This window comes from Gorilla gorilla, chromosome 11 (assembly GCF_029281585.2).
Source record: "Gorilla gorilla gorilla isolate KB3781 chromosome 11, NHGRI_mGorGor1-v2.1_pri, whole genome shotgun sequence".
NCBI classification, from domain to species: domain Eukaryota; kingdom Metazoa; phylum Chordata; class Mammalia; order Primates; family Hominidae; genus Gorilla; species Gorilla gorilla.
The window spans coordinates 94084643-94228821 of record NC_073235.2 but is presented as its reverse complement, the minus strand read 5'-3'; the positions used below and the strand labels follow the sequence as shown (position 1 = coordinate 94228821).

General features: G+C 38.0%; 1 protein-coding gene and 1 long non-coding RNA gene across 6 annotated transcripts; both read right to left on the bottom strand.

The window, feature by feature from the left end:
- Positions 1-36726: 36726 nt before the first annotated feature.
- LOC129531922 (uncharacterized) lies at positions 36727-87833 on the bottom strand. Of its 3 annotated transcripts, none has more exons than XR_010129651.1 (7): positions 86127-87833; positions 84852-85065; positions 76623-76708; positions 44959-45101; positions 42334-42568; positions 40237-40601; positions 36727-36903 (listed from the first exon to the last, which is right to left on the bottom strand). It is a non-coding gene; the product is annotated as an uncharacterized lncRNA (long non-coding RNA). The 3 variants fall into 3 exon arrangements; XR_008677404.2 differs by lacking the exons at positions 76623-76708; positions 84852-85065; positions 86127-87833 and adding exons at positions 68649-68700; positions 69506-69622; positions 72682-72992; XR_010129652.1 differs by lacking the exon at positions 76623-76708.
- A 3509-nt stretch (positions 87834-91342) lies between these two features.
- Positions 91343-100568, bottom strand: NABP1 (nucleic acid binding protein 1). 3 transcript variants are annotated; one of them, XM_063695057.1, is made up of 6 exons: positions 100435-100568; positions 99191-99329; positions 96255-96326; positions 94466-94541; positions 93976-94042; positions 91343-92681 (listed from the first exon to the last, which is right to left on the bottom strand). In XM_063695057.1, exons 3-6 carry the CDS (start codon positions 96314-96316, stop codon positions 92512-92514), a joined length of 375 nt encoding a protein of 124 aa, XP_063551127.1. In that variant the 5' UTR covers positions 96317-96326; positions 99191-99329; positions 100435-100568; the 3' UTR covers positions 91343-92511. The 3 variants fall into 3 exon arrangements, with proteins under 3 accessions (XP_063551127.1, XP_004033018.2, XP_063551126.1); XM_004032970.4 differs by lacking the exon at positions 100435-100568 and adding an exon at positions 99614-100346; XM_063695056.1 differs by lacking the exon at positions 100435-100568 and adding an exon at positions 100081-100215.
- Between the last annotated feature and the right edge of the window lie 43611 nt (positions 100569-144179).

The window sequence follows — 144179 nt, the reverse complement described above, 5'->3', positions numbered from 1 at the left end:
TTTCATGGTGAAAGCTTATGCACATGCTCTAGTTGCTGGAAAATGTGTCTCCTTATAGAAAGCAAAAATGTGCCTCTTTATAAATTCTGCCCATTAGTACCAGTTCTTTTCTCTGAAGTACCTGGAATAAGCAATATTTCCTTCCCACTAGAGAATCCTGGATACCTCACACATTCTCTAGTCTTTCCAGTTATGTGTCATCAGCACACGTGATTAGCATGTCCTCCATATTTTAACTCTAGCCCATGAAACAGCAATCTAGGTACACTATGTCAGCTTGCTGAGATTCAGCCTACTCGCAGAAGCATTCTGTTTACACAGCTTTCTGTAACTTCTTAGCCTTGGTATACCATACACAGATATGGCATGTATATCAGAAAAATACTTCGCATTATTTTAAGGAAAGGCATTATGATTTGAGTACCACAATTCTGTGAAGACATTAAGTCTATGTCACCATTTCAATCATGCAAGAGGGTGGCATGGCGGTTTCAGACAGTTGGTCACTGTATCTGTAGTGAACACTTTGGCTGCAAGCAACAGAAAATAGTAAGACGTGGTGGCTACCCAAAGGATTACAAATCATTCTACTATAAAGACACATGCACATGTATGTTTATTGCAGCACTATTCACAATAGCAAAGACTTGGAACCAACCCAAATGCCCATCAATGAAAGACTGGATAAAGAAAATGTGGCACATATACACCATGGAATACTATGCAGCCATAAAAAAGGATGAGTTCATGCCCTTTGCAGGGACATGGATGAAGCTGGAAACCATCATTCTCAGCAAACTAACACAAGAACAGAAAACCAAACACACTATGTTCTCACTCATAAGTGGGAGTTGAACAATGAAAACACGTGGACACAGGGAGGGGAACATCACACAGGGGGGCCTGTCGGGGAGTGAGGGGCTAGGGGAGGGCCAGCATTAGGAGAAATACCTAATGTAAATGACGGTCGATGGGTGCAGCAAACCACCATGGCACGTGTATACCTATGTAACAAACCTCATGTTCTGCACATGTACCCCAGAACTAAAGTATAATAATTTTAAAAAAAAGATTTTTCAAATTACCTCACATAGCAAGATACATGGAGATAGATGGTTCAGAAGCTACATAATGTCAGGATGTGGGATGGTATCTCTGAAATCCTCTTGGTTCTCTTTTATTGTCACAAGATGGCTGCAGCAGCTCTAATAACCTTGCCCTTGCATGGCAACATCTAAAGCAGGAAGCAAGGAGAGAGAGAGAAGGAAATAATGTCTTTATTACCTAGTTGCCTTCTTATCAGGAAGGACAAACTTTGCCAAGTATCTCTCACAACTCATTGACCAAAATGAACCACATGTCTATATCCTACACCAACGGCTGTTAAAGTGCGGTTCCCAGACCAGCATCATCCTCACCTGGAAATTTGATTAAAATGCAAATTATCAGATCCGACCCAAACACACTGAATTAGAGACTCCAGAGTTAGGGCCTAGAATTCTGGATTGCAACAAGTTCTCCAGGTGATTCTGATGCACACTAAGTTTTGAGAGCCTCTGTCCCAATCTCTGACAAAGTAGAATCATATCATAATAACTGGCTTGGACCGATCATTATTCATCCCAGTGGAAATGGGCACATTATTGCCTAAGTTAAAATTGGGCTTTCAATGGCCATAAAGGGAGAAGAGGAGAGCAGCAGTGAGGACTGGCCATGAAACAAAAAGAAGAGGAGCAAGAGTAGAAAGAGAAATAGGAGCGAGGGAGCCAAAATTATCATGGTAGTGGGAACTAGAAGTAGATCTTAACTCAATCTGAGCATGTTGCTTGAGGAACATCTAAAAAATTACTGAGTTTTGCAGATTATAGGGAGCTAATAGAACTAATAAAGTGCTGGAGAAAATCAGTGTTAATGAAAAATAGACTTGATTATTCTACTTCAAATGTAATTTAAGAGTATGATAAATACTATACCATGACACATTTACCAAATAGTGATGAACACTGCAAAAATCAGTAGCTAGTTAGAACTTCAGTAAAGTGCCAGATTTCATACAGAGTGTGAGTAGGAGGAGGGGTAAAGAATGTCATTTAGTCAAATGCAAATTAATGGTCACGTGTCTCACTCTACTGACAAAGAATTAGTTTTAATTCTGCCACACGTTATTAGAGAATACACAAAGTTGAATTTCCAATCATCCATAGCTATGCTGCCCAACACAGTAGCCACTAAGCACAGATGGCTACTGAGCACTTGAAATCTAACTAGTATGAATTGAGACTTGCTATAAGTATAAAATACATACAGGGTTTCAAAGGCATAATACAAAAATAAGACTATAAAAGACATCATTAACGATTTCTATATTGATAACATGTTGAAATGACAATATTGTGATTTATCGAGTTAAATAAACTATATCATTAAAATTAATTTCACCTTTTTTCTTTTTACCTTTTCAGTGTGGCTACTAGAACATTTTAAATTACATGTGTAATTTGCACTACATTTCTATTAAGTAGCACCCATAGTTTATATATTTGATTTGTAAATTTACTTTAATTAATTCATGAAACCTTTTTCAAATACCAATCAGGCAAGTTTTAAAAAATAAAGGTGAAATTTGCAGTTGTCTATGTGCCCATGACATAGGATCTGAGAGATTCTGGTGGGGAGAACACTCCATCCACAAGTTATTACCTTCAAGAGTTAACGTATTTAAATTAACCACATTTCCCTAACTATCTTCACCTAATATGTAAATGTACTCATGAGAAGACTAACATATTAAGTATACATAAACTAGGAATGAGAAAAGACTTTCCAAGATCTCAGTTTTTTATTTGTTCCCTTTCCTAAAATAAAAATAAAAAAAGGAAAAAAAATTCATCTGGCCAAGAGCAAGTACAGTCAACATGTTGACCCAGTGTCAGGTTCTCACTTCTCCTTTTGTGATATTTCTCCAGCCACTTTTTAAAAAAGAGGTATTTCTCACCCTTCACAGATATTACAATGGTACATTGCTGTGGTAGCATTAGGGTGATGTCTAATAATGGATCTATTTGGTGCTGGTGTTGAGAAAGATAATGGTTCATTCAATATATGGATAAGAAATTTGACAAGTTACAGTATACATGTGCTATGAATGCTCCCTTTCAGTTCATGTAAGCATGATGCTGATGACAGCAGCCAAAATATTTCCTCACTAGAGGAAAACAATTTATCGTGAAGTACAGTTCACTGATTTCATACAAAACTTTTCAAGTTGAGAAAAAAATAGAATTCCTTTAAAGCAGTCAGCATATGCCTCCTCATCATCACAAACCTCAAATAGGCAAATACTTTAAAGACATTATTGAATCTAGGTGTGTGAACTTGTTATTTTGAAGACGAACCCCAAACCAGTAAGCAGAATTTCTAGATATAATTGATACTTTAATTTCTTATCTGAAAAATTTGACGGGAGCCACTGTGTTTACTAACCCCTAATCCTCTCTTTGGGGACCTTCATGGTTCATACGACTGGCTCCAGTATTCAAGACTCCTCATAAGTTTTCATCAGCTGGGTGTGGCGGCGCGTGCCTGCATTCCCAGATACCTGGAAGGAAGGCTGAGGTAGAGGATTGCTTCAGCCAGGAGTTTTAATCTAGCCTCAAACTGGGCAATGTAGAGAGACCCTGTCTCTGTTTAAAAAAATGTTTTTATTAATCACAATAATTTGGGGATAGTATCAAGCTGTTGGTTTTGTCTACCTTTTTTTCTGAAGGCTCACGTTTCATGCCAGACTTCATTAATGAGAGAGATATTAGAGAATCAAGACAGCCTATTTAATTACATAGAAGTGGCAAATTGGCTGAAAGGTTTTCAAGTAACCTGAGTTTGATAGATAACTGCAACCCCAAGCCCTCGCTTTCATTTTCTACATTGTCTGCATCCAAATGTTGCCAGATCTAAATGAGTTTATTCCTCTTTCTACTCCCACAGCCTCTGCCCCCTTTGTCCAGGCTCTGCACCCCTCACTGAGATGCTCGTGACAACTGCTGACAGGTGTCCTTGCCTTGGGCTTTTCTTCTCTCTGAGTTGTTCTCCTCCATGCTGTTACTTATGTTATCTTCACAAAGCACGGCTCTGATCATAGAATTTCCCGTCTTAAAAAGTTTTGGAGGCTCCTCACTGCATACAGGACCAAACCCAAACTCCCTTGCCTGGCTTACAAAACCGTACGTAGCTGGGTTCCCTGCTTATCAGATTTAACATTTATAAAGGGCCTCATTTTCTAGGCATTCATGTAAACACCAAGGCTATGAAAAGTACCAAGAATATTAAGCGTTTATTGGTATTAAGGGGGAAAAAGAATAAAATATGATTGTCCCAGAAAAAGTTCTCATCTAGCTGGGAGGCAGACACATCAACAAACACCATGCTACAATTCAGTGAAGACACATAACAAACTCTGTAGAGCACCATGGAGTAGCACAAAGAAGAGGCTGCTTCTACTCTTGGCCTTAATGCCCACTTACATTCCACCCTCTTGTCCCCAGCACACCACAGACAGAAATGCTCCCCTCAAGCCATCTGGGCCAATCTGCAATCCTTAAAGGTACACAGCACTTTCCTACTCTGCGCCTTTGTTCATCTAGTCCTCTTCATCTGGAAGTTTTTCCCTCCACTTCCTTCCTGTGAGCACTCACTCTTCCAGCTCTGATCAAATCCTAAATTCTCTATTAGATTCTCAGATTTTCCCAACTAGATTAATCCTCCCCCTCATTTCTTCAGTGTGTATTTAGTGTCATTGAAATCATAACATCTTATATTACTATTACTTACATTACTTATATTACATAACATCTTATATTACCATTACTTACATTACTTATATTACATAACATCTTATAATACTATTACTTATATTACTTCTATTACTTAGGGAGTCTTTTTCCCCACTAAATTTTGAAAACCTTAAGAGTAGGGATTACATGGTTTTTTCCTTATGTTTCCCACGGTTCCAAGAGGCTTATGACTAAATAATTCCCAAGACATATTTATGATATACAGTGAATGCTTTCCAATAGGACCTTGACAGAGTAGTACCTGGTATGTTGCCTATTCTTGTTGAAACTCTACATCATTGTTGTGGAGAAATAGGAAGGCTTTTACACTGTTGGTGGGAGTGTAAATCAGTTCCACCATTGTGGAAAACAGTGTGGCAATTCCTCAAGGATCTAGAACTAGAAATACCATTTCACCCAGCGATCTCATTACTGGGTATATACCCAAAGGACTATAAATCATTCTGCTATAAAGACACATGCACACATATGTTTATTGCAGCACTATTCACAATAGCAAAGACTTGGAACTAACCCAAATGTCCATCAATGGTAGACTGGATAAAGAAAATGTGGCACATATACACCATGGAATACTATGCAGCCATAAAAAATGATGAGTTCATGTCCTTTGCAGGGACATGGATGAAGCTGGAAACCATCATTCTCAGCAAACTATCACAAGGACAGAAAAACCAAACACCACATGTTCTCACTCATAGGTGGGAGTTGAACAATGAGAGCACATAGACACAGGGCAGGGAACATCACACACCGGGGCCTGTTGTGGGGTGGGGGTCTGGGGGAGGGATAGCATTAGGAGAAATACCTAATGTAAATCTCAAGTTGACGGGTGCAGCAAACCAACATGGCAGATGTTTACATATGTAACAAACCTGCACGTTGTGTACATGTACCCTAGAACTTAAACTATAATAGATTAATTTATACTTATTTAATTTAGATTAAATTAATAAAGATTAAAAGATTTAAAAAGTCTACATCATTGTTTTCTATGTCATATTAAGATTTAGTTTCAAATACCTGCTAGAGGTTTTTTTAATCATTTCTCTGACTAGATTGCAAGGCAGTTCTCTTTTAGCTAGTAACGTACTGTGGGGAAGAAAAAGAAAGACAATGTCTCTTTTCTCTGTGCTCTGCAACTGCATATTTCCTTGGCTATGTCTCTCTCTGATGATCCTTGATCCAAATGGTGATGCTGTATCTATAGTAGACACAGAGCCACGAAACAGCCACAATTATAGAGATTGGTTGGCGAAAAAAAAAAAGTTTTCATTAAATACTTGTTAATTAAGTGGCATGGGTTAATTTCAGGATTGCGAATTACTACCATCTTCTGTTTTGGATAGAGGTATTCTTGGTTTCCATAACACAGAAGCTGTGTCTGTGCAATGACAAAATAGCCATCAATTAAGTTTTTGAAAAAAAAATCAATTCTCAATCCAGTAGGGGAAAAAAATCAAATAGGTTTTTGGACTCGACAATGCAGTTGGCTACCTTTGACTCTTTCCTTTTCAACTTCGTGTTTTGTTATCTTGTAGATAGGAAACATTTTAGGGGTAGCTACAGGGTTTCATGCTAAACCCTGCTAGATACAAGGAGAATATGCTAAGGCCTTCAGCCTTCAAGATTACTCAGTATTTAGGAAGACAAAATAAATATACAAAAAACTGAAGTTAATTCATCGTTGTCAAATATTATAATGCAAAGATGTCACAAAAGAGCACCTAACAGATTGATTTCTAAATATTATCCATAATCAAAACTGTATACTCAGCTGATGGGAGCACCACTATAAATTGATGTGTCCAGCAGTATGGGCCAGCAGACCAATGGGAAGTCCAGTTTAAATGAGGAAGAGATTTCAATTGGGAAACTGAATTTTTTTTTTTTTAGTTTCAAAGTTAACTTATGTCTGTATCACTTCCAGATTGCACAACCCCTTAGATTTACCTGTAGTGTTTGGAAAGATGCAGGTACAATTTGTTACCACAAAGAAAATGGCCTTACTGTCAGATCACCACAAACACTCATGGAGTCCTGATAAGTGTGTAGAATGTTTCTCTACTTTTTTCAGCCCATCATCATCAGCCTATACCACATACCTCACTGAACATCCTTCTACCATTCTTCTGCTTCCTCTTCCTGCTCAGCCTTTTCCACAACTCGCTCAGTCTTTTCTGCCTCTACGCCATCTCCAATGAGTCCCAGTTTTCACGGTGTTGAAATTTGTTTCTGTCTTGACCGTATATTAGCCAAAGCAAGCCTTCCTGTGGGTTGCTGGTGAATACTTCATTTCAGACGTTGCAAGGTGGTGGCCCCAGGGTTGAAACCAGCCTACTAATACATTTTGTGTTGGCCTACACAGTGTGTTACTGTTTTAAATTAGTTGCCATCTTTAAAAATCAGGAAATATTCAGCTTCTTTTTTTATTACAATATCCACATTCCAACAAGAAAATCGACAGCTCACCTTTAGATGGATATATGCTTTTTCGATTCCTCAGACTAGAGCATCTGTGAGACAAATAAAACTTGATTGTTAGTGACCCCCTCTCCTAGTATAATATGGACTCACTATGTTTTTCAAAAAATCCCTATCTCTACTCTGCTTTCTGAAGACCTTCCCAAGGTCTTCCACAATGATTGAATAACACACACTTATTTTGTCAAATCACTGGATTACCACAGAAGTAATTATTGTGTGATGTACCAATAATTTACTAATGTATGTTGAAACAAATGCATCTTCCACAAGGGAAAAAAAAAGTGCGAATGCTGGAAAAATCTAAATCAGTAAATACTTTTTACTTTCTTTTCAGCCTCCACAATAAATTTCAAATCCTCAGACTGAGGGAATGCAAAGCCCTTCACCTGTGACTTGCTGTCGCTCGAGAATTAACTTCCATCTCCGCTGCTACCACCCTAGTCCTGATTAGCTGCAGTAAATTCCAAGAGATCTCCCTAATTTGTGTATTTTCCCTCCACACTCAACAGTTCCTTCTCCACACGGCAGCCTAGGTGTTCTTTCTGAAATGTAATGTAGATAACATCACTCCTCTGCATAAAACCCCCCAATGGTGTCCCATTGCATTTAGAATAAAATCCAAAATGTAGCCATAATCTTCAAGAACCCATGTGATCTCACTTCCATCTATCTCTGCCCTCAATTATTATCATTCTCACCGCTGACCATGACTATTCTGCCACACTGGCCTTCCTGTCCATCCAGCAAGCCTGTTTTATCAATGGCCTTGCAGCTCCCTCTCCCTAGGCCATCACACGGCTAGATCCTTCTCCTTCTGGTTTCACATCAAATTTCACTTCAGAGAAGTCTTCCCTGACCTATCCATTTTAACGTAACTTCTCCCAATCCTGTCACTTCTTATTTCATTCATTATTTCATTTTTATTTTATAGCACCTCTCACCGTTATCTTATTTGTGTACTTACGTATTTCCTGTGTCCACTCTCTAAAATGCATGCTAAGCTTGGGTGCCTAGTCTGCTTGTTCGGCTCTGTATCTCCAGAGCCTAGAGCAGCCCCAGACGTATAATAGATGCTCATTGTTTAAAGTTTGCACCCTACACCTTGTTCACCAAACTGAATAATAGGTTTTTTCCCTAAAAATTTCCCTACTATTTCCCGTCTCTCTACATTTATTTACTCATGCTACTCTGTTAGCCAAAACTTCCCTTTGCCAATTTCTCTCATTGTCTAAATTCTTCCAGTCCTTCAAGACTTAACTTAAATATCATTTAATTCATGAAAATTTTGCTAACTCTTTAAACTAGTCTCACTGCCTCCCTCCTCTAAACCTTTATGGCACTCCTCTTATCTTTTTGATGTACCATTTGGTAAATTATGTCATATATTTTAATTATGCATATAGCATTTTATTCCCACCTCAAAATGTTTAACCGTTTGTCTCATTTATCTTTGTATTGCTAGCATCTAGGACAGTGGTTTGCCTTACTCAGAGTAGACACTCAGTAAAGGTTTCATAATAAATACATTGAACGGATGGATAAATTCTACTCCTAGAGACATAAGCCTATGAGAAATGAAAAAGGTACCTAAACTCATGGTCATGGAAGATGTTCAATCATCACCAGTTTTTTGAAAGGCAGAGAAAATAAACAATTTCCTTCAGATTTTTCTATCACTGACTTTAGTAACCTTATTCATAATTTTTAGTGCCTTAGAAGCCAACGAGTTTTGTGTCCCAACTCCAATAAGGAAATTCTTTTTTAAAAAATTAGCAAGTGACTCTCAGAAATGCCAATAAACAACAACAACAACAACTTGCAGAGTCGCCTGCGTGAATGTTGCCAGGAGCAACTTACTGACTAAATCAATTGAGCTATATTGAAGTAGTTAGTCAAAGATCTTCATTTCTATCTTGGCACAAGAACAAAAATGTGGAACACAATATCCAGATGGCAAGTAAACAACATTGTTGTCATTTTCAAATAGAAAAAGTAAAATTAGTTTTCTACAGAAACATGGGAAATATTAGGGGAATGAGGAATACTTTATAAGACAATGTTGACCTCATGTAAACCACAAGTTACAGAAAACAGCAAGTATGGAATCAGTCTCTGATGCTTTTGAATTTAATATTTAATAATAACAACAACTAAATTATAAAGTGCTCTGTATGCATCAGGCACAGTTCAAAGTTCTCTATATATACCAATTCACTTATTTTTTAACTTTTATTTTAAGTTCAGCATCTGCAGGTTTGTTTTATAGGTAAATTCATGTCATGGGAGTTTGTTGTCACCCAGGTATTAAGACTAGTACCCCCTATTCATTCTTCCTAATTCTCTCCCTCCTCCCATCCTCCATCTTCTGTGTTCATGTATTCTCATTATTTAGCTCCCACTTGTAAGTAAGAACATGCAGTATTTGCTTTTCTGTTTACTGCATTAGTTTGCTAGGGATAATGTCCTCTAACTCCATCAATGTTCCTGCAAAGGACATGAGTTCAATTTTTTTATAGCTGCATAGTATTCCGTGGTGTATATGTATCACACTTTCTTTATCCAGTCTACCATTAATGGGCATTTCTGTTGATTCCATGTCTTTGCTATTGTGAATAGTGCTGCAATGAACATGCATATGCATGTGTCTTTATAATAGAATGATTTATATTCCCTTGGGTAATTCTGTCTTTAGGACTTTGAGGAATTGCCGCACTGTCTTCCACAATGTTGAACCCATTTACATTCCACTAACAGTGTATATGCATTCCTTTTTCTCTGCAACCTTGCCAGCATCTGTTGTTTTTTAACTTTTTAATAATAGCCATTCTGACTAGTGTAAGATGATATCTCATTGTGGTTTTGATTTTCATTTCTCTAATGATCAATTATGTTGAGCTTTTTTTTATACACTTGTTGGCCACATATCTCTTCTTTTATCTCTTCTTTTGAAAATTGTCTGTGCATTTCCTTTGTCCACTTTTTAATGGGGTTGTTTGGGGTTTTCTTGTAGATTTAAGTTCCTTATAGATGCTGGATATTAGACCTTTGTCAGATGCATAGTTTGCAAAAATTTTCTCCCATTCTGTAGGTTGTCTGTTTGCTCTGTTGATAGTTTATTTTGCTGTGAAGAAGCCCTTTAATTAGATCTCATTTGTCAATTTTTGCTTTAGTTACAATTGCTTTTAGTGTCTTTGACATGAAATCTTTGCCCATTCCTATGTCCAGAATGGTATTGCCTAGGTTGTCTTCCAGAGTTTTTATAGTTTTAGGTTTTACATTTAAGTCTTTGATCCATATTGAGTTGATTTTTGAACATATACCAATTCATTTAATCAGCCAAAAAATTATAAATATTATTACTATTTTATTATTATTTTAGTAATATCATGTATTACATTATGGGATAGATACTATCACATTATCATCATCTCCATTTAATGGATGAGGAAATGAGGTACAGAAAGGTTCAGCCCTTGTCCAAGGTCACCCAGCTGGTTAGTGGTAGCTCTGGGAGGTGAATCCAGTTAGTCTGACTCCAGATTCCACACCCTAACCATTTCACTGTCCTTCCTCTCCAGTTTGTTCTATAATTTTTCCAAAATATCTAATTTACCTAAAGCAAGCCTAGGTCTTTTCACAATCAAGATAATGGATTTGCTAAACCCATAGAAGAAAGTTCACTGCAAAATTTCAAAGATGACAGAAAACATCTTTCTCTTCTGCTACATGACCCTTGGGAACTACACCAGCAGTGAACCGTGAACCTTGGTTCACTTGAGAACATCCCACAAATGGAGCAGCAGCATAGCATATATGCCCCAAGTTTCCTCATAGTCTTATTCTAAACAACTTCCAGCAGCATAGAGAGAATCAGTCTGCATCGAGACAGGCTCTTGTGTTTTAATTTGGGCTCCTTTGAGAAAAAGAAAAATAAATGAATCTGGACAGGTGCAATGAAATCACTCTTTTCTGTAAGGACTATTTCCAGATTGGAGAGTGTATTAGTCCATTTTCTCATTACTGATAAAGACATACTGAGACTGGGCAACTTACAAAAGAAAAAGGTTTAATGGAGAACTCACAGTTCCACGTGGCTGGAGAAGCCTCACAATCATGGCAGAAGGCAAGGAGGAGCAAGTCACATCTTCTGTGGTTGGCAGCAGGCAAAGAGAGCTTGTGCAGGAAAACTCCTCCTTATAATAACCATCAGATCTCATGTGACTTACTCAATATCATGAGAACATCATGGGAAAGACCTGCCCCCATGATTCAATTACCTCCCACCAGGCCTCTCCCACAAGACGTGGGAATTCAGGATGAGATTTGGGTGGAGACAGAGCCAAACCATATCGTTCCACACCTGGCCCCTCCCAAATCTCATGTCCTCACATTTCAAAACCAGTCATGCCTTCCCAACAATCCCCCAAAGTCTTAACTCATTTCAGCATTAACTCAGAAGTCCACAGTCCAAAGTCTCATCTGAGACAAGGCAAGTACCTTCCGCCTATAAGCCTGTAACATCAAAAGCAAGTTAGTTACTTTCTAGATATAATGGGGGTACAGGCATTGCATAAAATACAGCCATTCCAAATGGGAAACACTGGCCAAAACAAAGAGGTTACAGGCCCCATGCAAGTCCAAAATCCACCGGGGCTGTCAAATCTTAAAGCTGCAAAATGATCTTTGACTCCATGTCTCACATCCAGGTCACACTGATCCTAGAGGTTGGTTCCCATGGTCTTGGGCAGCTCCATCCCTGGGGGTTTGCAGGGGACATCCTCCCTCCCAGCTGCTTTCATGGGCTGGCATTGAGTGTCTGCAGCTTTTCCAGGCACATGGTGCAAACTGTCAGTGGATCTACCATTCTGGGGTCTGGAGGACAGTGGCCGTCTTCTCACAGTTCCATTAGGCAGCGCCTCAGTAGGAACCCTGCATGGGGGCTCCAACCCCACATTTCCCTTCTGCACTGCCCTAGCAGAGGTTCTCCATAAGGGCCCCACCCCTGCAGCAAACTTTTGCCTGGGCATCCAGGCATTTCCGTACATCTTCTGAAATCTAGGCGGAGGTTCCCAAACCTCCATTCTTGGCTTCTGTGCACCAGCAGGCTCAACACCACATGGAAGCTGCCAAGGTTTAGGGCTTCTACCTCTGAAGTAACAGCCCAAGCTGTACCTTGGCCCCTTTTAGTCATGGCTGGAGTGGCTGAGACACAGAGTACCAAGTCCCTAGACTGCACACAGCACAGGGACCCTAGGCAGGGCCCATGAAACCATTTTCTCCTAGGCCCCTGGACCTGTGATGGGAGAGGCTGCCATGAAGACCTCTGACATGCCCTGGAAACATTTTCTCCATTGTCTTGGCAATTAACATTTGGCTCCTTGTTACTTATGCAAATTTCTGCAGCCAGCTTGAATTTCTCCTGAGAAAATGGGTTTTTCTTTTCTATCATATTGTCAGGCTACAAATTTTCTGAACTTTTATGCTCTGATTCCCTTATAAAACTGAATGCTTTTAAGAGCACCCAGGTCACCTCTTGAATGCTTTGCTGCTTAGAAATTTCTTCTGCCAGATACCCTAAATTATCTCTCTCAAGTTCAAAGTTCCACAAATCTCTAGGGCAGGGGCAAAATGCTGCCAGTGTCTTTGCTAAAACATAACAAGAGTCACCTTTGCTCCAGTTCCCAACAAGTTCCTCATCTCCATCTGAGACAACCTCAGCCTGGACTTTATTGTCCATATTGCTATCAGGCTTTTGGTCAAAGACATTTAACAAGTCTCTAGGAAGTTCCAAACTTTCCCACATTTTTCTCTCTTCTTCTGAGCCTTCCAAACTCTTCCATCCTCTGCCTGTTACCCAGTTCCAAAATCACTTCCACATTTTCAGGTATCTTTTCAGCAGCACACCACTCTACTCATGCCAATTTACTGTATTAGTCCGTTTTCATGCTCCTGATAAAGACATACCCAAGACTGTGCAATTTACAAAAGAAAAAGGTTTAATTGGACTTACAGTTCCATATGGCTGAGGAGGCCTTGCAATCGTGGCAGAAGGCAAGGAGGAACAAGTCACATCTTACGTGGATTTCAGCAGGCAAAGAGAGCTTGTGCAGGAAAACTTCCCCTTATAATAACCACCAAATATTGTGAGATTTACTCACTATCACAAGAACAGCACAGGAAAGACCTGCCCCATGATTCAGTTACAACCCATCGGGTCCCTTCCACAACACGTGGAAATTCAAGATGAGATATGGGTGTAGACACAGCCAAACCATATCAGAGAGCAAAATTGAGCCTAATAAGAAAGATTTCTAGAGAAAGAATATTATGCTGTGTTTAAGAGAAACTACATTTCTACTTGAAGAAAGACTGTTACTTTGGCAACTATAGGGACTATATTATGCTACTCAGATGATGGCTTCCATATGGTAGGTCTTTAACACTGCAGAGTAATGGTCCCCAACCTTTTTGGCACCAGGGACCAGTTTTGTGGAAGACAATTTTTCCACAGAGAAGTGGGGGACATGGAGGAAGCAGCTATTGGGGAGGATGGTTTCCAGATGAAACTGCTCCACCTCAGAACATCAGGCATTAGATTCTCATAAAAAGTGGGCAACTTAGATCCTTCACATGCACTATTCACAATAGCGTTTACACTCCTGTGTAGCTGCTGATCTGACAGGGGCGGAGCTCAGGTGGTAATGCTCTTGCTTGCAGGCTGCTCACCTCCTGCTGTGTGGCCTGGTTCCTAACAGGCCACAGACCAGTACCAGTCTGTGACCTGGGGGTTGGTAACCCCTGATGTAGAGAGTAACTGTGAAGGCCTTGGGCCTTCAGAGATGGCTCTGCACAAAAGAACCCTATTAGACCAGTTCAGGGGATTCCTACAGACTCTTCTTGGGTCCTTCTCTGTCTTCCTTGTCAGTCTTTCTTTGTTCTCATTTAGGCATCTTCACACGCTGATCTTCACACTGGTGTCCTCCTAGGTAACCTGATTTCCAAGCACCCCACCCTATGTCTAATTTCAGTCCTCCAGCTCCTCACCCTCCTCCTTAGCATAAGCAAGGGCAAGGTTTTTGAAATCACACCTTGACACCTATATTTTTATTATTCTTTTCTCTGATTAGAAAAAAAAATGGCTTTCTACTTTGTTTCTCCCAGGGCTTTCTAACCTCCCCCCACCCCCACCACCACACTAAAAAAGAAAAAATGGCCTATGTAACTGATTCTTCCCTATAAAATTTTCAGCTATATATAAATCACCACTCCAAGAAATATTATCTTAAACTTAAGGGTTTAATAAAATATAAATAGCTACCTTGAACTTTAGATTAAATTTTATTGCTCTGAAAGAAGTACACAAATTCCAAGTAACAACTCAAGAGAAAAAAAATGAAAAAAGCCATTATTTTTTCAATTATTCCGAAGAAACTTATATCAAAGTCACTTTGATTTAAAAACTTCAAAGACACACAGATTTCATTTATTGAAGGGCCAACCAGTCAGTAATATTGATAAATCTCTTCTTTAGAAGAGATTAACCCTGGATTTTAACCATCCTACAACTTCTTAAAGTCATCTTGGTCCATATTTGTCATCAGTAGCCAACTCCTTTGCTTTTGGATATTACATGCTAACTAATATTGAATAGGCCTTTATAACCACGTGGAACATACTATTCTGAGATGAGACTAATTCCAGTTTTTTATCCTAACTTCTACCAAGTTCAGTTTGTTCAATTTGATTAATATATTCAGTTTAGTATGGATCATATATTTCAGAGAAAGACTAAAATTTACTCCTGCACTTAAATCTCTTTCTCTGTATAACTTCTTTCTGCCTTTCTTTGCATATCTTCAAATACAACCTGATGTTTGTACTAAATAAAACCTTTTCTATCATTATGATTGTTATCATTAATGTTTTTATTGTTTACTTAATCCTTTTTACTTTCTTTCAAGCAGCACGTCTCTCCTTTTGCTGCACAACTAACCCAACGTGTTATTTTACATCTACTGGCCTCAATTCCCATGTAATATCTCCCACCCTCATTGTAGCTTATACATATTAAATTTAATCTCCAGCATCTCCAAAAGTGTGTTTTATCTCCATAAGACCGTGTCCTCTGATCTTCTTCATTTTCATTTATCCTTTTGATGGACTCATCCAAGTCCTGGTTCCGGTCAAACCCAACTCTTTCGCCCCTATTCCTATGCACATTAGTTTCACATCTCCAGCCAGCTCCAGGCATCCCAAGTGGATGTCCAGCCACAACCTCAAACTCAAGAGGCTAAAAATTCAATACACTGTATTTCATCTTAAATAGAACCCTTTTACAACCATTTGATTTTAAGTATTTAAGAATCAAAACTGAGAGATGTCTAATCTTCCCCCATGGTTCTCTGATTTTCCATCTGCCACCTCTCAGAATCACCCTTTCATTTGTATCCCAATGGTCACTACGGTCATACCCTTACCACTTTACACATGAACTGATTTTCAAGGTCAGGTCTCCCCACTCCAATCCAGCCTGAATACAAAGCATGTGAAAAGAATCTTTCATTGGGTCACTCCCCATTCAAGAACCTTCAGTGGTTCCCTACCATTGACTGCACTACCACTACAGTGCCAACTCTACTGACTTTTAGGTTCTCCATAAACTTAATATGCTCCGGCTATGCTCAACTCATTCTCTAATCATCCACAATGTACACTCCCATCTCTTAGACTGTCTCTACACTGCCCTCCAAATCTTTTGCATGTATTACTGAGCTCTTCTACCTCCTTTCAGACTCATCTCAAATTCTGCCTCCAGAAAGCTTTTTCTGCTTATCCCAAATTCTACTATATTTATTCTTTGAATGGCTACTACATACTTAGTTGACTTTTGTAACCAAATGCTCAAAGTTTCTCAGCTCCTCTTGCATGTTCTGGGTTGCCCCTAGGATGATGCCCCATTCATAACACTTGAAGCAACTCTTCTACAAATACTTTATGATCAAAGACTGGGTTAATCAGCACACATTGTCTTTACAAGCAAGTGGACTCTGGGCACCCTCTAGGGTAAAATTGTTCATACAGTATATAACTTATTCTAGCTGTACAACCACTAACATCCAGCGATTCCTACAAAAACAGAGGCTTTTCAAAATAAAGCTTCTGTTTTTGCATGCATGGCCCTCCTTGATCCTATATATACCAGCCTTCCAAGCTGGTATCTTTATCTACCCCTGCCCCCATCCTTTACCTTAAGCATTCAACTCAACTCAGAGTGCTCCTATTATTGTTTGAAATTAGTTAAATACTAAAATCAAGCCATTAGAAAGTATGCAACAAAAAACTCATCTAGTATAAAGGAAATAATAAAAGCAAATATAACCAAATTAGTAAACAGAATCATATTAAAATTATAAATTAAATCCAAGAGCTGATTCATTGGGAAAAAAATGTAACAAACATAATTTTAGAAATTTAGACCACATGTAAGTAAATGTAAAAAGCATAGAGAATATAAAAATTGATAACGTGAGTTTTACAATTATTTGAAAGTATTATTTATGTGGCCAAAAATCATATAAAAAAAAGTTCAGCATCACTGATCATTAGAGAAATGCAAATCAAAACCACAATGAGATATCATCCCACACCAGTCAGAATAGCTATTATTAAAAAGTCAAAAACTAACAGAGGCTGGCGAGGTTGCAGAGAAAAAGGAAAGCTTATACACTGTTGGTGGGAGTATAAATTAGTGTGACAATTCCTCAAAGGCCTAAGGACAAAATTACCATTTGACCCAGCAGTCCCATTACTGGGTATATACCCAAAGGAATATACATCATTCTATCATAAAGACACATGCATGCTTATTAGGCATACCATTTAGGCAACCTAAATGCCTACTAATGGTAGACTGGATAAAGAAAGTGTGGTACATATACACCATGGAATACTATGCAGCCATAAAAAAGAATGAGCTCATGTTCTTTGCAGGAACATGGATGGAGGTAGAGGCCATTATTCTTAGCAAACCAATGCGAGAACAGAAACCAAATACCGCATATTCTCACTTATAAGTGGAAGCTAAATAACGAGAACACAGGGACATATAGAGGGGAACAACATGTACTGGGGCCTACCAGAGGGTGGAGGGTGGGAAGATGCAGAGGATTAGGAAAAGCAACTAATAAGTACTAAGCTTAATACCTGGGTGATGAAATAATCTGTACAACAAACCCTCCTGACACATGTTTACCTATGTAACAAATCTGCACATCCTGCACATGTACCCCTGAACTTAAAAGTTAAAAAAAAAAGAAAAGAAAAGAAAGTGTTAAGTTTACCTCAATACCAGCCCTTTTCAACCAGTTCAACTTCTCTCCTCTGCCTCTAGAATTGTAGCAGTTATGTTCCATCTTAGGAAAATTGAAAACATAACCACTATAATCTTTCTTTGGAAGCCTCATTTATCTAGATCTCAATGAAATGATAATATTGTAAAATAAATAAATAAATAAACAAATGACTTAAAGGAAATCTATTTAGAAGAAATCATTAAAAAATTGAATAACTTCAAAAAAAAGTAACTTCTGAAAATGGTCCAAAGCAGCTAGTTTTATGGGTGAGTTCTTTCAAATCCTCATCCAATGTAAGCTCCAGGAAACAGAAAAAAACTGTAAAGCACCCAGTATATTTTAGGTAGCTAAACACTGTCCAATAAGAAAATCTGATGAAAAAAATATTAAAACTATAGTTTTGTTTTATTTGTAAATATAGATTCAATAATCCTAATTTTTTTAAAAAAACAAACCTACTAGATTCTATACTGTATTGCAAAGAATGTCCAATAATCAAAGTAAAGTTTATCATAGAAATATAAATTGAGCTTATCATTCAGAAAATAATTCATATATTAGTTCCACAGATCCAACTGGAAAAAAAATGAAAACTCAAATAATTTCAATCCATGCTTTAAACTAGGAAGAGAATAATTCCTTAAAATGAAAAATAAGGCCAATCTTACAATAGCCAGCACTATACTGATAAATACGATGAAGACACATTGTTTTACTGTTAACATTCAACATGGTTCTGGAAGGTCTAGTCAGTACTTTAAAATTTTGAAATCAAAAGAAAGGGTAAACTTTAGGATGTAGAAAATGAAACCACCACCATTTGCATGTGATATACTTATATATCAAAAAAATACTGAAAACATAAATAGCAAAGTTCAGTAAAGCACAAGACATGTTTACAAAAGTGGAAAGCCTTCCAATATATTAGCCAAAATTAGTTAATAAGTACTATGAAGAAAACATTCTAATCCCAATAGCAACACAACATCTAAAATGCCCAAAACTGATCTTATTGAATAACGTCTGAGATTACATCAATGAAATGATCAAACTTTATAGAAATATATTTCTTTAATTTTTATAAATGGAAAAACACCATGTTCTTCCCTGGTAAGAGCTGATATTAATTTATAGATTTATTGCAAATTAATTTATAGATTTATTGCAAATTTAAAATTCAAATAAAATTTTTCAACTTGTCTAAGTGATTCTAAGATTCATCTAGAAAAATAAAACATTGAGACCAGCTTTTAAAAAATTAAAGAAAAGAGTAATGAATAAGGATTTAGCTACTAGACATAAAAACTTTTATGAAACTACAATAATTTAGATGATGTGGTAACAGCACAGGCCTTGACAGATTAATAGGAAAGACTAGATAGCCCTGAAATAGGACTAAAAATATATAAAAACTTAATGAAGAATGATAAATGAAAAATCACATACCATAAAAATGTTGGAAGTAACGTTGGTGAATATAAAACTGATTTAAAAGCAATAGAATATGTCACCAAGGAAAAGATACATAGATTTAACTGCATAATATTTAAAATTTGTATATCACTGAAATAAAGCTTATCTAATGTAACGTCAAGGATATTTTAAAAGTTAACAACAAAACTCTGTATCAGAAAACACCATAACATTATTTAAAAGCAAATGGCAACCTCGAAAAAAATTTTGCAATATATATGACAAGTTAATGACTACTGCATATAAAAATATTCACATATCAATAAAAAAATAAGAACATTCTGTGTTTTCTTTCCTACAGCTGCTGTAACAAATTATCACCAATTTAGTGGCTTACACCACACAAATTTATTCTCTTACATTCCTGGCCGTCAGAAGTCTGAAAGCATTCTCACTGAGCTAAAGTCAAGATTTCAACAGGGCTAGCTTGTTCCACGCTCTCGGAGAAAATCCTTTCCCTCCCTTTCCCAGTTTCTGCGGGCCGCCTGCCTTTCCTGCCTTACAGCCTCTTCTTCCATCTTCAAAGCCAGCAATGTAATATTTCAGATCACCCTCCTGTGACCTCAGCTTCCTTTGTCAACTCTCCTGCTCTGACTCTAACTCTCCTGTCTCCCTCCAATAACGACTCCACCTAAATAATTCAGAATAATCTCCTCATCTCGAAGTCCTTAATTTAATCACATCTGCAAAGTCCATTTTGCCATGTAAGCAAATATATTCACATGTTCAGGGACAAGATTATGGACATCTTTGAGAGCCCATATTCTTTCTGGCACACGTCAATAGAAAAAAAAAGAGACAATACATAGAATAAAAAAACAAATAAATGCCCAATAAACCCATGAAATACATGTTCAATCTCACTAGAATTCTAACAACTAGAAAAGAAAACAAGAGTGAGATACTTCTTTTGGCTGATAAATTGCCGAAGATTTTTCTAAAATGTGAATGCATTTTCTGAAATGTGAATGCAAGAGTACAGTTTCCAAACCATTAGGTGACATGTGTCAAAAGCCTTAGAAAGTTCATGTCATTTAATCCCATAATTTTATTACTCGAAATTTTTCCTAAGGAATTACTTAGAGAGAGATTCAAAATATATCATATGACTATTACCCACAGTATTTTTAAAGAGAAATAAATTAGAAACTACATCCAACAACAAGGTATTGGCTAAATAAACTGTGATAAAACTATATGATTGAATACTATGCAGCCATTAAAATTTGATCTTTAAAGATTTTTAATAAAATTGAGACTATTCTCACAATAGACTGCTGAGGACAAAATATAAACAGGATCTAAAACTGCATGTATTATAAAATATATGCAAATAGAAGGCTAATGATGGTTAACTCAGAGCCATTGGATTATGAGTTATTTTTATTTTCTTCATTATACTTTTTATATTTGCTAAATTTTTAATAATAAATAATATTACTGTTATAATCATTTTTTAAAAGGTAATTTAAAAATTTCAAAGTGAAGGATGGCAGATGTTGGCCATTGAGCCTTCGAATTCTAAGCAGGATGGAAAATAAAGTGTTTTATGCTCCCAAATGGCAGCTCCCACACATCAATCAGAGACTAGCCATGCACATTATTCCTTTTAGAAGCAAAGCCAGACAGCACTGTGTGCAAATCAGTATCTCACAGTTACGTACCATTGCCAGGAGGGAGACAACACAGAACAAGTTCAGCACAGAACCCCAACTTCAAGTAGAAACAGGTTTTCCTCCTTGCTGTGGGCCTAGAAAGGATTACAAGCATATTGCAGAGCCCTCCAGAGTCAGAAGGGAAGAATAAAACCACATGAATTTTAATTAAATTCTAAAATAGGACATAGAAACTAGTTGGAATAACTGAAGAATACGCCAGATAAACACATCAGCCATAGCACAGTTCACAATACAACTTCCCATCGGGCAAAAAATACAAATGATAATTTTGATACGGACTCCTAGAAGGAACACCCATTCCAAATGTGAGTTAGCTCCTTCACATTGAAAAATATCATTTTCAATAAGCTAATGGAAAGTTAGCTTTAGGATAACAGGGACTTTTTTAAAACCCTGTGGTGTCATTGCTATATGTCTGTTGACTTAAATAGTGTCTGTTGCCTAGTGGGTACTCAATAGATAATTATTAAATTAAGGTTGGATCAATAGAATTACTATAAACCTTGATAGTCTATCTTTAGGTTAATTGACCTCACTTTCATAGGATTTGAACTCATAGCCAATCAGAGCCAGCAGTGAGGAATTAATGAGCACAACTTGTACACTGGAGAGGATATTATGTTAGGAAAAATCCTATCTCAGCATCTGAAAAGGAAGGTAAACCTCTTCCAATTCAGGTCCGTCTGTTTAACATGAGAAAACTAATATCTGAGTCTAAAGTGAGTCACCCCGGGACACTTCCCTAATTGATAGCGAAACCGAGTCACTGCCACCTAGTGGAGGGGTCTGCTCCTCTCGCCCTTCCTCACACTGACTAGATGGGCAGGTGGAAGCATGTTCCGTGGGGCCAGCTGTATGGCTCCTGCCTCACTCTCCTCACAAAATAGGACCACCCCCCATGCTACCCCACACTCTACACCTGGCACCTGCCATTCTCATATTACTAACTCTAAAAACTTGATGTGGGCAGCATTACTTTTCTCAAGACTAATGGCAAAGATCCTTTTTCAGATCAGTTGCCAACTGATTTTGAAACCAGCTCAAGGAATGTCCTTTCTGAAGGCACCGAATATTGCAGGCCTAGTAGACTTCCTGCTCCTTGCAATTGTGTTATTCATCCTCGAAGTCTCTACATTTGACATTTTGCCATTGTCGGCTCATTAAATAAATTACTTATTAAAATAAAAGTGCATCCTGCATTAAGTGCCCGGCCTGCTGACATCGAGCTGAGGAATGATTCTAATCGGCTTTCAGTGTCATCTGATTGCATCGAGCCAGCCTGGCTGCCAGCCCCCAAGCGGCCCTACAGAGGCCAGGGACACACAGAAATTGAGAGCACAGGGTACACAGTAAGGCTTGCTTCCAATGAAGAGGAACACTTTTACAATTTGAGGGCCAAAAACATACTATGACGCCATTGTGGGCCACTTTCTGTTCTTAGCAAAAATCTTTAATTTGCAAATTTCCTTTCTTATATTCAAGGAATATAAGAAAACATAATATATTTTCTTATATTCAAGGAATATAAGAAAACATAATATATTTTCTTATATTCAAGGAATATAAGAAAACATAATATATTTTCTTATATTCAAGGAATATAAGAAAACATAATATATTTTCTTATATTCAAGGAATATAAGAAATATAATATATTTTCTTATATTCAAGGAATATAAGAAATATAATATATTTCTTATATTCAAGGAATATAAGAAATATAATATATTTCTTATATTCAAGAAATATAAGAAAATATATTTCTTATATTCAAGGAATATAATATATTTCTTATATTCAAGGAATATAATATATTTCTTATATTCAAGGAATATAATATATTTCTTATATTCAAGGAATATAAGAAATATATTTCTTATATTCAAGGAATATAAGAAAATATAATATATTTCTTATATTCAAGGAATATAAGAAATATATAATATATTTCTTATATTCAAGGAATATAAGAAATATATAATATATTTCTTATATTCAAGGAATATAAGAAATATATAATATATTTCTTATATTCAAGGAATATAAGAAATATAATATATTTCTTATATTCAAGGAATATAAGAAAATATAATATATTTCTTATATTCAAGGAATATAAGAAATATAATATATTTTCTTATATTCAAGGAAAAGACCTGGCAGGATCTCTCCCAGATAGGAGTTGACAGTAGCTCACCAGAAACAGAGACAACACCATTATGAATGAACTTCAAGGCAAAGGAAAGACTTGAATTCCCTTTCTTCTCACCTCAAAATCCTTTTCCAAAACTAAAATTCAAGCAGCAAACATAACATTTGAAAAATGAGATGCTCCCTCCCCCTCCATTTTCACCTGTTTCTCTAGAATGTGAAGCAGCAAATGTAGATTTCTGTGATTTCTGTGCAAGGAAAATTGGAGCAGATAAGGTCTTAGCTGAGCTGGGAATGTGATAAATATTTTCATGGACTGCTGAATCTCACTAATTGGATACTTTAATGAAACTTGAGGTATCTCTTCCTAACTTCTAACACGCTTTTAACCCTTACAACTTGTATGGGCAATTTTTTAAACAGAAGAATGTTTGATCCAAGAAAATAAATTTTTTTTTCAAACAGAAAGTCCAGTGGTAAATTAATAACAGCTCCTAATAAAGAAAGGATCATTGGTTTTTTCTGCTGCCTTCAGAACAGCTAATAAAGACTATTTCTTCCCAGTGTTCAATCAAAATGAAATGAACATTAATTGGACATTAAGTACTAAGGAAATGCCCACTAGTTCTTTCTCACTTCTCCCCCTCCATCCTCATCCTACCATTTCCTCTGTTAACAAACTAGGCAGAAAGATGTCTCCTCCTATTGTACCTAAACAAATCAGCGTACAGGGAAGTGATTTATCATTCATGAAAAGCAATCAGATTGCTTGGGGCTGACAGCTGTTCCCAAAATGCAGCTGAGAAACAGACCTTTGGCAAAGTGTAAAATTTGGAACAAAATCATATTACTGTACTTCAGCTGGCAACACAAAAGGCTGACAGTGAGCTTAATAAACAAAATACCATGCAGCTTGAAATATATTAGCTAGTCTACATTTATGAACAAAAATGGTCACTTCTCCCATTTTTTTTCTAAGTCACCTTCAGTCAAACTAAATACCTAGCAAAAGTAAAACGCTCTCTTTAGGTTTTTTTCTTTTTTTTTTTTTTTTTTAAGATTTAGGCAAATTTTTGGTAAAGACTTTTTTTCCCACACAATTCATTATGGGAAATGGACCAGAGGGAGGAAAAAATGATGAAACATGCATAAAGGTTAAAGAGGGACACAGCTTTTACTAGAAAAGGAAGAATTCCAGTATATTCTGGCTTCTGAGCCATAATTTCATTTCATTTCCTGTGTTGAGAATGCTTTCCCATATCTCTCTGCCTGTCTAAGGTCTAGCTATCCTTTCAAACAAATTTAGATCGTCATCAAACCTCGAAAATGCTACAATTCTGAAATGATTTTCCTGACTGCTCTGGCCCCCAGTGATCTCAGCCTCCCTTGAATTCTGTAACATTTCTTTTGGTACCCTTGATCTCTTTCCCCTTGTGTCCCCTCATGTCTAATCTCTTTCTGCATGGCTCCCACCACGTATTTAATCATGTTGAACCCCTTGCTCTATGTCCAATGCAAAATATATTTTTTCATACCTCTGTGTTTCTTTAACCACTGATTCCTTGGCAAAGAAATCTCCTTCACCTGTTCTTCATGGCCAATCATATTCACAATTTGAGACTTACTTCAGGGCCAGGGATCAGTGGCTCACACCCATAATTCCAAAGCTTTAGCAGGATGATCACTTGAAGCCAGGAGTTCCAGACCAACCTGAGCAACATAACAAGACCCCAATCTCTCTCTCTCTCTCTCTCTCTCTCTCTGTGTGTGTGTGTGTGTGTGTGTGTGTGTGTGTGTGTGTGTGTGTGTGTGTCTATAGGGGAACATATTAATATTATAGCAGAGTTTGGTGTCATGTGCCTGTAGTCACAGCTACTCCGCAGGCTGAGGCAGGAAGATCCTCTGAGCCCAGGAGATAACTGCAGTGAGTTATGATCATGCCACCACACTCCAGCCTGGGTGACAGAGTGAGACCTTGTCTCCAGAAAAAAAAAAGAGATAGAGAGAGAGAAAGAAAGAGAGAGAGAGAAAGAAAGAAAGAAAGAAAGAAAGAAAGAAAGAAAGAAAGAAAGAAAAAAAGTTCAAATGTCCTCTATTTGATAAATATATAGTGAGATTCTATGCTGATGCTTGCCCTGAACTAATGGCTTGAGGTAAAGATATGGAAAAGATATAGCCACCATCATAAAGACATCCACATATTCTTAGTATTAAAGACCCAAATCCTTAACCCGTTCTAAAAATCATGGTGTCACGTGGCCTCCCAGCTACATCACTAGCCTCACCTGTGCCACTGCTCCCCTACTCCTCTGGGCTCCTGCCACACTAGCTTTCTCTTGTTCTCAAGGCTTCCATGCTCCCTCCAACTTCAGGACTTCTTTACTGTGCTTTTCCTCCCATCATGCGTGCATCTTTGATTAACAGACTCCTGATCTGCCTTACTTCTCAGCCCTCATACTCCATTCCCAGGGAAATCTCTTTCAAGTCTTTTGTCAAAGTCCAATTCTCTGATTAAGCACTCTTACAGCACCCATGTAAGTTTTCTTCAAAACAGTGATGAAAGTTCCGATTTTTCCAAGTGTTTATTGGCTTATTTGTTTAATGCTGCTTCTTCCATAAGACTATAAACTGCATGCAGCATAACCTTTGTATGAGTTTGCCAGTAGGTCTTCAGGATCTCTTTTCATGTCTGTACATGTTAACATTCAAAAGAGTTACTGATGGAATACATAAAAAAAGGAATGTGTGAAAAAATAAAAGTCCAGTTGGTAAGACAAAAAAGCCCTTGATTCCAATAGAATGCACTATGGAGGAAGCTGTGTGTGATGTAGGACCCCCACAAGGGGACCTGATTTAACAGAAGGTCACTGATACGTCTCAAGAAAACAATTCTTCTGACCATCAGATAGTAAAGTCAGATTGAAATTGGCCAAAGGGTGAACGGGAAGTGAAGCTGTGGCCACAATAAGTGAGGATCCTCCTTTTAAGAGGTTTAATTGTAGGGTGTCTAGAAAAAAGATGTAGACTGGAGAGGATGATTTTTTTAATGAGAGACTGAAAAAATATGTATGTATTGTTGGAGAAGAGCAAGAAAGATGAAGAGGTTGGGTAATTGGTGGGCCTACATCCCTAAAAATCTAGAGAGAATAGGAAGTGGAACAGAGGTAAGAGGAATTATTCTTAACAGAAAAAGTGATCTTTCTTTTATTAGATAGGAGAAAAGAATGTTAAAATGTGTAGAGATGCAACTTTCATTTGACAAATATTTATTGAACACATACAATAAGCCTAATACTTATCTATGTTCTTAGGTTACAATGGTAAATGAAGCAAAGTTCTCTACCCCAATGATATTTATATTCCAGCAAAGAACAGACATAGGATATAAGCAAATTATAGAGTACATTAGAAAGTGGTGTTTGCCACAGGATAAGGGGGCTAGACTGTGTGTGTGGAGAGAGTGGAATAGGATTTTAAACAGGATGGGCCTCATTGAAAAGATGACAAGTAACCAAAGACATAAAAAGAAAGGTGAGTTAGCCATGCAGATATCAGGGAAAAGAGAGATCCAGGTAAAGAGAACAACTAGGTCAAAGGCTCTGAGCTGGGAGCATGAACATTTAGAAGGAAGACAAGAAATTGATGGTATTGCATGCTAATGGCTCCAACATTTTCTTTGTGAAGCAAAAGGAGACATTATCTGCTGATGGAGGAGCTGAGGCTTAATTGAGGGAAACTGAAACTTTACTAGCTGCTGTTGAGCATAGAAGAGGGAATATATATGAGATGTCTCAAGGACTTCTGGCAGCACTGACAATTGGAGAACAGAGTTCCGGTTTCATGTATTTGCACTGGTGAAATTCCCATTCAGTAGCCCAAGCCTGATAGCTAAGAAAGCAAAGAGGCGAACCTGTCCAAAGAGAGGGCAAAGTTCCAAGAAAGTGGGGAGAGAATTATTCCTGTGATGGACTGTGGAAAAGAAAGAAAGTGGTGCCAAAATACAATGGATGCACCCAGAGAAACAGTGACAACCTTCTCACTTCCACAGATTCTCCAAAGGAGCTAGCCACTCCCTCTTGTGCTTCCATAGTAGGTCATACTACATTAATTACTATGTTAATTATGTCACACTAGATTATGTTCATATGTAAGAATATCTTATTCTCCTTTGGATCTCCCCCATGGCTTTGCCCAATGCCTGGCCAAGAGTAGGCATTTAGAATACATTTGTTGAATTAAACAATAAATTAAATGATATAACACTTATGCTTTGCTACCTATTATAATTATTTATTTTTCCAGGCATATAATCTGTCTTCCCTACTATAGCAGGTAGGTTAAGAGCGGGAATTATGCCTTGTACTTCTTTGTTTCCCTAGGAGTGTGCCCTAGAAATAAAAGAAACTCAATAATTTTTTGTTATTGTTGTTGAAGGGAAAAAAAATGATTAAGACAGTAAAGCAAGGTCAATTTCTAGAGTTCTGTATCCCTGAAGCAATCATAAACCTGTAGTAGAGTAATTGTAAAGTTTTGAGACTAGAACAGAAAAAAATGAGGTAATCAGAAGAACTGCAGTGACAAGTGTTGAAAAGGATGATTCCGGAGATAAATGGTTCCTTGTGTCTCCAACATAGCCAAGTACTTCCAGAAAATTATTTCCCAGGATAGCACCATCCCTGGGGTTAAAAAGAGCATTTTACAAAATCATCACAGCTTGATGGAACTATCCTTCAAGACAATGATCCTCCAATTGTGGTATGAGTATGCTTGGGGGAACTGAAGATGATTCTGAAGATATGAGAAGCACCAGAGTAAACATGGTACACTTTGAAAATATTACTAGATGTCAAATTAAAAGATATTATCAACATCAAGAGAATGGCAGATATCTTATGAGATAGAATGTAAGTTTTGAGTGAATGTTAATGATAAAAATTTAACTGTACATAAAGTAAGCCTGTTTGATCTCTGCCCCTACACCTGGTACAGGATGTAGAGATCAGAGGTGAGGAGGGCAGGAGATGGGTATTCACTTTCATTAGCTATTCTAGCACTTCACTAGGTGAATTTGAGAAGGACTGCATTATAGCTACTCCTTGCTGATCTAATTAAATATCAAGGAACTTCTCAAGTCAATTGAATTTTTAAGTGAATCTTACCACCAGACAGAAAGTACCCTGTGAAGATAACTATTCCCACTCCCAGGCCAAGTGTAGCCCTTTCATTAAAGACATAAATTTTCTTCCAGGTACAATATAATTTTGTGTGAATATAGGCAATGAAAATAAAACACAAAACAATTCATTTGCCCTTAAATGTTATTTTCATTTACTTGTATCCCCCCAAAAAACTTTAATAAAACATTCATTTTGTTGACCTAATCTAGATGCAGGCCCAGATCCACAAATTCACCTAATTGGAAAATAACACATAGAGTTCATGCTTCAATATTAGCACTGCAATGGTATTAACCCAAGTTATTAATAGGCTTTTTCTCTCCTTCACACATTGATTTTCCAGTTCTATGTTCATGGTCTTAGGGTATATATGCCCTCTATTGTAAGTTTAAATTATACTTTATAGTAGGTATGGTATAAATTGTAAATTGAAAAATAATTAGAAATACTGAGTCTTCTAGATGGAGAATAAAAGGGAACATGGAAAGTTCTCTTCCTTCTTCATAATTTGTGCTTCTAGAACCATCCATGGGTATCCTTCAAAACACTCTCTCCCCAAGACCCAGGAGAAGAGGGTTCAGCAAGTATGAGTACACATTCTAAACTGATTTTATCTGCTCAGAGGAAAACAAAAATGTTTAGGGGAAACAAAGTGAGAGAGAGAGAGAGAGAGAGTTTTATAGTGTCATTTTGTATGCAATGTACCACCAAAAGCCAAGAGTAAAGAATAAAAGATACCTGGGGACAACTTCTTAGAAACTTATAATTAATGTATTATGTTTATCCTCAAACTCCTGCTTTCTCCCTAAAATATTTACATCATTCATATTCAATATTCAAACGTGTATGTAGATTTTAGCTAAAGTAAATTAAATTTAGATGAGTTTGCATTTATGTTTCTTTAATCCACTTATGTATTTATTATTTGATCATCAGAACATTAGCTAATGATTTCCAATAATTGGACTGTACCATGAGGCTTTTTATGAAACACATGAATTTTTTTTTTTACTATCTTGATTATTTGAATGTTAGTCATTTTAATCAAATTACCTTCCTTCAATTGCCAAATGAGCCATTTTTATGGAAAGAGCTGAAATGCATTTAAAGGAAACCACAGTAAACTTAAAAAATGGTCCCATTGATCTTAATATGGAAACAATTTAAATTCAATTTTGTGTTGGTTTGGATATTTTTCAATCGGCAGGATAAACTACATTATTCAACAACAAATACCCAGAAAGTTTTCCTTCTGTACAATTACCCAGGTTAAGCAATTAAGGCACAGAGCCCCAGAGATCTCCTATCCAATTTACACCAAGATTTGCTCTCTGAAAGGCCACTTCCTTCATGCTTTTTCTCTCACAAAAGCCCATAGCAAATTTTTCAAGGATTTTCCCTGCCAACTGCCTTTCCTTATTCTTAAAGTACACTTCTTCATGGAGTACTTACCAGTATTTTTCCTCAGTTATCTTTCCCTATTTCAGGTTGACCTAGAGGGGTTTACTACCACGTATCCTTCTTCTTCGACAAGCACAACATAATCTTAACAGCTCCCCTAAGAGCCTAGCAAAAGCCCAAGTTGTTTGGAAGGTGCCTGTGTGTGTTCAGTGTAATTTAAGTTACAATCCTTGGCTTTGATGCTCCACTTTCCACACAGCACCAAATACAAAGAGACAGGTAGAAAGTATGCCCATTTAAGCTAACTTCTCTATGTAATTTCACTGGAATTATTTTAAATTGGATTTCATCTTAGCATAAATTTACATATTTATTATTGGGCCTAGAAGTCAATAGTTTTAACTGCCTCTGAATCCCATTTACTCACCATCAAGGAAAAAGTGAAATAAAATTGGATTTTGACGCAGATGAATTTATTCATATTTATTACAGAATAATGTGAATGGATGCAAAAGAATCCCAAAATTAAGCATAAAGCCTAACTCCTATTTACAGGTAATATATGCAATGTGCCACAGCTTAACTCTCACTCAGCCTGTTCTGCCCCCACCCTGACACGGACAGGATCTGGCCAATAATGTCCTCAAGCACCACAAAGTCCTAGACAGGAAATGCAGTTGTCCCCACTTTCCTGTCATCTTCATGACAAAGATTGGACATAGATACACACCTTCAAAGGGGCATGGCCCAAGAGATGTGCAGAGTCTCCGAGGATACCAATGGAGAAACAAATGAGGCTAGAAGAGGGAGAGAAGAATTTTCCTCCTCTTCCCCTCGTTCTACATTTTCCCGCACAAACTCACATAGTATCCACTATGCCTTGTACTTAACAGACACTCAATAAATGTTGAATTAGTAAAATTAGCAAGTAAAAGAACCAACCCTAGACCTAGGTAAGAGGAACCCTAGCTTTATAGGATGCCATGTTTAAGATGAGTCCCCCTCTGCTATAGCTGCACCCCTCCCCTTAGAGCCAAGGGGACATGTCTACCAGGAACCTATATCCATCCCACACTCTGTCCATGCTCTGGGAGTATAGGACCTTAGAATTCCTTGCCCAGGCCAGGCACGGTGGCTCATGCCTGTAACCCCAGCATTTTGGGAGGCCGAGGTGGGTGAATCACTTGAGGTCAGGAATTCAAGACCAGCCTGGCCAACATGGTGAAACCCCGTCTCTACTAAAAATACAAAAATGTGCTGGGCGTGGTGGCACACACCTGTAATCCCAGCTACTCAGGAGGCTGAGACAGGAGAATCACTTGAACTCAGGAGGTGGAGGTTGCAGTGAGCTGAGATCGTGCCACTGCATTCCAGCCTGGGCAATAGAGCAAGACTCAGTCTCAAAAAATAAAGTAAAATAAATTCCCTGCCTGAATGACCCGAGCCACTTTCAGGCCCTATGTAGTCCTTCTCCCAGGGTTTCCCTTCCCAAAGGCTAGCCAAACTGGTACACACTCTTCCTGGGGTTGCCAGGCAGCAGCTGTTTAGCAGGAGCCCGGGAATGACCATGGACACAGATCCCAGGCCTGGAACCTCCCCTGAGTGTATGTGAGGCCCCTCTAAGAATTGGAGGAGCCAGTAGTAAGGAAAGAAGAAGGAAGGAACTGAATCTGGGGTACCGGATGTGGACTCCCCCAGAACCACCATATTCTAGTTCAAAATTCTGAGGAATCTGAGAATGCTAAATTTGAACCTAGCTCTGGCTTATTATAAGGGTATATTTGTCAATGTAGGAGATGGAACATATTTTATTTAACAGTTTGCAAGCTTGTCTTATGACTTATAAATACTTAGACATAAACTAGACAGGGCTCCATTGTATTCTTGCCTGAGGCCCCACAAATGTTAGAAGCAGGTTTGTGTAGAAGGAGGGAAAAAAGAGGTAGGAAGAAGAATGAGGGAGAAAAAAAAAGTAACAAAGGGCTAGATATGATATCTTGATATACTGTACTCAGTATAAAGTAAAATGTCTGGAATATTTCAGATGTTTAGTGTAAATTTGCTGAATGATGAAATAATCAATCAATCGATAATAAGAAAACAAAACCAACGTTACTGTAGACATAGTTATGACCAAACTGGGGATCACAAAACTTTCCAACATGACCTGCCAACTCCTTCAGGTAGCTCGTCCCAACCTTGATCATAAAAAAGACCTGATGGCTTTAGTGACTCATGAATTGCACTATGCATAGAACCCTCCTGACAGGTCGACAGAGAATGAGTTGACACTCAGGAAACATCCTCACATCTTAGGCTTCAGGCAGATCAAATAATCAATATAAAAATAGGAAAGCCAGCGTCAGGACTTCTCAAATTGTAACCATTCAAGATGAAAACCTTAAATTTGGCAAGGTTAATTAAGCTGAATAGGAAGGGTTCAGATGTATGCAAGCATAGTGCAAACAGAAAATCAGTTTGGCCCCCCTGGAAGTGGTTAGTAACATTGCTAACCCAGGTTTACTTGTTTAAACTTATTTTCAAGTTCCATTTTTGTAACCAAGCATACTTGAGTAAGAAAGCATGTTTATCTGTCTCTCCTTGCCACCTCCCATACCTGACCTCCGCTTATCTACATGGTGGTTCTCAATCCTTAAAAAATCCCACTGCCTAAACTCTACCTGCAGAAATTCTGATTAAACTAGTCTGGGATGGGCCTGGGAATCAGTATTTTTAAAATGGCATTCTTTACCTGGAGCAAACAAAACAAAACAAAACAAAACTAGAAGGAGTGAAGATCCTCTGAGGAGGCAACCTGGAAAGTCCCCATCAAAGGGAATAGCTAATTATGACACACAGACCACGTATCTCTTGCTTTCACCACTGAAATTTATTCTGTTTTTGAATGGCTCACTTCCAGGTGTTTCAAAATCACTGATACATATTTCAGTTTTCCGGACTAAAGTTTTCCAGACTAATCCACTCATATTTAGACTCATCTGAGTATTGATATTCTCAATTATTTGTGCCATATTCATATTAAGAATGCTTATTACATATCGAATAATGCCATTTTTCTCTGCAGATTTCAAATTTCCATGAGTATTAGAGTCTCCACTGTGTTTGATAAAATTCACATTCAGAGCTTTCATTCAATAAGCCTGCCAAGGGGCTTAGGGGCTTGCATTTTGAACTAGTTCCACAGATGAGTCAGCTATTGGTGATTAGCAGGCAACCCTTTGGAGAAATACTGCTCTCAGGGCACCCAGATCTACGAATAATCACCAGACACGAAAGACTTCTTCTCCTTCTGCTGCACTTTGACATTTTGTAAAACAATGACACAGCCATTCCAACTTTGTCATAGAAAACTAATTACGAATAGCTTGATTTCCTTTGCTCTTGATAATGTTATTTAAAAACACCATTTCAGAGTCTGTGGTGTAGTCATATCAACTCTTACGAAATCTTGGCAAATTGATCAACCTTTTACGAAATCCCTGAACTCATTGCTTATCCCATTACCAGTCTCTAACACAGGGCACACAATACAGTATATTACCTGTTAATGAATATAATCACATATATCATGCCAAAAATAAATAGATGATACTTAGAGTTTTGAACAACTTAGCTTGCACTGATGGTTTGACAATCATGCAGGACTCCACCTGCATGATTTCTTACCTTTTGGGCTGTTCCTCAATTAGAGAGGGCAACAAAATTGGAAAGGTACCATTTGATCTTAAAGCCATATGGGTTGCTTTCCAACTTCTTGGTTCTTTTAAATCGTTGCTAATTAATTGCTTAATGATTTTTTCCGCTAGCTTCCCAGGTATCAGTGTAAGCTGATACTCCACTTGCTATCTTGCAGAGAATTGTCCCTCATGATTTCTCAAAACCGAAGACTGGCAGCTGTGCAGTGACATCTGCAACTGTTAAATATTCCCTAGGTCCAAATAGTATTTCGTGATTTATTTCATTTTCTCTGTAGAACAGTCCCATGAAGAAGGTAATATTATCCCTGTTCTGCAAGAATGGAGGGCAAGGTTCAGAGGCCTTTCTGTCCCAAGGTCACTCAGTTAGTAAGTAAGGTGAGTTGAGATGGAGCCTGAGTGTTCTGAAGATTCATCCAATTCTCTTTCCACTGCATTACACTGCTAGTCATCTTGCTCTGCTAGTTCCACTGTACACAGACGTTCCAGGTACTCTTTAATTACCTCTTTGCCTGTCCTAGTTGGCCTGCCAATCTCCTCTCACAGCTGAGACTTGTTCTAGCCAAGTGTTCACATCTGACCATTTCTATAAAAGGGAGAAATGAAAACTACATAAAAAGTTTCTGCCATTTCTCTGTCCTCTATCACTACCTTTTCCTTTGCTATTTATCGAAGGATGATATTTTTCCGGTCATCTTCTTTGTCTATTATATTCATCATTGCCAAGTATTAGTTGGCCACGACTGTGTGGTTGGCACCGTATTAGGTGCCACTGCGGTCACACAGTAAAAGGACAGTCTCAGAGTGCCAAACTCATACTGGCTACGGCTGACAAACAGGAGAGGAATTACATGTGGGCGGGAGGAGTTGAGCCAAAATTAACTCAAATAAGTGTGAGCTTTGACAAGGACCAGGTGCAGAATGGATGCGTGGGAGGTGGAGGTAGAGGATTCTGCTGTCCTGTTCCTCTAAGCCTGGCTGCAATCCCATACAATTCCTGGGGAGTGGAGATGGTTGCTCCTCAAGGTGATTACTACATGTGCTGCTGATCAAAGGTACTCAGTAGTGGTTGTTCAGATGGACACTTATTCTGGGCTTCTTGAGGAAAGCCCCCTCTGACTCACCTGAACTAACTTGGAATAAGTCCCCCCTGGCTTCACCAGCTATCGTTCATCTCTATCATCACATATGTATTAATTTTAACCATTGTTGGACTGTATTTCATGTACAGTTGTTAAAGTTCGTTTGTGCAAGAGCTCAACATTTGAAGCCAATTAAAATTTTAGCCAACAGAAACTAGTTTCTCAATACATAGTAACTGCACATCCATAATATGTGTGGAAGGCACTGTGCCCAGGGCTAAGGGAACAGAGGTGACCAGACACATGTTTTCTGCTCTCATGGAGCCAGAATTCTAGCTATCTTGGAATTCCAGCTATCATTCACAGGATCTTTCACATAATGATTTAATCTATTTCTCATCAGTGTGTAATGTGAAATAACATAGTCTACAGAGGTGGAATTTTTTTTTTCTTTGAGACAGAACTTCGCTCTTTGTTGCCCAGGCTGGAGTACAGAGGCACAATTTCAGCTTGCTGCAACCTCCACCTCCCAGGTTCAAGCAATTCTCCTGTCTCAGCCTCCCAAGTAGCTGAGATTACAGACACCTGCCACTACACCCAGCTAATTTTTGTATTTTTAGTAGAGACGGGGTTTCACCATATTAGCCAGGCTGGTCTTGAACTCCTGACCTCAGGTGATCTGCCTGCCTCGGCCTCCCAAAGTATTGGGATTACAGGCGTGAGCCACCACACCCGGCCTGGAATTTTTACTTTAATATTTCAATGCCCAGGTCCCAGAGAGCCTTTGTTAATTGGTCTTTGAGGAGGCTTGGGCATTGACATTACCTGAAAACTTCCCCAGATAACTAATTGAATGCGTCCCAGGAGTTGAGAACCAGCTCTGGTCTAGTGTTTCCTATCCCTGCTAGGTCCTAAGAATCACATGAGGATATTATTAAACCTGAGCTCTAGAGCCACTATATTAGAATAGAAGGGCTGAGAATCCATATTTTTAACAATATTCCAGTAATGTTTATAATCAGACCAATTTGGAATATACTAATTTTGTCACAAATGAAGTAAACTCTATCAATTGAAATGCAAATCTACCATAAATTCTGGTTTTTTAAGTTATATTTTTTAAACACGTAATCAATTTTTCATTATTAATGAGGCAGAACTTACCTTTACAATAAATCTCATGCCTTTTGATATGATTTGGCTGTGTCCTCACCCAAATCTTGAATTGTATCTCCCATAATTCCCACACGTCATTGGAGGTACCCAGTGGGAGGTAACTGAATCATGGGTGTGGTAGTTTTGGTGCTGTTCTCATAATAGTGAATAAGTCTCACAATTTCTGATGGCTTTATAAAGGGGAGTTCCCTAGCACATGAGCTCTCTTGCCTGCCTACATGTAAGACATCACTTTGCTCCTCGTTGCCTTCCTCCATGATTGTGAGGCCTCCCCAGCCATGTGGAACTGTGAGTCAATTAATCACTTTCCTTTATAAATTACTCAGTCTTGGGTATATCTTTATCAGCAGCATGAGAACAGACGAATACATTATTGTTTTATGAAATATCAGAATAAAGTAGAATTAAAGTAAGTATGCCCTTATATGTTGTTGACCTTTAAAGGGCCAAATTAACCATGGAGTTTATCCTGGGAGCCTTAATACAATTACAAATCAGTTGGCTAAAATATGAAATAAATTAAGCATTATTGAAATGTAATTCCAGGTTTGGATTCAGAATATCTGATTTCTTGTTTACAAACTAACCTAAACATTTCTTATTAAATGAAATTTAGTCATGACTTAAAATATTTGAAGAAAAGCAGTCATTCAGAAAATTAAGGTCAACCAAAAATAGATGGCACTTATTGATTAGCGTGTTGACTTCTCTGTTATGCCAAGTAAAGAAACAAAAACAAAATCTGTGTTAGAAGGCAGTCCTTCTTTAAGGTATATGTCTCATGTAGGAATGCATATGTATTTTTTTAATAACTCAGACCTTTTTAATAGTACCAGCCTTTCACATTTCCTTGCAAGGCTTCTGCTATTTAAAAATAAAGTTCTGGCAAGCATGGATTTGAGAGGAAACATATTTTCATGTCACATATCTGTTAAGTCTTCTCAGGACCTACTATATATACTGCATTTCCATTGACATCCATTAAAAAGAAAACATCTTTTCGCTACCTTTCTATAAGTCTTTTAAAGAACTTCATTTTCAGCCTAGTGATATTTTGAAGAAAAACTTCCCAATTATGATGCATAAGAAAAAAACATATGTTCTCAAGGTTCAGGGGACTAATCCACCTCCACCACTAAGATAAAGTTTGGGCGAGTAAATGACACTGGTGAGGGAACCACATGATTTTGGTGAAGACAAAAGTAGCAGATATTATTCCAGGGCAGCAAACCACAGTGAAGCACAGAGTTGCTGTTGTAGAGCTGTTCCATCACTCATTTCCATTACATCCATCTTTCAGATATAATGAGCAACCCAGAATTCTTCATTTAAAAGTAGAGAAAGTCTCTTTCCAGGGCACTGAAATGTGAAAGACATGAATAAAGATGAAGAAATGGGCCTTTTCATTTTGATTGGAGCTAAGTAGTTTAAAAATGATAATGGGATTGAAAGTTTATTTAATAAAAAATTATGCTGTGAATAATAAATCAGATATTGTAATTCTCACATTTAAATCATTTTCTAGAATATCTTAGATTTTTAGTAGAATATGAGTTCAAAACTAAGAACTAGAAAATACATTAGATATTTTTCTACACTGAAGGACATTTTTCTTCTTTGTTGAAAAAATAAAAGGCAAAATCATGCCCTAAACTGATACTTATGTATAATATAGTATATAATTTTAAAACTGAATGTTTTTCATTGCTTTACAAATATTAATTTATTAATCATTACTAAATTCCACTGTGAAAAATAGCAAAAATGCTATTAAAAGAAGCCATACCCTTGTCCTGCCTTCCAAATGGCTTTTCCTACATTCCTACTGTAGGCTTCACCTACAGCAAACAGCTTTATAATTTATTTTCAATCAAGTTCCTAGGAAGAATTTGGTCTTTTTCTCACTAATTATACCATTTGTTCCAAACATCTGATTTCCAAGTTACAGAATAAATGATTCACAGTATGGATTTATTCCAACATAACTTGTTCTCAAACCACATTTGCTGACATCTCACTGAAATCTAATGATGTGGAAAGATATTTGTGTTATGCTATTAAATAAAATAACAATTTATCAAAAAGCTACATGGTGCTAAAATGTGCAAATACATACCTATAGCTATAGCTATCAATATGTCTCAAAGGAATTATAGTTTATTCACATTTTCTTTCCTTTTTGTTCATCTGTGTTATCTAATTTTTCCACAGTAAAGACAACTTCCTATTATAGTATTTCTTTATTTTTTATTCATTTAATTTATGGCATATGACTTATGTGATATACCATAGCCTTAGTCAGGGTGATAAGAGATAAAGAAGGTGATAGTTAAGATTATCACACTTGATCATATTTAAATACATTATTCTTAAATAAGCAGACAGCAGCAAGACCTGTTAGACTTGGATTATACAAATTGGATGATACCAATATCATCGAAATTTCCAAAAAATACTGGAGTTAGACTTTTCATAAAAATTTTCAAGACCTGATTAAGTATTTCACCCTCTGCTCACCCAACAGCCAGGCTTCCTTGTCTCCTCCTACTCACTCAATACTACCCAGTGCCCTTCTGGATGTATGCTGCATGACAACCAGCAGACAGCTGGGAGTATGTGAGACTCACCACATTTTCCACAACAAGGGCAAACCAAACTCAGAACACAGCCTCAAGGAGCTTAGAAAAGACAAGCCATGTTCACAATCCACCATAAATACCACATAAGAAAGTTTCTTAAAAGGACTAAACCATGGTGGTATAAAATCTGAAGGCCTTCTTCCTGCGTGTTTGATTCCATTGCCCCACCCTTCCCCCTTGAATGTCTTCCTCATCTCTTGTACCTTCAGTCTAGTCTTTGCTGATTCATGACCTCAATTGTGACACCCGCTCTAGTTATGTTTTGCTCTCTTCCTTCTTTCATATTGACAAATTTATCTTTGTCTGCTCTCAAACTCAATATACATCTTCACTGCTCCATTGTTTTACTCCTCCCCCACCTGGCTTGCAACTGCCCTCCCAAATTTAGGTGTCTACTTAGTGGGACAGCCAACAGTTTCTCTCTGTGCCAATGTACCACCCCAGAATCAAGCTAAGCCCCCTCCTTCTGAAGAGCCATTCAGGACCCCATCTCCTGCAGTAGCCTCCAGCTCTTCTGATTACTTTCCCCAAGGAAATTGCATACAGCAAAGCATAGAACAAGAAGTGTTGAGGGAAAGGTGGTAAGAAAGGAGTAAAGGTTGATAGCAACCAATTCTTTGTAGGCAGAGTCTGAGTTCTAAATGTGTATTAGATTGGGTTTGAGTCTATTTGACAGAGCTAAAAATATTGTATATTCATCATCTTTCTTCTCTGCCAATTTCAAGAGATGGCTTGATGGCTGCTCCCTTCTAGGCCCTTCCTTATGCTCACACAGGGCACTTGGTAAAGAGAAAAGAGCCAAGAGGGCAGAGAGCTGCAGACCAAGGAATGGAATAGAACAGGAAGGCTGGAGGAGGAGCAGAGGAGGGCAGGCAAATCTGGGAGAAGGTGTGGTTTGGATGGACTGCCTTGGAAAGAGAATAGAAAGTTGAGAGGAGGGGCAGTATTGTAGCCATGTGAATAATGGGAACATCATGTCTCCCTGCAACATAATTCCCTTTGCGTTCTCTTAAAGTCTGCAGTAAAAACATAAAGGAATTTTAAAGACATTTTATAATGTAGTTGTGTTTCTTTTAAATTTGACAGAAGCAAGAAGATTGAGATCTATTTAGGTTTCAGTACGTGTGAGATGTCAGGGTTAGTGAGGAATGTGACAAGTAAGAGTAGGCAAAAAAGAAGGAAAAACAGCAAACTCATGGCACCAGTATGGCCAAACAGAATCTAGTCTTTCAGTTGCCAAAGCTTTAAAAATACTCTTTATTTGGGAGATATACCCCTATTTTTGCTAGACGCTTATGGCTTCCAATTTTTCCCCACTAACAAGAAATGTTCTACAGTGTCACACTAATCTATTTAAAAACCAGAGAAGCAGAGAACCGTGAAAAATCTGCACAAAAATCCCAAGCCCATGACGAAACAAACAGAAAGTGCATGCTGCTATATCTAGGTCCTTTAAAAGCTGTGAAGGTTCATTATAAAATATTAAATGACTGAATAAATATTAGCACAAATTCTTTTTTCATTTCAATAGAGACTAAAAGGGCATCAGGAACTGTTTCACTGATGAGAATGACTCATTCTATCCTAAGTAAACTCCTATATAATCAAGTTCATTACATTTCTCTGTATCATCTGTTTGGAAAAAGTAAATCTGTTAATAGGCCATAAATCTAAATTCTAAAAATTAATGTTGCATATTAAAAATATTATATTTTAAAAAATAAATTTATTCTGGGATTAAGGAATTATGGAAATGCAAATAAGCCCAAGAGCAAAAAAGAGAGAAATCATTTTAAAAACTGATACCATGAGTCTTTTGGTTCATCTTACTCACCATAGAACCTTGTTCTATTTAACCCTAATTTTGCCCTGATCAGAGGCACTAGAGTTATGGTCTGGCTTAGCTGCACTTTTGCAGTATCATAAACCAAGGGTAATTCTCAATGTTAACAGGACACGTCCCATACACATGCAGCTGAAGTTTGCATCTCTCTGATTCATTAAGCTCATTTGTTACCAGATTTTAACTTCACGAGTCCAGAACTTTTAGTACCTCTTGCCAAAGGAATTCATATGGACACCAATCTGCCCAGCAGTTCCTCTGCAGGCTATGTCTGCATAATACTCTCCGTTCACAGTAAAGCTTCACTCCGTAAGCTGAAGGTCTTTTGAATCATTATGAAGATGTGTCTGCTGCTTGACTTCTCCTTTAGGAACTTCTAGGAAAGCTTCATAATGCCCCATCATTTCCAAACAGAAATAAATGATAAGCCAAGAATACGTACTCTCCAGTTTCCTAGGATTTCAGTATTATATAACCACTACGTCTTCCTAAATTCCTTCCAGACAGCCAGCTTTAATTCTTCCAGCAATCATCTCCTTCACTCATTCACCATAACTTAGAATCTTCTACTAATCCTAGGAAATAGAGAAATATGGTCATGCCATATGTTTCTTTACTGGAAGAAAAATTTTGATGAAGTAATTCTATTTTCATTCTATTTTGCACAGGTGGCAGAAACCGTGATTGTATTTTTTTTTCTTTTTATGTGCCCTGTTAAGCCTTGGAAAACAAAGATAAAATCTGAGCTTCCTGCAAGTTTTACCTACTCAGCCACTTACTCTCCAGGATCCTTCATCATGAAAACAATTGTATGGGGTAAGAGATTGGAGTTAGTGCAGGAAACAAGAAAAGATAAAACTAGAGCCTTACCAAGGGAACAGCCCCAGACCAGGTATATTGGGGGCAAGAGGAAGGCGTTAAAGATGAAAAGGAGTTTAAAGACAAACAAGTTTTAGGTGCACAGTGACCATGCAATGCTCCAAAGCCAGGCGAGTATGACATAACCCATTAAATTTTCTCTTGCTTTGGTTGTTAGGAAGCCGAATATTACGCGTTTATTGTTTATTACCATAAATATCTCTGTGTGATCTCTGTTCCCAGGTATACAAGATGCATGGCAGTGGTGGTTGGAGAAAATTGCCATGGGATTGGCACATGGATTGGCACTGAGCACAGGGATATGAAACTTCATGCTCATGATTGCAATTCAGGAAGCCAAAGGGCAAAGGAAGTATTGTATGGGGTTTGTGATCTAAGTATCAAGAAACCAAAATGCAAATACTAATAAACATGGAACCAAAAAGACTTTATGTATGGAGCAGTGCAAAGCTGGTACAAGAGATGTGAATCCTCAAGAATGCAACCTCTACTGTGAGCATGCTGGAAGAAATTAATGATGCTAAGGTGGAAAGTCCTCCATTTTGAGACACTTACTAATTTTCTGCTACCTTTCGTGGGATTTTTTTTTTATCATCTATGCCATGCTGTACCAGGAAGCAAAGGGAACTTTCATCCACACTGTTGACAACTTTTGTGCATGAAGTTGGCAACTTGCAGCACCTGGCAGCTCCTAGTGGCCCTGACACATTGAGCCCCTGCTGGTCCTTGCTCACGTACTAGTTCAACAGTTTGTCTCTCCCAGCGACAACCTTCCTGGTGTTTCAAAAGCTCTCATTTTTAATGTAATTTTTCAAAACTCTTTATTATCAGCCTTACCAAATAGTCAATATTTTCACATCAATAGTAGACTTGACTCTCTCTAGGTAAGTTTTTGGCTATTTTCCTCCCAACTGTTCATGTTTATGGACATCTATAGAGCTGTGTTTACAATCACCTTTAACCTAAAATCTCATGACTACTATTGGGCCCTACAGTAAATATTTACTGTCGATTAGGATATGGGATGCTCCAAGCCCAGAACTCAGAGGTTGTAAAGTCATGATCCGGACAGCACTATTTTGAACTGAATAAGGTCATTGATGATTAGTACAATCACAATAATAATATCTGCATGACGTTTTATATCTTATGAAATACTTTTACAATACTTGTGTCTCTTGAGCTACACAACTTACTAAGGTAGTGGAGCACAAATTTGTATTAATTTCTATTTACAGGTGGGAGAAATTGAGGCCCCACAAGGTTAGATGACTTGCTCAGGATCAACAATTGTTAAATGTCAGAGCAGGGATTCAGAACCAGGACATATGACTCCAAGTCTAATATTCATTCCACCATGTATCACCGTGGCCTTTTCCTGTCTTGAGCCTACATTAGAATTGAAGTCTCACACTAAAGGGCACTCACCATTTTGCTGGCATAACTGAGCAGCTGAATGTCACTTTTGAGGCTTTCAGTCTTGCATCTTTATAGTTGTTTCACAATTGCCTTGTCTTTACGTCTCCTAAATGCCTTTCATATATATAATAAATGTCAGAGACAGTGGTTGGTCATTTTCATTTGACTTCTTAATGATTTGATGAAGAATGTACAAGTGGCCTGTGTATACTCGCTTCAGAGGTCAGCTTGAAGCAGTAAGTCACTGTAAAGATAAACATTTAGCCATTATATTCATTCATTTTAGGCAAGGATGGTAGTTTATCATTTACTCCTCTTCTTTGGAGCTGATAAAGAGATGACTCCTTGGGCTTAATTATCATGAAAGAGGGAGATATTGTCCTCTTTATAGGAATCAGAGCTGTATGTTGCAAGGGCTGTGAATAAAGTACCTACTCCAGAAAGTCCGAACAGGTCCCTAAGACTATCTCCTTTTATGTGTATTTAAGACTGATTTGGGGCCACCCTTTGAGAAGGCTAGGATGAGAATACTTCATTTTACATCAGACTTGGGCACTCAGGGCTCATATTAACTCCAGCTTCTTCCAGTACAAAATGAAATGAAATATATTGACTAAACGCTGAACAGTTCTCTATTAACCCCCTCACTTTCATGCATGTCCTTATTCCTCCAAAGCATCTTTCCTCCAGACTAGATGACAGGGTATGTTTTTTAATACAAAGACTTCTTTCCAATTAAGAAAAGGAGGGGGGGCTAGGCTCCCACATGAAAATAATTGTAATTTTTGGAATTTTTATATCTGTTCAACAAGAAAATACAGAATAACAAAAGGCTTCTGTGAATTCAATACAGTGTTTAAAAAGACAATTCTGTGTCTTATTCACCATGATATTATCAACACACTTTTGAGAAAAAAAGTAGGTAGTATATTATGCAAGACATATTTATGTTTCGTCTACATATGGATTCACAACCATCCTCCCACCCATATCTCCTTCCTCCCTTGACTCACAAGTTGGAAATAACTGATCTAGATATTTTGCTTCTCAGACTACTCCATTTTCTGAGCAGTCTTCACAGCCCTTCTCTAGGTATAGAGGCCAAACTTTAGGACACACAGAGTGAAGGGCATTGCCTGGGCAGATGGAATAGTTTCAGGAGCTTTCATTCATCTCTTTAGCAAACACTTCAAGCACCTTGAAGTGCCAAGCTAGGACTAGGTGGAGGTGATTTCTGGGGACTTCTCTACCTACTGATGTCTGAAATTGCACTAGTCAGAACCACATTCCTTTGCTATAAAGTTTAGATTTCTCAACGTTCCAATTTCCCCGACAAAGGTAATAGTAAGTTGTTAGTTGTTTCTCAATTCTAGCTACACGATAAAATTACCTGGGAAACTTTGAAAAGACTAGCAGTGTCTGAGTCCCAACCCAAGCCAATTAAATTAGATCCTATGGAAAATGGGAACCCACACACTGTTTTTTTGTATTGCTTTGTTTTATCTTTAAGTTTCCAGATGATCTAATGGGTTTCTGGGTGAGAACGTCTTGTTTCTCAAAGTCTCTAAAGGACTTAAAGGAGGAGAAAGGTAACAAGGAGAATGTGGGGAAAGCCTGTAAATATGAACAGGCCCTGGAACTTGGATCAGTAGAGCAGGGTAGAGGAGGAAATCGTGAAGGCAAATTTCTTCAATCTCATAGCTACACCCTCAACTTGTGGCCCCTCCCTAAACTGAACATTTCACTTAGGATATTTTCATCCAAACACTTTTCCTTTGGTTGAACGTCATTTCCTCATTCATTCAATACTTATGTGTGTTGGATACCTGATATTGAGTATCAAACATTAGGCAAAGTTGTCCTCTCATAGAATTTACATTCTAAGTGGAAAGACAATAAATTCACAATAAATTTTGCATCGGCTTTGTGCCTCTGCTGATTATTTCTTTTCTTCTGTTTGCTGCCAACTTCTAGGTACTTGGTATTACTCTGATCAGATGTCAATGTCTCTCATACTGGGTTTTTTCCATGTCTTCATGCATATGTATCATGCTGAGGTTTTTTAAAAGAGTATCTATAATTGCATTCCACGGATATATGCCTGAGATGACTAACTTCCATTCCACCCTTTAAAAATTGAAGAACTTTGGTTTCAAATGTCTCTGTTACAGGCAAAATGTGGAGTTAGGGTGGAATCTTAAGTCAGGGGACCTGAATTCAAATTCTGACCCTGTCTTACTAACCGTGTGACCTCAAACCAGTTACTTAATCTCCTCTTTAGGTCTTAGTCTTCTCATTTGTAAAATGAGGATAATAATATGAAAATCAAAGGTTTAAGTGAGAAATAAACAATATATACAATCAACAGGGATCCACATAGAGCTCACACGTAAGACCAGTGGCCAAGATTGAACTGACCCTGTGACTAAGACCACACTTTCTAGGCTTTCTACTCCCAGCATCAAAAGTGAAGAAACCTCCTCCTCTTCACCAACAAACACACTCCTTCACCACCATTATCTGTCTTGATAACTGCCTCATGTTTTTATGTATCCCTATTTATGTCAGGCACCACAAAAACCCCTGACTTCCTCTCTTCTCACACACTCTGTCCCCTTAAAGCTCTATACATACCCTGTTCTGTCAGCTCCACCCTCCTTCCACTGGTTCTGAAGCTGACCCATTGGGCCTTCTGAAGTCCATAACCATTATTTGCGAAGCCCCCTTGTATCATCAATAGATTTGCTGCATAGAAATTTACTCCAAAGATTAGTGGCCTAAAACAAAAACAATCATGTATTACATAACATAGTTTTCACAATTGAAAATTAGGTAAAGCTTGGCTAGACAATTTGGGCATGGAGTCCCTCATGAGACAGCAGTCAGATGTCTGAGGGAGCTGGATTCATCTGAAGGCTTGACTGGGAATGAAGGATCCACATCCAACATAGTTCACTCCCATGTTGGAAATTGGTGCTGATTGCTTTGGGGGAGGCAACTCTCCCTCTCCACTGGGACCTCTCTATAGGGCTGAGGGAGTGTCTTCATGACCTGCTAGCTGGATTCCCCAAGAGCCTGTGATCTAAGAGAGTAAGATGGAAGCTATAGAGCTTAATATGACCTTGTCTCAGAAACTACATGCCATCACTTCTGTAGTATTCTATTGGTCACATGGTCAGCTCTGATTCCATAAGGGAGGGAACCAAAAGAGGCTTAAATACCAGGAGAGGACGGTCATTGGGTATCATCTCAGTGGCTGGCTGCCACACCTCTATTTTCACAAACCATGATCTGAATATTCCCTTCACCTTTTTGCTCTCATCAAAACTTGACTTTTCCCTGAGAACACATTATCAGCCTCCCAAACTGGAGAGTGCCTTTCCTTTTGTAGCCCTCAGATCTTTGAGCCTGAAGATAGCTAGGTGTCATTCTCGCATCTCATTGCTTCCCTTCCTTCTCCCTCATCCCCCAAAATACCAGCTTTGAATCTCACATCATCAGATTATATCATGAACCAGTGATGCCTCTGCCATTCTCCTCATTTCTCTAGATTCTGGCTTCTGGTTAATGGTCATACTCACCAATACTATTCTGTCTTAATTCCTAGGGCTATGGACACACAGGTAAACCGTCATGCCCACACCCAGGCCTCTCAAATCCATGAATTTCTGTTCTCCATTGATCATGTCAACCATTCTACCACAGCCTCAAATCCCATGGTCACAGCCCAGCAATAAATGCAAAAAATGCATTAGCAATAAAGGCAACATTTATTAATGTTAATTTCATGCATTGTACCCTCTGGCCACCATTTCCAGTCTTTTCTTTCTACTCTCTCTGCTATCCTATCCCCAGTTATCTTTCAAAGTCCCTGGGACCCCGAATCCATTGATCTACCATCATTCTACTGTCCCTCACTTCTTGATGTTATCATTCCCCTACTTATCAAGCTTAAATTCCATGGCCAATCTTTATGATTACTCCCATATATACCTTTGCCTCATTTGTCTTCTTTGGATTTATTGTACTTACTTGGAAAACCGAAATTCTGGTTAAAATCCAACTCTGTGCCTAGTCAAACCTCCACTAAACAACTAAATATTACCAGAGAAAAATATGCAATTAAGCTTAATGAGCTCGCTTCCAATTTATGAAGAGATCTTAAAATGTGCTCTTAATGCTACCAGGATATCATACTTAATTTCCCAAGACCATTCACTTTCCCACTCTCCTGGACAACTTTTTTACACTTTCAATCTTCTAAAATACCCTAAACTTTTTTCTTGTCTTCATATTCCTACTTTACTGAAAAAATTAAAGCAATCAGAAGAGAACTCCATAGACTTCCACCACCATATTTATTCACCTACCAGCATCTTCATCCACATGCTCTGTCTCCATATTTGTTACTATTCATGATGCTACCCAAAGCCAACTCCTCTTCTTGTACACTAAATCACACTAAATCCCTTCCCTTATAGTCTACTCAAGGACATCACCTATTCCAACATTTCTCACCTCTTTCTCTCATACCAATTTTTCGCTATTGGATCATTTTCATTCAAATACAAACAACATGTTGATATTACTCCCATCTTTAAAAAAAAGATAAAGAATAATTTCTACATATTCCACTTGCCCCACTAGCTACTGTTTCATTTCTCTCCTCCCTTTTGCACAAAAACTTCTCCAGAAAGCTATCTACAGCTGCTTTTTGTATTTTCTTTTCTGCCATTCCCCACTAAAACCAGTTCAATCAGATTTTTGATTCACTACTCCATTGAAACCACTGTGAACAATATGAATAGTATCCACCATGCTGCCAAATCCAATAGCCCAGTCCTTCCCTTGCTTGTCCTATCAGCAGCATTTGGCACAGTTGATCACTTTCTCCTCCTTGATACACTTTCTTCCCTTGGCTTCCACATTATCTTGTTTCTCTCCTATATCACCAGCTGCTCCTTTTTAATTTTCGTTGCTGGTTCTTCCTTTAACTCTTTTATGTTGCAGTGTCCCAGGGCTCAGTCTTTGATCCTGTTCTTTTCTATAACTACAATTACTCTTTGGTATCATAGCAGTATTGGGGCTTTCAGAACCAGTGATATGCTACTGACCTCTAAATTTACAAATCCAACTAGAAGTTGCTGATTTGTATGTCCTTGGATGTAAAATAAGCATCTCAAACACAGCATGCTAAAATCTGAATACTTAACCTTACTGCCAAAACCTGCTCTACCCTCAGCCTTCTCTATTTCAGTGGATGGCAACTCCACATTTATCAGATGAAAAACCCTAGAGTCCTCTTTGACTTTGCTCTTTCTTTCACAGCCACATGTAATTCAACCACAAACCTTGCTGGCTGTTCTTTCAAATCTATGCAGAATCTGAATGCTTTTCACCACCTCTCTGCTGCCATGTGGTCTAAGCCAGCATCTCTCACCTGGCTACTGGAATAGTCTCTGAACAGTTCTCCCATTTCCACCCTTGCCCCTTTACAAATTAGTCTGAACAAAGCATCCAGAATGATCCTTTTAAAACATGTATATCACTCTTCTGCTCAAAACCCCCTGCTTTCTCCCCCATTCACACAGAATAAAAGACAATGGCTTACAAGACCTTACAGGCTGACAATACCACCTCACTCATCTCTCTGACCTCATCTCCAACTATTCTTTCCCTTAATCACTCAACTCCAGCCACGCTGGTCCCCTCCTACTCCTGGAACATGGACCAAGCAGGCTCCAGTTTAGCCACTATGATTTATCTGTTCTCCACTCCTGGATGTGATTTCCAGCTTGGTTAACTCCCTCACCTTCTTTTCATGACTTTGCTCAAATGTCACCATAGCATGAAGTTTTTCCTTCACCACCTTTTTTATTACTGCAGTGACACACTGCAACAACACACCTGTACAAATACACACACACACAACACACACAACACACACACACGTAATGTCAATCTTTACTTACCGTATTTCATTTCTATTTTCTATGTCATTTATCTTCTTCTAAGATAATTGTTTATTTATTTATTCCTTTGCTGTCTACTCACCATCTTTCTTTTCCCTACCTCCCTATCCTATAATGCAATAGAAAAGCTCTTTAAGGGCAGGGATCTTTGTAATATTCATTGGCCAACTTCAAACCTACAAATTCATGTAACATGTTCAACAAATCAATAAACAATGTCCCCTTGGAATTTACAACCCACAGATTTCAGGTACAATTTCAGGCTGTATAGCTAATTAGAAGAGCTTGAACTCAGACATTCTGAATATAAATTCATTAATCTTTCCACTATATTGCTCTAACTTCGACAAGAACCTTTCTCAAACCCTTGAAACACCAATACTTATCGATTTTTTTCAAGTTAATAAAATAAAATATGTTATTTTAATTTGGTCATTGATTATTAGCACAGATAAAAACTTTTTCATGATTCTTTGCTAACTGTGAACTGATGGTGTACTTTGCACCTCCAACACTTCTGTTCTGTGGCTTAGAATCATTGCTTTCGTAGACCTCTTTACTTTCTCTTTACTACAATTAGCAACACTAGCAGATGATTTTCTTTTATAGCCCATTTTACACAAAGAAACAAAGTTTTTATCACTTCAGGAGCGCTACTGTGCATGATAATGAGTGTAGAACAACACAGCCAAGTTAAAATTCAGAGACTGTTGCTGAACCCCTCCCCCTTACTTCTGTGAGTCATTCCAGACACATCAATATTGCAAAGCCTGCAACCGAAATTCATTCCTCAGCAAAATTGCAAATCATTACATGTTAAGTTGCTTGAAAATAGTCAAAACTGCAAATGTTTAAGCCTCAAATCCCAATAATCTACTGTAATTGGACTCAATCATTACAACAGACATCCATGAAGTAGGGGGTAGGACACAGATGAAGAAGAAAAATATATGGAAATCCAAATAACTAGGAGCTTAGCGCTTAGAGTTAGAACGTTTTCTGCTTTGGGCAACCCTCTACTCTTCCAGGTGGTGGCAGTAGGAAGGTAGTAAAAACAATGAAAACTGTGACAGCAAAAAAAAAAAAAAAATTAAATTAAATATTATGACTATGACTCATAAATATAAAGTGTATCAAAATTTACATAACTTATCAATAAGGGAACCAGTAGGATGACAAAACTCCAAAGAGTATTTGGAGAACTAAGAATTACAGAAATTGAAGGAACAATGTTGCAACAAGATTGCTAGGGTAGATCTATAATTGGTTGATATTTTACAGAGCAATAAAACCATAACCTTTCGGGTTATATTATTCTACTAAACAGAAATCATTTGCTTCTCTACCAGACAAAACTCTATGCATTAACATGTAACTTCACAGAACCTGGGCCCTAATCAATAATAAATCATCTGTTAAACAAAGGATAATCTCCCAAAGAATTAAGTAATCCTGTTAGACAGTGTTGTAGTCTGACACAGAAAGGACACTCAGCCATCCTTTTGCCTTATTTCTAATTTGTTGATACTTTTTTTAAAGAATTAAAGTATAGGAGCCCTCTCTTTGAGTTGCCTTTGGAGAAACACACTATTCTATTACATTAGAAATGTGTCTGGTCTGTTTTGAAAGAAAAATTCCTCCTGGTTCCGAGCTCTAATAAGATCCCTTCATACCACAACCTATTTTAGTAATAGAGTATTTTGTTTGAATAGCATATTTCTCCTGTAAAATAAGAACACAATTAATAATTGAATGAATTCCCTATTTCAGTCTGATTTGTAAATTCTCTGCATTCAAAGAATTCCTCAACTGTATTTTAGAAATGGAAAGCACCTTAATAAGGGATCTTGAAATAAAACAATGTCCAAAGGTTAAGCAATTTGCCCAAGGTCACGTTGTGAGTCTGAGGCTAAGCTGATAGAGAAATTTGAAGTTAAAGCAGAAAAGCATAGGGGGCTACAACAGCTGGAGAAACTCCAGCTTCCTGTGGTTGGTCTATGGATACCCTTGATCTCATAACCCTCAAGTAATACTGTTGGGCCAGAATACAGGCTTTGCAGCAAGACCTCAGGTTTAAGGATTGTGAGGGACATTTTTAACTACTAGTAACTGAGAGAAAAAGTAAAAACCTTTCCTCTCCCATCACAAGGTTTATGGCTGACACTCCTGTAACAAAACACAGATTAAGCAGGGAAAAGCATAACAAATTTATTTAATATAAGTTTTATGAGAAACAGAGACCCAAAGACCCAGGGAAAACTGTAATTTTGTGCTTAGGTTTGATGAGGAAAGGACAGTTATGTAGAAGTACAACTGGACAAAAGAGGGTATGATCTAACAGTAATAAACTCAGAGAAATTTAGCAAGGCCTGTTTCAGTTCAGATTCTTCTTGGATTCTCTGTGTCTTTGTTCCTTTCCTCCAGGTATACAGCAGGACACCTGTCACATGGGGGCCTCTTGTGGAGAAGGGAGGGAGAAGGTCAGAGAGTCACCTCCCTGCCTCTGTGGTTTTTCTCAATTTCCATCAGCTTAAAATACTCCATATGTGAAGGGCCCACAATTTGAGGTATCGTGTTCTGAGTCCCTATAGTAATTTTTTCCAAGAAGATGTACCGTGAAAAAAATAGGCTAATTCAACTGCAGTAAAGAGAGAGAGAAAGAAGATTGAAGCTTAGACACACGCTATTTAAATTGGCAAGTCTGAAATTGTTTTATCTTTTATAACTTAATTTTCTTCTTTTCTAATTTTTTTCTCACAAGTTTATTTTTTTCAAAGAGAAATCTGCCTCCTTGAGAAAGAGAGACACTTTCGTTTTAGAAAATAAGGCTCCAGTTTTAGAAAAGATAGAGTATACAGTATGTACTATGAAACAAAAAAAAAAAAAACAAGAGAATTTGACGACTGAATAACTTTTTACAGCAGATTAGAATGCGTGCCATTCCTCAGCTTCTTTTTAATTCCTATTTACAATTGAATTTTAAATACAGGATGGCCTGATAGTGTTGAGAGAGGCAGTTTTGTTACTTATTTTAAAGTCTTTATGTCAGCCACAGTAATTATGTTTGGGCAATAATATTCTCCTATTATTAACTTGTGGAATTCTGATTCTTCCCCTATCAAAGTACCTAAAATTATTCAGTTAAAACCTAGAATTTAGGGTTGGAAGGTAAGCCTCTATGAGTGTTTAAAATTGTTTGCTAATTGCCATCTGGATTCTGCAATTTTAAAGCATGTCTGAACAACAGACTTCACACAATTTTAAATTAATGCAAATCTACATTAATTTAAAAACATATCCATGTTTTTATTGATGGAGACAGAGAAAAGCTGTCAGAAAAATAGGATGAACCAAACTAGAATATTGAATTATGAAAAGTTTAGCAATAGCTGTAATATCAAGAGTGCACTCTTTCAGTTACATTTCAAGTTTTAACCCCACATTTTCCTATAATTAACTTAAATCCAAAGGGCAGGCATAATACTTACTATCCAACCTAAATAATTCAAAACCTATTTATTAAAATATCCTAAATATCCTATCCAAAGTACTGAATAAAAAGCTTTTTAAATGACAGCTGGCCATTCCTGTTCTGCTCTCTCAAGGTTGTTAATAAACATTCACCCATTTTTTTTTTTCTTTTGAGACAGAGTCTTGCTCTGTCAGCCAGGCTGGAGTGCAGTGGTGCAATCTCGGCTCACTGCAATTTCCACCTCCTGGGTACAAGTGATTCTCCTGCCTCAGCTTCCCAAGTAGCTGCGATTACAGGCGTGCGCCACCACACCCAGCTAATATTTGGATTTTTAGTAGAGATGGGGTTTCGCCATGTTGGTCAGAATGGTCTTGAACTCCTGACCTCAAGCAATCCACCCACCTTGGCCTCCCAAAGTGCTGGGATTACAGGCATGAGCCACTGCCCCTGGTCAAACATTCACCTTTTAAAATAAATGAATATATCCAAATACTGAACTACTGAACAGATTTTTCAATAAAACTTGGAAACCTTAAGTTGTCCAAAGCAGTATTTCCCAAAAGTTTTCTTGGTACATTCAAATAATTTTATATTCTCCTTCACTCTGGCTAAATGTAAACTAAACAAAGAGAAGTATGACTGGTTTGACACAAGTGAGTGACCAAAGTTGGTGTCTTCTTGGAACTGACCTTGTGTTACCATATGACAAACCAAAGCCTTCAAAGGGCAGGGATCCTTATGATTGAGAAACCACCCCTGGAATAGCCCAACCCATTCTTAAAACCTTTAATCTTCTATGAGTAGTTATGAAAGAAGGAGGTTTAAATTACTGTCTGCCATCCCAGGAAGTAGAAATACCTAGTCTCTAGAAAAATTTCTGTTACAAATCAACTTTTAATTATATTTTTTCTCTAAGTTGGGAAAACTGCAGCATCTCCATTACCCTAGAATTAAAAAGTTTCCAATTGTTCTTAAAAATATGACAAATGAACAATAGTTCTGTTCTGTTTTTTTCAGCATCTGAATTAACTCTGTGTGTAAGGGTATGCCTGTGAAAAACAAGAGAGCTGAAATTCACCATGATCCCAAAATCCAGAAATCTGTTTTTTTAAGTGAAAGTCACAGTTTCAAAAATGTCCTTTGGCCATTGAATCATCTCTGTGTTCCAGCTGACCCTTTTTTTTCCCCTTTAGACCTTCTTAAAGTCACTAGAAATTTATATCTTGAGAGATACGTATCATTTTCTAAATAAAATCCCTTACCGGAACTCAGATACAATGTCGCTAAGGTTGCGCTTTGACCTACTCTAGTGAATTGATAGATTGGGCTGACTGTACCATGCTGCTCTTCCCTGGTACTCCTTGAATTTCCTGCACCAAGTGGTTACTTACACAGATTTAAATGTGAAAGCTGGTGGAAATTAGCTATGATTTTCTGCCAAGGGCATGAAAGGCTAGCTAAATGCTACATTTGAACATTTGAAGGTTTTGTTGTGTCCACCAGCTTCACAAAGAAGATGGAACAGAAATGGCAAAGAAAAATGGTTTTTGTTAAATAAAGAAAAAAGCTCTAAACTAGAAATGTCAAATATAATCTAAGCCAAGGAGATATTCAAAAGCCAAGGGTGACATCATCACCTTTCACCTTACTATTATATCAACAGACCCTGGATATTTTCAAGTGGAACTACATTAAAATATGTTTATGTGATTTTAAAAGAATAAAATATTACTATTTCAAGAGTTAATACTATTTCCCAAGGTACATAAGTCCTCAAGGATTTTAGATTAGAATATGATATGTGCCTTACATGTCTAAGCAAGGTAAAAAAAATGTTAGCTTAATGACAAAATTGAGCAAATACACTGGGAACATGACATGCCCTAAAGTTCACTTGTAATGAAAAGAAAAATAATCTGAAACCAAATACTTTGGAGAAATAGGACAAATAAATTCATAATCAAGTAGACAGTCAATGGTGAAGCTAGAAATTGAATTTACGAACATATTCTATGCCCTGTTCGTAATAAGTTCCAGAAGTCCCAGGTTTCCATATTATGTTTAGTATTTTTATTATGGTTTTTTATTGTTATTTTAATGAATAGAAACATTTTATACATAAAAGAAATGATAAATTAATGAGTATACCCTATTATAACAATATTGGTAGCACATGTTCAAGATAGAAGATAAATCATTTCGAATATGTTTAAACTCAAATTCTAGTTTTGAAAAAATAGGCCCACAGCAAGGAAAACACATAATCATACAGGAAGATGTGGAAAGTGGTAAGTAGTTTTATGTAGCCCCATGTATATCCCTTGTTCCTCCCCAGCCTCCCAGGCCCAGTAGGTCTGTGCTGTATTATTCTATTATTCCCTGGGGAGGACTGGTGTTCTCGTTTTTGTAGTTCACATGTAGCAAAGTCAAGCTTGAATGCACTTGACTTTTTTGCTTGTAAGAGGCAAGTCCCTTGTAACCAAGGCAACTGATATTAGCAGTGGTTACCTATTTCACATTGGCGTGCTGTCCAAGGTTATATTTTCAGCCATAATGTACATCTTTGATGACTTCAGAGCTCCAACCAATATTGAGAATCTTGGGAAGGCCTTTTCTAAGTGAGAAGGGATTCTTTCTCCTAGTGTCTTGTTTTAATTAAATAAAGTTTTTTTTTAATTTTAGAATAATTTTAGACTTGCAGTAAAGTTGGAAAGATAATACAGACAGTTTCAGTATACCACTCACTCATCATTAATATCTCACATTACCACAGTACATTTGTCAGAGCTAAAAAAACAACAAAACAAAACAAAAAAACACCAATATTGATACATTATTAACAAATCCCCAGATTTATTTGAATTTTACCAGTTTTTCCATTAATATTCTCTTTCTGTGTCAGGATTCAATCCAAGGTATCACATTTCATTTACTGGTCATGTCATGGCTTGTCTTCCTTGTCTCCTCTGGTCTATGACAGTTTCCTGCTATTTCTTTTTCATGACCTTGATAGTCTTGAGGAGTACTGGCCAGGTATCCTGTATAATGTCCCCCAATCTTGGTTTGTCTGATATTTTTCAGAACTAGACTGGGATTATACATTTTTGGAAAGAAAGGTGGAGAGAAATGCCCTCTCATTTCACCTTATCAGAGGATATGTGATATCGACCTGACCTCTAACCACATAACCTTCATCATTTGGCTAAGGTAGTGTTTGCCAGGTTTCTCCATTATAAAATTACATTTCCCCCTTTCCATAGTCTGTTAATTTGGAACTACTCACTAAGTCTAGCCTATACTCAAAGAAGAAGGAGTTCCGCTTCCTGGAGGGGGAGAGTATGTAACATATACTAAATGGAAGTCTTTTGTAGGTAAGATTTGTCTCTATTTATTTATTTATTTATTCATCACTATTTATTTCTATCAGTATATACCACATATGTTTATTTTATACTTTGGGTTTTTGATATTATGATTATACACACACATACACACACACACACACACACACACACACACACACCCAGATTTTCCTCCACGGTTCCTAGTTCATAACTCCCATAACCTTTGTTACAGTCCTTTGTTATAATGTTGGGGCACTTTAGGCCTCAGAAGCAGGCCTCAGGAGACAAAATCTTTCTCTCTGACCTTCTTCTGCCCTACTTTCACCTGCCCAAGGTAGAACTCTAATCTGATTGTGGGTCAGAAGACCCTCATTCCAGACAGGGTCCCTGCTTTGTACTCTCAAGGAAGGAAAGTCTCACAGACAGACCACGAGGAATCCAAACAGACAAGCCTCATTGTGTTTAGAAAATGCACTTTTTGGCCAGCCATGTTTCCACAAGGTTGTCCATGAAAAGACAGGTTTCAGGGAGCTTCCAGAGAGCTGAACACATAGAGGCTCACAGGAAGATGAAGAATAACTCGTCCATGAGCTGGGAGGGTGGTGCACCCCAACTCCACAGGGACAGAAGCTCCTGCACTTGGGACCCCTTTGACCTTACCCTATGTATCTCTTCATCTGACTATTTATTCGTATCCTTTAAAATATCCTCCTTAATAAAGCAGAAAACATAAGTAAATGTTTCCCTGCATTCTCTGAGCCACTCCAGCAAATTAATCAAACCCAAACAGAAGTCATGGGAACCCCAACTTGAAACCAGCTGGTCAGAAGTTCCAGAGGCCTGGACTTGTAACTGGTGTTTGCGGTGGGGGGTGGGGAACAGTCTTAGGGACTGAGCCTTCAACCTGTGAGATCGGATACTGTCTCCAGATAGATGGAGATAGTGTCAGAACTGAATTGGAGGACACCCAGCTGGCATCTGCTGCTTGGCATGTGGGGAAAATTCCCCCCCCATTTGGTCATAGAAGACTTCTGTGTTGATTGCTGTGGTGTTATGCCAGCAGAGGAAAAACATGGTTTGAGAGAGTTTTATCCTATACAGGGTTAAAATCCAATACTATGTTATCTATTTTATTACTCAAATTGTTCCAGATCTTTCAGGTTGGCACCTGTATTGCTTTGATGTGACCCCATTCTACTAGTCAACTTATTTTATTTCCTTGATTTAATCTTTTGCATAGCAAACCATCAAACATGCTGTATATTTTGCTCATTTGTCTTTTTATTGTCTAGGTTTCCCCTTGAAAATGTAAGCTGCTAAAAGCAAAATTTTTCCTCTTGTGTTCATTTCTGTATCCTCAATTCCTAGAGCAATGCCTGCCCTTTGTAGAAACTCAAAAATGCACGTTGAATAAGTTTATTCCCTCTTGGTCATTTCAGGATCTCAATTCAGTCATTTCAAGGTTCTGGGCCTTCCTCCCTCTTCCCTGGGGGCTGCATTTTTGTTCTACTTGGACATATGTAGAGTCATGGCAACAGGGGAAAGGGTACCTGGTCCATAGTTGTCAGACATGATAGTCACAAGGCAAGAGGAAGTAAATAACAAGAAATACCTGTGCACTCATTATGATTTCCAGTTGAATAGTCTGTGCACTTCGCAGCCTCCTCATCCCTGTTGTGTTGTCCTTTTGGATTTTCTCACTCTCTGCCCCAACTCCCAACACCGTCTCAGAGACCAGGAATGCTCTGCTGCCTAAACGCAGGAAGCTGCCTGCAAGCCCATTTGCTTGCAAAGGACTCACTGCGGAGCCACCACAGCAGCCCTTAGCCAGCCAGTGGATTCACAGAGAAGCTGACAGTCTCCTTGGGCTGCACTTGAAAAGGAGTCACATGCAAATTTTTTCTGTGGGATCTTCTATAGGATCTTTATGTAGGATTGTGATCACCCTTGCTGTCTTGAACCATGGAGAGTTGGCACATAATCAATTCTGGAAGTTTCTTTTCCTCATCTTCCATGCAGAAAGGGATTTTATATCTCTGCCTGGGGGAGGTAGGGGTGGGTGGTAATATTATCTCACATTTGTGATTAATGGATCAGCTTTACCGAAGATTTCCTTTGATGCTTGATGCTTAAAGTGAAGATTATGGAATTCAAAAAAAAAAAAATCTTTTTTCTCTCAAAAAGCTCTTGCAAACCAAAAGCACCTGGCTTTCAAGATGTAGTTCTACCATAGATTTTTCAATGTATTTAGAAAAGTAAGTAACTTTTTCTTCTTTCCTTACTCTTCTGTGTGTGGCCATGCCCAGGGCAAACGAATATCTTGAAGGGCTTTGGCTGGGTGAGGGAGTGGAGAGGGAAGGAGCAGAGTGTAGGAAGTTGGAGCAAACCCAGGTCAACAAACCCACCCTAATAGCTCCAGAATGTGTTCTGCCACACAGAATATGCTGCTGGAAGTTTTACAAAAACTCGTAAACGCAGGCCTAGCAGACCTAACTCGTCTCTAAACAAAGCAGCCAGATAGAGCTTCTTGTATCACACTTGGAGTCAGGAGATGAGGCAAACCTGGCCATGGCTTACTTGCTGAAGGGCATGACAGCCAATAAATGGCTTCATTGGTTTATCTCAGGAAAAGCTGTAGCAACAAAAACGTGACCTTTCAGGAACTAAGTGCCCTGGAGTAGTGGTCTCCAAAGAGGGGGCACACAGTGCAGGCGTTCTAAAAAAAATACGATAAAAACTATATTTTGATTATTTCTAATTCTATTGTTTTTTATTTTATTTTATTTTATTTTCGAGACAAGAGTCTCACTCTGCTGCCCAGGCTGGAGTGCAGTGGCTTGATCTCAGCTGGTCTCAAACTCCCGACCTCGTGATCCACCCGCCTGGGCCTCCCAAAGTGCTAGGATTACAGGCGTGAGCCACCGCACACAGCCACATTATTATTTCTAATTCTATCCTATCTAAAGAAAAATAATAAAGTAGATAAACTTCACTAGTATTTCGTGTACCAATGCGCCCAGCACCCTGCCTCGTTCTGTCTGTCCAGTAGCCATGAGCACATTAAATTCCTAGTGTCTTGAGGGAAGGTGGGAGAATCAAGAGGTCGGCAGTGGTGCCCGGGTTGTTCGTTTGCCTCCGGCATATTGTATTATATTGTCATTAATCTGTGCCTGATAGAGCAGCCAGGTTGGTCTGAAATTTGCTGACGTGGCTATTCAGTAAGGAAATCGGCCCCTGGAAATTAATGGAGCACCATATGTCAACCATCACAGAAAGCGAGCTCGAGTCTCAAACGAATGGATAAATCCTAAGGTTTCACCTGACTAGCACTCCAGCCACATTCCACTGTATCATCTTGTCTCGTTTTAGCTAAATGAACCCTCAAATGTTGGGCAAGTGAGTTAAAGGAGTTGCCATAAAGCAAATCTGGATCAAAGATGACGCTAATAAGGCAAGCAGGAGTAAATTAGAAAATGGCAGTGGTGACACTTGGAAGAGAGCTCTGACTCAGCTGCATGCAGACAAAAACAAGCAGAGTCTTATCCAGAGGCTCCCAGACTTTCATAGTTTATAACGTTCTTGGTGTCTCAGTTTGTCTTGGTGTCTTGGTGTTTTTTTCACAGCGCCCCTAGACAAAAAGTTTTAAAATACTCAACAGTTTCATTTATTAAGGAGTTAAGTTCAAATAACTTGTTAAATACCCACTTCCTAACAACTGAGTAGCCATTTAAAAAATAATGCACATAAATTGGAAAAAAAACTTATTTTCTTCTTTAACAATGACACACGCTTACCAATAGGATATATGCACCTGTTGGGAACTGCACAGCTTCTCAAACCTTAGAATCAAATTGGACACACCACCTTCATTTTCTGTTCTACAGTGATTTCCGGAGGCACTTGGCTTTTATCCCAGTAACCACAAACACCTAATGCTGCAAATACATGCCATCACTGAAAATATTAAAGTGCCACCTAATGTTGAAATGGGAACTACCTTGTGCCAGTAGTTCATTGCCTGTCGATAGATATTGAGTATTGCTGTGTTCCGCTCAAAAATTTAAATATCTCACTGAACCCCTCTGAGTTTGCAGTAGCATCCTTGAAGAATGTCTGAGTCCAAGTCTAGGGCAGAAATACATAAGATAAGCCTAGAAAATTTTCTCATACCAAGTTTGTGTGGGGGTGAGGGGAATCTATTAAAGACTGCTAGAATCATATCAAAGTATGGCATGGAGAGGGCCTTTCCAAGATGTTAAACCCAAAATTATAATAGAAAATACTGAAATTTTGACCACATACAAATTTTAAACTTTTGTAGAAAAAGAAATACCACAAAAAAGTTAAAAGACAAACAACAAATTGGAGAAAGATATTTGTAACACACACATCAGAAAATGAGGTAATTTCTTTAACATTTAAAGAACTCATAAATCAGTATTTAAAAACCACTGCAATAAAAAATGTATGAAGACATGAAGCATCAGTTCCCAGAAAAACAATTACAAGATCTATTGCAGCTTTCTTCATAATAAGCAAATTCTGAAAATACATGTTTATTGATTATCAAAAACAGGGAAACATATAGATTAAAATAAAATTAAAATATATACCAATCAATTACATTGTGTGGACATTATTTGAATCATGATTCAAATTTAAAAATTTCAAAGAAAAACATATATGGAACATTGGAAATTTGAACATTGACTGAATATCTGACGATGATAAAAGATTTGTGTTAATTTTTTTGGCCTGATATCATCGATGTTTTTAAAAGCACTTATCTTTTTTGAGACTCATGCTGAAGTACTTACTTATAGATAAAATTAAATGATGTCTGAGATTTCCTTCAAAATAAATAAGGAGAGAAAAACATAGAAGAGATATTAATGGCTAAGTATTGATAGTGCAGCTGGGTGTTGAGTACATATTGATTCATAAAATTACTCTGTCTACTTGTTATTGTATATTCAAAATTCTCCTAATAAAATGGAGCTTTCTGTTTTGTAAATAAAAGCTATAGATGAGACAGTATAGTCTGATACAATTTTAGGAGTGAAAGCTTCAGAGTCAACAGCCTAAATTCAAATTTAAGCTTCATGGAACAATTACCTGAGCAGACATTTTCTCAGTTTTCTGATCTGCAAATTGGAGAAAATAAAACTTACTTCACTGGATTGTCATGAATATGGCTTTGAGATAAAATCCAAAAATTGGCCAACATAATGCCAGTGACTTTGATTTCAGAAAATCATGACATACAAGTAATTCCTTTCATTACATACATTATTAGTTCTAATTTTTTCCCATGTCATACCTATCAGTACAATGAAGTAGTCTATCAGAGTCTCAAAATAGGAGGTGATATTTGAACAATTCCACGTGGAAATTCTGTTACGCTTGCCATAGGGAATCATGCTCCTGCATGAGACCATTACTCAAGCTGTTTTATGGAAAGGCCCGTATGGCAAGGAGCCACATGCCAGCTATGTAAGTGAGCCACTCTGCAAGTGGATCATCCAGCCCCAGTTAAACCTTCACATGGCTGCTGCCCTAATGAACAGCTGACTCAACCTCAGGAGAAACACTGTGCCAGAACCACCCAGCCAGGCCACATACCTGATCCACAAAAATAATAAATGCTATGTCAGACCATAAGTGCTTATTGTTATTTACAGACACAAAGATGTTGGGGCAATTGATTACACAATAATAACTAATACACATATAATGTGAAAATTAAAATTCAGCTATAAAATGCTACCCTGGTTTGCAAAATTCTCAGAAAAATACTCTGAAATGAACTTCAGAGAAGTTTCTTGACAAAATCAGTACTCTTCATGGTAAATATATGGACCAATTAATACAGCACAGTACGTGTTGACCCCAAAAATCTTTATTTTTTGGGATATATAATTCACTTGTTTGAAAACATAGTATTTTCTTGAAAAAATGAACATTTGGTTAGAAATGATCCAATGTAAAGCATAAGATGTAAAATAGATTGTCATCAACAAACTGCTCCCCATGGCATGTGTATTTTTGGTTTGTGGTTAATACTTTTTTCTCAAGTGATCCTAGTATTTTTATTGGAACCATTTGGCAATATTATTTTCAAACATCATTGGAAGTTCCAGTATGGAACTTTGCATGGTGCTATGCAAATAAGGTCAGGGGTGGTTGGAGCTATAAACTATAATTGATGAATACTTTAGTTGAACAGAAGGTCTTTTATTAGCCAAGCACTGTGTTACATGTTTGAAACAGAAAACTCATTCATGTATGGATTTTTAAAAAACTCAAAGAGTCTGAGAATTCTTTTCCAGTAATTAAATGTTTGATGTAAGGGACTGATCAATTCAAGAAAGATGGGAGGAGGACCAGAATGGAAATCATGGGCCACAGAGAACCAAAATGATCAAAGAAAAAGAAAAAGGCCAACCAAGAGTTACAAGACTTGCCCACTGAAAAGATACTGGAAGTTCAGTTAATTACATCACAATGTGTACTACTTTTAGATTTTCTGTAGTGTAATTATATTAATCGTTCAGTAAACTCAACTCTCAATTAACTCTCATTCTGTGGGGTGAGTTCTATCATTCCCAGAACTTTTAATAACTATGTAAACTGTACTGGGAAAGTATTTACACAGAAATATGCATAAGTCACATTATATTTAAGTTTTTAAACCTTTAAAATTAAAAAAGAACTATTTAGTAAATGAACATATCCTAAATCTACTAATTCCCATTCTAAGGAGATACCTCAGAGAAAAAGCTTGCACACATGAACATGAATACATGTAAAGAATGCTCTATTGTTTATAACAAGTAATATTAGAAACACTAATGAGACAATAAAGCATGGTTTGTTTCATTACTCTTTATTCCAGCATTTACCTAGTTGTTCTTCTTTTGTTTATTTTCCAAATTACCTTTAGATTCCACTTGTCTAGCTCCAGGGAAAAATTCAGTGGCAGTTTGGCAGGGTAGTGGGGGAAAGCCTTAAATTTATATATTAACTTGAGAATTGACATTTCTGTGAGGTTAAGCCATTCTATCCAAGAACATAGAATGTCCTTCCACTTGCTTAAGTTTTCTCTCTTTTGTTTTTGGGTTTATTTTGTTTGTGCTTTTGTTTTTTTCCCACGGAGTTCATAGAGCCATCCCTCTCTCACTGTCGGACCAGTGGTGTGGGTGGGTTTAAGACTAATCTGATTGAGGGGAAAGAGAAGGTATATGACCCAGGTTCTGTTAATCAGAGTGATGGTGCTGGGTTTGGGAATGGATATACGTCCCAATCTGGACCAATGAGCATCAACTTAAGAACTGTTTCTGGATGTGTAGTAGAAAAGAAAGATACTTCAGCTGGTGTTGCTAAGAGGGTGGATTATAAGTGTTCAGCTGTTCAGAAAGACCCTAAAAACAAAGCCAACACCAAGCAAAAAACAAATCAAGTTAATGGAGTGAGTCAGGTTCTTGATAGCAATCTCTGCGTAGAAGGATCCAGCTTTGCCTGATCATATACCCTGGAGTCAATATTTTATTTTCTTTGTTTAAGACAGTGCAAGCTGAATTTTTACTACTTACCACTGAATGAGGAAACAAGGCTAATATAATATTTTGTATTATTGTCATAGAATCATTTCTGTCTCCTACCAGACAGAGTCACTCTCATGTCACTTCATCTGGATTAAAGTCTTGAAGCAGGGGAAGGATATAGTAGGAAATATCCAAGCCCCTTCCTTTCAGAGATAGAGCTCATACAAGCAGTTCACACATGTCACCTTCTCTGGAAACTCTTTTGCCTATAGCTGGATGAGAGGGTCTCTGCTTAGGGTCATGCAATTAATCTTATAGTAAGCATTTCCATTCAGGAAGAAATAGCTTTTCTGGATCTGTCTCTTTCTACCTACTACACACCGTTCCATATGCATAAGATTCCTGATAAAAGTGTTTCTGACATGTCCCTTTTTTTCTGAACATAAAGATCAGCCTCCTAGTTATTGCTTTACAAAGCAGAGATAGGCTTTCTAACTGATTAAACACATATAAAGGACAGAAAGTATGAACCCGGAGTTACTGTTTCTAGCAGTTTAAATATGTGCAACCAAAAGCTACAAGATATCTTTAATATACTTGTCCTCATTTCGCATATTCTGCTGCTTATTGCCTGAACCACAAAATGCAAAGAGCGTAGCAATACAACAAACCCAGCAAATGTGCAGTACACCATTTCACAGCAGGGGCCTCAGCATCTCACAGCATGTGGCTCTGCCTCTCAATGAGGTGAAAAGCCTGTCACAGACTCACTTTCCAGCTGATGCTGCAGCCTCCTTACACTCTGGATAAGCAATTTCTGTACTATTATTCTCTCACATGGATTCCGGAAATGGTTAATATGAATTTGGCTCAAACTTGCCATCTAAAATTTCAGAAGAAATGACATTTTTATCCCTGGAAATATAAAGTAATTTGTAAATGTATTTGAGGATTTCGCTTTAAATATTTTGTTACATATTCCAGCTACATTTTGTCTCTTGGCAATTAATAACCTTGTTTCTCTTCATTCATCCTAAAATGGATGTCATGTTTACATAACATATATTCTCTTAAAAAGTATCAGAATCTCTAGAGAACTGTAAATCATTACTATCATCCATTCCTCCTCTGTCATTATTAAGCATTTATTATGTACTACTAGACATTTTGAATTGTGCACTAGTAATTCCTTCTTTATTCTGTTCCTCCTCCTTATTTCCCTCCACCTTTTCATTACCTCCCTCTTGTCCTTCCTTTTATTATGCAAGGTCCTTTGCTAGGCCCTGGATTAATTTTCTGTACGTATGTATGTGTGTATATATATATATATATATTTAATAGAATTAAATTAATCTCTTACAGGTGCATTGACTTGACCCTGAGGTGTGTTTACTGAGGGGTTTAGGATATCTCCATATACATAAAGGAATGGTGAAGCAGGCAAGCCAACATTCTATTTGCAGCAGGAAAAATAATTACTTTCCAGAGGACAAAAAAAAAAAAACTCATCCTAAGGGAAGAAAAAGTCAATATGTACGTTTTGGTTGTAGGATTAGGTGGCAGTGAGCCCTAGACAAAGGGGCTACAGTAAGAATGAGAAATGCTAGAACAGCCAGAAGTTTGGAGGAGCAGAGTGGTTAGCACTGAAGACATCAGCCTCAGCAGCATCAGAAGATGGTGCCCTCAGTATGCATTATGCATGCTCTCATAGCCCTGGCTGCCCTCAGCCCAGGCTTAGGGACAGACCCAGCTGCCCACTAGCACCCTCTGGCAGCCAGGGACATAGGTCCGTGGAATTACCAACAAGAGAACCAACCAACACTGACAGACATCAATGGGTACTCCCAGAGGCGTTGCCATTTGGGGCTCCAGTAGCAACAGGAACTATCACAATATCCAGGGACTAGAGGCAAATCTCTCTCAGTACTCATTCTTAGAAGCTGAGAAGAACAGGATTGTGTCTATCTTAAATTATTATCCAGCATCTAACACAGTACCTGACACATAGTAGGAATGTTTATAGAATGAATGATTGAACTAGAAAATATCCACATCACTGGATATACCTTTTCAACTATGGGAATACACACCAAACGTGGCCTTTAAAAATGTATAAAGGGAATGTTTGTGAACACTTAAAATTCCAGTCAAGGTTACTGAGAGAAATCTCAAGGAGGCAGAATGGGCATTTGGTCATAAGCAGAATCCTAATCAAGCATATCAGACCTGAATTTGGAAGAAAAAACACATGAATAGAAGATGATCGGCCACAGAAGCAGGGGAAAAAACAGGGTCCCAGAGGAAGAAAATGTTGACAAATAATTATGCAACTGTTGCCTAGAGAAAAAAAAATTTTGCTTAAGCACTAACATTTTCAATTTCTAGGCAACACCATCCCTAGAGTACCTCAATCTGTTTTAGCAAGGAGACACTTCTTGAGTCAAATCAGTCCTAATGTTTGGATTCCTTGCTCACCAAACCTCTGCCAGTCCAGGCATTCTCATCTCTTGATGGTTGTATTGCTCTCTAAAATTTAACAAACAGATCCATAGGAGACAACCCTCTGAGAGCTAGGTTAATCCAGGCCCCACCAAAGGGATAGCCCTGTCTTGGTATGCTGATGAAAGGAGACTTCTGAGCTCCAGAGCTGGGGACTAGCTACAACCTGATGGTGGTGTCATACTTCCAGGATGAATGCCATAAGCTATGGACATTGACTGGCTACGGCTGTTGACTGGCTAGCCTCCCAGGAGTCACCTCTCTGTTTTACTGTGTACCTTTGTAAGAATCACCTGTCCCCACAGAGAGCCAGCTGAGGAGAGGAGGAAAACGGCAGATACCACTTGGAATCAGTGGTTTGTCATGAATACAAAAAAACTCTGGAGTCCCCCAGAAAGGTGTGAAGAATTTTTAATCCTCTGGATTTATCTACAGAGCAAATAGAAGCAGGACCAGAAAAAAAAAATCCATTTTGTGTCTGTCATTGTGACTATATTTTGTTGGGCCAGTGTCTCTGGGAAACTTTGTTTATACCATATTTATCATAAACCTAATAACATTCAAATCACTTACTATTGGTTTTTATGCATTCCACCCAGTCACCAATAGCCTCCAAATTACCAAGCTTGTCTATTGATTCTCTTGGTGTCTCTAAAGGATTTGACATTGTAGTTCACCAGTTCTCTTCTCTCATTAGGCACAATAATGTGGCAATATTAGAGCTCACTTCCTATCTACTCCAGAGCCTCCTTCACTAGTTCCCACTTCTCCTGATCCTAAGTGACTTTTCAGTCTTCAGATCTCTAGTCTCCATCTTATCTTTTCCCCCAGCAAGTCCCAACCCATTCTGATTACTCAAAACACACTCAATTAATATTTACATATTGAGCAGCTCCTGTGTGGCATGCTACCATCTCCCTCCATGTTACTCAAGCCCATCCTCAGTTGGTGTCCTGAACTTTAGATGCATGTCCATAACACAAGAGCCGGACATGTACTTGCTGATGGCCTACCATCACCTCCATCAAAGCACAGTACAACATTTGTGCTTTCTCGCAAGTCAAAACAGCCTAAACACAGATGACAATTATTGACTCAAGCCCAGATATAGAGTAGATTTCAGGATTCTGGCTTCTTTTCTATCTCTCTCAGCTCTGCTGTCTTCCATGGGTTGCTTTAATTCTCAGGCAGGCTTTTTCATGGTAAGATAATTGTTGCTGTAGTTCCAGAACTCAAATGTGCATCTCAGATGATGGAAGAGAGCCTCTCTTCCACAGCCACCGAACGGAAGCTAAGGGTTTTATTCTGACTGATAAACTGGGGCCAGTGCCTACCCCAATTTGCAGATGTATGATCCCTGTGATCAGAGAAATGCTATGAGCTGTTGGTTTAAGGCATGGCTACAGGCTCATTCCTGGACTAGTTACTCTGGCAGGCAGATGTGATTATCATGAGTAGTTTAGGCCAAGTACAGCCTATGTCTGGAGCCAGAGGTGTGGTCAGTCCCACCAAGAGCATGACTTCTAAATAGCAGAAGAATGGTGGGATGGATACTGGGAAGAAACCAGCAGTTTTAACTATAGGATCTTGTTTATTTGTAACCCAGTGAAAAGGAATAATTCTCTGTAGCTAGGTTTTCTAGACAGCTAAGGGTTCACTTCTTATGTTTTTTAACCAGTTTGAACAATATAGTTGAAAAGTGTATTTTTTTGTATTTCTGACTTTTAAAAGATATATACCAAATTTAATTTAACCATTTAATGACAATTTGAGGTCATCAAGATATAAATGTATTATTACATCAGTCACAATGCAGTGACTGACCTCAGGATTACTGAGCTGTGTGTGACCCCAGAGCACTCTTCACTTTAAAAAATTATATCTAATTTTTATGACTTTTCTTTTTCTTCTCTTTCTCTAAATTGCTACTTCTAATCTACAGTGGTATTGAGAACCAGATAATAAAGCTTTTAAAATTTCATATAAATTTAAAGTAGAAATGAAATTGCCTAGGAAGAAATAGGCAAAAGTGCAAACTATGCAGGCAAAGTGCATATTGCCCCTGCATAGGGACATTAACAGTTTTTGTTTGTTTGGTTGGTTAGTTTCTCTTTTTTTTCCTATAGTCATTAAGAATAACTTTATGATTTTACACACACACACACACACACACACACAAATGAGTGAATGAAGTAAATAGGATTTGTGTGGTGCCTTCAAGTTCCCCAAGTAGAAAAATGTTCTAGCTGTTAATCCTTGCAGTCTGTGACAACCCTCCTAGCAAATTAGAGGCCTTGTTGTTGAATTCATGGTTGCCTGGTATGTTTGGAGTTAGAGAGCAGAAGTGGTCATGGAAAAGCCAGAACATATCAGGAGGAAGGTCAGTCACCTATCTATCATGCGGGCTTAGCAGGGAGCCCTTGACCTGGTAGGTCACCCCCAGGCAGAGACTGGACTACAGTCTTATAAAGAGGGAAATTCAGTCTTGCCTGCACCCCAGGGTTGGATAAATGGTGAGGGTGATGACTCAACACTGTGGAAACTCAGAAGTGACAATTTAATAACAGACAATGTAAAGGGATCTGCTACTCACAAGGAATTTTTCTTCTGCCCTAGAAACTATATGAGGAACCAAAGTATAATTAGAAGGTAGATTTGGTTAGGATAAAATTAGAACAAATGATGAAGTGGCATAAGGTTAAAATAGACTGGTGCATCCATCCATCAACACACTGGGCCACATCTGGCAATCACACCAGACCTAAGCCGCATGCCACTAAATGGTGCTCTTGTTGAACTGCCAAATTTTGTCTCCATGACTCACCATTTTCTTTATTTCACTACCAAACAATTCCTTAAGAAGCCATTTTTTCTTTACATATGTTAAGACAATCCCAGGCTATGGATAAAGGTCGTTGTTCTTTAAGTTACTTTTCATACTTCTCTTTATACCTATAGCAGTTTCTGAGTTCCAGGGCAACCTCATGGTTACATCCCACTCTACATACGACATTCAGCTTCTAGGAGAGCTGACAGCCAAACAGAAAAGGGCTCAAATACATATAAAACTAAACTCATTATCTTCTCCACAAGCTCCTCCACTGAACAAAAGCAGTTTCCCAAACTCACTTTTTAAAACATCACTGTATGCTCATCTTTCACTTTTCTCTCTCCGTTGGTGCCCCATATTCTTGTGGAGGCCAAGTCTTCTTATTTATTCCTCCTTCTCCATGTCTCTCCCATCCATCATTTTCTTTTCACTCCCATTGCCCTACTTCTTTATCTCATTCTGAAATATTGCAATGGCCCAATAACAGGCATCTGTCTCTTCTCTTTTATGCTCATCTGCATATTATTGCCCTATTAATCCTCTAGAAGCTTCCTTATTCAAAACTTTGAACAACTCTCCATTTTGCAAAGAATCATGCAAATGCCTTGCACTGGTGCTCAAAGCCGTGCCATATTTGGTCTTCATGTTATGTTTTGGCTTTACCTTCTGTGACCCCTCCACATGGGTGTTCTGTTGATCAGCCTTTGTATAATCACTATGGACAAATGAAAAAATCAAATATAAGCAATGTTTATGTTTTGCAATGCAAACCTACAGGAAAGAAGTCTTTGAAATTAGTACCAATAGATGCAGTATGCAGATTTTCATTTTAACAGCCCATTCGGATTTTTTCTTTCTTTCTTTCTTTCTTTGACAGAGTCTCGCTCTGTCACCCAGGCTGGAGTGCAGTGGCGCGATCTCGGCTCACTGCAAGCTCCACCTCCTGGGTTCACGCCATTCTCCTGCCTCAGCCTCCCGAGTAGCTGGGACTACAGGCGCCCACCACCATGCCCGGCTAATTTTTTTGTATTTTTTTTAGTACAGATGTGGTTTTGCCGTGTTAGACAGGATGGTCTGGATTTCCTGACCTCATGATCCGCCCACCTTGGCCTCCCAAAGTGCTGGGATTACAGCCTTGAGCCACCGCACCCGACCCAGACTTCTTTTTTAATTTTCTGCATTGACTTTTATAGACACGTACAGACATTTATAGAACCATGGTTGGTTATCAGGTAATCTATGGCTTCAGTCATGGTTTAGAAAGAAACCTGAAACTGTCCAGTGTAGATCTTCATCCAATGACAGACAGGCATCACATAACTCACATTAACTTGAGTCTACCATCATTCAGAAATATCTTGGAAGGTAAATCACTCTGACAGTTGACTTGGTAGGAACCCTGCTTATTCCTCACACAGGGTGTGTCCTTGAGGAGCATAATATGATTGGGCAGATTTGGCCACCTTTCAAAAAGGACCCAACACAAAAAGTGATTTGAGCAATAAAGGAAATATACTGACTCGTTTAACTCAGAAGTCCAGGCATGGCTGTTTACAAGTGTTCAAACATGGTCTTGGGAAGCTCCTCTGTATCTTAGCTCTTCATTTCTCTATGCTTTATTCCCCAGAAGAATTTTTCTGTATGGGTGCAAAGATGGTCAACAAGATTAGCATCTCCTAAGGATGCTAAGGATGTAAAAGGATGATGACAGTTTCCTAATCAGTCAGTAAACATCCTACAGTGGGTTCTCATTGGCCCAGCTCAAGTCACATGCCTATTACTGAGCCAATCACTGTGTCCAGGAGCGGAGTCGGGTATGATATTTTTATTACCCAGGACCACCTCATATACTTTTGCTCCCTTCTGAAGCCAGAGGATGGGATCAACCCCATTGAACTACATGGACTGAGAATGGGAGCAAGGTGTTTCTCCAAAGGAAAACCAAGATGCTGTTATAAGAAGAAGACAGAACAGAGAAAACAAACAAGTGAATAGTAGGAGCAGCTTCTTGCATTTGTGGACATGCCTATTATCTCTTACTATAATATGTTCATTAATGAGACCCACAACTTTATATTCAAAATTTAAAATAAACTTTGGCAATATGCATCAATATTTTTACATACACTTAAGCCAGCAATCCTATTTCTAGAAATAATAATAATAGCTATGCTAATTAAATGCTTCATTATGTGGCCAACACTGGCCTAAGCAATTTGCATAGGTTATTTCAATTAATACAGAACAACCCTAACATGCAAGTGATATTGTCTCCGTTTTTAAGCTCAAGAAATTGAGCTTAGAGAGGGTAAGTGATTTACTCAAGGTTGCACTAATAAGAGGCAAAGCCAAAATTCAGCCTCCAAAGTCTTAACGACTATTAGTTACTTTTTTCAGAAGTCTCAGTGGCAATACACTCTCATTGATTTTATTCTAAGAAAAAATACTATAGATGAGAAAATATGTACATCCCAGGATGTTATTTATAAGTATTTGGTCACAAAACTCAAATGTGAAATAAAGTATCAATAAATTATGTCAACCTACATATGTCCCCTCATTATCAGTAAATACATACAAAGTTCCTACTTTATAAAATGATAAAAAATTAATGACTTTCTTTGTAAGGCTGTGAATTTGCAAGTTTGTTCAAACCAGCTGCCTAAGCTACAAAAGCACCCACAGTCAAGGTTAATCAAACACAATACGGCCTTGTGCATTGTTTCAAATCTAACACAATATTAGCTTATTATTTAGGAAAAAATTGAATACTTAATCTGTACAATCACTCAAAATGAATCTGTATATGTATTACTGTCTTCTATCAGGCCAAAGGGAGCTTTAAGCTAAAGTAGTTAACCTTGGTGATGCTCAACACTGGAATATTCCATCAAATGGGAACGTGATTGGCTTGAGAGACCAGAGAGCTGATGATTTTAACCACTGCACCTAACATGAGAAGTTTCGATTAACAGTTGGAAACCTACACTCTGCCGTAGTCCCCAGCTCAGGGCAAACGACAGACGAAGCAGGACAGCAGCAGCTCTGAAGCTAATAAGGAGCTTAGACCACTAGGAAGGTCAGCTGGAAAAACAGCCATACTGCTCTATACTTCTGACACTGCCTAGGCTGGGTGTGGGGAAACGGAAGCTCAAAGTGTGTATGTCACTAATTCATTATTGCCACTTTTTCAAAAAGATGGATATTAATGTAAACAAGGTGAAGTTCTTACTGGACTTCAGATTTTTTTTCTTTTTTTTTTTCCTTTTAACCTTTAGTAATACTTACAAAGATCAATTAGTTTATAATCAGGCTCTTTCCATCATGCCTCCATTTCTCATTACCTTCAGGAATGTATCCTCAGCAAATATAGCCCTAAAACACTCCTGAAAAGCGCATGAAGGAGAAGCTCATTTGCACAAGAGTAATGATTTAGTCCTGTTCACTTCTAATTTGCATAATCCCCTTTCCTTTCTCCCTTCATAACTGTCTTTGATATTTTTTCTCCAAATGACATGGGCTGGGAGAAAAAAATTAAGCAAGCATCAAAGTTCTGGTGCCTGTGTTCTCAGCTATTACATTAATCTTTAAGATTTTCTTTCCTGTTTATTAAAATCAGTGACTCATCCAACTTTACACATAAATCCATATCAAAGTTAATTAGAATCTCGGAAGTGTAATGTTTGTCTCTGCCTTTATTAATTCCTGGAAGCTTGAAGTCAAGGCTCTGTGTGTGATTGTGGAAGAAAGGAAAAAGAGAAGCCAGTAGACATGACCTGCCAGGATTAACCAGCAGTGTTTGCATGGCAGGTTTCAGAATTTTGCCCAAGCCCCCTTGGTGCAAGGAAGGACCAGACCTCTAAGCAGCCCAGCTGTCAGGTCAGCCTCCTCTGAAATTGGGATTAGCCCTGTCCCCAACTTGAAACAGAGAAGATGGAGGTAAGAAGTAAACAATGAAGAATAGATCCCTGCTTGCTGACTTATGTTTCTCTCCCTCCTCCATAATCAGAAAAGCAGCCAATTCCTATAAATTAACTTTCTCTCCTTTCATCATGAAAAGGTTAAAAAAATGTATCTCACACAAATTTGCAAAACTTCTACTGGAGCAGGAAAAAGAAAGTGCAAGAAATAATGTGGGTACAAGGTGGAAATTATCATGTAGCAAGACATTTTTACATTTGGTTTTCTCAAAGTATACCTGGACACAAATGTAGGCGAAGGTGCATGAATATGACAGGGGATTAGGTCTAATACACTTATTAGTGAGAAACTGACAGCAACAGCTCCAGTGCCCAGGATTTTATTGCATATTGATTTTGCTTTAGGAGGTCTGTGTGGAAATCACATAAAACGAACTTAGAAAACTAATTTTCTTCTCTGAAACTGCTCTTGAAAATGTTGGAGAATCTTCCAAAGAATTTTTTCTTATTTTAAAACATTAGTTTCATTAATAACATTCCAAAATCTAAATAAAATGCTACAAGAAAGCCAAGAAACCTACGCTTATACCACAAAAGAGGCTTAAATCACCCACAGATAAGACAAGTTAGAGTTTTAAAGCATAATAAATCTATTTTGCATGAACACATTTGAGACTACTTTTTATGAAGTCATTTAATTCCACGGATGTGTAAGGAGATAATTTCAAGCCCCAGAAAAATGTAAAACCAAAAAGTTAATACTGACTTTAACTCACCATGGAGGGCTCCTTCAGGCACTCCAGCTCCCTGCAAAATACTCACCCAACCCAAGAGTTCCAGGACCCCTTCACAATCCAGGGGGCCCCCACTTCTCTGCATGCGCACCCCTGCCTGCTCCGAGCTCAGGAGCAGCCCTGATGCTCTCACAGGTCCAGCAGTAAACATATAAGTTGGCAACCTCCCGAACCCTTAGCTGAATCTAGCAGGGCAAGTGGATGAATAATGTCTCCTTTGGCTGCAGGTGTTTGAACCTGTGCGACAGGAATCTCAGAGCAACCTTGCGCTCTACTATGTTACATAGGTTACTGAGTCAGCCCTTTCCCTTTATCCCCAAAGCTCTCTCCTTCCCCAGGACCCAGCCAGCAAGCAGGGATAAGGATGGACTCTGGGAACAGTCACTGCATTGTACTCAACGCCTCCTCTTGCCCTGTCAAGGAAGGCTTTGTTCTGGTCAAGTTCCACATGCCCAGATCGTTTTTTCCTAGGATATTTCTCACCCTTTCCCACCACCTTCCTCTCCCACTCAAATCACACCTATTGGGCAATCTCACCAGTGGGCCCTGCAAGGGCAGATGCTTCTGAACCCCAGCAATGGGGCTAGCTTGACTTCTCTTCCCAGGAAGCTCTTCTGCCTCCAATCGACAATAAACACAGACAAGCCTGAAACCCTAGATATGTTGATAATCCCAAAGAAGGATCCAGAAAAAGAACAGGGAAGGTAACAGGCAGCACCAAGAGCACTTTCACTCCTACTGAGCAGTGGCCACCAGGTTGCTTTGGACCAATGGGTGCTTCATGCCATTTCACAGCACGGCTAAAACATAGGGGTGGGGGTCTGCACAGACGGCTCAAATGTGATAAACAATTTGTCACATAAGAGCAGGTAAAACCAGACCTATGCTTCGGAACTTACATAGCCAAGTTCATGTTCTCTGACAGCTCTATCACATTTCTACCCCTACCCATTACTGCCTATTCCCTTTAGGACACTACCAAGAGTAATTTTCCCACATCCTTTGGCCCTTCCTTCCCCAGATGCTGCATTTAAGCTTCATCTTCACTTTTCAGTGCTCTCCCAACCCTGTTCTTAAGGACTTACTTTTGTTTTGTATGAAACAAAATAATAAACACCGAATTTCGACACACCCTCTGTGCCACACTGATTCACCACATTCAAATGAGGCATTTGTTTTGATTCAATGTGTATAATATAAATCATAGAGAGGACTCATGTTTTTTGCAGGGATAGGGTCTAAAGTCAGCATATAAAATAAAACCATGCATTGCCTAAATTTTTTTTAAATTTCTTTAAATTAACTAAGGATGCACAGTTTTATGTATACAGCCCTATACAATAAATCACTTACAAATGATTCCACTTACTATAACAGAGACATGAAAAATCTAATTTTCAAAATTTTATTTTTATAGAGTGAGAGTTAGAAGTGGGTATTCTTCACTGAGTTCTGGGTAAGGCAGTTGCTTTACATTATTTTAAAAACAGAAAGATAGATGTGTTTTCAAGGACTAGAGTCCTACAGAGCAGCAAGATGCTGCCCTCTAAGAACCATGTCAGAGCTGAGACAACCCGGGGGGCGCCAGTTGTTGGTGTCATGGTGGGTGCACCATTAAAATGAATATTTTTGTCTTTCTTTCCCACTTCTGTCTTACTTTTATTGGGTTTTGTTGGCTTTCTTGTTTACTAAGCCAAGTCCTCTTAGTGAATTCTCATAAACTAAATGTGTATGAAATGCAACTTCACTGTAGAGGGAAAAATATTCATCAGGTTGATTACTCAGCAATGTTTGCTTACTCAAATATTTAATCTAAATATGCAGTTAGGCTCCTTTTTACCAGGGGATTGAGTCCTCTTGTTATCACTGGTGCCGCACAACCAGATATCCATACAAACACATATACATCTGCATGCTCATGGTACATACACACTCTCACTCAAGCAGCCACACAAGCACCACCAAGAAGGCAGTGAATGAAACACCATCCTCCAAAACCTCCAATCAATGATGAATCAACGTATTCCCCCACTAGTTGGTAAACTCTTTGGTGTCTGTGACCCCAACCCCACATCAACTCCCTCCTATGTGGCAAGTCGTCACTCCTACTCCCCTGTGTCCCTGTGGTGCCCTACTGGCACTGAGCTCCTTGCCTCCATCTGCACTGCTGTCTCGCTGGGTCCCTGCCGTGCACTCTGCTGCCCTCCTTGCTGCCAGCATTTTGCAGCCGCCACCTTTCTGCCTCCAGCGCTGCTGGCAGCTTCTATTATTGCTGCATTTGCTGAGAAAGCCAGTCCTACAACTGTCTCTCTTCTCTAGAAACAAAAAAAAAAAATGGAGGGGAAAACAAGGCACTCTCAGGGACTAGTCAGCTTTCTGCCCTTCAAAAGTCCAAGGTCTGAATTCCTGGTTTGTATAGTCTCAATAATACCACCTCACAAAGGTAGGAGGAGGTCTTCCCGGCACTAGTGCTTATTTCAGGATGGCTGATGATGGGGAAATCATTAACATGAAATAACAACAACAAACATTTACCTAGCACTTAGAACATTCTAGGAACTGTTTAAAATGCTTGGCACACATTAATTTAATACAATTATTATGCCAGTCCCTTTCAATGTTAAAAGCATGCTTATACCTAAATTGGCCTCCTAGCCCCAGATCTAAACTTTCCAATAGAAGGGAAATCCTTTGCTTTCCCATCATCATCCAGAGTGATATTTCCGTCTTCCCACTCAGGATATAATAAGATTGCACGAGGTTAATACCTGGCTTGTCCCAAATTCTGAGCATTCCTAGATTGTTATATCATAGTATAAAGGTTTAGCTTTCTCAGGGCAGATAATGTGTCCATTCAAATTTTTAAACTTTTTTTAAAATGAAAATAAGTAGAAGATAGAAAAATATAATAAACCCTTTTATACTAGTCCCCAATCCTTAATAATTATCATCTTATGAATAATCTTACTTCATCTATACTCCCACCCACAGGACTATTTTGAGGCAAATAACTAACATCCTATCATTTCATCTTGTAATGACCAGGTGCCTTGTCAATGGGCAGCAATATTTTGAAAAGAATCCTTTTCTCTGAGTAGTAATTCTCAATAGTAGGTTTAAAATATTCAGTAAACCATGCTATAAACAGATGTGCTGTCATCCAGGTTTTGTTTTCCCATTTATAGAGCACAGGCAGAGTAGAGTTAGCATAATTCTTAATGGCCCTAAGATTTTTGGAACAGTAAACGAGCATTGGCTTTAACTTAAAATCACCAACTGCATTATCCCCTAACAAGAGAATCAGCCTATTCTTTGAAGCTTTGAATCCAGGCATTGACTTCTTCTCTCTAACTATAAAAGTCCTAGATGGCATCTTCTGTCAACAGAAAACTCTTTTGTCTAATCATCCTTCAGTATTGCCTCCAGGACCTTCTACCTATACCCAAATACACACATGCTCAAGTCCCACAGTCAGCTCTGTGGAACCTGCATATATGAAAAGATGGCTCTCTATATATGTGGGTTTCACATCCCATGAATACTGTATTTTCAATCTGCATTTGATTGAAAATAATTAATGTAAAAGTGAACCTGCACAGGCTCAAACCGTGTTGCTCAAGGGTCAACTGTGCATTGAAAATCTGTTGTTTAATGTAGCCACCTGTCTTCCTCTGTTTGTGTTGCTATCAAGGAATACCTGACACTGGGTAATTTACAAAGAAAAGAGGTTTATTTGGCTCATGGTTCTGCAGGCTGCACAAGAATGTGTTGCCAACATCTGCTTCTAATGAAGAGCTCAGGAAGCCTCCCCTCATGGCAGAAAACAAAGGGGAGCTGGTGTGTAGAGATCATATGTCAAGAGGGAAAGCAGGAGAGAGGGGAGGTACCAGATGCTCACAGAAACCAACAGAACAAGAACTCACTCATTTCCACAAGGACGGCACCAAGTCCTTCTTAAGGGATCTGCCCCCATGACTCAAACACCTCCTGTTAGGTCCCACCTCCAACGCTGGGGAACAAATTTCAACAAAAGGTTTAGAAGGACAAACATTCAAACTATAGCACCACCTTCTTCAATGAATTATCTTAGCTAGATCTTCTGGAGAACTTGCTGCAGCTTCTACGTCAGCAATTGCTGCTTTACCTTGCACTTTTATGTTATGGACTTAGCTTCTTTCCTTAAATTTTATAAACTGACCTCTGCTAGCTTCCAACTCTTCTTCTGCAGCTTCCTCACCTCTATCAGGCTACACAGAATTGAAGAGAGTTAGGACTTATTCTGGATTAGGTTTTGGCTTAAGGGAATGTTATAGCTTGTTTGATCTTCTATATAGACCACTAAAACTTTCTATATATCAGCAATAGGCTGTTTCACTTTTTTATCATTCATGTATTCAGAACAGAATTCTCTGGTTTATTTCAAAATGACTACTTTTCCCTTTCCTCGGCCAGAAGCGGGAGAGGATTTTTCTTTGATATTCACTATGAGAATCTGGTAGAGCTCCAGGAGATAAAACTCACAAAAGTGTGGGAGCCCCTCAGTGACTGGATTTTCCTGGTGTTTTTAATCTCTTAGACTTGTCGCTCTGAGCCTCCAGCAAATCATCCACTACAGTTCAAGTTTTCCTATCCTGCACTGGTTCCCATGGAGGTTTCTGCTCCTGGGTTTTTGCTCTGGTAAGTTGTGATTCTTTGTCTTTGCCTGACTCTACAAATCTGTGGGGCAGTGGTTTGCTCTATGACCTCACTGTTCTTACAGATCTAAGAAGAGCTGTTAACTTTTCAGTTTGTTCGGCTTTTTTACTTGTCGTTAGGGTAGAGTGGTGACGTCCAGGCTCCTTAAATGTGGAACTGGAAACTAGAACAGGACACAACAGGTATCTCCAAAATATTAGGACTCTTCAACATAGACAACAAGCCATGTCACACTGGGAAAAAAGTGACCCATTTCTTAATATCATCAATATCTAATCACAGTTCAGATTTTCCCAAATGTCCATTGAATACTTTTATCCAGTGGATTCTTTCACAACAAAATTCAAATAAGGTTCACACATTGCATTTAGTTTATGTTTCCCTTGAGAGGACTTTCCACAATCATCACCCCTTTAATTTCCTTGCAATTTATTTGTTGAAGAAACATGGCTGTTGATCTTACAGGGTTTCAGACATTGTTACCCATGGGATTATTTAACTTGTTCTCTGCACTCTAATTTCCATAAACTGGTAGATATAGAGACCCGAATACAGTCAGGATCAATTTTTTTTGAAAGAATACTAGTGTTAGTTCTTCTTATTGCTTCATATCAGGAGGTACATAATGTATGGTTGTCTAGTGTTTTGTGATTGATCAAGGTGGTTCTGAATTGTCAACTAGATCCATTTATTAGAAAGCATTCATCAATTTTCCAAAATGATTTAGAGGACATTGGTGATCATTTCATAGATTCATTATTTCATTAGAAGTAGCAAAATGGTGATATTATAATGCTGTCATTCCTTCTTAATTTATTAGCTGGAATTTCTTATAAAGAAGAACTTTTCCATATCAACTATTAGATTACCCTGAGGCATGGTTTTTATAGGATAGACAATATAAATATTCTATTCTTTTTATTTATCTATTTTCAGAACAATGAGTTTTCGGTGTGTGTTTTGAGTATATATGTGTATATATATGTATACATATATGTGTATATATGTGTATATATATGTATACATATATGTGTATATATGTGTATATATATGTATACATATATGTGTATATATATGTATACATATATGTGTATATATATGTATACATATATGTGTATATATATGTATACATATATGTGTATATATATGTATACATATATGTGTATATATATGTATACATATATGTGTATGTATATGTATACATATATGTGTGTATATATGTATACATATATGTGTATATATGTATACATATATGTGTGTATATATGTATACATATATGTGTATATATGTATACATATATGTGTATATATGTATACATATATGTGTATATATGTATACATATATGTGTATATATGTATACATATGTGTGTATATATGTATACATATGTGTGTATATATGTATACATATGTGTGTATATATGTATACATATGTGTGTATATATGTATACATATGTGTGTATATATGTATACATATGTGTGTATATATGTATACATATGTGTGTATATGTATACATATGTGTGTATATGTATACATATATGTGTGTATATGTATACATATATGCGTGTGTATATGTATACATATATGCGTGTGTATATGTATACATATATGTGTGTGTATATGTATACATATATGTGTGTATATATGTATACATATGTGTGTATATATGTATACATATATGTGTGTATATATGTATACATATGTGTGTATATATGTATACATATGTGTGTATATATGTATACATATGTGTGTATATATGTATACATATGTGTGTATATATGTATACATATGTGTGTATATGTATACATATATGTGTGTATATGTATACATATATGCGTGTATATATGTATACATATATGTGTGTGTATACATATATGTGTGTGTATACATATATGTGTATATATGTATACATATGTGTGTATATGTATACATATATGTGTATATGTGTATACATATGTGTGTATATATGTATACATATGTGTATATATGTATACATATGTGTATATATGTATACATATGTGTATATATGTATACATATGTGTGTATATATGTATACATATATGTGTGTATATATGTATACACATGTGTGTATATATGTATACATATGTGTGTATATATGTATACATATATGTGTGTATATATGTATACACATGTGTGTATATATGTATACATATGTGTATATGTGTATACATACATATGTGTATATATGTGTGTATATATACATATATGCATATATACACACATATATACATATACATATATATATATTTTTTTTATTTTTTCCCTTGGAGAAAGGGTCTTGCTCTCTTATCCAGGTTGGAATGCAGTGGCATGAACATGGCTCACTGAAGCCTTGATCTCCTGGGCTCACAGGACCCTCCCTCATCAGCCCCCTCAGTAGCTGCAACCATAGGCATGCACCACCACACCCAGCTAATTTTTTTAATTTTGTGTAGAGATGGGGTCTCACCATGTTGTCCAAGCTGGTCTCAAACCCCTGGGATCAAGCAGTCCTCCCAGTCAGCCTCACAAAGTGTTAGGATTACAGCCATGAGCCACCACATCTGGCCAAGTATAATTTTAAACTCTCAGATTTTAATATGAATTTCAATTTATCGCAACTGTTGTTTTGGTATACACAATTTCCCATCTTTGGCAAGAAATAATCCCTTTAAATTGGCTCCTAAGTCCTTAAAAATGCAGTATTTTTTAAGGGTTTCCTTTATTTCATGTTCAACAAGATGTTTTCAGCTCATCTCATACACTCGTCATTTCTCCAAGGAATTCTTATTCCTTTTAGCAGAAAATTGCGTTTAGAGACTATAATCTGCATTCTAAGGGTGCTCATTACTGATTTTCAAATAACAGGGCTAGAAAATGTGCTTCTGTAAAGGAAATACATTATGATTTTATAATGATATTTCCAATTCAAATTTGTAATTATAAACACAATTTATAATTTTATTTAGCAGCTTTGATTTTATATATATATATTGTTTCTTGATTCCTAATATTAACAAAATTGCATGTTATTTATCCTCCAAAATGTATATAATAGATTCAGAGTAACAATATTAACATATATTATTATTCAATATTAATACTATTTGTAAATTAATTTTATTTTTAATTTTTTATTTATTTTTAATTTAGTTTCATACTTTAGGGCATATCCACTAAAAATGCATAGACAAGTGACTGTGTTTTAAAAATACTTGAAGTAATTCTCCTCTGTGTGTTTAGGACACCAACACAATTAGTTTCATTTATTTCATTTAGCTTTTGCTTTGGATATATAGTTACGCACCTCATAACACTGTTTCAGTCAACAATGGACCACAATGAACCACGTATGCACCAGTGGTTCCATAAGGTTGTAATGGAGCTGGACAATTTCTATCACCTAGTGACATTGTAACTGCAGTGACATCATAGCTGTCTTAATGGTATAGCGCAATGCATTACATATGCAAATCTATGAATAAAAAAGAAGCAAATTGAGTAAACCACCATGGACATATTTCTGAAAAGAGTGACACTGCCTCAAAAAGAGCCTCAGGCAGGTCCTTCAGGAAGCCTTCCAGAAGGCATTGTTATCATAGGAAATGACAGCTCCATACATGTTATTGCCCCTCAAGACCTTCCAGTGGGACAAGATGTGGAGATGGAAGACACTGATATTGATGATCCTGACCCTGTGTAGGTCTAGGCTAATATGTGGGTGTCTTACATGTTTTTTTTAAGCTTTAAAAAAAAAAATACATTTGAAAATATTTTAAAAAGCTTATAGAATGACATAAAGAAAATATTTTTGTACAGCTGTACAATGTGTGTTTTAAGCTAAGTGTTATTACAAGAGTTAAAAACTTAAAAAACATTTAAAAAGTTTAAAAAGTAAGTTACAGTGAGCTAACTCATTATTGAAGAAGAAAATGTTTTTTATAAATTTAGTGTAGCCCAAATGTTCATAAATTCTACAGTAGTGCAGAATAATTTCCTAGGCCTCCACATTCACTCACCACTCACTCACTGACTCATACAGAGCAACTTCCAACCTCTGAGCTCCATTCCTGGTAAGTGCCCTTGCAAGTGTACCATTTTTTGACTTTTATACTGTGTTTTTACTGTACCTTTTCTATGTTTAGATACACAAATGTTTGCCATTGTGTTACAATTGCCTACAGTATTCAGTACAGTAACATGCTATACAGGTTTGTAGCTTAGGAGCAATAGACTACATCATATAGCCTAGGTGTGCAGTAGGTATATTCTATGATGTTGGCACAGGGACAAAATTGCCTAACGGCACCATTTCTCAGAATATATCCCTGTCATTAAGTGACACATCACTGTATAAGTATTTTTTATCTTGATTATAAGTGTGACGTATGTAAAACATTGACATGGTTCTAAAGTTCTAGCTACAAAACAAAGTAAATTTAGAGAAATCTAACTTCCATCTGTGTCCCCTTGCTTTCTTCTAAAAAATCATTTTAGTGGTTTCTTATTCTTTCACTTTCTAAATAAAAGCAAAATACATATTTATATTCTCCCTTTATTAAATAAGAGGTAGCATACTCTATTAACTATTCTACACCTCGTTTTTTTCACTTAACAATCTATCCTAAAGATCATTTTATGAAAGTATACAAATTTCCTACCCCTGTTGGAGCTGCTTAGTATTCCACGGGGTGAATGCACTGTAGTAGGTTCAACCATTCCTGAGTTGGTGGACATCTGAGTCGTTTCCAGTCTTTAACTATTATAGGCAATGCTTCGGTGAACATGTCTTTTCATGTTTGTGCCATTGTATCTTTAGTTTTGTATCAGTTAGCTTTTGCTATGTATAGCACACTACCTCAGAACTTAATGGCATAAAGCTACAATCATTCATTAGCTCAAGATTCTGTAGGTCAGCAATTTTGGCAGAGCTCAGTGCTGTCCTTCTGTTGTTCTCACTCATGTGACTGAAGTCAGCTGGCAACTCAGCTGGAGCTGGATAGTCTAAGACAGACTCATCCATGTGTCTGGTGTAAGCAGGCTGTGAGCCAAGGTTTCTCAAGCGACCTCTCATCCTCCAGCAGGCTAGCTAGTGATCATTTATATGGTCTTATGGCAGTCTCAGGGCTCCAAGCACTTCAAGAGAGAGCAAGCTCAATGCCCAAGCACTTTTCAATCTTCTGTGGCCATCAAGTTTGCTATTGTCATTTTGATCATGCAGGACACATGGACAAGCCCACTGTCAGTAGAAAAGAAGAGGACTAACCAAAGACGTGCAAACATATTTCCCTGCTTCCATGGAAGGGGTATACCACCATCTATTTGCAAATCATCTACCATGAAGAGACATTCCTAAACGTGGGCGATACGGTTTGGATATTTGTCTCCTCCAAGTCTCATGTTGAAATACGATCCCCGCTGTTGGAGACAGGGCCTAGGGGGAGGTGTTTGGGTCAAGGTAGTGGATCCCTCGTGAATGGTTTGGCACTTTCTCAGTAGCAATGCGTTCACATGAGAACTGGTTGCTTAAAAGAGCCTGGTATCTCTCTTGCTTCCTCTCGTCATGTAATATGTTGGCTCCTCTTCTCTTCCACCAAGACCAAAAGCTTCCTGGGCCTCATCAGAAGCTGAGCAGATGCTAACAGCTCTGCTTGTATACAGCCTGAAGAACCATGAAAAAAAATACCTCCTTTCTTTATAAATTACCCAGCCTCAGATTTTTTTATAGCAATATGAAAGGAATAATATAGCAGGATTGCCGGGTCACAAGGCAAATTTAAATGTAAAATTGCCAAATTCCCCTATAATAGAGATTATACAGTTTTGCATTTCCTCCATCAGTGAATGTTCCTATTCCAATAGTGTTACCAAGAGAATATTTTCTTTTTTGAGACAGAGTTACACTCTCGTCGCCCAGGTTGGAGTACAGAGGTGCAATCTTGGCTCACTGCAACCTCCACCTCCCAGGTTCAAGCAATTCTCCTGCCTCAGCCTCCCAAGTAGCTGGGATTACAGGTGCGCACCATTATGCCCAGTAAATTTTTGTATTTTTAGTAGAGACAGGGTTTCACCATGTTGGCCAGGCTGGTCTTGAATGCCTGACCTCAGGTGATCCACCCACCTTGGCCTCTCAAAGTGCTGGGATTACAGGCATGAGCCACCACACCTGGCCAAGAGAGTGTGTTTTCAAACTTTCATATTTTTTCCAATCTAAAAGTGAAGAATGGTATCTCGGTGGTATTTTAATTTACATCTTTCATTATGAGTGAAGTTGAGCATCTTTTTATATACTTAAGGGCCATTTGAACTTTTTTTCTGTGAACTGTCCATACCTTTTGCCCATTTTTCCATAGTGTGTTTTGTCTTCTCTATTTATACAAGTTCTTTTTATGTTAGGAATATTAGCCCTTTGTGATGTTTCAAATGTTTTTCCCCGTTGTCATTTTATTTTTTAACATGTAAATGTAGTCAAATTGATCAATCTTTCCTTTAATGCTTCTGGACTTTGAGCCATTTTTGGAAAATTTTCTCCATTCTTAATAGAATTCACCCATGGTTTTTTACTGTTTGTGTGGTGGTTAGGGAGAGTATCCAGTTATCCCAATACCCAAGAGTCCATAATTTCCCTGTTGATCTGATACCACTTCTGTAGACTTAAATTTGACTAATTGGGTTTGTAATAAGTTGACATTTAAAGTATGACTAATCTCAGGTAAAAATGTAAATTAGTCAAATTCCATATTTTGTTCTCCATCTTCCCCTCTGCATACACTCCCTTTCAAAACTAACTCCAATTCTATATCCTCTATGAAGCACCATCCACTGTCAGCAGCAGCCTCAATGTTTCACTATTGCTCAACTGTAATAGTATAGGCTTTGGTGTGTTGGACTCAGTCACTGCCTAGTTGTGTGATCTCATGCAAACTACTCAATCCTTCTCATGGGGATAACAAAACCTCCCTCTCAGGGTCTTTCATAGGTAACTCACTAGCATAGTACTTGGCATATAGTTAGTGCTCAACAAAGTATAGGCAGCCCATTAAAGAAGTGGAAGGAGAGAATCCTTAAACAATTGATGAGAAAGAAAAGCAAAGACCTGATATGCATGTGACTCAGATATGTGGAGTTCAATGCAGAAACACCTCTGATGGCAGTGATAACGTGTCATGTGTTCGTGTACATACCTGCACGTGCACATGGACTGGGAAAGAACACATGACTATATTTTTTTAGTCTGTTTCACTCAGGAATGTTTCCCTGTAGACTCAGGGTAGGGGGTTGTAGCGGGGGGCGGGGTGTCTTTGCTTGACAAGTAACTTACACTCTCTGGCTATGCGGATTCTGAATGCCAACCTAGCAGTACAAAATCCTAAGGAGGAGAGAGCACTTCAGTTCAGCTCATACCTTAAGAAAACTAGAGCCTAAGAATCAATATCTTCTGAAGAACTGAGCAACTGACCTGCAAACACTGAAGTTCCAGGATACCCCCTCTACTCTTGGCACTCTATCTCTGAGGACTTCATATCACGCCCTGCCACAGGCTCCTCCTCTTGCTTAGAGCTGTTCAGGGCAGAGGAGTGGTGTGCTAACTCCTTTCAGCCAGTTCTTTGATGGCAAGTCCTCCTTCATTTCAGCAGTTTCTGCCCCAAATGTCGAGGATGACAGGTTTAAATCTTGATGGAAAAAAGAAAAAAAGAGTTGGAGCTAAGTTGAAACAGGGAAAGAATAAAATACCAAGATCTTGGAACTTTATTTGAGATGCATGAAGGGGCTAGGTTTGGCTGTACTCTGGCATGGTTAAGACTTGGAGAAATCTAGAGATGACTTTGGCACGTATGAAATTTCCCTTCAGATAAGAATGTTTTTTAAAGTATTGAAAGAATGATGGCTGCTGGGGCCATGGAAAAAGAGATTGACTGGGGAAGGCACATTACAGAGGCTTCTAGAATGACAGCAATGTTCTATATCTTGCTAGAGGTTGCAATGAAGCCTAGGTATTTGTTAAAACTCACTAATGCACAACTAAGATTTCCACATTTCTTTGTAAATTTAACCAAAAAAAAAAATCCTGAAAAATACTGAACTCTAATGAATAGGCATGTTGCAACGTTTAGGGAAAATTGTACGATGTCTGCAATTGACTAAAAATATATTAAAAATGCATTAATGACTGGCCGGGCACGGTGACTCATGCCTGTAATCCTAGCACTTTGGGAGGCTGAGGCCAGAGGATCACTTGAGCCCAGGAGTTCAAGGCCAGCCTGGGGCAACATGATGAAACCCCTTCTTTACCAAAAATACAAAAATTAACCGGGCTTGGTGGCTCCCCTCTGTAGTCCCAGCTACTCAGGAGCCTGAGGTGGGAGAATCGCCTCAATCTGGGAGGCAGAGGTTGCAGTGAGCTGAGATTGCACCATCGCAATCCAGCCTGAGTAAAAGAAACTGTCTCAAAAAAAAAAAAAAAATTAAAAATGTATTAATAGGATGCACAGATATGTGATAGTGGCAAAATCTAGGTGGTGAGTATAAATTCTTTCAACATGCCTATATGTTTAAAATTTTTAATAAAATGTTGGGAAGTTATCCAATACTATAGTTATCAGAAGCCAATAAATTACTCCGCAACTCTGGGTGCACAGCAATCCCAAGGGCTGTCACCGGGAACAGAGAATTCCTTCCAATGTGCCCTCTGCCTGGCCCTAAGCAAGCCACTAACCTCCTTTCTGACACAAACCTGGACCCACAAGTTCTCTGTACTTTCATCATCTTGTCCTGCTGGGCAGAGGTGAATGGAAAAACACCAGTGTACTCAGCTAGTGGGCAGATCTTTGTAATGAAGACCCAACCCTACATGCTGTCACGGTAAACCGTCAGCATAAGTGCTTGTCTGTGCCCAGACAAGACAGGAAAAACTTGGTTTGACTGTTTAAAAAAGAACATAATTGTAATAATTCACATAAATTGCTTAATATTTCAGATTTTAAATTATAGAAGATTGTTTTCTAATAATGGCATGGAGAAATGAACAGTATTTTATCTTATTTCCAATGCTGATGGAGAAAGGGCTTAACATTTGTTGACCCTTAGATATGGAGCAGATGTTTTGCATACATTAGCTCACATAGTCCTCCTAACACTATGAGTACATAGCCCCACTATCATTTTATAACGAGGTCCATGGTCCTGGAGCCAGTAAATAGATCCAGGACTCAAACCAAGATCTCCTCAGCCCAAAACCATGTTCTTCTTCACGGAAGCACATTCTGGCATTTAAAATAGGTTATGTTCTGCAAAGCTCACATAATTACAACAGCAGCAGTCATTTGGCCAGGATTTTACCAAATACCATTGGGTAAAGGAATGAAATTTCTAAGGGCAGTGTCGTGTTCTACTTCAATTGTTTTTACCAAACCACCACTCACCAAAAGGCATTTTTAACAGTTTACACTTCTCACCAACAATATTGACAAATGTGATGAGAATACAAAACTTGGCAACCTTTCCCATATTTTCTATAGCTTTAGGGGCAGTTCAGGGTTTCATCTACTTAACTGAAATTTAATGTCAGTGTTGATTGTTCATAAACTAAACAAATGGCCCAACTGCCCCTTAAGGATTTTCCATATCATACTTACACCACTATCAGGCAAAAATCGCTATTCATTGGAACAAAACCATTTCCCCCACGTGTTAAACTAAGCCAGATTTCTAAACAGACAGAAACTATGCAGCAATGACCCAGTAGATGGCACTAGTTGTGCTGACTACCTTTCTATTCAAGTAGTCCAGCAACTTAGGTCAGAAGTTTGTTTCCTACGAGGGCTATAAACATTTAATACTGAACATTAGAAACACATGGCAATCAAATCATGATTTCCATGTTACTTGCAGAAAATATTCATTGTAGTTGCCTCTCTGTACAGAACAGAACTGAGATCTTTACGTGGAAGATGAAGGGTGGTTTCTGTAAGTATTTTCAAAAGTATTTATCAAGTCTCCAACTCAACTACTTTTCAATTTGGCCAGCCTTCTTTTAGTAAAGTAGGGAATTGAGGGACAGGAGGAAGGCAGAAGATGCTGATAACATTAATTTGCAGAGATGAGCAACAATAAACTCTAAATTTTCAAAAACGTAGGAAAAAAAAGCATTTTACTTTTATCTAGATAGGCTCAAGGAAAGTCATGTGACCTCCCAATTAATATCTGATCCTCGAATTGATATATAATTTAAATCATTTTATTTGAGCCTAATTCAAAATTTGCGATACCCTCATCCAGAGGCCATACTGAACCTCTTATTCTGCTCTGCGCTATATGCTTTACCCAACAATTCTGCCCTCTGGAGGGACATTCTTTTAAGCACAATTTTTTGTTTTACAATCCAAAACGTCAGCATATATTAGCCTCACAAAGGTAAAAGAAACTGAGGGGGAAAAAAAAATATATATATATATATATATAAAATTTCAATACAAGGGAAGATCTCAAGGGCAGGAGGCAGACAACCTCAGGGTTTCAAATGCAGATCTCCCAAATGTACACTGATGTTATTCTAGTAATGCAGAGGTGCAACCTGTACTTTTAACAAGTTCCTGGGAAGCCTCATGTAGATGGTTTCTAAATCATTAAGAATTTTACTCAATATGCATTTAATACACAAACCAAGAAACTAGACTACCCTATGCTGAAAAGCATAAATTTTGATGGAGTAAGAGACATAACTTGAATTTCTGATTGGAAATAACAGGTTTTTTTAAACATCACTAGCCCTTCAACAGAGGTTGAGACACATTGTGGGGGTCTGATCAGTAGTGTGTCAATAAACTCTCAAGAGACCTGTGCTCTTTTATAGGTCAACAATGATCATCCAAGCCCACACATTCTCAAAGCCTGGGGAGCCACAATAAAATTGTGGGTTGTCAAGCAAGACCCTCCAAAAGACTTAAACGAAATGTCTACTAGTCAAACTTCTTAAAATGTTCGTTGTCTTCACATCACGCTGGTTCTCTCACAGTAGTAAAAAGCTCTTAGTAACATCTTTGGGTCCAATGTTAACATGGAAAAAAGTTTGTCATAAACCAGACTTGATTTCCTCTTTTCTTACTCTGTGATCTATACTTTGAGAAACATCAATAGATCATTTTAGTTCAGAAACCTGGAGTAATTTGGTTACAATATTTGAATTCCAAACTCAGGCAGTCTCCAGTAAAGCACACTGAAACATTTGGATGTAATTTAAATACACCTGAAAAGTAAAATGTTTTTCTAGCTTTTCCCTCAGGGCGTTAACACCACACCATTCATAACAATGCTATTTTCCAAAGGTCGCAATTAGATTTCCTCAGAAGCATACCTGAACTGTTAATCATTACAACTCCTTTGTGAAATATGGGACTGGTTGATTACCCAGTGTAATCACTGGCTGAAACCTCAGCACACTGTTTTTCACCCCAGTGGAGGCAGGTTTTCACCTCCCCCCTAGCTGTACCCCTCTCTTAATGCTCATATTAGAGAACTGTGATCTTCTTTCTCCACTAGAAATGTTCACTTTCATCAGGTAAGGGATAAAACAAAAACAAGAGACAGAAGATCTTAAAAAAAAAAAAAAATAGTAGTAATAGGGCAAGTAAACTCAGTGAGGTTAGAGGAATTTGTTTGGGGGGCATTCTATGTTGTTAGTTTCATATCATGTTCAGTTTGTTGTTTCTAGAACCCTCTGAAATGCATTAGAAGACCTTAAGAGTCATTCTCAGCCTAAAATGGCTTGGAACAAACAGCCAGTATCTCAATGACACCAGAAAAAGTCATTTCAGTAACTAAACTGAAATGTTAGAGTTATATGTCTTCAGACTGATGTAAAACTTTTACCTTCTGAGAAAACCTTTCAGGGTCATTTACCTACTTTCCTATAGTTAAGAAGTTCTCGTATCATAAATTGTAACTTTAATCTTTCACTAACCTCACATCTATTTGTTTTTAGCATCATTCCCTTGGCATTACTCAACCCAGCAAATTAAACATTCATTTAAAATGTTAAATGATAAAAATACAAATGACTAACAGTAATACCCATATTCAGGTTATCCTAAACTGTCATCAAAGTTAAAATTACAAAGGCTATAGGGACAAAGTATAAAGCGTTGGTACACTAGGAAAAAGTGAGTGTTTAAATGCCTATGGGAAAACATACTGTAGCCTTCCCCACTAAATATCATTATCATTATCTAGCTTTACGATTTCATCTTTCAGTTTTTGTATTACAGCAGCTTCTCCTAGAACCTGCCCAAACAAGAAGGGGCAAGCTGATCTGATGAGACTTTGATCCACTCCAGAACTGTTTTGTAGAAATGATATGGGGGACCCAATTCTGGTGGGGGATATTTTTATACTAAGTGGTTTTTGTTTTCAGTAGGTGTTGTTTAAACTTATTTCAAAGTTGATAGCTGAGAGCACCAGGAAGGAAGAAGGCAGAAAACTTTCTTCCTCTTAAGTTCTTGATGAGTGTGTTCCAGTAGGCTGGTAAGGCAAATATTCATTATGGATTGTAACTCGCTTTGCTTTGATTTTGGAGGCTTCCCTTAAGAAAAAAGAAATTTGTTAATAAATGATAAAAACACAGAACAAGGTTACATTATTGAAGCAAGTGTCAATCACAAAAGTAAAAGCTTAGGTCTTTCTCCATTTAATCTCAACATGTTAAGCAGGGGTCCCCAACCCCTAGATCAGTATCAATTCTGGCCTGCTAGGAACAGGAACACCCAGCAGGTGAGTGGCGGGCGAGGGAGACTTACTGCCTGAGCTCCATCTCCTGTCAGATTAGTGGTAGCATTAGATTCTCATAGGAGCATGAACCCTATTGTGAACTGAGTATGCAAGGGATTTAGGTTGCACGCTCCTTATGAGAATCTAACTAATGACTGATGACCTGAGGTGGAACAGTTTCATCCCAAAACCATCCCCCCATCCCACGGAAAAACTGTCTTCCAGGAGACTGGTCTCTGGTGCCAAAAAGGTTGGGGACCACTGTGTTAAAGGGTAACAATACTTCGATACTGAATTCTGCATTTTTTTCCTACTGTTGGGGTATAAGACGACATTATTATGTGTCAGAAGTCATTATAATTACTTACATGGAAATCTTGAACAAGTCTAGAAAGGATACTGTTACTTACTTGTTTTCATACTTGTGGAACCTAAGGCTTAAAGACATTTCAAGTGTAATAACTCATCCAACATCACAGGTGAGGAGACAATGAGGCCAGGATTGGAAGCCCAGCATTCCATACTTGACAGTATTTAAATTTTCTAAAATTCCAAATTTTTTTCTTTTAAAATCACCTTTAATGCCGTATTCTCCCACAAATAATTTAAAGTGTTGCTCCTATCTTACTTATATAAAACAATCATATACTAATTTGTAGGGTTTTTAAAAATTCTAAACATCTACAATTTTATGAAACATACTCTCTATCCCAATCCTTAGACAACTTCTTTTGAGGTATTCTATAATGTGAAAATCTTAAGAAAACATTAATCACAAACAAAGCCAAATTATAATCATGAATATGCATATGAACAAAGGAAAAAAATTTCTATAATTTTTGTAACCCCAGTTACAAAAGTACTATAGACCACAAATAAACTTGTGGAGATTATTCGGTATTTTGTCTACCCCTTAACACTTTCCACACAGTGCCTAATACATAGTATGTACTGAAATATTTGTTAAACACACTGAATTAGGGCAAACAATCCGGCACAACTTTTTGTATTCAAATGCTATGGAGTTTTCAGAAAACAAAATCTACTTATTTTGTGATTTGAAGTGGAAAAAAAAAAAGCAACAAATGCAGAGCTAAGTAACCATGAGGTTGATACCATCACTACAACAGTAGTTAAGATGTACTGGCTCTCCACTGTAAGTCATTGAAAGGGCAAAAATTACGTAGGTTTGTTAACATTAACACATGCTTTATTCAAGAGATAATATTCAAAGAGTTAAATCCTAAGAGTTATCCACCCTACAGTAAAAAGGGGAAGTGGGTACCACTTATGACATGTACATAAATTCCACTTTTATATTTCTGAATAAAGCTGCAATTGCTTCTTTGATAGAGCCATTTCTTAAAACTTTTGCTAATAAGGCTATGTGAACTGTGTTCAGAAACTTTGACAACATGCACACTCACTCCTCTCAAAGTCAGTACCCAGGATTTTCACTCCAGGCTGAGTACCTGTTAAGTAACTAGGACTTCAGACTGCATGTTACTATATGAATTCAATTTGACTCACCTCCAGTATGTTTATCTACCACAACTATTGTTTAAAATAATCAGATGAATGTTTATCATAACTTTATAACTCCCCCAAATTATACTTCAGTATTTAACATGGTAGTTTCAAAAAATAAATATTCAAGGCCCCAGTTTTAAATTTTCCTCCAATGTAATCCACAAAGTTGATAATACATGTTAGGAGCACTACTCTAAAATAAATGTAGCTTTCTTTTAAAATTAGTTGTTGCAATAGAGATCACATTCTATTCCAAATTCTGATAAGGAATCTGTTTTTTTGGTAATACAACAAAAATTTGGGATGAGTCAGTCCTTGGAAAATCTTAATAGTAGTCACTGAACGAAGTCAATCATTCCGAGAGCCACAAACACTCAAAAATTACAGCTAGCATTGACAAGTTCTTGTGTTTTTTGATGGTTATTGCTTTAGTTGGCAATATCTGAATACAAGACAAAAGAACATCTCCCATTAAGCCTTATGTTAAATATTACAAAACTTATACAGAAGATAGACTCACAGAGGCTATAAAGCTGATGTCTTAAGTAACTCACCCATGAAATGGGTGCAGGTTTTTTAGAGGCTATCCAATAATCTTTTTACTCTAAAAATAAATGCCCCTACTTTTCAGTGTTCCCATTCTTCAATAGGAGACTCAAGCAGCTTAACAGTTTTGCTATAAAAACAAACCATTCTTCTTAACAAACCAAGAATATAAAAGGAAACCCAATAAAGGACGTACTTTTCACAGTTAACAATAAATAAAAGTGCAATAAGTGTTCAAGTAGGGCATGTAGTATAAAAACTACACAAGTATTTAGCATAGGTCATCTTTTAAAGGCTCTCCGAGGGTCCCTGCCATTACTTATTGTGGTCATCACTGTTTGATTACTAGCTGTTCCTTGTAGTTGTGGATTTATAAGTCCCCGGCCATTGCTTCTGCCAGCATGTGAAAAATGGTGTTCCCTTGATTCAGGGCCAGTGTGAACACCATTTCCTAAAAAAGAATACAAAAATTCATCACTATTTTCAGAGGTAGTCTATAGAAGTAGAACTATCTTAAGTGCCAACATGTTATTAATGCTTAAAAATATTAAAGCACACACTTTTATTTTTATACAGAAAAAAAACAATGTGGGCTCTAAGTTTTTCCAAATGTATTGCTATAAATATGCTAACTTGATGCTGTATTAATAGAAAAAAGCCAACTTGGGCATCAAAATTAGAAATTAATAGAGTAAAAAAATGCATTGCCTACACTATAAAAGAAAAAGAAAGGGCAAAATAGTGAATATTGGAATTTGGCTCAAATATGATTAATATCTCAAAACAGACAATGTTATACTACTTTTTAAAGGCAAAGGCAGCGTTTCTCACAATGTGATCAGCAATGCCAAGACATGTAGCCTTCAAGTCAAATAAAACATGAGCTGGCCAGGTTCAGTGGCTCACGCCTGTATGTAATCCCAGCACTTTGGGACGCCGAGGCAGGAGGATCACTTGAGGTCAGGAGTTCGAGACTAGCCTGGCCCATATGGTGAAAACCCATCTCTATTAAAAATATAAAAATTAGCTGGGTGGTAGTGGTGCACATCTGTAATCCCAGCTACTTGGGAGGCTGAGGCAGGAGAATCACTTGAGCCTGGGAGGTGGAGGTTGCGATGAGCCAAGATCACGCCACTGCACTCCAGTCTGGGCAAGAGCGTAAGACCCTGTCTCAAAAACAAAACAAAACCAAAACATGAGCCATCCTAATGAACTCTAATCACAAAAGACTGACTTTTCCTCATATATTTAAGAAAAAAGACTTCAGAAGACCTTTAACAGAGCTACAAGGATCATGAACATGATGTCTGGGGGTCATGTTAAATGACATCTGAGGGTCACTAGCCTTTAAACGGCTCAGCTCATCTTTTAAAGCAGCAGCTACTTGTATGTGAAAAATTAAGGCGAACTATGACTCTAAAGATAAAACGCTTTCAGTGCACCAAAATAACCAGTAATTCTGCATCTACTGTAAGTAATCACTAGATTATAGAAATTTTATAGGAATCAATAAAAAAAAATAGCATGGTATCTCTTCACGGACATCATGAAAACTTAGAATTCTCAATAAACTGGCTTAAGTTTATCAACTTTCTAGAAAATCAGCCCTTTGGGGATTCCCTGTTTACTGGTAGTTCACCTTTATCACTAATTTATGCCTAAAGACGTTGCTTTTCACGTGAATCTTTACAGCTCTCTTCATTCTTACACCTGATCACAAATGAAACACACAAACAAAATCTTACCCACTGGTCCAAATGTACCTGTACCCATATTACTATTCGTGGAATTATTCTTCTGTTCACTCTGTGCCTAAAAAAAAGTTTTTAATTTAACCAAATGAGAATAAAAACACAATTATATTATTACAACATTATTATATCCTTTCTTTTTTAAAGTTTTGGGTTTGGTTTTTTTTTTTTTTAATTAACAAATTTTTTAAAGATTTTTCCTAGGTCATTAAAGGTTAAAATGTTAAGAAATGTTTCCCAAACCTTTCAGAGCTCTGTTACATCCTATTTCCTGATAATTACTCAGCACACCACAAAGTGCAAAATGGCACATATATCTAGTAGATGACACCTCAGATACATATCCTCACAAAACATACAATAAAAATTAAGTATTCTTTTAAAAATTATCTTCTTTATACTAAGTATCAACAGGGCTAGCCTAATCATAGAATTATAACACAGTCAAAATTAGCCTAATCATAAAAGTATACTACACAATTACCCCTTTGTTCTGCTGTCCTCGATAATCTGGGTTGGGTTCACTGAAATTTGGCACTTCTGAATAAACCATACAAAATCTGAAAGAAAATAAAGAAAAAATTAAATGACTTCTGAAATAAAGTCCTCAACCCTTCTTTATGTAACATCTCTAACTTTTAGGAATGAACTTATGTGTCAAACAAATTAATAGCAACAAACTAACTCTTCATTTACAACAAAAACTTCCCAAATGATTATGTCCCATAAAACATCAAATATTTGACTGTCTACAAGATATATAACATTCTATTTTGTATTTAAATTCTTCTTTAGTGCTGAAAAAAAAAATCACGTCAAAAATCAAGGACACAAAAACATCTCTGTCCTGTTTTTCCACAAAAGCTGATCAAAGGAAAAATAACATGAGAGTGAACCATGTTTAGGGTTCCAGGGTGGTTTCTCCAGCAGTGGTAATGGATTTGCACCGATCCATTCACCCACTCCCATTCAGTCCCTCTTTTGATCGATCACTGTGGATCTGCAAAGATAATCATTTAGGGTTAAGAGTGGTTTCTAGGCAATAAATAATAACAACAGGCTACATAGCCACCAGTTTATCCAAGTGCTTCCTGTAAGTTGACCATATAATGTGTACTAACATTACAAAGAAGCATTTTATTAGCTCCTCACCATACTGAAGACAAATCAGAACCAGTTTTGGTAAATCCTCGACTGACCCTGACAAAGAGCAGTCATTAAGAAATGAGTGACCTCTAATGGTTTTTCACATAACTGACCTACCTCCATTATTATCAACACCTCTGTATGAATACATGAAGGTCAGGACAGAATCCTGAACCTTTCAGTAACAGACACTAAGACCTTTCATAACACATAACTCTATTAATGCTACTCTAAGTGAATCCTAACTTCCCTTCTAACAAAGGCAAATCGTTAAGTGTTTCTGATCTTTAAAAGCTAGCATGATCATTTCTTTTCCTTATTAACCACAGGTTCTCCAAATAAGCATCTTATTCCCTCAGTGGCGAACAGTTTTCCTTTTTTATCTGGTGCCATTTGTGGCTTCTCTCTTTAAATATCTTCCAATTTGACAGGCATTAAGTAGATGGCAGAGCATTAACCAAACAGAATGGACTGATGATTTGGCTCATTGCCTGTACCATACTTCATGAATACAACCCAATGTCTAGGCTAACATGGAGGCTGAATTACCTTACACCCCTAGAGAGGATGGCTCCTCCAGGTCAGGGTGGAGATCATTACCAGGGTAGTAGTGTATGGAATCTCGCATTGCGGCTGCCTGCACCGCACCTAGACTGTGGATAAATAGAGGACTTCAGTTTTCATTGCTGCAAGTCCTTTTTAACATGAGTACATATTCATCCATAACCAAAGAAAAAGAAAATTTAAACTTATGGCCTGAAACTTGGTGAATCACTAGCTTCGTATATGGTGAATCACTACAAAAGAGAATCTACTTCAAATGGCTCTTGTGACACCTAAAAAATGCACATTTCTAAAACCTACAGAAATGCTTCCACTAGGGCTGGTCTCAACTGCAGCTTCTTCTACTGCTCTTTGCCAGGAAAAATTGACACTTTCAACCACAGAAAACAGTACTGACAAGTGTTAAATTTGTACACACGAAGTTATTTTTTCAATTAAGGTACCAAAGACATTCAGTTTACTAGTCAAAAAAGCCAAAGAGGTTTACATTTCATACCTACCAATTATTCCGTAGATATCATTTATAATATATGCAATTATACAAAATGCATTTTAATACTTACTCCCCAATTTTTTGAAGTTCACCACCCCTTCCAGTATAAAGTGTCAGACATCCTTTCCACATGGATGCATACCTAGAGAGAAAAGAAACATTAATTCTTTAGAAATATATTTATTTTCTTCTATTTAAATCAAGTAAATCTTCACACTATATATTTTTTGTATTAAGGTAGAAGTGAGGATCAAGCCCTCTCTATCCACCATAGTAAATCAAATGGTAGAAGTGAGGATCAAGCCCTCTCTATCCACCATAGTAAATCAAATACAATAAATCTAACTTTGATAACTTGCTATTTACAAAAGAATACAAAAATTCTGTCGAATTTTGACATAATTATCTAAATCATAATAAATTCTGGAAAATAAGTCTTTTCGCAAAGCCAGTATTATTATACCCAATGATCACATCTTTAGTCAATTAACAAAACAAAAGCTTTTAATTGCAGAAATTTAAACAGAAACTATTTTTCAGCCACAAGATATGTAAAATCATCCTAATGTTTCATTTACAGTCTAGTCAAATAATGATATAACAGTTTTCCTTCTGCCTCCATAAAAGACACAGGATTCCTAAGCTACCGAAGATCTGGCAGAATTTCAAAGTGCTAAAAAAAACACTAAGGTCACAAATCTTCACCTATCTGCCTTTCCAAACATGTGATTTTTAATACCATGCTGGGTTTGTAGTAAACAAACTGGCAAATGTTTACTCCGAACAATTCTGAAAACAGACAGCATCACTACATAAAATAATCCTAGATATCTAAGAAAAAGGTAAATTAATATTATAAAATCAATCCAAGGTTTGGTTCTCAATGGTTCTCTGTACAACTACTATGGTAACTTCATGACTTTAACTTACTATACAGTTCTCTTTATTTTAATTAAAGGGTTATTTATTAAAGACACCATTCACCACTCTTAAGTTATACAAAGAGTGGCTTAGGATACAGTGCATTAACATTTCACCTTACTAAAATAAAAATTAACCCGTATTTTGAGAAAAAATTTGGTTACAATTAAAATATTTAACATTCACTTTAAGAAATGAGAACACTGAGGTAAGTTTTCAGGGTATTCTGATAAACATGTTGATATTTGAACCATTATTTAGATGTTAGGTATGTTTTTCTTCAAAAGCTACTTTTCTTAGATTCAACCAGAATTTAAGGGCCTTAGAATGAGCCAGACTCCAAGCTGAGTGTGTTGTTTTGGTAAATAAGGTATAATTATTCCCATTTCACAGAAGAGGAAGCTGAAGTATGAGGTGTAGTAACTTCTCAAGGTCATACTGAAGTAGTAAATAGAGTTTCTACAGTTTTTAATTTTCGTTTAAATTGTACTCCCAGGTAATTGTTCCCCTTAAAATTCTATAGTACCTAACTAATAAGTTTAATTTTCCAATAATTTTTTTGATGGAAACACCTATGACTGTCACTACAGAACATGAAATACTTGAAATAAGATGCCGTTTTTAGCGTAAAAAATACTTTCAATCATTGGGTGAAAAATATTTGGGGAGCCAAAAACTCCAATTATACTAATCAATCCTCACCATACTTCCCTAAGAAGGAATTCTCTTTTGTTTTTTAAAGATGTGGAAGTTTAAATTACTGTCATGAGTCAGTGTATGAGAAGAAAATGTCTAAGTCCTGACTCTCACTTCCTGCTTTGATGACACTTTACCTCACTTCCTGAAGATGTTGTAAGCCTGCAAGGTAACACCAAGGAGCTCTAAGCTCCTACTCTCAGTGCTTTCCAATACTTCTAAGATTCTACTTATTAGGCCAACATCAATCTCCACCACTTTCCCTGCAGTTAATGATAAATTATTACAATTTTATTGATCTCAAAAGCTTCCAAATTCTGTTTTTAAGATCCTCTTCTGCCCTTTTATCTTCCTAAGATAAAAATTTGGTAAATTTCTAAAAGCAAACTATTTTTTTAAAAAAAAGTTCTAGTATTTTTTAAAGCCACCTATCCGCAAACTGACTCTTTTGGATGAAGGTATTGTAGATGCCTTTCTGCCAAACATTTTCTGTGTATCCCTTTGGTTTTTGCGCAACATCCACCTTACAGCAGAAGACACAAGAAATCATTTTGGAGAATGAGCCTTCCAGATACTGTAAAGTTTCCCTCTTTTTCCAAGTACAAATTTGACATATCACAGAATATGCTAAATCCTTCACCTATAATTTTCATTTATGTCCACATTTCTAAATAACATATGTAAAATACTGGCCAGGATTTCAAGTCATTAAAAATGGAGAAGGGGTGGGAAACAACTGAGTGGCAACTACACTAGAGAAAACAACTTATAAAAAAGAAAAAATATGGACTATACCAGTCTCCTAAAAAGACTCACTGACTCAGAATAGAACTAAAAATCTATGCCGGGCGTGGTGGCTCACGCCTGTAATCCCAGCACTTTGGGAGGTTGGGGCGCGCGGATCACTTGAGGTCAGGAGTTGGAGACCAGCCTGGGCAACACTCTGAAACCCCGTCTCTGCTAAAAATACAAAACTTAGCTGGGCTTGGTGGCACACGCCTGTAGTCCCAGCTACTTGGGAGGCTGAGGCACGAGTATCTCTTGAACCCGCGAGGCGGAGGCTGCAGTGAGAAGAGATCACGCCACTGCACTCCAGCTTGGCGACAGAGCGAGACTCGGTCCCAAAAAATAATAATAATTAAAAATCTACTTAACCTGTAAACCGGGGTAGAGGCGCGGATTTCCCAGCTGAAACCGACTGCCTTTCACTGCAAAGGTCTGTTACATCCCAGCGCTGCCCACCACCCAAAGTTAACACCAAAGGAGTTCAAAACTCCTCAAGAGTGGCCCACAGGAAAGGCGTGGGACTTCAGGGCTTGCCAAGATCCCAGGAGCCGGCCAATCCCGATTCTGCAGACTGTTAGGTCCCCCGACTTTTTGCACACCTACCCTCTGGTCAACCGAATAATATCCCCTGGCTGTATAAGACCTCCGATCTCATCCCACACGGAAATAGTGATGCTGCCCGTTTTATCTGCTACTTTGCACGATCTCACTTCATGGCCGTCTTTGGTTTTGGTCACGCGTCCTGTGAGGATTTAAAAATCAAAGGGAGGGGTTGTTAGATAATGAGGACATCCAGAAAGGCTAACTCCTCCTCCGGTATTTTAATACATCTGGAAGGTGGGAAGTGACCTAGCCCAGGGCTCCCGCCTCAGGTAGGATCCGATCTCGGGCGGAGGCCACTAGAGCCACGTGGGTGGGGGAGGGGAGGGAGGAGGAGGGGGGCCCCGAGCGCGCAGCGGCCGGCGCCCCTGTCTCCCGCCCCGGGAGGCACAGCGGGCGGTGGAGTAGGCTGCAAACCCCACTTACCTATCTCCAGGACAATAAAGACGACATTTAAGTTTTTCAGTCCGGGCTTAATATCTCTTATAAAAATAAGTGGGTCGTTGACCCTATTCATATTGGGACAGGCGCGGCTACGGCTGCGGAGACGCGAGTGGGCAGGGCGGGGTCAAAGCTTCCCACCCTCCCGGGACAGGGGCGAAGGCAGAGGGGCGACCTTGGGCAGGGGTGGCGAGAGAAGGGGCAGAAAGCGGTTAGTCAGGGACCGGGCAAACCAGCCCGGACAGCACTGAGCCTAGAAAAAGAAAAACCAAAAAAAAAAAAAAAAAAAAGGCTCACAAGTTCTAAAGAAAAAAAGGCGAACCACTCCGCACACCAACCCCGCTCCCAACCGGGCGACAGGAAGGCAAGCGTACTAACTGCCCCGTTCTTTGGATAAAAGGAAAAAAAAACGCAGTGAGGGGACACTTCTGCCCTGAGTCCCGCTCACTCACACGGGCGCGCGCCCAGCCTGTCCCGGGCTCCGGGAAGGAACGGGCTGTGACAGCGAAACGGGAGCGGAGACAGAACACCGCACACCCAGTGTCCCAAACAGCGACTGACGAACACGCCCGCGAGCCGGCAGGACCCTCGGCCCGCCCCTCCCCTTGTGAAGTCACGCTGCGTCGGCACGCCTGCTGCCACGCCCGCCTGGTGCTGGGGAGGGGAAGCGAAGGGGCGGGACCCGGCCGCCGCAGCCCGCAGAGCTTCCCTCGCTCCTCTCCGGGGGCTGTCAGCGCGGGCTCCGCCCCCTCGTCCTTCCAATCGCTCTCGGCCCCGCCTCCCCCGCCCTCCCGTTCTCCGCTCACTTCAGCTGTCGCCGCGCAGCAGCAGTTCTGTTCGGTTTCGCCTTCTTGCTGTGCAGTTTTCTGCCGCTTGCTGTCCAACTTTGGAGTTTTCTTGCCTTTTTTTCTCTCAGAGTTGAGCCCCTGCCCGGGCCCTTTAGTCCCTCGGTCACGAGGAACGGTGGAGTTTAGAACCTGTGAGTACGTTAGAAAGTTCGCAGTCGAGGAAGAACAGGGTTCGGGCAAGGGCAGCTGGTCCGGTACCAAGGGAAAACAGGCTGGGATGGTGAAGGCGTCAGTGGCTACAAGGCTGGAAGTTTAGCACCAGAAGGGAATTTGGAGATCAATTCAACCGCCTCATTTCAGGCATACTTAAATTGAAACCCAGAAAGATGAGGTAATTTGCAGAAGGTCACCCAGCAACCCCTGAGCAGGCAGGACTGCAACACAAATGTCTGACGTGGCCTTCCACTGTGTAATGCTAAGCAGATAGGACGTAAATTCCTTTGCAGACTTCTCATTTTTCCTTGCCCCCTGCCTCTCGTATTACACACCTTCCCCATTTAGCTTTTCTTCTTTTACTTTGCACTTGCTTTTGTACATCTAAAAGGAATTAATTATTCAACAGCAGTGGGAACCCTTGAAACATAATCTGGAAAAAAAGATTAATAAAGTTTTTTTTATGTCGCGCAGTGAAAAGAGCATGTGCTTTAGAGGCAAACCTGGGCTCCACCTATTTACTTGTGAGATCTTTAGGTCAATTGGCTTTTATTACAGCTTTTTAACCATAATAAAATGGGGATCCCTGCCTAGCAGAAGATTGATTAAATGGATCATAAATTGTCCAACTAGTGCCTAGCAAATAGTACATACTCAGTATTTTCCCCTTTTTAATCCCCGTTTTACAGGCGATGGAACTCACCAGAGACCAGATAGCTAGAGAATGGCTGAACTGGGTTTTAAATCTAGTCAATCTTGACCCCAGAGCTCTCCAGCCTAAAGGTAATGTTTAGACTTAACTTGCAGTGGTGTCATTATAAGAGTCAAAAACAGACTGAAGAAATAAAATAGCAGAATAAAGTAGTGGGGCATTAAAGAATCATCTAGTTAACTCTTGGTGATGGTAACAGAAATGTTGGGAAAAGTGTCAGAAGCCTTAATTTTTTCCCCATTCTTTCTGAGTATTTTTAGATCAACCACCACTTCCCAAGTATTTGCAAACAAGCAGCATAGATATTATAGCCCTAGAAAGAGTTGCAAACATTATCACAACATTAGCAAGAGAGTCAAGGCATTTTTAAGGAAACAGAAGCTTCCATTTCATGAACTAATAAAGCCTAAGGTGCCAAAGACACTGATGTCATACTGGAAAGTGGTGTAAAATAAAATTATAAGCATAATTTCAACACCAAATAAAACAAATGATGAAACATGCCAGTTAATGGCAGAGCCAGCGTCCAACCTCAATCCCAATCCAGATCAGAAGCTCTAATTCTACCATGGTTATCTGGCAGGACTTGACACTTCAATTGGATTGTACTCAAAGCTGTATTTTCTTAAACAGGCAAAATATTCTCACAGAAGCAATATTTAAGGCAGAGCTCTTTTTTTTTTTTTTAAGGTTTGACAAGATCTTAAAAAGATTAAGAATAGACAGGAAACCAATTAAGAATGTTAAGAGTTACGGCCAAGAGTTTGGGCAAAGAAAGTTTGCCACTCAACTCTCAATCATTTGCCCCCAGAAAAGGGATTAGGTTGGGCTGTTCAGGCTAGTTATATGAACATTTTATAAAAAGAAATCAGACACAGAAAATCAAGCCCCACAAAAGCAGAAGCTGGTACTCCAAGCTGTGGCTCAGCCCTTCCCTTCCCCCACAGGACAGAACTCAGCTGAACATCTACTTCCTTCCCTACTAACTCAGCAGTTCTCAGAAAGGAAATGGCAACCATATGCTTTCTCATTAACCAAAACGAAAGGCAGCCTTGAGAAACAAGATGGTCTGGGCAATACAGAAACCGTTCAGCCCAGGCTAGTTGGTTTCAGCTACCTCTAAATCACTCCCAAAGGTGTGGTTAATAAAAAGAAAAAGGAGATGTCAAGGAGACAATTATTGCTATGCAAATATCTTTTCTTATATTACCATTCAGTGAAATAGATCTGCCACTCAGTCTACTCATTTAGGTCATAATGATTATATTGCTGATTCTTTAATACATACACAAGATTACTTCATGGTCTTCTTTTCTCTAAGGCTGTTGTTCTTCAAGCCTTCATTTTTCACAGCCTAAACATAAGCTTACTCTGAGATGATGGACTCTTCCACTTTACGTCCAGAACCTCAACACCATGTTTTAGTGTAAAGATGCTTAGTGAGATCCACTGTAATACAGAAGGGCATCCATTAGAATCCTGGACATAGAAGGTTCTGTTATCTGGGTCCTCATTGATAAAGGTTTTGTTGTAAATTTTACCCAGCACTCAGTACCCATGCTCACTCCCACGTTTTGGTTTCTGGAATTACCAAAATTATTTTCACTTTGTTTGCACTATCCATCTATTTAAAACTATTACAACATCAATGAAACAGTTGTTTGTACCAAGTACTGTTTGATTTTAAATATCTTGTATAGGGAAACTTAACAATTTAAAAAATTAACAAGAACCACAGTGTGCTCGCTCACCTTACAGGTATAATCCACTTTGTAACATAATTGGCAACTAAAAAAACAACAAAAAAAAACTCAAACAAATGGTATTTTCTTAATTTCCCTAAAACAATTTAACCAAAAGACTCAGAAGTAATGTTTAGTAATGATTGCAGCAACAGCCACACAAATCATCCCTATAGTGATAAATGCAAATACACTGAGCACTTGCTATGGGCCAGGCATTTTACACTTATAAGCACTTTACACTATTTTGGGTTTTGTTTTTGTATTGGAGACAAGGTCTCACTCTGTCACCCACCCGGGCTGGATGCAGTGGCTGCACCATAGCTCACTGTAATCTGGAACTCCTCTGCTAAAGTGATCCTCCAGGTTCAGCCTCCCAAGTAGCTGGGACTACAGGTGTGCACCACCACACCTTAGCTAATTGTTTTATTTTGTGTAGAGATGGAATCACACTGTGTTGCCCAGGCTGGTCTCAAACTCCTGAGCTCATGCAATCCTCCCATCTCAGTCACCCAAAGTGCTGGGATTACAGGCATGAGCCACCAGACATGGTCTGATTTATACTTTTTGATGTGTTACTTATGTGAAGTGATTGATCTCATTTTATAATAAGTTATGAAGCTTGCATTTCAAAATAACTGCCTGTTACATGTAATAACTTTTTCTACAAAAAAAAGGTTATTTGCCCTAAAAAGTGCATGTCTTTGTTTATCTAAATGGGTAATTGCATTTTTCGAAGGCTTTGTAATTCACAGTGATAAGTGCAGTTAATATGTTATCTGATCCCCCAAATCTGATTGTGTGGGGATAGTGAAATCTACTTGTGAGGAATGACCCTGTAGTTTCCCTTGGGAAAAAATGCATCCCTAAATGGGTTAATTCAACTCAGCTACATTATCTTTTTTATTATTATTATTATTATTATTATTATTATTAATTTTAGACAGGGTCTTGTCATCCAGGCTGGAATGCAGAGGTGCAATCACAATTCACTACAGCCTCAATTTCCCAGGCTCAAGCAGTCCTCCTGCCTCAGCCTCCCATATAGCTGAGACTGCAGGCACATGCCACCACACCTGGCTGATTATTGTTATTCTTTATTTTTTAGTAGAGACCAGGTCTCACCGTGTTGCCCAGGCTGGTCTCAAACTCCTGGGCTCAAGCAATCCTCCTGCCTTGGACTCCCAAAGTTCTGGTATTACAGGCATGAGCCACTGTGCCCAGCATCTTTTTAATGATATTTAATGATACAGTGAACAACTTTGGCTTCTGTGTTCTAAAAAGCTTTTCAAATGTATCATACCTCAAATAGGTACCTGGATTTATTGTTTATTCAGATTAAGAAAATATTATTAGCAAATGAACTAACTGAAGACTGATGGGACAACATACGGTGCCAAAATGCTTCAAAAAGAGTCGCTTGCTACTGTTTTCTGATGTTTCCCCATGCCCTATGTATAAAATGAATAAATAAATAACAGTTTTTAAAAATCCAGCTGGCCCAGTTGCAGAGCCCTGTTCCTTAACAGGCCCTATAAGGAGTATGTGACAGTATGTATAGGAGACTAATATCATGCCTGACATGTTGGAGTAGAAGGCTTGGTGTCTCTTTTTAGAATTCTGATTTACTATTGTGGTTTCTCTATAATAAAGATGGATACCTTTTCTTATTTTGGAGCATTATCAAGCTCACATACATGCACACAAACATACGCCAGTAAATCACCAGGAAGAAAGAGTAAATGCTTTCAAACAAACCCCTAATTAAGAGTATTACCCATAGGAGCACAGCATATCCCAGTGGGAAGGATGCTTACAGGTAACGTACGCTAACCCTTTCACATTGTGTATGAAAAAAATACAAGCTCAGAGATGTTAACAAGATTACCACCTAGAGCCCCTAATGAACTAATGGATCTCAGTAACTTCACCAAAGGCTGCTAATATCACAAAAAGAGAGACAACCAGTCTAAAACAATTAAATCAATATCTCCCAAGGTAGGACTCAGTCATCAACATATTTTATTTTTTTTTATTTTTTAAATATATATATATATATTTTTATTATACTTTAAGTTCTAGGGTACATGTGCACAATGTGCAGGTTAGTTATATGTATACATGTGCCATGTTGGTGTGCTGCACCCATTAACTCGTCATTTACATTAGGTATACCTCCTACTGCTATCCCTCCCCGCTCCCCCCACCCCACAACAGGCCCTGGTGTGTGATGTCCCCCTTCCTGTGTCCAAGTGTCCTCATTGTTCAGTTCCCACCCATGAGTGAGAACATGCGGTTTGTTTTTTTGTCCTTGCGATAGTTTGCTGAGAATGATGGTTTCCAGCTTCACCCATGTCCCTACAAAGGACATGAACTCATCTTTTTTTATGGCTGCATAGTATTCCATGGTGTATATGTGCCACATTTTCTCAGTCCAGTCTATCATTGTTGGACATTTGAGTTGGTTCCAAGTCTTTGCTATTGTGAATAGTACCTCAATGAGCATACGTGTGCATGTGTCTTTATAGCAACATGACTTACAATCCTTTGGGTATATACCCAGTAATGGGATGGTTGGGTCAAATGGCATTTCTAGTGCTAGATCCCTGAGGAATCGCCACACTGACTTCCACCATGGTTGAACCAGTTTACAGTCCCACCAACAGTGTGAAAGTGTTTCTATTTCTCCACATCCTCTCCAGCACCTGTTGTTTCCTGACTTTTTAATGATCGCCATTCTAACTGGTGTGAGATGGTATCTCATTGTGGTTTTGATTTGCATTTCTCTGATGGCCAGTGATGATGAGCATTTTTTCATGTGTCTGTTGACTGCATAAATGTCTTCTTTTGAGAAATGTCTGTTCATATCTTTCACCCACTTGATGAGGTTGTTTTTTTCTTGTAAATTTGTTTGAGTTCTTTGTAGGTTCTGGATATTAGCCCTTTGTCAGATGAGTAGATTGCAAAAATTTTCTCCCATTCTGTAGGTTGCCTGTTCACTCTGATGGTAGTTTCTTTTGCTGTGCAGAAGCTCTTTAGCTTAATGAGATCCCATTTGTCAATTTTGGCTTTTGTTGCCATTGCTTTTGGTGTTTTAATCATGAAGTCCTTGCCCATCCCTATGTCCTGAATGGTATTGCCTAGGTTTTCTTCTAGGGTTTTTATGGTTTTAGGTCTAACATTTAAGTCTTTAATCCATCTTGAATTAATTTTTGTATAAGGTGTAAGGAAGGGATCCAGTTTCAGCTTTCTACATATGGCTAGCCAGTTTTCCCAGCACCATTTGTTAAATAGGGAATCCTTTCCCCATTTCTTGTTTTTGTCAGGTTTGACGAAGATCAGATAGTTGTAGATGTGTGGTATTATTTCTGAGGGCTCTGTTCTGTTCCATTGATCTATATCTCTGTTTTGGTACCAGTACCATGCTGTTTTGATTACTGTAGCCTTGTAGTATAGTTTGAAGTCAGGTAGCGTGATGCCTCCAGCTTTGTTCTTTTGGCTTAGGATTGACTTGGCAATGCAGGCTCTTTTTTGGTTCCATATGAACTTTGAAGTAGTTTTTTCCAATTCTGTGAAGAAAGACATTGGTAGCTTGATGGGGATGGCAGTGAATCTATAAATTACCTTGAGCAGTATGGCCATTTTCACAATATTGATTCTTCCTATCCATGAGCATGGAATGTTCTTCCATTTGTTTGTATCCTCTTTTATTTCATTGAGCAGTGGTTTGTAGTTCTCCTTGAAGAGGTCCTTCACATCCCTTGTAAGTTGGATTCCTAGGTATTTTATTCTCTTTGAAGCAATTGTGAATGGGAGTTCACTCATGATTTGGCTCTCTGTTTGTCTGTTATTGGTATATAAGAATGCTTGTGATTTTTGCACATTGATTTTGTATCCTGAGACTTTGCTTAAGTTGCTTATCAGCTTAAGGAGATTTTGGGCAGTCATCAACATATTTTAAAACTCCAAAACTCCCTAAGTAATGACAATGTGCAACCAAGTCTGAAAACCAGGCTAAGATTTTTTTAAAATAATTTTCTTTGTTTTCCAAATACCTATTAATATGCTGGAGCAATGTTTCCTTTATATTAGTTAGGGAAATCCTGCATTGATATATTTCTAGGAGTGAAATTATTAAGTATATATTTAAGACTTCTGGTATGTATTATCAAATTACATTTTAGGAATTTCAAAAGAGATTTGCACTCCATTTGCCCTTTGTATATATGCATTAAACATAATTCATTAATTTATTCAACAAAATTTTATTGAACTACTACTACATGCCAGCACTGGGACTACATCAGTAAAAAAAAAAAAACAAAATACAAAAATCCCAGACTTCATGGAGCTTACATTCTAAAGAGATAGACAATAAAATAAATAAGTAAAATTATGTAGTATATATTAGTGAAAAATACAGCAGGGGAAGAGATGGGGATTTAGCAGGTAGGAGTGTAGAAAGTGGTGAGGGAAGGTGATATTTGAGTAAAGAAACAAAGAAGGGGAGGGAGGGAGCCAGGTGGGTGTCTAGGATAAGGCACTCCAGACATAGGGAAAGCCATTGAAAAGACCCAAGTATCTCTGGCTTTTTCCAGGAATAGCAAGAAAGCTGCTGTAGCTGAAGCCGTGAGTAAGCAGAAAGTTTAGAAGATGCAGGGACCAGGGAAGAGGGCAGGGGTATCATATATGAAGATTTTGTGCTGATCTTGGCTTCTTAATTCGAGACAGGAATCTACTGGAGTGTTTTAAGCAAAGACTTGACATGCTAACCTGACTTAACAGAGTCACTCTGACTGTTGGGTGGAGAGCAAAAGGAGCAAGGGTGGAAGCAGGAAAATCAGGAGGCATCATATTAATCCACTTGTGATGAGTGGTGGCTTGCACTGGGGTGGTAGCAGTGACAATGGTATAATGTGATCAGCATCTGAATCTATGTAGAAGATAGAGCAAACAGGTCCACTGTCTGGCTGCAGTGGAGCATGAGAGAATGAGATGAGTCAAATATGACCTCCAGATTTTGGGTCTGAGCAACTGGTAAGATGGAGTTGTCATTAACAGAAATGGGGAGGAATACAAGTGGAGCAGTTTAGGGGATGTGGAAAGATCAGGAGGATCATTTTAGACATAAGAAGTGAGATGGGAAGAACACAGCAAGGTGAGTGGTGTGTTGGATGCCAAGTGAATCACATGTTTCTGGGAAAAGGGGGTGATAGTTGTGTCAAATGCTGCTGATCAAGTGAGATGAAACAGGATTGATCACAGGGTTTAGCAAAAACGAAGATCATTGGTGACTTTGACAATGAAGTTGGTGAAGGATGAAAGACTAAATAAGTTGAGTTCAAGAGAGAACAGAAGTTCATAAATTGGAAATGTGAAAGTAAGTGCATATAGCTCCTCCTAGGAGGTTTTTTGCGAAGGACAGCAGAGAAATGGGCTAATCACTTGAGGGTAAAGTGGGACAAAAGAGATTTTTTTAATGTAAAAAATAGTAACATGACCCTAGGCTGAATGGCATGATTCAGTAGAGACAGGGAAAAGTCAAATTGCTGAAAACAAATCCTTGCCCTTGAGTAGGTGAGAGATGATGGGAGCTAGGGCTGCTGTGGAGAGGTGGATAGGAGCGTAGAGGGATTTTCTGGAACAGGAGGCTGAGTTGCTATGATGGTAAGAGTGTGTGGAAGGTCTTTTCTGATAGCTACTATTCCCAATGAAATAAGCAAGATCATCAGTTTAGAGTGAGAATGGGGAGGAGATGCTGGAAGTTTGAAGTGTAAGAAGAGGTTAGAAATAGTCACTGGGGATGTGGGAGACTGTATTAAATGGGGAAATTTATTACAATTTTAGAAGCCAACTAAAGTCTCACATGAAGGAAGTTAACAGCTAACTTAAAGTTGACCAACGCACATGGTTTTGTATTTTTCTTCAGACACGTTCATCTGTGAGAGTTTAGGCACAGACCAGGCTGAGAGTTGGATTTTACCAGTATCAAGAGTTTTCACAAATGATAGTAACCCTGGTTTTTGCAACATTTGTTGTACACATCTTTCCCACTTGTGATTTGCCTTTTCCTTTTATCTGTATTTTTAGTGTAGAAACTTTGTATATTTATATGGTCAAATTTATTATCTTTTCCTAGGATGTCTTCCATTGCTTTTTTGTTTGAGGAAATCCTTCCTCATGATGAGATGATATAAACTTTTTTCTATACCTTCTTCAATTCTTTATGACTAAATATTTACCTCTTATGTATGCTGTGATGCAAAGCTCTAATAAAATATTCATCAAAAAGTTACTTTATTTGTCCAATGTTATTTATTGAAGAAACAATTTCTCAGATTTATTTTTTAAAATATTGTCTATTTTTTCTATTTTATAAACTCGAGTTCCAGTTTATCACTTTTATCTGATTTATCTGTCTGTTCTTAGTATTTAACATGCTCTAACTATTGTAAATTTATAATTGATAAGGCAAATACCAACCTTCAGACCCCTTTTTTATAAACATTCTTTAATCATTCTTGCTTACCTTATTTTCCTAGACTATTTTGTCATGATTTAAAAACAGACTTTTCTCAGGGTTTGTTTGGAATTGAAAGAAGGGTATGTCCCACTAATTTGGGACATACCAATTTCTTTATAATATTCAAGTTCCCCATTCAAGAACCAAGCTATGATCCTCTATTCCTATCTTTTAAATTTTACTGGATTGATTACTCATTCACGTTTTTAATATATTTTAAATCCCCTTGAAATCATAGTTTTGCTTTGATTTTCATTTTGCTAGAATGGTGATTCCTCAAGTAAGTTCCCCAGAAAGAAAAGAGGAAGAAGGTACCTTCTGATACTTTACATATGCAAAAATGTCTAACTTGTTTCTCACATATTTGGGGCAGGTATAGAATTTCCACTTGTAGTTTTTTTCTCTTAATATTTATCATTAAATCCAATGGATAGAATGTTCCTTGAAACACCAATTTTAAAAGAGATAAAATGAAAGAGGCTGGGCACGGCGACTCACGCCTGTAATCCCAGCACTTTGGGAGGCCGAGGCAGGCAGATCACAAGGTCAGGATTTCAAGACCAGCCTGACCAATATGGTGAAACCCCGTCTCTACTAAAAATACAAAAATTAGCCAGGCGTGATGGCACATGCCTATAGTCCCAGCTACTTGGGAGGCTGAGGCTGAAGAATCATTTGAACCCGGGAGGTGGAGGTTGCAGTGAGCAAAGATCGTGCCACTGCACTCCAGCCTGGGCGACAGAGCAAGACTCCGTGTCAAAAAAGAGAAAGAAAGAAAGAAAGAAAAAGAAACCTAAGTGTCATAAAAGAGAGATTAAGTTAGTGAACTATTAATAGGGAAGTATATGTAATTTTATAAATTAGGTCAATATACTGATAAGGAAACAAGTACATGCAAAAAAAGAAGCTACATAATAATAGTATACGATAATTAGCTTATTACAAAATAAATACCTATATATCAATTGGTTTTTATTATAGATATGTATCTATAGTAAATATAGATATTTACTACGTATAATAAATATAGATATATATGTTACCATAGATGTATAGACTCATTTTCATACTATATATTTATATATAGATGTATTTTTATACTATATATCAATATATTAATATATCTATTTTCATACTATATATCTGGAAGAACACACACCAAATAGTAACAAATCACTATGGGGATTAAGATGTGGGAGAGAAAGAACTTTCACTTTTAATTTTATATACTCTGAAATTATTTGAAGTTTTAAAATGATGTTTTATTCATAGGTGTACAGTTTCTTTATAGCCAATGTACACATTTATTTCACCTTTTTATGCCTTTATTTCACTTGACATGGTTGACCACATCCCTTTTGTACAACACTGGATCAGGCATCTCTCCTACGTAGTCCCATAACACACTGTACATATCCCAATTACAGGAATTTTGACTTTAATTTATAATTTCCTCTTTATTTGTGTATTCCAAGGAGACCAAAAAGTCAGGTACTTTTCCTGTTTCTCATTTTATGTTTTACCTTACAAAGTACATATTCAATAACTATTGTTTGAAAGTGTCTGTATGATTTGAAAGGGAATGTGTATAATGTAGCATCTGAAAAATAAAAGAGGCAATGCTCAGAAGGGAGAAAAAGGAAGTGAGCTAGGCAGGATGGAAAGTCCTGAGGGTGAGCTATGCCCATTGGTTGAGCAGCCAAACCACCAAGGGAGCGTTTCTTTAACTGCAGCCTAAGTAGGGCAAAAGGAACAAGTGGAGAGCAGTGAAAGAAACTGTGCAAGAGCAGTAAGAAGATAACTGGCCTTCTCCATTTAGGGGAATTCCACACCTAAGTGGAAATGTAAATGTCCTTCTCTGGTGACCTTGTAGCTCAGCTATCCCATGTGGGTGGGATAAATAGGAGTAGCGTGGAACCTTTGAAGGGGAAATTGGTAGGCAAATACCACTGCAAAAGCAAGAGAAAGCTGAGTTCTTGCTTATTAAGGTAAAGCCTAAACTATTCAAAAAAGAAAACACCAAGAAGTGTACATCTATATGCGGAGGCTTAAATAAGATGGAAGTTCATTTCTTCCTCATGTTATAGTCCCAAAAAGAGCAATGCAGATTTGCAGGGAGACTATGAAGTCACTCAAGGACTCAAATTCCTTCCATTTTCCACCCACCATTCCCTTAGGTGATATCATTAGTGGGTTGTGGTCACACTCACTGGTTCCCATCTGTGGAAAAGAAAAACAGAGGAACGCCAAGGCAAACAGCTTATTTTTAAAGGTACAAATGACCCAGAAATCGCACATACTGTCAGCTTACATGTTACTTCAGCTCATATCCTATTAGCCAAAACTTAATCGCGTGGTCACATTTAGCTGTGAAAGAGGCTAAAGATGTAGTCTCTAGATGAGTAATCATGTACCTAGTGTAGCCTTTATTTCTATGGGAAAAGGGAAGTATGGATTTTAGAGGAAAACTGTAAGTCTTTGCCATATGAAGAAACCAAATATTGTGTTGTTAACCTAACCAATAAAACTTGAAAGGCTAATGGCCACCAAATGCTGGTCTAAGACTACTATACATGTACAGTACAAAAAACAAGGACAAGGGAGGAAAGCATGCAGTTTAAAGGTTTGTCCTTTAGTATGAGATAATATTCCCCCTATTTTATGTTAAAATATATTTAATGAGATGGTGATGATGGTAGATAGCATTTCCAATGTCCTTTCTTAAAAAAAAATGTTAAAACAGAGTATTAGCAACAATACATCAGTATACCCATTCCCCAATTTATGTGTGTGTGTGTGTGTGTGTGTGTGTGTTGTTGAGATTTTACTGATAATTGAAATCTTTATCTGGGAACTAATGCTCCATGTGACAACCAAGCACAGAGGGTCAGCAGAGAAGCCAGTACTATCCTTACTCTTCCTTTAACATCGAAGATGGTATCTCACCTCAAGGATAGGTTTTGTAAACTCTCCTCACTGGACCCATCATCATCTCCTTCTCTATACCCAGTTAGATCCTCCCACCTCTGGACTCCCATGGTATTGTTTACATGGTTGCACCACAGCTGCAAGGTCTCTAAAGGCCTAGACTCTGGAACTAGCATAATGTCATATTTGTCATATTCTGTTGGTCAAAGCCAGTCATCAGCTCAAACCAGATTCAAGGAGATGGTCAGGTAACCTCTGCCTTTAGATGGGAGGAGCAGCAACATCATATTGCAAAGAAGCATGTGGACACAAGGAAGCGTGATTCATTTGGGTTGTGGGAGAAGGAGTCATCACTGTAATGCTTTTCCACAACTGACATTTCCCACATGATAACATTCTATCTTCCAGCCTTCCTGTCATGCCCACAACTTCCTTTAAAACAAAGTGCAGTTCATAGGGTACCTTGCTTTGTACCATATAATTCTGCCTCCTGGCTTCAGGAAGTCAGACTGGAGATAAGTACTTCTATTACTTAGGATTAGTACTAACTTAAAGTGAGAGAAAACCCCAATTGGCTGAGCATAAATAGAAGTTTATTTCTGGCTCTTGTTAAAGTACAGAGGTAGATTCTAGAGGTTTGGTATTGGCCTCCACATTATCAAGCCTATTCTATCTTGTAGCTCCATTGACTGTACTTTCCATTTCCAAGGTTGCCTCATTATTCAAAATGGCTGCCAAGACTCCAAGCATCATACATCCCATTTCACTCAATAGAAAGGAAAAAGGTAAGGGAAAAGAGAGTCCACTCTAATTTGGGATGTTTCTTGAAAGTTGCACACCCAACTTCTTCATATCCCATTGGCTTGCATTTACTCATGTATACACACCTATCATCAAGGGGGATCAGGAAGGTGGCTTTCTGGTGGCTGTGTCCCCAGCCAAAAATCAGTGGTTCTATTACTATGGAAAAAAGAGTAGATAAGAATGAAGATATGAAGGAGGTGAGGGAACAAATCACGTAGATATATGTGGAAAAAAAGCACAGGCAGAGGGAAATGCAAACACAAAGTTTCAAAGCAGGAGCATTCTTGGAAAGTTTGAGGAACAACAAGGAATCCAGCATAATTAGAATGAGAAGAGGGGTATCAGATGAGAATGAAGAGATAGCCAGGGATCAAGCTTAGTAAAGGCCAGGTAATGTGCTGTGAATAAGATATTCTAAGAATCCCAAAGCAAAGCTGTGTAGGGGTCCTCAAGACCACCTACCAGGTTCAATGATTTGCTAGGAGGACTCACAGGACTCAACATATAGTCCTACTTAGAGCCGTGACAGTGACAGGATACAGAGCAAATTCAGCAAAGGGAAAGGCATATAAGGCAAAGTCTGAAGAAACCAGTTGCAAGCCTCCAAGGGTCCTCTCCTAGTGGAGTCACACAAGAGGCACTTTAACAGACATGAACAGACACTTCTCAAAAGAAGACATTTATGCAGCCAAAAAACACATGAAAAAATGCTCACCATCACTGGCCATCAGAGAAATGCAAATCAAAACCACAATGAGATATCATCTCACATCAGTTAGAATGGCGATCATTAAAAAGTCAGGAAACAACAGGTGCTGGAGAGGATGTGGAGAAATAGGAACACTTTTACACTGTTGGTGGGACTGTAAACTAGTTCAACCATTGTGGAAATCAGTGTGGTGATTCCTCAGGGATCTAGAACTAGAAATACCATTTGACCCAGCCATCCCATTACTGGGTGTATACCCAAAGGACCATAAATCATGCTGCTATAAAGACACATGCACACGTATGTTTATTGCGGCACTATTCACAATAGCAAAGACTTGGAACCAACCCAAATGTCCAACAATGATAGACTGGATTAAGAAAATGTGGCACATATACACCATGGAATACTATGCAGCCATAAAAAATGATGAGTTCATGTCCTTTGTAGGGACATGGATGAAGTTGGAAATCATCATTCTCAGTAAACTATCGCAAGAACAAAAAACCAAACACCGCATATTCTCACTCATAGGTGGGAATTGAACAATGAGAACACATGGACACAGGAAGGGGAACATCACACTCTGGGGACTGTTGTGGGGTGGGGGGAGCGGGGAGGGATAGCATTGGGAGATATACCTAATGCTAGATGACAAGTTAGTGGGTGCGGTGCACCAGCATGTCATATGTATACATATGTAATTAACCTGCACATTGTGCACATGTACTCTAAAACTTAAAATATAATAATAATAATAAAAAGAGGCACTTTATTCCTCTACATCAAGTGTGGCAACCGGTATGAAATACTGCCTACCAGGGAAGCTCAAGGTTTTTATTGAGGGCTTGTCACAGAGGCACTCTTTTCCTGGCATATACCAAAGCCCTGACTGCCAGAAGGAAAGCAGGGTGGTGAGCATAAACCATGCTGTTTATACTAACAGTTTAGACACAGTGGGCCACTCTTATCATTTAGGGAATGGCCAGAACCCTGCTGAAACCTGCGTTTCCAGATACCCATCAATAGCCAACCTTGCAAGGAGATTTCTAAGAATAGCAGTCTTGGGCCTATTGCTAATTCTTTCCTGAACAAAAGTACACAGGGAGGGAGGCACAAAGCAAGGTGGAGTAGGAATCAGGAAACTAAGCAGAGACTAACCAGGCTCATAAGTTAGTAGATGCAATGAGTAAATAGAAACCATGAACCAGATAAACTGAGACAGAGAGAGTACAATAGCAACAGAAAGAGGAAGAAGCAAAGAGAGAAGTCAATGGGACGACAACCCCTATTATTGCTCTTAGGATATCAGAGTTGCTATTAATATATGATTCTGGAGATCAATGAACAATGCTCCAGCTTCACATGAGGCCTGATTATTCCATTAAAATGTTTCCTATACTTGCTTCCTAATGTACTCATATCCTTAGAATAAGTTGAAATCACCGAAAGTCAGAGGCATATTTGTGCTCCTTGAAACCTAAAAACACTTCACTAATACACCTAGGGTTTTAGCCATTGAAAATACAGATGTTATAGAGAAAAACTAGAATTGTAGCCAAAGGATCATTGGCCAACTGGATAAAGGACCAAGATTTATAGTATGGCATAAAACCTCCCCTCACCCCACTCCATAAAGCCCCTGCTCCAGCTACATCAAACTACTCACAAGTACATTCAAAGTGCACTTCTATGCTTCTTTGATTTTGATCATGTAGTTTACCCTGTTTAGAATTCTTGGCCTTGTCATTCTTAAAAAACTCTGAAGAGCTTCTTTACCCAGCTCGAGTCATTTGCATTCTCAACGAAGCCTCTCTGACCATTTCTTCCCCATACACTCTTGTCTAGCCCCTTTAGAATGAATCTTTATTTCTGGACTACTCTCAGTTCTTGGTACATATTTCTATAGTAGTACATATAAAACATATTGTAATTGACAATTTATGTGTCTGTCTCAGAATAAATTATGTTCCTAGCGCTTAGCATAGTGCTTCACAAGTGGTAAGTCTTTACTAAATGTGTATCAAGGAAATGAATGGATGAACGAACCAAGAAACAAATCCAATGAATCACATATTGAAGAGTTATGACACCAGGAATCAAGGACAAGGCTCCGTGACCAAGACACTCAATTTTCAATTCTCATGCTTGAAACAATAATATCTCTCATCTATTGGGGTACTTTTTATTTCTCCAAATTATATTGCTTTTGTACACCCTAGTTCTTTGAAGATACCATGACTTTACTCATGTTAAATAGCTGTGTTAGCATTGATTATAACAATTTCCCTAGTGAGGAGGCAAATTATTTTCTTAATAATTATGGCAGAACTTAAATATCCCCCAACTTAAAAAGTCTGATGCTAAATATATTTAACTCTATAGTGTCTAAGTATGTTTATACAAGTAAGTAAACACACACAATTATTCTCCTGCTGTGAAAGTACTTTCTACCTCTAGTGGCTTACATGTGTATGCATATTTTTAAGTTAAACTTTTCAAAGGGGAAATATTTCAAGTAATATTGATTTCACAACCCACTACTATGACACTGAAAGTGAATTTCCCAAGCAATTTTATAATAAAACCAATTCTAAAAGCTTAGACATGGTCATAGCAAACATCAAATAAAATCTAAATTTGTTACTATTTCCATGTGATTTCTTTTGAGTAGTGACCCTTTAAAATCTGATAATGTATAGGTTTCCTTTATCTCCCCGAGAGTTATCAGAATCAAGGCCTTTGGTTAAATGCTTTCATCACATGTTGTGGTTGTGATGGCTATTGTTTTCAACATGCAAGAGGTTGCAAGAACTGAACTACACAAAATGGATTCCCCAAAACTGAAAAGAGATTTTTAAAAATAGCACTGTGAAATTCAAGCTCATTCGAATTAATTTTGAATTTCCTAGGTCAGCCATCTGAGAGAGGGCTTGCGAATGTGTGTTGATGAGGTTGAGGTGTTGGCCAATTCTCACATGTGTGTAGAGAGGAGAATGTTGTTGCAGAGTTAGAGAAGGAAACTAATATTTTTTGAACATTTTCTTTGTGCCAGGCTCTTAACATACGCTCTCATTTAATCATCACAGCACCCTTCTATCATAGAGGTCATCATCCACATTCCACAGATGAGAAAAGGAAGCTTGGAGAAGGAAGCTCCAGGCTGCACACCTATTGCTGAGGAGAGCTGAAATTCCAACCATGTTTCTCCAGCTCCAGAGTCTGTGCCTCTACCACTTGATATAAAAGACCATGTGATCACATCACTAGCTACAAACAGTTCTAACTAAATGTAAGCTATCCTGGAATTCATCCCTAAAATGGAGTGATCTGCTTGGAGATTAAAATTTAAAAAAAAAAAAAAAGATTAAAACAGGGATCAGCAAATTATAGCCCCAAACTTGCTTGCCAAATAACCTAAGGCTGCTTCCAGTCTACGAGGGCAGAGTTGAGTACTTGTGAGAGAAACCACATGATCCACAGAATTCAAAATATTTACTATTTGACCCTTTGCAGAAAAAGCATGCTGATCTGACCTCTGGAAGAGAACTTTTGTCAATCAGTATCTAGTGTTGTCCCAGGAAGAGAGATTCAATGTCTAGCAGACACTGGAAAGCCTACCTTGTATAAGTGCAAGGGGATCTGCTGACCCTGCCCCATTTACTCAAGTGAGTAAATTCCCCTTGCCCTGACCTATTATCCGTCAAGGAATCTCATCACAAATACCATTTTCTAAGTACCATAATAACTGAGAACAACTATGAAGAAAAACAGATAACAGTTGCTGTGAAAATATGGCCAAATTGTAAGTTAACAGTTTAATATGCTGGATTTAAAATCACCGCACAATGAATTTATAATAGGTATGAAGCTCTTAAGTAGATCTGATCATATCTTAAAAAAACTGGTAAAAATAAGTTTCTGAACTTTGCCAGAATCAAAGATTAGGATTCTTATTGACCCAAAAAGACAGATAAATGAAGAATATCCAAGTTAAGAAAGTTAACCACCTTCTCAGTCTACATCATTTTATCAGTATGTTTCCTGCATTAAATTAGTTCAAAGAATAAATAAACTTAATTGATGAAAAAGGTTTATATGCTTTTCATCAATTGTATTTGCACTGTGTTTCTTATTTGTTTTTATACCATGATAGAATAATAGGATGGAAAACATGAGACTCCGCACTAAAATTTTGAATAATTCACAAAAAATTTTGGAATAGAAGATAGATAGTTTAAGTTAATTAGATTGGCCCTATGAACCAACAGTCTAATTTTCAAGGTAACATGGAAGAAGTAATTTTGGATGACTAGCAAAAAAATTAAAACAAAGAACGAAGCTGGAAATAGTTTAATTATAAAGAGGGAAAAAATTTTTAAACTGAATAATCTTTAAAAAGTAAAGAATTTCTTCTTAATTTGAAAATATAGAGAAATTGGTGATAATTAACACTTCTGGTTTTAGTCTCTTTTTATATAAATTTTTATTTAGGACAGCTTTAAATTTACAGAAAAAATGAAAGAGAATACAGAGTTCTCAATATACTCCTCATTCAGTTGCCCCTCCTATTAGTATCCTACATTAGTATGAAACATTTGTTATAACTAATGAACCAATACATTATTAACTAAAGGATTCCCTTAGTTTTTATTTACTAGGTTGGTTTAGTTTACCCATTCCTGAACCAAGTAAACATTGGCAAGGAAAATGGAATTGCTGCGATTGACTTAATTAATCCAGGCCAACCACTAGCAACCCAACTATATGCCAGCTAACCTTAAAGGTGAAGTTTAATGGATGTTGACAGGTCAATCACCATATTCACTACAATAATTTTCTGATGAGGGATCTACTAAGATATACTATGGGGAAAAGAATCCTAATTAAGCAATCAGCTTTTCCTTATTATTCTCCAATAGGACACTCACAAATATAACTAATCATGAATAGCCAGAGATGTTCATGACACAATAATTGTTTGACATTTCTAGAGGGTATTTCTAGAAACTTTAAAAATTTCCAAGATTCAGAAAAACAGAAAAATTTTATATGATTTCTTGGTTTTCTTTCCATTCTATTGATAGACATGTTGTTTCCTATGCATAAATTTAAACCCTACAGATTACTTCCTTTTCTTTAAAAAAATTAATCTCATTTTTTAGAGAATAAAATGCATTCACAAGATTGAAAATTCAAAAGACCCAAGTATATATAGTGAGATTTCCCTGCACTACCTGTGTTCCCCAGTAGTTTCCATTCCTCTCTACCACCAGTTACCATTTTCTTGTGCATTCTTCCAGAGATAATTTGTGCAAATGTGTACATATGTATATATTCTTTCATCCACTTCTTTTTACAGTGCTCTTCTTCACCTTGCTTTCTGTGTTTATATCTTATTGCTCTTTCCACAGTGATATTGAGAGAGCTTGCTCATTCTGTTTTATTTCTTCATATTATTCCATTGATGGATTTACTGTAATTTATCCAATTAATCCCCCATTAATGAACATTTGAGTTATTTCCAATTTTTTGATATTATAAACTCTAAAAAGTGCTGCAATGTATAAGCTGAGACATATGTCATTTTACCCACATTCCCAGGAGGATATCTGTAGAACAAACTATTGCCTTTCCATCTCTCACCAAAATTTTATTTTCACTCCAAGAACAAGTTTTGCACTGGGTGAGAATACTCACAAAATAACTTGCACTAATCTTTGTTTGTTTAATATAAAAGACTCATTCAAGTCACAGATCAAAACCAACTTCATATTATATATTTCACACACTAATTTACACTAAAACTCTATTGTCTCACTAAGAACAATCACTTTCTTAGAGCTTTACTTGGATTACCAGAACTAGCAATTGGAGGACACATAACAAAGTAATACCATTGACTGAATGTGAAACAAGTTGATGACAATACCAGGAAGATGAGACATGCCAGGAGGTTGCTTGGCCTTGCTTGGTAGCATGGCAACTTACTCACTGGCCTTGGGATCCTTTCAATTCAACGTGACAACTCAGCAAAGTCTCTACGTTTGTGGCCCTCTCCAGGGAAACTTGTATACAACCAAAGTTTTGTAAAAATTTTCTGTCTGAGTTCTTAAAATTGTAATACTCAGGGTATTCCAGCTGGCTCCCATTAGCAAGGGTCAGGAAAGCTAAATGCATTCTTTTCTAGTTACCAGTCCAGGGCAGAAGCCAATGTGCTCTGAACAAGGTCTGAATGTGGATTATACCATCACCTGGGACTTATCAGTGAATGCTCCATTCAGTCAGTGCCCTCAGGAGCTCAGTAGTGGGACCCATAATGATAACATTATAATTAAAACACTAACATTTATTGAGCATTCACTATGTGCTCTGCTAACAGCTTTAAAAGCACTCTTTTCATGATTCTTTTTCACAATTCTAAAGTTGATTCATTTGCAGATTTAATCTAGAAATCTTTTTCATGATTCTAAATTTCAGTCATTTGCAGATGTATTACAAGGGTCTACAGGAACCTCATCCCTTCCTCTTCCACTCTGTAACCCAAAGTTAACCTTGATGTCAGACTCTCTCATTTGTTCTAAGGGTGACTAAAATGAAAATATCCCTGCAAGAGGGAACACAGTAAACAGACCAGTCTTTTACACATCGTTCTGATAAATTTTGTCATATTCTTTGCAGGATAAAATCTTCATGAGGAGAGGACAGAAAGAGCTCTGCAGATATGTTAGAAGGTGGGGACAGAGTACTGCTAAAAAGAGGGCACTTAAAGGCAAGGTTGATACACAGTAAAAGTTTAGTTGGCCTCAGAGTAGTATCTGGAATATAATCACCATTATTACCCATCTTCCAGTTATAAATCTCTGATATGAACATGTGGGAAAACAAAGGCCAGAATGGTTTTGTTTGATTCTCCAAAGTATTGATAATAATAACATTTAACTAATAGTTCATTAAGTAGTGGCATGCTCAAGGATCAGAAACTTCTAATCAATGCATTAGATAGCCTTCAGAAGTTGCTTTTAGGTACTTATGAAGGGTGTTTGAGATTATACCATTTTAAATATAATCATCTCTAAGATCAGTTTAATAGACATTTGCTTTTCAAAATTATTTTTTGGAGATTTTGATCCTGGGTCTTTAAGCATTAGATATGAGTTATCACTTATCAAGACCTAAAACCACTCAGACTGAAGAAGATCTCTGCCCAGTTGCTGCAAGTGGTTGGCAAGTGGCATGGAATGCCTGAAGAAGTGGGTCACACAGTTAATTACACACAATTTAGCCAAGAGGTAGGCAAAAGGCAATCTCACTCTGTCTCTGATCTGTGTCTTGTTTGAAACTTTATCATTGGCAGCAATTTGGTTTTTGTACCTTCTTTGCTTCCATGGGGCACTAGTTTGGGCTGTATCATTTATGGCCTCTCCTAGATGACTGAGTATACCTTGCTGAGTGAATGTCCAGGGCTGAGGGAGAAAAAAAAGGCTGTGTGGTATCCCACTATAGCCCCTGAATATAGGCTCTAGCCAGAAGCACACAACTGGGCTGTGATTACTATGGCCTCACCTTTATTTCCAGAGAATTACCCAGCAACATTACTGGAAATGAGCTGTCTTGTCCAGTCAGCTCCCATTCTCTCAGAAAGGTTAGAGCCCCATGAATTTCACAATCTTGCAGCTTCTTGGGAAATGCATTATGAATTTCCAAATCTCTTGTTCAGCCTTGATAAAATTCCCAAATGATTGCAAAAGTGAAAATAAAATCCAAAGCCATTTTGAACCTTGGTATTTACAAATAAGACAGAGAATAAAAATTACATGCAAGTAAACTGGTCTTCATAATCATATTGACCTTTTGGCACTTAGTAGAATCCATAGTCTCTATATGGAAGGAATAAATATTGATAGTAATACAAGTTTAATCTTGTCCTCTATCTCAGTAATTTATGGGATGTTAGGACTGATAGGAGTTTAAATATCATCTACTCCATACCTTCATATCAAAAATTTGAGACCAGAGAGATTGTCACTCACTTATGGGCACTTAGCTTACATGGTAGAAAGAACACTCAGCTTAAATGAGAAAACTTGAACTTGAGTCCAAACCCCGACACTTTCTCCTTGTGACTTTCAGACAAGCCAGCAGGCCTCAATTTCTGTATTGGCAAATTGGAGTAATTTATGCACCAGGAAGGCTGGCTGTGAATGTTGCTTTGTTGGGGGAGGAACAGTGAAGTGCCACCAAAAACTTGGAAATACATTGACTCTTAAAACTAGTAAAATTTGCAAAATAGATGAGAAAGCCACCTTCAGAAATTAATAATAAAATTGTCAATTTATGATGGAAGAGTTGTTTTTAAAACAAGTCTTTTTTCCTGATCAAATATTACTAAATTTTCATCTTACTTTTACAAATCTAGATAATAAAAACAAAGTGAGGATTGGCTTACTCATAATTCATAGTGAATATATCTCCAAATATATTCTGGAAGAATTGATCATCTACATACAGATAGGAACCTGTCATATCTGCTTTTGACACTCAGCAAGATATTGGTATAATCTTTCAACATATTTGAGAGCACACAGAATTCTAAGGAAAGTGAATTGGGTGTAACATTTGGGAAGCTGATTTGATCTGAAATGTGATGTTAATTTGATAACTGGGGGAAAGACAGTGAATAAAATCAGTCAGATTGGCAAGAAGTAAAACAAAAAGGAAGCCCCAAAAGGCCAAAATGTAGACCAGGAATGGTTCAAGGCTTTACAGACTTTATTTAATCCTCTCAATCTTCCTAACATTATTATTCCCATTTTTCTAGGAGGAAACTGATCCTTAAATAAGTTAATTATCTAATATCATAAAACTAGTAAGTGTTAGAAACTGTATCTGTACCCCAGCAGTATACTTCCAGAGCCTGATTTTTTAAAATTATATTTTATTTTTGCTAAAGTTATGCATATATATAATGTAAAGAATCAAATAGTTCCATAAGGTTTGTTTTGAAAACAACCATCCCTAGCTCCTGCCTTCCATTTTTCACCCCCTAGAGGCAACTACTTTCACTCCTCACCCCACCCAGCTAATTTTTAAGGTCTTTCCCTCAATTTTGCTAGGTAATATGCTTGAATTGTTACTTTGTGGATTTCCCATATTAGACATTCTCTATTGTTCTCTCACTCTAGAAAGTGAGGAATTAACAGTGTTTCTCCCTCATTCCCCACTCCCACCATGAGCACTTGCCTCTCTGCCCATTCTTTCAATATATTCATACTATGATTTTTATTATATCTAATAGTGAGTGTTGTTCACATTACTGTGAAGAGGCAAATGCTATTCATAGCTGATACCTGTAGATGACAGTGATCTTTTCTTTTCTACACAACCTCCTTTTTTCTTTCCTACACAATCTACTTTTTTTTTTTTTTTTGACAGAGTCTCACTCTGTTGCCCAGGCTGGAGTGCAGTGGCACAATCTCAGCTTACTGCAACGCCCACCTCCCAGGTTTAAGTGATTCTCCTGCCTCAGCCTCCTGAGTAGCTGGGATTACAGGCACCCGCCACCACGCCCAACTAATCTTTTGTATTTTTAGTAGAGATAGGGTTTCACTATGTTGGCCAGGCTGGTCCACCCACCCCAGCCTCCCAAAGTGCTGGGATTATAGGCATGAGCCACCGCGCCCGGCCTAGGGGATCCACTTTTGTCTTACTTTTTGGAAGTATTGTCTTAGTTATCTTATTGCTTTTCACTTAGTTTTCTTTGTATTTATTACTAATTCAAATTCCACCTCAATTGTAGAAACCTCCTTTTAATATATTCAAATGCATTAGGACTTAACAACTTCATCTTCTCAAGGAAATCTGACTTGCTTATATCTGGATAAGATGCTCTTCAGCATTAAAAATCAAATATTTTTCTACAAGGTTTGCTTGGAAAACAACTATCCCTAGTTCCTCTCTTCCATTTTTCATGCCCTAGAGGCAACTACTTTCTCCCCCACCCCGCCCAGCTGATGGAGGCTACCTTCTTCATACTCCTGGGGACTCTCCTGGTCATTTCTAGTCTTGGATCTTGTTTCCTGATTCCTATGTCTTCCTCTTTCTCGGCTTGTTTCCTAGTGAAGAACATAACTCAGTAGCTTCTCGAAAAAGAGTGCAAAGGAAATAAATGTTTTGAGGCTTTGTGCTATGATTTGACTGTGTCCCTCAAATTCACATGTTGGAAACCTAATCTTCAAATTTATATGCTGATGGCATTTGGAGGTGGGGCCTTTGGGTGGTAATTAGGGTTAGATAAGGTCATCAGCATGGAGCCCCCATGAAGGGAGTGGTGGCTTTATAAAAAGAGGAAGAGAGACCTGAGCTGACATGCTTTTGCCCTACTGCTATGTGATGTTCTTGTCATGCTGTGATGCAGCAAGAAGGCCCTCACCAGATACGAGTGCTATGCTTTTGTATTTCCCAGCCTCCAGAATCATGAGCTAAATAAAACTTTATTTTTTATAAATTACTCAGTCTATAGTATTTACTCATAGCAATAGAAAATGGACTAAGACACCTTATAAATTTGAAAATATCTTCAGTCTACACAATACTCTTTCAAGATGTAGAAGTCTCTTCCTGTGAATTTTGAAAGCACTGCTCTTTTAGATTTAGGTGTTGCTATTGAGAAGACAGATGACACTCTGATTCTTCATTTTATATATTAAACCTGTTTTATTCTGGAAGTTTGTAGTCTCATCTTTTTGTCCCTCTTGTGCTGAATGTTTAAATTCTTCAGTACAAATTTACACAGTGACTACTATGTGCCAGGCACTATTCTAGGTATTGAGGATATATCAATGACAGTTTTATGATGATACTCTCAGGTGAACATACATTTCTCCCCATCATTCTGGTAGTTGGTGAGCCCTTCAACCTGAAAACTGAGATTGTAAGATTTCAATGTTACAAGTTTTTGATAATTTCCTACCCTCTGTTCTCTTCTTTTAGTAATACTATTATTACATGTTGGATCATCAGGACTGATCCTCTAATTTTCATATATCCTTTCTCCTCAATTATCCTTATTAGCCTTTTTGTTCTACTTCCTAGGAGATTTATCTTTTATCTCTTACATTAAATTTCTTATTTTTAATGTCATATTTTTAACATTTAGGTTTCTTTTGAGCTCACTGAATATTCCTTTTATAGATAATCCTGTTATTTTATATATTTTCTTATTGTTCTGTTGGCAGAGCTTGTTTCCTTCAAGTTGTTTTCTTCTGTTTGTTTGGTTTGGTTTGGTCTCTATCTTTCATTAATAGGATTTCCTCAAATATCTAGTGATTCCTAGCTGTCTAGTTTTATTTTAAGAATGAAGCATTGAAAAGAGGATGTTTTGTATGCATGAGGGGACTCTCCATTGGGTTTGCTACAGGATGATGTGACATAGGCCAACATACTGGGCTACTGTCAGTGTCTTTTCTTTCAGGTTGATAAGATTGCCCAGACAATATTTCCAGCCTTCTGCTAAGAAAACATAAGCCTGGCTAACAGTGTTCTGGGAGCTAAGTGAAGGAAGAAGATTGAGGAAGTTTCAGTACACAACTTATAAGTACATACTTAATCCCCAGCCTGCAATATTGTAGCCTACATATTTTCCTGGTAACCCCAGTCCAGAGTCTCTGTATTTGTTCTTGGCACCAAAAGAAGAGGCAGTCTCCCACCTGAAAAGAATAGGAATGGGGAATTCGGTATCCATCAGCTTCTTACAAAGAGGTCTCACCAAATCCCATGTTTAAGCACCACCCTCATTCCTAGTTCCTAAGATATCTGTGCTTCTTTTTTTAAAACAAAAAACAAAAAACAAAAAACAAAAAAAAACAGGTCTCTCTATGTTGCCCAGGCTGAAATGCAGTGGCTCTACATAGGTGTGATCAAAAGCACTGCAGCCTTGAACTCCTAAGCTCAAGTGATCTTTCCACCTCAGCCGCCTGAGAAGTTGGGACTACAAGCATGCAACACAACACCCAGCTATGTGCTCCAATTTTGGGGGGCTCTATAATGTAAGCTGGGTTGGTTATCATCAAGCTGAAGATTCAGCTTTTTTGGTTGTCTTAATTCAGTTACTACTTGTCTGTCTGCTTCCCAGTTTCTAAAGTTTTATTGCTGTTGTCTCCTATCTCATTCCCTTTGTCCTTGTGCATTTATGTTTTGTTAACAATTATTTCATTGTTCTCTCAACTGGGTTCAGAAGGAAAGAGATTCGAATGTATGTGTTCAGTCTAACGTCCCAGATCCTGCGCTATTATTACTCTCTATGTTATAAGAAAGTTGGCAATGTTTGTTCTAACTGTTCTAGAAAGACAGGTACTAAAACTAACAAACACAAATGCAGTCACTAAAGAAATATGTTGACCACAGTTTGGTTGAAACATCCATCAAGACCTCCATCATTTTTTTTTTGTTTTGATTCTGTGCTTACCAGAAATCTTCTAATTATATGAAACTCAAAATGTCCAAAGTAAAATTGTTAATCTTGCATTCAAACTCTGGATGCTACAGTGTTCTCTTATTACCATGTAATAAGATGGTCACTATCCTTTTAATTACTCATATCAGAAACGTAGGAGTCATTCTAACACCTTCTTCTTCAGCCTCTTTATCTACCCATCACTAAGTTCTGTCATGAATGTTTATGACACGTTTACTTCTTTTCATCTCTACTATGAAGATCCTATCCAAGTTACTAGCACGTCTCTCCTAGACTTTTACCATTGCCTCCTAACTGATCTCTTTCAGCAACTCACTGGCCCATTCCCCAAACTGTAGTCATAGACACCTTTGCAAAATACAAGCCAGATCATATTCTACACAACCTGCCTAAAATCTCTAAGTTTCCTATGAATAAGAGTGACAATCATTAGCAAGGCCTGTAAAAGCCTGCAGGGATTGGCCTTGTTCCTTCTCTGGTTTTATCTAGTGGTTCTCCTCCCCTGGTGTCAGCTCCCTAGTCGGGCTGTCTTTCTTTCTGATCCCCTTTTTGTCTGAAACTCTTTCCCCCTAAAAGCCCCTTCAGGCAGAACAGCTCTCTTCTACAGCTGCTCCCAATGCCTGACTGCCCTGTTCATTGGCCCTGGTTATTGCTTAGTCAATCCTTAGGTTTCTGTTCAGTGTCACTTCCTCAGGGAAACCTAGTGAGGTCATTCTTCTTTTGAATTTACACATACAGAAACATGCTTCATTTCTTTATAGCATTTGTTTCACTTATTAATTAGGCCCTCTTTTTATGTCTATTTGATTAATATCTGCGTCTCCCACCACACTATAAGCAATATGAAAGCAAGGAATACATGTATTATTTCTCACTACTGTATTCTCAGGACTTGAGTAATTGCTGATTTTCCCTTTTAGAGTTGGTTTAAAAAAATATATCTTGGATGAAGTCTTCTTTAAATTCAGAAAAATTTGAATATACTATCATCAGCCTTTCTTTTCATGATTCAAGGTCTTTGTTATTTTTTAAATGCTGTAATACAGCCTATTTCTTAGTCTTTTGAGTGTATAGGGATGTCCACTACTATGTTAAATAACCTCAGACCAATTGTCCAGGGATAAAATTAGATAACTCTAAAGTTTTCAAAGGAGAATTTTAGTTCTTTAATGCTCAGCAGAAGACAACTGACTGGTTCAATTACTACCTTCAAATATAGGAAGTATTTAATAACTATATATATATAGTAAAATATATATATAGTAAAATATACATATATAGTAAAATATATATGTATATAGTATATAGCAAAATATTTGGCATACAAGGTAAGATTGGAGAATAAAGAACATTCAAAAAAACCCAACAATTATTATTGTTATTATTACCATTATGGAGTACTTATCACCTATCAGTAGTAAGTAAGAGCTTTAAATGCATTACCCCATTTAATCCTCACAGCAACACCCTGAGGTAGCTAACTGGTAGTATAATATTTCCATTTTACCAATGAGGAAATTCAGGCAGGTTAAGAGAGTGGTTAGGAAGCCATAGGCCCAAGTGATTGAGTTGGCATTCTTACCCCAGGCAGTCTGGCTCCAGAACCTGTTGGCTTAATCCCTTTCATGAAAATACGGATAAGCAATTTTTTTCAAGAAAGCAGATAGTTTCACCAAAGAAAAATAATTTTGAATTTGAGAGAACCTTCATCTGGACACAAGAAAGAACAATTTAGAAGCATTGAACATTGGAGTAAACTACTTTTAAAAATAAGTTATATGTCTGTTTTAATTAACTATGAAAAATAGAATGGACCAGGCATATAGGCCAGAAGAGTCAGTCAATCAAATCTTTAAAGATGAGGCAGGGATCCAATGATCTTTTGACATCACTTCCAGGTCTCCAACCCTGAGACTGAGTTATCCTTTGTTTCTAACCTTTTCCCTGGGTGAAAGTTTGTCTAATGCCGTCAACTTTGTTTTATCCCAGGGTAGCTTATCCAGGGCAAATCTTGCTTTATTGAGTTTGGTAGTCACTTTGCTTAATGACTTGCTGCATTAACAACTTGGCATTCTCTTCACCCGCAGTCAGCACCTACCCAGCTTAATTACTTGCTTTGTTGACATTATGCTGTCTTCATGGAAACACTTTAAAATCCAAAAGTTAATGTCTTAGTCCTTGTGTGCTGCTATAACAGAGTGCCTGAGAGTGGGTAATTTATAATAAACAGAAATTAAATGGTTCACAGTTCTGGAATATGGGAAATCACAGTTCAAAGGGCCAGCATCTGGCAAGGGTCTTTTATTATATCATTCCATGGTGGAAGGGCAAAGAGAGGGTGAGAAAGAGACAGGAGGCCAAAGTTGTTCTTTTATAAGAAACCCATTCCTCTGATAATAAACCCACTCTTGTGATAATGGCATTAATCCATTCATGAGGAGAGAGCCCTCCTGGCCTTATCACCTCTCATTAGGCCTCACCATCCAACACTGTTGTATTGGGGGTCAAGTTTTCAACTCATGAACTTTAGGGGGCACATTCAAATCATAGCACTTAACCACCTCCACTTTTTTTTTTTTTTTTTTTTTGAGACGGAGTTTCACTCTTGTTGCCCAGGCTGGAGTGCAATGGCATGATCTCAGCTTACCGCAACCTCCGCCTCCCAGGTTCAAGTGACTCTCCTGCCTCAGCCTCCTGAGTAGCTGGGATTACAGGCATGTGCCACCACGCCCGGCTAATTTTGTATTTTTAGTAGAGATGGGGTTTCTCCATGTTGGTCAGGCTGGTCTTGAACTCCTGACCTCAGGCGATCCACTCACCTCGGACTCCCAAAGTGCTGGGATTACAGGCATGAGCCACCACACCTGGCCAACCACCTCCACTCTTAATACCATTCCATCCCTTCCTGACCCAAGTATAAGATCATAAATGATACTAAGGAGAAAGATACAGGAAAAAAAATTAAAGAAGTTAACATGATTGTCATGAGGGTTTTGATGAACTAAAAAAATATGAAAAAGATGAAAGAAGACACTACAGCTCAATAAATCAGAAAGGCAAGAGCCTATAAGAATAGTGTTAGTAAGACTAAATTATTGTTTAGAATTACCATGAGGCCTACTTAAAATATGATAAAGATGCTTTAAAGAAATGGATAATATTTTTAAACACAACAAGAATCCAACTTTGGCCAAGCACAGTAGCTCACACCTGTAATCCCAGCACTTTGGGAGGCCGAGGCAGGTGGATCGCTTGAGCTCAGGAGTTCAAAACCGGCCTGGGCAACACAGTGAAACTCCATCTCTGCAAAAAATCCAAAAATTAGTTGGGCATGGTGGCTTGTGCCTGTAGTCCCAGCTACATGGGAAGCCGAAGCAGGAGGGTCACTTGAGCCTGAAAAGCAGAGGTTGCAGTGAGCAGAGATCACACCATTGCACTCCAGCCTGGGCAACAGAGGGAGACCCTGTCTCAAAAAAAGAAAAAAGAATCCAACTTTATAGGCTAATGATGTGTGTGTGTGTGTGTGTGTGTGTGTGTGTGTGTGTGTGTGTGTTGGTAATAGTGTGTGTAGAGGAAAATATGCTAGAATTGGGATCCCTCCATCTCTTCCCTGGACTTTCCAAGGAGCTACTGCTGACTCAGACCCTGCTCCAGGGAGGCCTTTACACTGTAATCTCCATGCAAGGGCCGTTGTCCTCACCATGTAGTGGGCTGCAGGCCTTAGATGACTCATACTTGCTTTTGGAGAATACTTGTCCAAAGGCCTTAAAACCTTAAAATCTGTGTGCTCAACCTCACCAAATGCCATTATGTCTCCCTGTCTTATCTTAAAAAAACCTCCCCTATTCCTCCCTCTACTGTATTATTAGAAGAAGATGGGGAATAAAGGATGAATTGTATATCTATTTAGACTCTAGGCAACTTATCTGCAGGAATGCCTTTGGTTTAGATAACTATAAAAAACTCCTACAGTAAGGAGTTTAATCTGTTTTGTGGAATTTGAGACCAAAATGTCAGAAACACTTCCATACATCAGCCTAAGCATGGGCTTCTGCAATGTTTTCATAAAAGAGAGCATTTGATATATATAACCAGTTAGCAATTTTGATAGGACAATGCCAGTGGCCCAAAATGACCAGTGACTCTCCCATATGTTAAGATGCATGTGAATATGATTGACATTATCATTCTCAAAATACACTAAAACCCCAATAACCTTTGGAATTTTTAATTCAATGTCTGTTTTATCCCCAAGTTCACTGCAGGCTTTGTCCGTTCAATAAGATGAATAGTGTCCTGAGAACAATAGCATGCAATACCCTGCTCCTCCCACTTTTACACCTGTAATCCTTCCTCAGACTATAATCTTGTATGAGGTCAAGGGGGTTTTGACTCTCTTTTCACTGTTGCATTTCCAGTATTTCACAGAATCCTTGTCACAAAGTAAATGCTCAATAAATAGGTGGATAAATAAAACAATACATTAATGACTTAGGAATGAGTGTTTTCTTACCTTTCTCAGGACCTTAAGAACATCATTTAAGCCTTTTGCTCCCAAATCTGTCTGTACTTCAGGATCACCTAGGGAGCTTTTTAAAGAACAGAAATTAGAGCCAGGCATAGTGGCTCACACCTGTAGTCCCAGCTACTTGGGAGGCTGAGGCAGGAGAATAGCTTGAGCAAAGGGAGTTTGAGGCTGTAGTGCACCATGATTTCACCTGTAAATATCCACTGCACTCCAGCCCAAGCAACATAATGAGACCCTGTCTCTAAAAATAGTTCAAAAACTAAAACAAAACAAAACCCAGGTTTGGTCCTCACCTTCAAGCACTGCAAATAGTAGTTTACAAAGCTCTTTCAAGTGGTGTGATGTGCTGCTAAATTTGAGAGGCAACAATTTAACCTATCTAGCCTCGGTTTTCTCATCTGGAAAACAGTTGGCCTACGCCCTCACAGAATGTAATTAAAATCAAATGCAATAAAATGCAAAGTACTGGTACTTTGCAAGTACTCTGGCAAAGAAGAGACCGTGTATGACTGTGCACCATAGGACAAGAATGGACAACGACCAAATAAATAGCCTGCCAGAGAGAACAAACACACAATTTCACAACCCAAGTGCTTCTCTGTGGCACATACATAACTCAACAAATTCTAAGATTTGAATAGGATCTGAATGTTTTCTGAACAAATCAACTCCTCACCTCTTTGTCTATGAATCTCCCATACGTATCTTCTGTTTAACTTGGAAACAAAGCACCTATTTAAAAAAAAAAAGTATGGGGAAGTTATTGGAAAGACTGAATTGTTTTGGGAAAGACCATTCATTCATTCCTCATTTTATTTCTTTGTGCTCAACATTCATAACTAGTCATTTCAACCTCATGTTTAATCTCCAAACTTGCATCAACACAAGTGCTCTGACTGGATTCCCTGCATCCCCTTTATTGTTTCTGTGTGCTTATCTCCCAATCTCCCAGCTTCCGCACACTCAGCCCCTAACCTAACTCACCAGTCCCCTTCTTCAGAGATCTACCCTTGGGCTACAGGACACCATTAGACAGGATGAACTGAGGGCCAGAAGTGAGGTGGGGTAGAGTTGATGTCCCACCCCTCACCCCAAGGCAGCAGGTAGTCAACCCCAGAATTATAGAGGAGTATGAAAACCCAGATTATTTGCCTTGATGCAGAATAAACTATGCAGTGTCAATTACACTCCAGAGCTCCCATGGAATTAGACTGAGAATGAAACTTCATCTGCAATTGGACCCTTGCTTGGCTTCTTCCTCTTCCTATTCTACTTCCCCAACTCCCTTACTGGTTTCTCACTTAAGAACTTCCTTAATAATTATTTACCCACAAATCTTCATCTCAAGATCTTCCTCATAACTTCTTCATCCTCCTTAACCCCAGATATTATATTTTTTTAAAACTTCATTTACATTTGTCTGATTACTGAGATGGAGTGTGTATCTATGTGTCCATAATAGTTAAGTCAGTTGATTTCTTCTTTTGTAGTCTCACATCCTTGGCTCATCTTGTTAATTCAGATTAGGTATTTTTATGTGTAATTTACATACAGGAAAGTAAACATATTTTAATTACATAGCTCAATAAATTTTTACATATGTACACACCCATGTAACCAACACCCAGATCAAGATATAAAACATTTCCAGCACACTAAGGCTCCCCAGTCCTCTTCCCAGTTAGCAGTAACCACCTCCAAGTGATCACTATTCTAATTTCTATTGGTATAGATAAATTTAGCCTGTTTTATAGGCTTATAAATGAAAACATCCTGTACATACTCTTGTGTCAAACTTCTCTCATTCAACATTATGTTTGGGAAATTTATCCAGGTTTCATCTATAGTTCATTCTTTTTCATTTCTGTGTGGTTTTCCATTGCATGAGTATACCACAATTTATTTATCCATTTTACTGTTGATGGAAATGTGAGTTTTTTGCAATATGGAGCTTTTATAAAGAAGGCAGCTATGAACATTCTTTACAAGTCTTTAGGCAGATGTAAGTAGTCATTTCTGGGTGTATACTTAGAACTGATATTGCTGGGTCATAGGTTATAGATTCTTTGGTTTGATTGGTGGTATAGCAAACATAGTAACTCTGTCATGTTTGTATAAGTTTCTTCCCAATTGACTGCTTGTCTTTTTAATAATATAAATCTTCTTTTTTCCCAAGTTTTATTGCAGTATAATTTTCACATATAAAATTCACCCTTTTTAAATGTAAAGTTTCCAGCAATACCATTTGACCCAGCAATACCATTACTGGGTATATACCCACAGGATTATAAATCATTCTACTATAAAGACACATGCACACATATGTTTATTGTGGCACTATTCACAATAGCAAAGACTTCAACCAACCCAAATGCCCATCTATGTTAGACTGGATAAAGAAAATGTGGCACATATACACCATGGAATACTAAGCAGCCATAAAAAAGGGTGAGTTCATGTCCTTTGCAGGACATGGATGAAGCTGGAAACCATCATTCTCAGCAAACTAACCCAGGCACAGAAAACCAAACACTGCATGTTCTCACTCATAAGTGGGAGTTGGACAATGAGAACACATGGACACAGGGAGGGGAACATCACACACCAGGGCCTGTCGAGGGTTGGGGGGCTAGGGGAAGGATAGCATTGGGAGAAATACCTAATGTAAATGACTGGTTGATGGGTGCAACAAACCACCATGGCACATGTATACCTATGTAACAAACCTGCACATGTATCCCAGAACTTAAAGTATAATGAAAAAAAAACTGACTAGGATTGTAGTCATTTAACCACCACCAAATCAAGATAAAGAACATTGCCATCACCCTGGCCAGGAGCGGTGGCTCACACCTGTAATCCCAGCACTTTGGGAGGCTGAAGCAGGGGGACCACTTGAGGTCAGGAGTTCGAGACCAGCCTGGCCAACATGGCGAAACCTCGTCTCTACTAAAAACACAAAAAAATTAGCCAGGCACGGTAGCACACGCCTATAGTCCCAGCTACTCAGGAGGCTAAGGCAGGAGAATCACTTGAACCCGGGAGGTGCAGGTTGCAGTGAGTCAAGATCACGCCACTGCACTCCAACCTCGGCAACAGAGCGAGACTCCATCTCAAAAAAAAAAAAAATTAAACAAAACAAAATAAAACACAGCTTTACCTGTTTATTCTTTAAGATAAACTCTAGAATTATTCCAGAAAGTGTCATAAAGATGACCGTTGTCTTCTCTGAAAACACAGATATGTAATAAATCACAAGTCCTAGCTCTTGAGTTGGACCGGTCAGCCTAGGAATCCCAGTCACTTACTTGCTGGATAACATTAGGCAAGCTGCTATCCTCTCTGATAATCAGTTTCCTCTCCTGTAACATGATTATAATAATGGTGCCTGCGTCATGGGGTTATAAGAAATGGTGAACATAACTAATATAAATGAGGGCTTGCCATTTGCCCAGCACTATACTAAACACTTTGTAGTGACGTATTTAAATCTCACAACAATCCTGTGAAGTATGTATTTTCCCTGTCCTGGTTTTATAGATGCAGAAACTGGAGCACAGGGAAGTTAAGTAAATTGCCTGAGGCCTGAGTCGGGCTCACGAGCAGTGTGCCAGCTACTACAGGGCTTCTCTGCTTCATAGATAAGGAGGTGACACAGGGGAGCATGGAGCACTGAGCGTAGCATGAAGAATGCGGAAAGGCTAACTTTTATTGTCATCGTTCATCTTCTTTATATTCTCAATAAAGCTGTATAATTTCTTCATTTAGGTCATGCGCATTTCTTGTTAAGGTTAGTCATAAATATTTCATGCCCTTTTGTACTATTGTGCATGGGGTGTCTCTTTTTCCTGTTATGTTTTCTCATTGGTTTTTTGGGGATGCAGCAAAAGCTATTGACTTGTTTACATTGAGTAGCTAAAAGAAAACATTAGCAGCACATTAGTACCATTTAAAATTCCCCGCCAAACAGCAATTTTAATTATGTATGCTCTTTTAATATCAAATGAGGTTAGTAGATAGATAATGAGAAAAAAATGGAGGTTAGAAATAACATTTTAGAATTTTTCACCCTTGGTCAAAGAGGAATAAAGAGAGAAAAGAATAGAAAAAATTAATACACTCATCTGAGAATAGTACCCAAAAAGCCACAGCATATTACACCTCTCCCCAGAAAAATTTTTTACTCAATTTTCTTTTATATGTGATATCTTAAAATAATATTTACAGTTTAAATCAGCTAAATAAAAATTTTAAGGTCTTCTCACCATTGGAAGAATTATGAGATAAGCAAATATTTCTTCCTGTTTAGATGTTCATGTTTTATTGTTCTTGTTAATCTAATCAAGAAAAAATAACTATTTCTTTTGAAAATTTGATTTCTCTTAAATAGCCAAACTTTGTACTTATTGAGGGAAAAAAACTCTGGCAATATATTCAAAGGTTTTGACCTTTGTATAGTAGATATATTTGAAAGTGAATATGACAACACTTTTAAGAACATTGTAGTGCCAGCCAAGATATGACTGTGTCAAAGTAACATAATGACTGATCTATCAGTCAGATATAGAAAAGATCTATCAGTCTTTTCTAATGGAAAAAGATGCTTCATTCAAAGTTTAAAAGTAGAATAACTTGAGGAGGGTTAATCAAAGGACTGTTTATAAAAGGTTCAGAAGTACAGAACTACAAGGGATGGTGCAGCACACTGGGATGGGTGTCAAGGAAACTGTTGCTGCACCAGACCAAAAGGCAGGGGTGGAGGAGCAATGGAAGGCCTTCAGACAAAGCCATCTTATGAAGATCCCAAAGGACAATCAGATCCAAATCCAACATGTGAAGCCTAATGTGCACTCAAAGGAGGCCCACTTACAGGACAAGATAGGATGGTGTTTCCTTAGAGTCACTCCATCTATGACTCTTGACATTTAATATTATTAAACAGAAGAAAACTAGTTAATGTATTAATTAAGACTTTGGGTTTGCAAATGACAAACACCTAATTAAAACTTGCTTAAACAAAGAAAGAAAAGGTGTATGATCACCACTCAGAAATTCAGGAGTGCAGCTGGCTTCATATGTTGCTGGATTCAGAGGCTCAAACAATTTTAAGTGGAGAACACTTATTCCCTGTTTTCTTTCTCAGGATGAGCAAGCATGAACAGAACCCTCGCACCTTCTCTCAGTGTGCTCATTTATTTCTCCCGAAGGTAGGAAGAGTGATCTGGGTCTGCAGGTGTGTTGGCATAGAAGAGACAAGAGGGGGCTAAGATCTAGCATAAACTCAGCTCACCAAACTGTGAGCCATGGCTTGGGAGAGTTATCCAACCGGGGGTTTGCAAAAGAAACTGGCATCCGGGTATGGTTCAGCTCTTCCAGTGCCCTTCATTCTGTCTGATCAGTTTGTCTGTCTTATCGTCTGCCTTCCTTGTGCTAAGCAGTCCACAATGGAGGACAAGGTCCAAAGATTCCAGCCATGCCATGGCCGGTTGTGTTAAGGAGAACTAAGTAGAAGCATGAACTAAGATGAACTAAGGAGCAGAGTTTTAGAAAATTCTTTTGGGCAGCAATCCAAAGCCATGAGCTCAATCAGCTTCTCAATCATAAAACTATTTCTTTTCCAATTACCTAGCCTGCATTTATCTCTAAATTTGTTCTGAATTTAGGTATAATAAGGTATTATATTTGGACCCCTAAAAATCCCATCAATGGTGTAATCAGAATACTTTTTTACTCTTTCCACCTGTCAAATGTTTTCCTCTCTAAGCTTCATTCCCAAGCAGATTCTTCTCATTTGGGGGTAAAGATGGCAAAAGGAATTTGTAGGTTTACACTGATCTCGAAGCTCACAATTTCTGTAAAAAGAGAGTGATGCATAATAACTCCAGCAAATGTCATAGGGAAATTTTGTATTGGTTCAGCTTGGGTGACCTGTCTATCCTTGGACAAGCATGGAGTACACTGATGGGCCATGTATGGATGACTTGGCTACTGTAGTTGCTGGAGAATGAGCCAGCCTCACCTGAGGCATAGGGGCTTAGAGTGAGGAAAGGGACCACACTTAATGTGCAGATTGAGCACACAGAACTGGCTTAGTCTCAGTAGATTGCTAAGAGAGTTGAAATGCTTTAATTTTGTTTCCTTCATATCAGTGATTATCAACCTTGGCCACATACTGGAATCATGTGAGAACACGCTACTGCAGACCAATTAAATCAGGAAAGCTCTTGGGGATCAGCTGCTTTACAGTCCTAAGGTGTTGCTGATGTACATGCAAGGTTGGCAAACGTTATCTTAAGTAGCATCATAATTGATTAGTCTGGGGCCAATTAAGGATAGCATTGATCATCTTCCATCACTAGCTTTAACCTGTTATTCAAAGAAGGAAGTCTGATGGTAGAGGGAGACTCTGGGAAGATGGAAGTAACAGTAACATAGCTTTTGAATCTTTCTGTATTTTACATAAAAACATACAGAACAATGAAATAGTAAACCCAAATTCCCATGAACAACATATGCAACTAAACTGGCTATAAGATAGCCCTCCAAACCACAAAATAAAAGCAGGTAGGGGCAAACCACAGATGGTGTCCATCAGGTAAATGAAGAGGGAAGTAACTAGGTGTCTGAAAGATGTGAGACAAAGTGACCCACAAAAGAGCGGACCTGAGAACAGCAGCTCCCTTGCAGGATGGGGCCCACCCAGAGGAGTAACTGCAGGAAGTGGAATCAAACTGAGCAGAGAGGGCCAATAAAAAACCAGGGAAAGAGGCCACACCAAAGTGGGGAAGGGAACAGAGTAACGAATTCACAAAATAGTCAACTCCAAAATGTGGAATATAAAACACTAAACTTTCAAAAATGATTACCTCTGGCAGTAAAATTTCTGAAATATTTCATTTAAAATTTATATACTTCTCGTGATTTAATACTTTTCTCCCAGGAAGCATATATTGCTGTAACATTGGCATGTATTTGTAACATCTATCATATGCATGTTATATATGTAACATAGACATATTACAAAAGACATACATATATATATATATACATACACACACAGAGAGAGAGAAAATAGTAAGACACAGTATTCAAAAACATGGTTATGAGCTACCTTATATATCCAGAAGGCAGTGCAGGTTGGACCCATTTGGAGGTCACCAAAGTCGAACCCTATATATCTTGTGAACCCAAACCAGCTATTGAAGAAGAAAAATGTAACTTTTCAAGAAAGATTGTATGAAAAACAGAAGCTGCTGGTGTCTTAACCTTCACAGTATTGTCCAGACATTGTGAAGGCAATAAATAGTAATTATGTGAATGAATGAATGAATGAATGAATGAATGAATGAATACAGAATGTCAAAAAAGTTTAAGTCTGTTTTCAAAAAAATCAACCTGAAAAATCAAGTAAGCATCAGGAGAATTAAAAAATATATTAATTTTTTTTGGCCGGGCATGGTGGCTCACACCTGTAATCCCAGCACTTTGGGAGGCCGAGGCAGGCAGATCACGAGGTCAGGAGATCGAGACCATCCTGGCTAACACGGTGAAACCCCATCTCTACTAAAAAAATACAAAACAAATTAATTTTTTTTAGAATTTAGAATGGGAGAACACTACAGTGTTGAAGTAACTCATTATAATAGAGTTGCCTGAATAAGTAACTCTAAAATTGGGTCACGATCTTTTCACTTCTGTTGACAAACATGTGAGACACTCCATGAACATATATAATTTCTCACCATCCTCCATGTATGATTCCAGTTTTCTCTCTTCCTGAAAACAACATATCATAACGCAGATGAGAGAATCTTCAGTCTCTTCTATTTAAAACATGAAAGAAAGTCTGGAAAAAATTCAGTACAACTATTATTGGTAAATACGTAGAGGTGCCATAAGAATGAACCTATGTTTGCCTGGTGACCCAGCAGGTCCTCATTCCGCGTCCTCAGGCAAATTACTTTGCACCTCTAAGCCTCATTTTTCATAGGCTTAATAATTGTACCCATGCTATTGTGGCAATAAAATGAAATAATGAATGTGGAGTGTTTAGGACAATGCCAACAAAATGTTATCTAACAACGATAGTAATTTACCAGTAAGATAATCCTAGCATGTATGGCAGTATCCTAGCATGAAGAAAACAAAAATGCCATTGAAAACTACTAAACTAAATAGCCTTAAGTTTCATTCTTAGTAAAAGTATTTAATTCTCTCTCTGTTTCCCTCATGTAGTACTCTGGTTAACAGATCACTTATTCATTTTAAAAAGTTATGAGTAGCTACCATGTGTAAGATACATATGCATTTGTTGGTAATTAGAAACTGTATTGGGCTTTTCCTTTTATTTAGCTGTTATTTGCATATTAAAGTTTCAGGGTACTCCTCAAATGAAGGGTGATTTTAAAACCAAAGTAACACTCTGTTGGGTAGGGCCTGTCCAGATAGCTCATCTTCCACATATGAGCCTTGGAAGATTCTGGGCAGACTTCTGATGGGCTGGGCAGGAGGAGCTATCCTAACCCTTGGGGCGGGGCTGTGTGGGACCACAGATTCACCAGCTGATTGCAGAAAGCCCTTGTTTTTTGAGTTATCCATGCCCCGTGGACTTGGTAAGCTTTACTCCCTGGTGTCACCAGAGTATAGCAGCTACCTGGTTCCTGCTGCATGGTTGCAAATAACTTGGTTTCAGTGATTTCTCACGGAGGTGACTAAATCAATTGGTAGGCTTAGCGTTTGTGTAGACAAAGACTTAGAACCTGTTTTGCGTGTGCGATTTTAGTTTCTGTGATCTTTCCAGTCATTTTCATCCACAAGCTGTTGGCCCTGAGAATTATTTACATTTTAATTAGGAGTGCTCAACCCCCTCTATGAGTAGAGTCAAGCAGCTTATTTACTTCCTACTGGCAGGCTTCTGAGGAAACAGCTTAGGCAAACTTGCTGAGCCATTGAGCCAAAATAAAGTCACTTGCAGAAGAGCAACACCATGTCCTCACTTCTTAGCTTTGCTTCTCTGCTGGGGCTTCTTATGGGGACCAAAACTGAAATGAGCTGCTCTATGCAGCAATCAAACTACTGCCTCATTTTTTTTTTCTTCCCTTTTCTCTGGATGAAGCAAACTTTTTAATAGGTTTCATTTGCATATATAATTAGCACTCATTTTTTTTAGCATAGCCAGGGAGTGAGTTTGTTCTCCATGTGCCTTTTCAGATAAGCTTATCCTTTTAATCACATAAGCTTTTCCTTGTTTACAAAGAAATATTTTTACATACTATTCAGCCTCATTCCCCTTCTGAAACAGAGTACTCTAAACAAAAAGCAAACTTCCTTTGATGACAGACACATGACTGTCATTATGGGTTAGTCACTGAACTATGCTCTCATACCCACAAGAGCTACAGAGATGGGAGAACTTGTTTGCCCCAGCATTAAATAACTCCACAATGCTGCCTCTTGAGTTCTTGGTTCTGCCTTCGTGTCTCTCCCTTCTCTGTCCAGCTGCCTGTCTCTAACTTTCTCTATTTCTAGAGAATAGAGAAAGTTATTTCTAATCTGCCAGAAACTAGGAAATCAGATAAGCCTGCTTCCTAGAACCGAGAAATCAGATAAGCCTGTTTCCTAGAACTAAATGTCTGACATAATGTTCTGTGAGAGAAGTGCATGAACTTCCATGCATACTTGGCTATTGCTTAGGATGCTTTTGGCTGCAAATAATTGAAAATGCTGATTCATCATGGCTTAAATAACAAAGAAATTTATTGCCTCCCAGAACAAGAAGACTCCAAGTAGGATGCAGTCCAGGAAGGGTACTACAGGCTGCATTTTACTCCTGGGGGATTCGACCAGCTCTGTCTTCTCCCACCGTTGGCTTCGTCTTCCAGCTGGTGGCAATATGGCTGCTGTGGTTCCAGGGCCACTCTAGATGCACCAATGTTCCAAAAAAGGAGAGAGAACATCAACTTCTGTGTGTCTTTTAGGAGAAGGAAACCTTTTCCAGAGGCTTGCCAGCTGACTTCCCCCAAAGAGACCAGAATTGCCCTTTCCTAAGTCAATCACTGAACAAAGGAATAGAATTCTCAAGGTTGACTTTGGCTAACTAGTATCCATCCTGGATCAAATTGAAATTCTCTTGGGAAAAAGAAGAGGAAAAGTGGACATTGGGAAGAAAGCAACGTATGTGCTAGAAATGAGAATTATTTGTCTACTTATGATTTTATAACTGTGTCTACAATGAGTTAAGACTTGGTGGAACAGATCGACTTTTAGAAAAGTGAAATATTATTTTAAAATCAAATCAAATGGTAACCAGAGATATTTAGTGAAAAACTAGCTTTGACATGAACCTAAAAATGGAGACAAAGTTTGGTGTTGCTTTCATGTGAATATTACAGCACTTGAATGATTCAACCTAGAGTTCATAGTGCATTACAAGGAAATGTACAAAGAAAGGGGATGTTGAGAGGAAAGTGACACAGGTGACTGTGACTTCTTATGAAAGCCAGATACCCTTCAAATGTCTAAAGGTAAATATATTAAGTGACAGAAACGTCCCAAGAACAAATATTTTCTTCTTGGAGCATATTAGAAAGATCTTAAGATCTAGACCACTCTCTAGGGATAAGCAGCCATGGATATATTAGGCAAATTTGTTTGTACTTTGCTTCTTTCTTACAGCTATGGAAAAACTTCTCCCTATATAGGGACCTCAGATTACCATCTCTTCAATTAACATAGGAATATAGATTAAATATTCTTCTGGATCCACTAATAAGCCCTGCTCATTTCCCGGAGTTTAACTTTGCAGGAAGACATCACTACTCCTTTGACGTGGTCCCTCACTCACCTCCCCAGCTCCAAGCTTGATTTGACATTCCTTCTCTGTGCTCCCCTAGGACTCAGTGCCTACTTCCAACAACAAACTTACCACACTGGATTGCAATCTTCAATTATTGTTTGTCTTTTCCCCTAAATTCCAAGGATCTTGACAAAGGAGCTAGGTTCTATTTATTTTTGTATCCACAGGGTCCCAGTACTTAAGGAATACCTTTCAGAAGGATGGATGAATATGAAGAAACAGGAGCAAAGGAATCAAGGATTTCTTCCAGTCCACCTGGGAAGTTAGCTGCATAGTTAGAAATAGAACTCTAGACTCCTGGCCTGTTTTCCAAACCACAGATATGCTTGGTTTATGCAGGTAAGGTTTTAGTTTGGGGTGTTGTTTTTAAACAAACGCTGGAAAACTATGCTAGGGGCAGGCAAAGTTTGTGGGTATTAGAGACCAAATGACCGTGAAATCATAGCATCAGTATGCGCGGTGTTTTAGGAATGTCAATGTGGCTCAAAAAGAATTTCTGTGAAAAATATGGACTCTCAACTCTCCTCTCCAAGGCATCTTTAGTTACTAACCAGTTAGGAGACTGAGCCCCAAGCCTGTCTCTTTCCCATTCCATCCCAATGTATACGAAAGGCTAGACGCTATGAATGTGGTGATAAAATCTGCCAGAAACCTCCATCATTCATTTTATCCTTGTGACTTCTCTGGTAACTCAGCATCTTAAAGGATGAAATTTTCTTTTTACTGCAAAGTTTCAGAGTCACTTCAGACTTCAGTGAGATCATAGCATGTGTTTCTCTTGGACTAGGACCAGGCAAAGAGTCTCACTGAGTCACAGTCAGGGCAGGGACTCCCTCCATCCCCAGGCCAGCCTTATTATGTACAAATGTGCTACCTTGTCACCTAAAGTATAAATGAAGTAAAGGTTTATTCCTGTTCTAGTTTCAATTTCACCAAGCTTCCACCACAGCCATACACCTGTTACTGCATTTGTTATTATGCTGTAGAACTTTCTGCAGAATATAACCCTTCTCATTCCTCATATTGTACAATGGACATATTCCAGAAAGTAGACTAGCCCCAGGATTGATGAAAGCCTTCTTTTTGCTTCACATCTCAGGACTTTTGCGAATTATCAGCACATTCAGTCCTGACTGGAAATGTCAAAATGTTTCAAATTCACAAACTATAGCAGATAATTTGGCCGAAAACAATTTGGCTAAATGAAATTTTGCCAAAGATAACTTGATCAAATATAAAGTACTTATAGTTTACTTTAAACTTTATTTTAAAAGTAACTTTGTCAACAGAACAATTGGTACAAATAATACTTATTGAAAATGGGTGAATACAATCACTGGTTTTTCAGTGTTGGTAATTTTAGTGTGTATGTATCACAAGGTAGTGAGGCAGTTCTCTGCGTCATCAGCATTTTTGTCTGATTGTCACAACTTGTTCCTTTTTTGCCAATTATTTATATTATTTGCTTCTTACAATACTGAAAAGTTGGAAAAGAGAATTGTTCAACAACAGTATATGTTTGAAACAACCTAAATAACCAACAAAATTGGACTGGCTAAAACCTAAAGAGCAAGTAATAGGGAAATCTATTAAAACTGGGAATTATATATTTTGTTCCATGCTTTATTTTATTATTTCAGTTCTTTGTTTATTTTCCCCTGGTATAAAAGCAATGTTACTCAATAAAAGAAATTAGAAAATACACATATGCAAAAAAAAAAAAGGGGGGGGCATTGTAAGTCACCTACCTGGTTGAAACTTTGAGTGATTTCCTCTCAGGTCGTTTTTAATGTGCCTACACACATACACATACATACACATGTATAAACACACACACACACACAACCCTGACCCCCTGCAAAATAGGATCATGCCATAACAATGCTTCATAACTTTCAATATAAACCATATATAAGCAAGCTTTAAACTGTTGGACTTTTTGATAATTTCAACTAATATTCTATTGGCCAGAAACAAATTAAGGGTTATTATAATTATAAATAGAAAAATCTGATATGTGGACAAAATGCTTAAAGCCACATAAAGGGTTGTGACTCAATCCCATGATTAATACTAATTACTAATATATTTTAAATCCAGTTCCCATAAATTAAGACTTTTAACCATATTGTCCTATTGGCTACTTTTCTTTGGAACATATTGTTTGGTTTCTATTTGCTTGTGATCAAATCACTTTTCAGCAAATTATTGGGACATGCAGCATCAGTTCAGTGTTAAGCTAGGTCATCCTTCCAATATCATCCCACCTGAGAT

Coding starts and splice junctions, on each gene's coding strand:
- NABP1 (XM_004032970.4), bottom strand. CDS start 99,704: ATGAATAGGGTCAACGACCCACTTATTTTTATAAGAGATATTAAGCCC. Junction 96,327..99,190: donor ATTATTCGGTTGACCAGAGG/GTAGGTGTGCAA, acceptor TTTTCTCTCTAG/GTATGCATCCATGTGGAAAG. Junction 92,682..93,975: donor AGGTACATTTGGACCAGTGG/GTAAGATTTTGT, acceptor ATTCTTTTTTAG/GAAATGGTGTTCACACTGGC.